The 116,999-nt window shown below is 43.2% G+C and overlaps 2 protein-coding genes across 2 annotated transcripts in view; both read left to right on the top strand.

Moving 5' to 3' along the window:
* SARAF (store-operated calcium entry associated regulatory factor) overlaps positions 1 to 22,116 on the top strand; it is a 44,869-nt gene extending 22,753 nt beyond the window's left edge. Inside the window, exons 4-6 of the mRNA XM_073597641.1 lie at positions 2,769 to 2,898; positions 7,904 to 8,016; positions 18,557 to 22,116. Of these exons, the coding sequence (XP_073453742.1) occupies positions 2,769 to 2,898; positions 7,904 to 8,016; positions 18,557 to 18,582 (269 nt within the window). The 3' untranslated portion in view covers positions 18,583 to 22,116. The remainder of the gene's footprint in view (positions 1 to 2,768; positions 2,899 to 7,903; positions 8,017 to 18,556) is intronic.
* Positions 22,117 to 31,109: 8,993 nt separating this feature from the next.
* On the top strand, positions 31,110 to 81,181 carry GSR (glutathione-disulfide reductase). Its single transcript, XM_073597657.1, has 13 exons — positions 31,110 to 31,527; positions 40,146 to 40,172; positions 44,637 to 44,725; positions 48,167 to 48,236; positions 49,211 to 49,358; positions 58,021 to 58,075; positions 61,097 to 61,196; positions 62,138 to 62,224; positions 65,964 to 66,122; positions 68,341 to 68,452; positions 70,703 to 70,834; positions 73,540 to 73,673; positions 80,718 to 81,181. The coding sequence occupies exons 1-13, from the start codon at positions 31,138 to 31,140 to the stop codon at positions 80,865 to 80,867; spliced, it is 1,653 nt and encodes a 550-aa protein (XP_073453758.1). The 5' UTR covers positions 31,110 to 31,137; the 3' UTR covers positions 80,868 to 81,181.
* Positions 81,182 to 116,999: the final 35,818 nt, after the last annotated feature.

Genomic DNA, 116,999 nt, shown 5'->3' on the forward strand with positions numbered 1-116,999 from the left:
CTTCAATGACGGGCACTGTTACGGCGGCACTGATGAGGTGGCACTGATGATGGGCACTGATAGGCGGCACTGATAGGTGGCACTGGTATGCAGCACTGATGGGCACTCATAGGCGACACTTATGGGCACTCGTAGGTGGCATTGATGGGCACTCGTAGGTGGCATTGATTGGTCAATATGGGTGGCACTGATGGGTACTTATGGGTGGCACTGATGGGCACTGATAGATGGGCACTGACAGGTGGCACCGATGACACTGGTGGCATTGCTGGGCATAACTGAAACATAATAGTGCCAATCAGTGCCCATTTGTGGGCACTGATTGGCACAGATTGGGCACATGTGGATGGCCATGGGGTACATACCTGGCCATCCACATGTTACCCCTTCCCTGGTGGTCCTAGTGGCGATCCCTGGTGGTCCAGTGTGGTGATCTGAGGGGGGGCTGCGCTGATAAACAATCAGCACAGACCCCCCCCCCTGTCAGGAGAGCCGCCGATCGGCTCTCCTCTACTCGCGTCTGTCAGACGCGAGTGAGGAGAAGCCGATCAACGGCTCTTCCTATTGACATTGTGATCAGCCGTGATTGGACACGGCTGATCACGTGGTAAAGAGCCTCCGCCTCCTTGGCTCTTTACCAAGATCGGTGGAATGGTGTGTCAGGCTGACACACCGCTCCACCGATCGCCGCGAAGCGCGCCCACGTGGGCGCGCGGCGGCATGTTATCCTGCTGGACGTCATATGACGCCCAGTCAGGATAACGCAACCACTTACCGGAAGTCAATCCGCTATAGGCCGGGCGGGAAGTGGTTAAGAGGCTCCTCTGTCCTCCACTCATTACCTGTATTAATGGCACCTGTTTGAACTTGTTATCAGTATAAAAGACACCTGTCCACAACCTCAAACAGTCACACTCCAAACTCCACTATGGTGAAGACCAAAGAGCTGTCGAAGGACACCAGAAACAAAATTGTAGACCTGCACCAGGCTGGGAAGACTGAATCTGCAATAGGCAAGCAGCTTGGTGTGAAGAAAGTAACTGTGGGAGCAATAATTAGAAAATGCAAGACATACAAGACCACTGATAATCTCCCTCGATCTGGGGCTCCACACCAGATCTCACCCCGTTGGGTCAAAATGATCACGGGAATGGTGAGCAAAAATCCCAGAACCACATGGGGGACCTAGTGAATGACCTGCAGAGAGCTGGGACCAACGTAACAAAGGCTACCATCTGTACACACTACGCCGCCAGGAACTCAGATCCTGCAGTGCCAGACGTGTCCCCCTGCTTAAGCCAGTACATGTCCGGGCCCATCTGAGGTTTGCTAGAGAGCATTTGGATGATCCAGAAGAGGATTGGGAGAATGTCATATGGTCAGATGAAACCAAAGTAGAACTGTTTGGTAGAAACACAACTCGTTGTGTTTGGAGGAGAGAGAATGCTGAGTTGCAACCAAAGAACACCATACCTACTGTGAAGCAAACCTCCTCCCATCAGCAAGGGCATTGAATATGAAACGTGGCTGGGTCTTTCAGCATGACAATGATCCCAAACACACCGCCCGGGCAACGAAGGAGTGGCTTCGTAAGAAGCATTTCAAGGTCCTGGAGTGGCCTAGCCAGTCTCCAGATCTCAACTCCATAGAAAACCTTTGGAGGGAGTTGAAAGTCCATGTTGCCCAGCGACAGCCCCAAAACATCACTGCTCTAGAGGAGATCTGCATTGAGGAATGGGCCAACATACCAGCAACAGTGTGGGAGAACCTTGTGAAGACTTACAGAAAACGTTTGACCTCTGTCATTGCCAACAAAGGATATATAACAAAGTATTGAGATGAACTTTTGATATTGACAAAATACTTATTTTCCACCATAATTTGCAAATAAATTCTTTCCAAATCAGACAATGTGATTGTCTGGATTTGTTTCCACATTTTCCACATTTTGTCTCTCATAGTTGAGGTATACCTATGATGCCAATTACAGGCCTCTCTCATCTTTTTAAGTGGGAGAACTTGCACAATTGGTGGCTGACTAAATACTATTTTGCCCCACAGTGTGTGTATATGTATGTGTGTATATGTATATGTGTGTGTGTGTGTGTGTGTGTGTGTGTGTGTGTGTGTGTGTGTATATATATATATATATATATATATATATATATATATATATATATATATATATATATATATATATATATATATATATATATATATATATATATAAAATTATGCTTGCCTGCCCTTGTGTAAAGGTTTTGCACAGAGCAGTCCTCCTGATTCTCCTCTTCTGGGGTCCCCCACCAACGCTTCTGGCTCCTCCTGCCTTCGAAGTGAGTGCCCCTATAACAAGGTAAAAAAACTTCTTCTGTCTTTTTAGAACCACTCACTTCTTGACAAGGACTACATGTCCCATGAGGAATTGCTCCTCACACATTCACAAGTTCTCAGGCACTGACATGAATGGACGATGTACTGAGCTGTACGTGTGCTGCACTGTATTTCCTGATATGTAAACATCGATTATGAAAATAAACAACTATTTTCATAATCGATTTTAGTTTTTTCGGCTCTATTTAGATTATTCTAATTGTCCATTAGTGACTAGTGCTCTTTAAAAGCAAGGAATTTGATGGTTTGCCACAATAACTGTACTGTAATGTAATGTCATTTTTTTTTTTTTTCCCAAGAAATAAACAAAAGTATTGTTTTGAGAATATTTATGAAGTGGAATGAAATTTCTATTATCTTTTATCTCTTCCCAGGAGGGAGTACTTCAGGATTTGGTAATTTCGGTAATACGGCGTCCTATGGACACCATGCAAATCAAAGACCTGGTTTTTGGACTGGTTTGGGAACTGGTGGCGTACTTGGATACCTGTTTGGCAGTCGGACGTAAGTGGCTTATTAGACGATAGTTGCATATACAGAGAAGTCATTATCAACCAGAGTTCCTGAGAGGTTGCTGGGGCTGTGACTGATTGACCTCCTATCTGATGGTGCCTGTTAATTCAAGGGCCAATACCACTAGGCAAAGCCAGCAGCATGACACCATGTAAGTGTGTCTGTAAGAATGCCATTTTGACCTCCACTGTACAGGTTGCATGCTTCTCACTGACCTAATGTAGGGGGAATTCTTCCTGTTGTCCCAGTTAATTGGTTTTAGTAAGGATTTCCGAGACCTAAAAACTATTTAGGGGATCCCTTGGGGGGGGGGGGTTGAGTGAGGCTGAACTACAATGGCATCTAAATTATACACTTGGTAATAGTGACCCTAGAACGGTGGTTGTCAAATTATGAGCTAAGGGGGGGCCTCAAACGCAGCCCCCAATGTCGCCAAAGAGCCGCATGTAATGTGCAGTATATTCTATTCACAGTGCTGTCCTAGAGTTCTATCAGTTTTTCTATTTCTACACCTCCTCCCTTGGTCACTTAACCACTTAAAGCGTTTGTAAAGGTGTTTTTTTTTTTTTTTTAAAATAACAAACATGTTATACTTACCTTCACTGTGCAGCTCGTTCTGCACAGAGTGGCCCCGAACCTGGTCTTCTGGGGTCCCTCGGCGGCTGTTTCAGCTCCTCCCCGCAAGCATTCACCACCTTAATGCGAGCTCCCTCGCACGGTGGTGAGTGCTTGCGGGCGCGCTCCCGTGATACAGCCGGCGGCTATAGCCGCTCGCTGTATCACTCGGCCCCGCCCCCCGGCGCGCCGCGTCATCGGATGTGATTGACAGCAGCGCGAGCCAATGGCTGCGCTGCTTTCAATCCATCCACTGCAGCCAATCAGCGGCCAGGGTGAGCGGAGGAACAGATGTCGGGAACGCGAAGCTGACTTTCGAGGCGTCAGGTAAGTAAAACGGGGGGGCTGGGGGCGGCGGTTCTGTCAGAAGTTTTTTCACCTTAATGCATAGAATGCATTAAGGTGAAAAAATTTTTACCTTTACAACCCCTTTAAGGACCAGCCTCGTTTTGGATTTTAGGTGTTTACATGTTTAAAACAGGTTTTTCTGCTAGAAAATTACTTAGAACCCCCAAACATTATATATGGTTTTTCTTCTAACACCCTAGAGAATACAATGGCGGTCATTGCAATACTTTTTTTTGTACTGTATTTGCGCAGCGGTCTTATAAGCGCACTTTTTTTGGAAAAAATTCACTTTTTTGAATAAAAAAATAAAAGAACAGTAAAGTTATCCCAATTTTTTTTAATATTGTGAAATATAATGTTACGCCAAGTAAATTGATACCCAACATGTCATGCTTAAAAATTGCGCCCGCTCGTGGAATGGCGTCAAACTTTTACCCTCAAAAATCTCCATAGGCGACGTTTAAAAAAATTCTACAGGTTGCATATTTTGCGCTACAGAGGAGGTCTAGGGCTAGAATTATTGCTCTCGCTCTACCGGTCGCTGTGATGCCTCACATGTGTGGTTTGACCACCGTTTTCATATGCGGGCGCTACTCGCGTATGCGTTCGCTTCTGCGCGCGAGCTCGTCGGGACAGGGGGGTTTTAAAAATTTTTTTTTATTATTATTTATTTTAAAATATTTTATTTTTACACTGTTTAAAAAAAAAAAAAAAATTGTGTCACTTTTATTCCTATTACAAGGAATGTAAACATCCCTTGTAATAGAAAAAAGCGTGACAGGTCCTCTTAAATATGAGATCTGGGGTCAAAGACCTCAGATCTCATATTTACACTAAAATGCAATAAAAAAAAAAAAAAAAAAAAAAAAAGTCATTTAGAAAAATGACATTTGAAAAAATATGCCTTTAAGAGGCGTGGACGGAAGTGACGTTTTGACGTCGCTTCCGCCCAGCAGTATCTTGGAGACGAGTGAGCGCCATCTTGGCCTCACTCATCTCCTGACACACAACGGCAGAGGACGCGATCGCCTCCGCCGCTACCGACGGCTCCGGTAAGCGGCGGAGGGCACCGGATCGCGGCGGGAGGGGGGGGGCCCTCTCCCGCCACCGATAAAAGTGATCTCGCGGCGAATCCGCCGCAGGGACCACTTTTATCTGAAAGCCGGCCGCCGCACGAAAACGGGGATACCGGGGTTATGGCAGCTAGCTGCTGCCATAACAACGATATCCCCGTTCAAACTTAGGACGTATATAGTCGTGCGGCGGTCGGGAAGTGGTTAATAACTGCCCACGGCTTCCAATACCACTTATACGCTGATGACACCCAAATCTATCTGTCTACTCCTCACCTCACTCCTTCAGTCTCATCTCACATTACTAACTTACTAACTGACATATCTGCATGGATGCCGCACCACTTCCTTAAACTAAATCTCTCTAAAACTGAGTTATTAATATTCCCCCCCGCCCATGCCCCCCTCCATGACTTTTCCATCAAAATCAACAATGCAACCATCAGTCTCTCCCCTCACGCCAGGGTACTAGGTGTAATCCTAGATTCTGACTTGTCATTTCAGCCTCAAATCCAATTGTTGTCAAAAGTTTGTAGAATTCACCTCCGTAACATCTCTAAAATTCGCCCCTTTTTAACAAATGAAACCACCAAGCTCCTCATTCACTCCCTTGTTATCTCTCGCCTTGACTATTGCAACTCCCTTCTCATTGGCTTACCTCTCCATAGGCTATCCCCTCTTCAGTCTATCATGAATGCTGCTGTCAGACTTATCCACCTTACCAACCGCTCAGTGTCTGCCAACCCTCTACTCCAATCCCTACACTGGCTCCCAATCACCCAGCGAATTAAATTCAAAATACTAACCACAACATACAAAGCCATTCACAACTCTGCCCCGAGCTACATCACTAATCTTGTCTCCAAATATCACCCAAATTGTCCTCTCCGCTCTTCTCAAGACTTCCTGCTTTCAAGCTCTCTCATCTCCTCCTCCCATACTCGTCTCCAGGATTTCTCCAGAGCCTCTCCCATCCTCTGGAACTCGCTACCTCCATCTATCTGGCTATCCCCTACTCTTGCTACCTTCAGGCGATCCCTGAAAACTCATATCTTCAGGAAAGCCTATCACGTCTCCAACTAATCTCCTACCACTTCCACCAGCTCATTCCCCACAGTTATAACCTTTTGTACCACCTGCCTCAACCTATTAGATTGTAAGCTCTTCTGAGCAGGGCCCTCTTAATCCTCTTGTATTTTATTGTATTATAACTGTATTGTCTCCCTTTTATATTGTAAAGCGCTGCTCAAACTGTTGGCGCTATATAAATCCTGAATAATAATAATAATAATAATAATTTCAACAAAAAATTAAATATACTCATTCAAAAAAAATATAAAGTTGCAATAGATACTGTGTGCCATCAAACAATACTGCTAGTCCAAATAATAAATGTCCATATGTGAAGTTACCTTAATGCATCAAAAAATATACATTAAACAATATATATTAACCACTTCCCTACCCGCCTATAGTCAAATGACGTCCACAGATGGGATCTCCCATCCTGGGTGGAGTCATAGACGGTCTCGGGTTCCCGGCCGCCTAGGGGGCGCGCGCGCCCGCCGCGTTGCTCGGGACCCAGTGCGTGTGCCCAGCGGCTGCGATGTCCGCCGGGCACCCGCGATTGCCCGTTATCCGGGCCGGACCGTGGATCTGTGTGTGTTAACACACAGATCCACGTCCTGTCAGCTCAGAGGAGAGCGATCTGTGTTCCCAGAACGGAGGAACACTGATCGGTCTCCTCCCCTTGTACGTCCCCGCCCCCTACAGTTAGAAGCATTCCCTAGGAAACACATTTAACCCCTCCCCGCCCCCTAGTGGTTAACCCCTTCACTGCCTGTCACATTTACACAGTAATCCATGCAATTTTATAGCATTGATCGCTGTATAAATGTGAATGGTCCCAAAAATGTGTCAAAAGTGTCCGATGTGTCCTCCATAATGTCGCAGTCACGAAAAAAAATCGCGATCGCCGCTATTATTAGTAAAAAAAATAAATACATTTTTTTTAAAAAATGCCATAAATCTATCCCGTATTTTATAGACGCTATAACTTTTGCGCAAACCAATCAATATACGCTTATTGCGATATATATATATATATATATATAAATTGGGATATTTATTATAGCAAAAATTATAGCAGTGCGACAGCGCTGAAAACTAAAAATTGGTCTGGGAAGGAAGGGGGTGAAAAGACCCGGTATTGAACCGGTTAAAGTGCTTCAAAAAATCATATTGTGCTCCTTATGCAAAAGTGCTTCAGTGTAATTCCTGTGCGGAATCACCAGGAAACACCGCCGTCATTACATCATATCTGGCCAGTGGAACGCACGCTGTGGCGGTGTTTCCTGGTGTCATAGTAATTTTAAAACCTTGCACAAGTGAGTGCAAACCTGCTTCTTCTCTTTTTTTTTTTTAATAAACTATATTACACTATGTGGGCTCCCCTTCTGTTCCCTTGTATGAGAATTGAGGAGGGAATACACAGTGGTGCAAGGAGTGAGCTGGAGGAGTGGAGGAGCTGCCTGATTCCTGCAGAGACCCAGGAGGGTAATATCCACAAGCCTATGGAGACTTTGTAACTGAAAAGTACAAAGTCAAAAAGATCTTGTGAGTGTTATAACACAGAGTGGTGGAGAAATCCGGAAAGTTTACAAGCTGCACAGAGGCAATTTTGTATATACACATAGGAATTACACTGAAGCACTTTTGCATAAGGAGCATAATAAGAAGAATTTTTGAAGCACTTGAATATATATTGTTTGTATATTTTTTGATGCATGACATTTGTAGACAACAGAGGTATGATATATGCTGGGACTGATCATTCCATTCAGTTCTAGTGAAAAAGAAAGTTGGCGTTCAGCTTTAAATCAATTGGGGTACATGGTGATATCAAATCAGGTATTTTCTTTGGCATGATGGCAATTTTTAATCGTGTTTCTTTTTTTCAGGTCACAGCCTCACTATACAGCTCATTCACCTTATCACAACACATGGAGTACACCCTCTTTCTCTGGATCCTCGTACAGCCCTTCACACAGCTCTGGTGCGAGAACAGCATCAGGTAGGATTTATTTTCAAATCTGTAAACGTATGCCGCATACATTTATAAGCCACTTTAAAGCGACCTTCCGGTTTTAACATATCTAACTGAAAAATCAAAAAAATGTCATCTTTTGCAGCTTACCGGTCCTTAGATCTGGTGGCAGAATTTTTCTGTTTTATTTTCACCTTGGTGAGCCCGTACTAGGTTGACACCGCTCACAGTCCTGTATCTATGGAGGAGCAAAGTTGTCACTCTAGGACAGGAAGTGTGTCATGACTACAAAACACCTTTTCCTCTCCTTTCCATTACATAAAGGCTAGGTGCTCTGTAGTTCAGAGGTAACCTGTACAGGTTTGATCATTCTGTTTGGGAGGATACAGAAGACACGGGACAGCAATGGATTTCTGAAAGGAGCAACAGGTACTTTCTTTTTACACTTCTCAAACCGATTTATAACAAAACTCTTTCAGTGGTGAATTTGAAAGACCAAAAGGGAGCGAATGATGGAATTTCATTGTTGGGATTTCTATACACATTAACTTAAAGTATTCATTAATCTGCACAGAAAAAATGTAAAGGTGAACTAACACCATACACACCCTCCCTTTCCCCCCCAATCATCAGCTTTTGAGGTACGTACAGCTGGGATATGGGGGGGGGGGGGATGTGTCTGGTGTTCACTTTTTACCTGTGAATAACACTTTACATTGTAGCAAAGTAGTGAGTGTACAGCTTGTATAACAGTGTCCATTTGCTGTCCCATCAAAATAACTCAATAAACAGCTATTAATGTCTAAACCACTGGCAACAAAAGTGAGTACACCCCTAAGTAAAAAATGTACAAATTGGGTGTGCAGGGGTGTTACATTTGGTGTTCTCACTCTCTCATAACTGGTCACTGGAAGTTCAACATGGCACCTCCTGGCAAAAAACTCTGAGGATCTGAAAAAAGAATGGTTGCTCTACATAAAGATGGCCTAGGCTATAAGAATATTGCCAAGACCCTGAAACTGAGCTGCAGCACAGTGGCCAAGACCATACAGCGGTTTAACTGGACAGGTTCCACTCAGAACAGGCCTCACCATGGTCGACCAAAGAAGTTGAGTGCACATGCTCAGCATCATATCCAGAGGTTATCTTTGGGAAATAGAGGTATGAGTGCTGCCAGCATTGCTGCAGAGGTTGAAGGGGAGGGGGGGGGGGGGTCAGTCTGTCAGTGTCAGTGCTCAGATCATATGCCGCACACTGCATCAAATTGGTCTGCATGGCTGTCATCCTAGAAGGAAGCCTCTTCTAAAGATGATGCACAAGAAAGCCCGCAAACAGTTTGCTCAAGACAAGCAGACTAAGGACATGGATTACTGGAACCTTGTCCTGTGGTCTAATGAGACCAAGATAAACTTATTTGGTTCAGATGGTGTCAAGTGTGTGTGTGTGTGGTGGCGGCAACCAGGTGAGGAGTACAAAGACAAGTGTGTCTTGCCTACAGTCAAGCATGGTGGTGGGAGTGCCATGGTCTGGGGCTGCATGAGTGCTTCTGGCACTGGGCAGCTACAGTTCATTGAGGGAACCATGAATGCCAATGAATGTAATGTGACATACTGAAGCAGAGCATGATCCCCTCCCTTCGGAGACTAGGCTGCAGGGCAGTATTCCAACCTAACAACCCCAAACACACCTCCAAGATGACCACTGCCTTGCAAAAGAAGCTGAGGTTAAAGGTGATGGACTGGCCAAGCATGTCTCCAGACCTAAACCCTATTGAACACCTGTGGAGCATCTTCAAACAGAAGGTGGAGGAGCGCAAGGTCTCTAAAATCCATAAGCTCCATGATGTCGTCATGCAGGAGTGGAAGAGGACTCCAGTGACAACCTGTGAAGCTCTGGTGAACTCCATGCCCAAGAGGGTTATGGCAGTGCTGGAAAATAATGGTAGCCACACAAAATATTGACACTTTGGGCCCAATTTGGACATTTTCACTTAGGGGTGTACTCACTTTTGTTGCCAGTGGTTTAGACATTAATGGCTGTGTGTTGAGTTATTTTGAGGGGACAGCAAATTTACACTGTTATACAAGCTGTACACTCACTACTTTACATTGTAGAAAAGTGTCATTTCTTCAGTGTTGTCACATGAAATGTTATAAATTATAAATAAATAAAATAATATATATTCTTTAGTTCATTACTAGGTGTCCATCGTGGACAAGCAGTTGTTCCTCAACATGTTTCACGGAAATAACCTTCTTCAGGAGTTGAGGGGAACTAAAAGCATAAAACAAACATCAAAATACAGAGAACAATACAGAAAAATACATTTATTGTACTTGTGTGTACACAGTTCAACATAAGACTCTCCAAGTCAAAGTAGTCCAACACCAACCAAAGGCATAAATGCATTAGGCCTCTTGCATACTGCAGCTTGAAAAAGCTCAGTACAGTGTGTTTGTGTGTTGTGTGTGTTTTTTTTTTTTTTTTTTTTTTTTTTTTTCTCTGAGCTCAAATGCAGCCCATTAATTGTAATGTGCCTATGCACACAGGCGTGTAAACAAGAGCCATGCATTCTTCAGTAAAAAATAAAAATCAGCATTTTTGGTCAGTAATTTACGCCTCATGCGTGCAAATACGCGCGATTGCGCAGAAATGTGTAAATGTCCATTTACATATTTTGCAGAACAAAACCGCAAGAATGTTTCTACGTGTGCGCACAAAAAAAAAAGTCTGAAAAAGTAGATGCTCAAACAGGCATATCGTGTGCAAGAGGCCTTAATGTTGACTTAACGGTGATTTAATTGACTTCTGCATTTTCAGTAATAAATCTCCTGCATATACTGGGGTTGATTTACTGAAGGCAAATATACTGTACACTGCAAGTTTAGTTGCTCGTAAATGAGATAAAGCTTCACTTTACAAAGAATACTCAATCACATGCAAGGGAAATAAAAAAAACAAATTTTTTGCTTGTAAATGATTGGATAATAGAAATCAGCAGAGCTTCCCCTTCATATCAGAGTTTCCCCTCTGATCTGGAGCAACTGCACTTGCAGTGCACAGTATATTTACCTTTTTAGTAGGTAAAAAAGGTTTTCAGTGTGTTTCTGTGTACAGTACCTATATTAGATCAGTTATCCAGAATGTGTACCTGTCAGTACTCTAAGGCCCCTTTCACACGATCGGACCGTTCAGGTCCGCCTGTCAGTTTTGACGGCGGACCTGAACGGGCGCTCCATGTTAGCCTATGGAGCGAAGGATGTCAGTGGAGACATGTCCGATCCGCAAAAAGCAGACGGATAGCCCTACGTCCAGATCCGTCGCTATCGGATCGGGTGAGATCTGATGAAAACGGACATGATGTCCGTTTTCATCCGATCCCTCCATAGGGAGCGGCGGCGCCTGACAAGCCCCTCCCCACTCAGTGAGCAGAGAGGGACATGTCATCCGCCGGCTCAGCGGAGATCAACGGACTGATCTCCCGCTGAGCCGGCGGACCGAGTCCGCCTCGTGTGAATGAGGCCTAAGGGCCATTCACACCACATGCAGTCCTTCCCCCTTTTTTTTTCTTTCTGCATCGAAAAAGCATGGAAAGTAGGTTATATGGGTTCCAATGGCAAATCACAGGCTGCTATAATAATCAATGCTTGACACTTCCAAGTAGTGTCAATCTCCTGCCCCACCCCTTTTCTAAGTGATGCATGATTCCAATGACTAGTAGGTCTGCCTGTCATATTAGCTCTGTAGAAACTGTAAGGGTTTGGGCCAGTTGTAAATTGCAGACCATAGCAAGCCAGGATTTGGAAGCAAGAAAAGCCAAGCAAAGCCAAGAAAAGCCATGTAGAGGAACTGACTGATATCTGCATTGCAGTGCTGGAGCTTTTTCAGAACCCTTCAGATACTGACAGGATACAAAACCTGTAGCGGCTGACTTTTAAAAATCAGATACTTACTGATCCAGTGCTGTCTTCCTGCAACCGGTGGTTCTTTCTGCTGAGGGTCCTTGGCACCACCATCTTTGGATATGAGAGCCAAATATGGCTTTCTGAGGAACTACAGCTGGCTTCCCTCTCTACATGCACGGCACACTGTGAATGGTCCTGCAGACTTCAGGGACATGTGAGGAGACAGGGCTGGGCAAGGGATGTTATCCTTGCCTAGGTGAGGATTACAGTGGGAGTGGTTACTGATAAAAATTGGTGATTGCTCCCTGCAAACAAACCTGAAACTTAGTTCTGAGGGATGGGGGAGGGAGTGAATCAATGGGACTTACTTTTTGAGTGGAATATGAACAAAGCATATACCTCTATAATGTATACTTGTCTCAGGAGCACGGTTATCAGCATGAATCACGTCTGAGAAGAAATTTGCACTGTCTATGGCCTGCCTAACTCTGGTCATATAAATCCACTATGCTATAACAACGGTCCAGTAAAATATATAGAGGATAGTATGATTGCTTATTAAAAAAAAAAAAAAAAAAAACCCTATACTGAGAGTACACGTAGGCTGGTAGTCATGCTGATCCAGTGGCTTCAATACTTTCTGGCCTAGAGCAAAAATACAGATCAGATTTCTGACTTTTTACTCCAGAATTCTAATTTACATACTTCTTCAGGTCAGTGACAGAGGAAAGCATTGAAGTTAGTTTTTCAGTCTGCGAGTATTTATTATTTTTTTTTTATATAGAGCAGTGACCGTTTACATATTTCTTTTAGTACAAAGGTTTCCTTTTAAACCTTTTCCAAAAAAGACCTTATCAAAGTTCACAACCGATGCTGTTATACATCACACCACTTTATTTGTTTAATCTGGTGTGATGCCTTATTCAGAACAGCCTGAATATTAATGTCATTGATTCAGCAAGGTGCTAGAAATTTTCCCTAAAGTGGTTGTAAACACATGAAATCTGAACAACGCATATCTCTCTATACTGTGTACTTGTCTCAATCCAGACCACTAAGTGTCATTTCTGTCTGCTGCTTCGTTCCTCTGCTATCAGGCTGAATCGCTTCTGACAAGTTTTTCTGGCGCCAAGAGACAAATGGTGACAGGGATGGGAGCTCCAGCTGACTGACAGCCTCTGCTCTGTTTCTTTGTGCTGGGGGGGGGGGGTTCCCTCCAATCAGCTCTCAGAGCTCTCCTTACTCACTGTTTACTGCAGTGTATAATTTCAGCTGTCCGCCCCCTTTTTTCTGACAGCTCAGACAAGCTTGATAAAGTCTGCACTTTGAATGGATCTAGAGAAGAGAGGACTGCAGATAAACGGGTACAACATTTATAGGAGGATTTGTTTAATTTGTGTATGGCCTGAGGCCAGTCACTTCACTGGGTATATGTGAAGGTTTAAAACCACTTTAAGTAGGAGCATTCTAATGGTGCAATCAGTTGGGGAGCATAAAATATAAAAAACAAAAATTAGGGGGGAAATAGTTACTGGTATTGGCAGGATTTCCCTGCTGGTTCCCGAGCTCCGGTATACAGTGCCTAGCAAAAGTATTCACCCCCTTGGCTTTTTACCTATTTTGTTACATTACAGCCTTTAGTTCAATGTTTTTTTAATCTGAATTATATGTGATGGATCAGAACACAATAGTCTAAGTTGGTGAAGTCAAATTTAGAAAAATATATACATAAAACTATTTTTCAGAAATAAAAAACGGATACTTGCCATGTTCGTATGTATTCACCCCCCTTTGTTATGAAGCCCATAAAAAGCTCTGGTGCAACCAATTACCTTCAGAAGTCACATAATTAGTGAAATGATGTCCACCTGTGTGCAATCTAAGTGTCACATGATCTGTCATTACATATACACACCTTTTTGAAAGGCCCCAGAGACACTGCGTTGCTTTAACTGACAATTGCGCGGTCGTGTGACGTGGCTCCCAAACCTGACATCCCTTTTTTTTTTCCACAAATAGAGCTTTCTTTTGGTGGCATTTGATCACCTCTGCAGTTTTTATTTTTTGCGCTATAAACAAAAAAAGCGTGACAATTTTGAAAAAAAACGCAATATTTTTTACTTTTTGCTATAATAAATATCCCCCAAAAATATATAAAAAAACATTTTTTTTTTCCTCAGTTTAGGCCGATATGTATTCTTCTACATATTTTTGGTAAAAAAATCGCAATAAGCATATATTGATTGGTTTGCGCAAAAGTTATTGCGTCTACAAAATAAGGGATCGTTTTTTATGGCATTTTTATTAATAATTTGTGACTGCGACATTATGGTGAACATGTCGGACAATTTTGATACATTTTTGGGACCACTGGCATTAATACAGCGATCAGTGCAATTAAAAATGCATTGATTACTGTAAAAATGTCACTGGCAGTGAAGGGGTTAACACTAGGGGGCAGTGAAGGGGTTAATGTGTGTCCTAGTTTGTGTTCTAACTGAAGGGGGATGTGGACTGTGCAGGGAAGCTAACAGATCGCTGTTCATACTCTGTATGAACAGAGGATCTGTCAGTTCTCCCCTCAAAGAACTGGAAACTTTGTGTTTACATACACAGTTCCGGGTTCTATGTTTGCCCCGAGCGATCACGGGAGCCCAGTGGTGATTGAGACTGCCGGGCACTCGCATGGGCTTGGGGAGCGAGAGGGCAGCGCGCACTCTCCTCCTAGTGGCCACAGGGCGAAGCGACAATGCATAACGCCGTTTCGCCCAGCCGTGCCATTCTGCCTCAGTACAACTGCGGCGGCTGGTCGGCATGTGGTAAATGATGCAAATCCCCAAACAATCCATGTTAATTCCAGGTTGTGAGGCAACAAAACACAAAAATTGCCAAGGGGGTGAATATTTTGCAAGGCACTGTAGGCTTAATTGCAGCTCTTACCCAATGCATTTTTAACATTATTTGAGTGTTGAATGCTGTCTTCTACAAACTACTTTGTGTTGTGTGTATGTGGTGTTTTGTTTTGTTTTGTTTTTTTTGTTTTTAAATCATTTCTAATTATACTAAGTTGTTTATCACACAGCTATTTGTAAAATAACTGCTTCCTGCCCATATTGGTTTGGATGACATTTTTGGGGTGGCTAAAACAAGTTCTTCAAGCAATCCTAAAGGTAAAGGAAGGTAGTAAGGGCATGCCTCTGATGCAATGGCTGTACCACCAGGGAGTACATTCTGGACATTAGGGAATTCTTTATACCTGTCCATTAGTCTCAAACTCATTCCATGGTAAGTGTTTTTTTTTTTTTTTTTTTTTTTTCCAGCCTATGGATTGGTTTGCAATCAGCTTCTGTATTCTTGTGTTTTGAGTAGAGGTTTTGTGTACATTCTATAGTGGTTTCCACAGTGATGCTTCTCTAAAGTGAAGATAATGGTCAGTGAGTGTTTCAGCTGCATGAGCATTTCCAGAGAAGCTGCTACACATTGTATGTCATTACAGGTCACTGCACCTTTCACCAACCACAACCCACAACTGGCTTTGCTGTTTTAACAGCCAATGTGCTTGGAAAACAACGTTTCATTTACAGATCCATGCAGTGCAGAAGCACTTAGTGGGGGAGGCATTCTTGTGTGTCAAATTGCTGCTGTGATGCTCCTGTTAAATATCGCCCCTTTTAAAAACTGGACAGAGCCAACATTCAAGCATTAACATGTTTATGAAGACCAAAGAGGCACGAGATCCCTGTAAATAAGCCTAGTGCTGTTTAAAGGGCAACTACAAAACGTACAATTTAAACACACGATTAGTGGCTCTTTTATCTGTTTATTAGGGGTTGATATGCCAGTTTATGTATGCTAATTAAAGGAGCTCTTCTCTTAAAGCTCTTCTGGCTGTACCTCTGTGGATTGTTCTGCACTCCTGTGACCCGTTTTCAGCAGACAGCAGGCTGACATCAGAGCCGGTCTAGGCTCAGGCAAGATCATGACCATATGGTCGGGATCTGCCCACATGCCTGAACCGGCTAGTGGCTCAGACTGCCAGCGAGTCGCTGAGAGCCTGAGCCAGCAGCCCCCGCCCCCTCCACAGCCTAGTGCTCCAGTGAGCCCGGGGGGCAGAGCAAAGAGATGATGACTGACTGACAATCACCAGCTCTCTGCTCAGGCAGCTCTGAGAACTGAGCGATCGGCAGTGTTTGATCGCTCAGTTCTCAACCTCTGGAGCCAGCAAGGGACAGATGTAGCATTGTACCGATGCTGCATCCACCTAGGTAAGTATGATTTAAAAAAAAAAAATAAAAAATCCCATACTTCTTTTAACTTGGTATTCTGTGCTTTCGTAAACCAAGTTACTACGCATCTAAAGGGTGAACCTGAAAAAAGAATTACCCGCTCTATACTTGCCTTTCTGGGGGTCCCTGTGTTGAAGTGCCACGCAGTGCTGCTCCTCGTTTGCTGGAAGTATTCAACTTTTTGGGTGGGTAAATACCTGCTCCCCCTGCCACACACTGTGGTTCTTCCCTCCAGCTCATACATCTTGTAGCAATGTGCTAGGCAGTGAGAGGTACCACAGCTTGTAGCAGGGGAGTAGGTATTCTACACACTCAGAAGTATAAAATAACTGAAAGAAGCGCTTCAGCTGCATTTTAACAGTATGTGGTGTGTTGTTGTGTGTTTTGTTTTGTTTTTTTTTTTTCTTTTTACAGGCACTTCCTTGTTTACATTTTTATTTATTTATTTTTTTGTAAGCAAAGGAATAAATATAAAGCTGAACTCCGGCATGAATAAATATACACATTCGTCATCTGTATTCTTGAATCTTGGTGTGCTTTGTGTATTTCTTCCAGATCTGTGCAGTAATTCAGTGTGAAACTTTGCCTCTGTGCAGGAGCTCCCTGTAATAAAGACCAGTCTCTCTTTGTGCAGGGTGACTGGTCTTGTATCCTCCGCTTCCTGTAGTTTTGTCTAGGCAGCCTGTAGAGGGTGGAGTCTGGAGGGGCTCTGCTCTCTGCCCAGGTTATGTACAGCAAGTGACAATGTCACTACTATTTTTACAAGGTTAATATCGGAGTTTGCAAAGGAATTTTGTGCCCAAAATGTAGATATGTGTATGTATGGCTAGTGATATTAAAGGCATTTTGCTGTTTTTAAATAACAAACTTACCTGCTCTGTGCAGTGGTTTTGCATAGAACAGCTTTGACCCTCCTCTACTCGGGGGCCCCACTGATGCTTTTGGCCCCTCTCCTGCCGAGTTCCCCTGGAGCAAGCAGCTTGCAATGGGGGCACCCTTGCAGGCTCTCTCCCAAGCTGCTGCTCTGCATGTCTATTCACACACAGAGCCGTGTCTTGGCCCACCCCCTCTCTTCATTGGCTCACTGGCTGTGACTGACAGCCAATGGCTCCCGCTGCTGTCTCAGCCAATGAGAAGGGAGGGTCCCCAGAGAGCTGAGCTCTTGTGCACATCACTGGATGGAGATGGGGCTCGGGTAAGTATTTGGGGGGCTGCTGCACACAGAAGGGTTTTTTACCTTCACGCATAAAACCTTTACAAACATTTTTAAATTTAGTTTTGTGCTTGGCGTTCAGCCTTAAGGAGACACTTCTGCTTTACTTATCCAGAGTAAGTGTCAGTGCCTCCTGATTGTCCACCCCCAGTAAGATATATTCACCAATTCACTGCGGTTCTTCACCACCTACTTGCTCTGCTGGGAGCTATTGCTGTGCTGCACTAACTAAGTTGGTCTTCCAAGTATGGGAGCGCATACCTGTGACCACTCTAGAACATTGATGGCGAACCTTGGCACCCCAGATGTTTTGGAACTACATTTCCCATGATGCTCATGGACTCTGCAGTGTCGTTGAGCATCATGGGAAATGTAGTTCCAAAACATCTGGGGTGCCAAGGTTCACCATCACTGCTCTAGTAGAAGCAGCCAATCGTCAGGCCCAGACAGTGACATCACACACTTGGGTGGGATACGGCACCAAAGCTCACCAATGGAGGACTTTAGCTGTGGGATGGTGCCTGAAGGAGCATGGATCTGTGAGTATACTGTGCTCAGGAGGATGAGCTTAAGTTGCTTTGCACTGAATGGGCAGAGTGACATTTTCAGCTTGTTAATATTATAGAACCTGGTTTGCAACTCTTTTAAAAAATATAGTTGGTATAATTTTCTGTTTCAGGAAACCTTTAACTAAGGTGGCTAGGAGGGGGGGGGTTGTATGTGTGTGTGTGTGTGTGTGTGTGTATGTGTGTATATATATATATATATATATATATATATATATATATATATATATATATATATATATATATATATATATATATATAAATATAAAATTTTTTTTTTTTTTTTTTTTTTGAAATATGCAGATATTTAAACTAGATGTTATCTGGTGAGATGTATGGATAAGGGAAATGTATTAGTTGTTATGGCAGAATTAATGCATTTTTTGAATATTATACATTGTATTGTCGTCTTATTTGAATACGCAATAAACTATTATTAAGTCCCCTGCTGCTTGGGACCAAAAAACTAAAGTATACATTGTTTGTTTAAAAAATATATTATTTTTAGTTCTGACAAAAATACATGCAAGGCTACTATAAATTCCCTTCCCTGAATTGTTCTGTTCTAATTTTTTTTTATTTTCTCCTTTTTTTCAGGCTTCGGGGGAACAAAAAGAAGATAAGAGATGCTATGTATGAAAAACATCAGTGGAAGGAAACTCTATGGTCCACCCCCTAATGGAGATTAGAAATATATAAAACAAATGTGTGTACATAGAATGGGTCATGTATAGGTCTGGTTGGATGGTTTTGGTTTTTCGTTTCTACTTTAACTTCTCTAAATGTGATTCTGTACTGTGAAATCCTTCTATATGCAGAAACTAATAGTCATAGCTATAGGGTACTGAATTTTTTTAATTAACTGGCAAAAACCTGTTGCATAATGTGTGTGTGTGTGTGTGTGTGTGTGTGTGTGTGTGTGTGTGTGTTTGTTTTTTTTTTTTTTTTTTTTTTTTTTTTTTTTTTTTTTTAATATATCACTGGCTGTGTGCGGTCAGGGAGATTTCCCTACATTTCCTGTCTTGGGCTTTCCATGGGAAGATTTCTCCTCACTTCCTATTAATGTAGCAACTCAGAAATTTCGGATTTTCTTTACATTCTGTAACAATGGTCTACCAGTTTACAAATGTAATATAAACTTTCAATTGAGGTTTAAAGTCTGAATTTTCACTACACATTTTGATGCTGACTGTATGAAAGTAAAAGAAAAGTTGTATATATTTCTTAAAACAGTGATTTCCTATGATAGTTTGCGCCATCTAGTGGCCATAAAGCAACATTTTTGTTGAAATATCTCATTTAGAAAGAATACTGCATTATTGCCACTAGATGGAGTTTGAGGATTGCCGCATTAAGGAAACTACAGTCGGAATTTGTCAAGGATGGACGGATGCTTGTCATATTTGTCCAACAGATTTTTGATAAATAGACTTGATGTCTTGAGTGGAGCTTTTAAATTGCAGTAGCTCAAAAAGATAAAAGAATAACTGCGTGTAGTTCAATGGATATAGTTTATCATTTAGTTGTCATTGTGACCATTTGATATAATATTTTGGTAATGATAGGAAACTGAGGCAGAAATGTAATACACAAATCTCTCCAATCTCTTTTGGAGAGACTCAGATCGCAATAGCAGTATGTTATCTCATACACAGACATGTTCTTTTTGGATGATGAAGTTAATTTAATTTAAAGTAGCATTCCAGTCAAATACTAACTATACCTAAACCAGCTCCCACCCCCATTCTAACTCTTTGTAAACGAAAGATATCTATACTTGCCTATTTGAAATTGCTCTGGGCCAATCTGATGATGAGGTTCCAGCGCCGGCTTTAGTGTAGAGGAGGGACAGCCGACAATGGCTGCCCCATAGTAAGCCTATGGGTGACGTCACCGCCCAAGCTCTGCAGCCGTTGTCACTTCCTCTCCTCTACACAGGAGTGATCATTTGACCAGACCAAAACGCCCTCAGACTAGGCAATTGTAGATCTCTTTCCTTTACAGAGTAGTTAGTATAGGGCTTATAATGGGGTTTGGGAGCAGGTTGAAGTATAGTTAGGATTTGACAATTTTCTACTTTTAGGTTGTGTTTAATAATTTTTGTGCATAAATATTCTATTTTTGTTTCATGTTATGTTGGTTGTGTTTTTTTTTTTTATTTCATTATAGTTGTTCGCACTTTATTGTACATGAAGTAGTTTTATTTTTTTAATTTTTTTTGGATGTGATTAAGAAAAAAAAAAAAAAAAAAGATGAAAATATTCATGGCAGCTTCTGGGTTCTTCTCATTGCCAGAGCTCTTGAAAGAAACTGTTTTTTTTTTTATTCCTACAGCTGTTCCTGGCTCATCTGTGTCCTGCTTTAGGCTGAGGGTACAATCTCCTTTAGGTCTACCAACAGCTATGTAGCACCATGGCCTGCCCAATTGGATTGATTGAAATTGTTGGAACAGTTTAAGAATGCCCTTATTTTACAGGTAACTTAAAGTGAACGTTCAGCCAAAACCTGATCTAAAAATCTAATGCTAAACCTACTCTCAGGCACATTCTAAACCTAATCTATCCAACCCTGTAAAGAAAAAAAAATTGCTATACTTGCCTTTTTCTGAAGCCGATCCAGATCCAGTCCGGTCTCTAGAAGCAACTGCTGTGTAGAAAGAGACAGCCGGCAACAGCTGGGAAGTGATGTCACCCATAGACTTACTATGGAGCTTTGTTGTTGGCTGCCTCTCCTGCACACGCCTACATACTGAAGCTGCTACTGACCACCACTCAGCATGGGACCGGAGCGGATGCAGAAAAGGTAAGTCTAGCTTTTTTTTTTTTTTATTCCAGGGCTAGAAAGATTAGGTTTTAAATTTTGGCTTAGAGTAGGTTTAGAGTTTAGGTTTTGGCTGAACTTCCACTTAAAAGATGATAATAGTACATAGATTGTATGGTCAGCTGTTAACCCTAAGCTAGCCATACACTTTAAGATTTCTTACGCTCAACCCCATAGGCTGAACAAGAGATATCCAGAGATTTGACCAGCATTAGAGGTAGCTGGCTAAGCTAGCCTTGACTGATACAGAAATGAATAGCAGTAGCGAGGAGGAGGCCATGCTAATGTACTGGTCAGTTATAGGATGCTTGTGTGCATCAAGTCACTAGTGACTATCCAGACCTAAAATATTGTTTTGGGGTTTATTTAAAACCACTGGAAGGTAGAAAACCTTTAAAACAGTTGGCCATTTATGTCACTCTTCTGCAGCTTTAAAGCCCAGCCAAAATGTTTACAGTCATTTTGAAGAAGGGGATATGTTAAATCCTTAGGTATGTGGTGTTTTTTTTTTTTTTTTTTCTCCTTTTTATTATATGGATTCCCACATGAGAAATTTTCCTTTCATGTTCTGGTAACTAGGTTTCAGTAGGACAGAGAGTGATGTAAAGTTGTTTTTCTTGGTGATAGAGACTGCAAGAAAAACATTTAGTTTTTTATAGAGTTTGGAAGGGTTGGAAATGTTGGATGTTTAATTGCCATCTGTACATTCCTGTGGCATTTGCCCTTATTTCTTTTCCTGCTGCCCTAGGGGCACAAAGTGAGGCTAAATAACCCTAGTGGGCTCACAGACTGCTACTGAAATCTGACAAAATGCTAATCCTTCCAATCCAATGTTAATAAAATAAATAAAGTTTGCTGGAGTTGGACTTTAAAAGCTTTTATTCCACTAGCTTTTGTAACATTGCAGGAATAGTGAAGTTTGTAAGCAGTTAGGAACAGTTTCCTTTTGTTATTCTAGAAGAAAAAATTAAAATAGTCTTTGGCATTTCTACTATTTGTTCTATGTTGTAAGACACAAAGAAAATTTAGGCTAGGGCTACATGGCAATTTTTGAACTCTGAGACTGAAAAAAAAAATCACATGGAATAAAGCAGAACTGAATAGTCCCCCTGAGGAAGATGCATCACATTCCTGGTATTGACACGCGTTGGGGAGGGGACAGGACGGAGCAGGAGACAACAAAGTGTTCTCAGAGCGGAAAGGACACATCAGCTCAGCGACCACAACGGTTTTCGTTATCTGTATAGAGTGGTGCACTGCAGCACCCACTAAATGTGAGTACCTTTATCAAAGGGGCTAGTGTTGTATTTCAATAAACAAATAATATTTAAACAATATCACACTATCGAGTTTCCTCTGTTATACTTATATGTGCAAAACGTACCGGCAATCCGCTCAGGATCCCAGCACAGACACTGAACCCAAAGGAGGTTCATATGCGTGTTTTGACCAAGCTTAACTGCAAGATCACATGCTTTAAGGTGAGTGCATACACTGAAGGGGGGAGCACCTGAGTGGACACAAGAACACGTTTGGTCATTACCAATATAGTCTGTGGATCTGATTAAATTGGAATGAACTTTATATTTATATCAATGCATGTTATCGCATGAAGAATTTTGCACATAGCACTTTAGTGCACTAAAACACTTTGCTTTATAATGGAGCACCTTACAAGGATTTTGTTAATAAGATACAAGGATTTTGTTAATAAGATAATATAAGTTTATGCACTGTATTATATTGTTGCACACAAACACTGCCCCTAGGACACTTTAACCATTGGATAAGATTCTAATATTCTTAATTGTATGATTTATAGTGATTGGTGTAAGTACACATGCAAGTAGAACATCTATTGTGGTTATCACACGTTTAGATCAAGATAGCGCAGCTCTCTCTCCTCCTGTATTTTAAGGGCTGGTTCAAACTAGATGCAGCACGATTTCACAGCAAATCCGCACCGTATCTAAATCGCAAACCTGTTCATGCGAACTGATTGCGGAGTGTATGTTAAGTTAACGACACCCCGCAATCGGTTTGCAAAATCGGATCGCATGGGTGTGAACACCCATGTGATCCGATCCTGGTGAGGACACAAAAAGGTCCTGCACGAATTTGGTCTGAATGTGATGCAAATTCAGCCATGCAGTCTGTATGGCTGAATTTGCATCACACAGACATCACATGTGATCTGCACAGCAATGCGGTGCGATTTCCATGCAAGGTTTGGCATCGCACCAGTGTGAACTGGCCCTAAAGGTGAGACCAGCAATTCCAATTAAAAAATCGAAAGACCATTGGTTGGAGATCACATGAAATTAATTGCACGGCACATTCTTTTTCTGGAACTGTTTAACTGCTTACCAGTATGCGCAACACAATGGAATTGTAGCATTGCGTGAGCATCTGCCATACAAATACGGAACTGTTGCTCACTTGAGTATTTACAGTGACTCTGCCAATCGATCGTAGAAAATTTTAGGCAATTATGTGACTGTAAAAATCGCCTGTGTATCTCTAGCCTTAGTGAACATTGCTTCTTCCATTATTGCACCATCACAAAAAAAAATATGGCATTAAAGAAATAAAGGTTACTGATGATCAAAGATTTGCCTCTAGTCTGTGTGATTTTCTGTAGTGTTATGCTGACTAGACAAATACATGCACCTAAAAATAAATATAAATAAAGAACTGCGCTACGTGCATAAATATGAAAACCTAAAAATGAGTGAAATGTGAATGACCAAGTTTGAAAAGTTGAAAAAAATATCAAAATCCTGCTGCTAAACACTAAACCCTCGACATAAGGCAAAAACCAAGTACATACTAATGAGTGTAGCGCTGGACATATAGAGCTAAATAGTTAATGTGACTGGTGACTACAAAGATATTGTGCACAATCTCTAATGTGGCTAAATATCAGTTAAACAGGGTAACCTCAGTGAGAAAGTAAAAAGTAAAAGGTGCAGCATTAAATTAATAATACAATACCAAACAAATTTGCATAAATTAATCATCTAAAATTTAAATCTGAATAAAGTTCAAATAAGTGGTAAAAGAAAAGTTCAAAAAAGTGTCCCAAATAACACTGTGTTGATTCCAAAAAAAAATCCAGAAGAGATGTTTTTGCAGGGTTCGGGAATATTTGATCCACCTTTCGTGCGGCCCACCACCAAATGGAAAAAATGAAGGCTTACCGACAAGCCTGCGACCGCCCTTATTCAGGGGGGTCAAAACAGGCTTAGTAGTGGAAATCTCCAAGGATGATGGACCCTCCGAACTCCCTCTCTCCTCGTCAAACCGGCAGCCCACCGCAACGGGGACAATAATATGGAAGTATGTTCACAGGGAATCCTTTACTGTTCCTTCTCAGAAAGGCTCAGGCACAGGTAAGCCACAGCTCCCAGGGGAAAAGAATAGAACAAGGACTCCAATAGTGTAGATTGTAAAAAATTGGGGGCAATTTATTAAAAACTAGGATGCATTAAAGCATAAAACAGCAAAATGACAGTAGAAAGAAAGGAAAAAAGGTCCTTAGCGGCTTTTCTTTTACCACTTATTTGAACTTTATTCAGATTTAAATTTTAGATGATTAATTTATGCAAATTTGTTTGGTATTGTATTATTAATTTAATGCTGCACCTTTTACTTTTTACTTTCTCACTGAGGTTACCCTGTTTAACTGATATTTAGCCACATTAGAGATTGTGCACAATATCTTTGTAGTCACCAGTCACATTAACTATTTAGCTCTATATGTCCAGCGCTACACTCATTAGTAAATACATGCACCTGCCACAAAGCATTTTCCGATCATTGGGCCTAATTTCACAAAGCTGTTTCTGTATCAGCCATTGAGAGATACAGGAACAGTATATTGTCATGGGTTATGTAGCGCCACCTTTGGGCAGAATGAACATTAGGCCAGATAACAACTGTAGGCAAGCCCCTATGGCTAATGTCACATGTATGCGTTTTCCCTGCAGTCACATTTTGCACGGGTACAGCAGCCTACTCATTTGAATGGGCAGGTGGGAAGCGAAGGGAAATGGTCCCTGAGCCTTTTCTAAAACTTCAACCGCTCAAAAACTGCATGCTGCTGTCCACATACAAGTAACAGCACAGCAGTTTCCCAAGCATGGGTGCTATCGAGAATTAATGACTTCCCGATGCCTCTGCAGTGTGTTTTTGCCGCAGGTGCAGCAACGTTGTGCAATTTTTACACACAGTCCCATACACAGATGTGAACCTGGTCTAAGGCAGCCTTTACAACCTTTTTATATTGGAGGAAACTTTGAAAACATTTTAAGATATTGGGGAACCCTTTAAATTTTATCATCTACAGCTCATTGTAGATTAGTGTGAAATGTGGTTTGTAGATATCGCAATAAATACTGTATGTGGATATAACAAGACAAGTGCTAATAAAACATAAAGGAGAATTGCACGCTGTCTGAATCGCAGATTATTATTTTTTTGTGTGTGTTCTGTGGAGACACTAACTTTTCATTGGTGCTTTTTTTTTTTTTTTTTTTTTTAAACTTTATTAAATTGACGCAAAGTGACCTTTCATTCTGTTCTATTCACTGCAGCCTCATTGTGATGCAATGTACTGTGTCACAATCCACCATGGTGAAAAAAGTCCTGAATGCTGTATGTACTTGGTTGCTATAGAATATGGAAACCAGAAGCAGTTGGTGTTTTAGGCCCCTTTTTCACACTACTGCAACTTCAAAGTCATGCGATTTTGCTGCCGCGATTGGCGCGATTTTAGGGAATTCCTGCGTAAACTTGAGGTACAGTATCTCACAAAAGTGAGTACACCCCTCACATTTTTGTAAATATTTTATTATATCTTCTCATGTGACAACACTGAAGAAATGACACTTTGCTACAATTTAAAGTAGTGAGTGTACAGCTTGTATAACAGTGTAAATTTGCTGTCACCTCAAAATAACTCAACACTCAGCCATTAATGTCTAAACTACTGGCAACAAAAGTGAGTACACCCCTAAGTGAAAATGTCCAAATTGGGCCCAAGTAGCCATTTTTCCTCCCCGGTGTCATGTGACTTGTTAGTGTTACAAGGTCTCAGGTGTGAATGGGGAGCAGGTGTGTTAAATTTGGTGTTATCGCTCTCACTCTCTCATACTGGTCACTGGAAGTTCAACACAGCACCACATGGCAAAAAAATCTGAGGATCTGAAAAAAAAAGAATTGTTGCTCGACATAAAGATGGCCTAGGCTATAAGAATTGTGCCAAGACCCTAAAACTGAGCTGCAGCATGGTGACCAAGACCATACAGCGGTTTAACAGGACAGGTTCCATTCAGAACAGGCCTCGCCATGGTCGACCAAAGAAGTTGAGTGCACGTGCTCAGCGTCATATCCAGAGGTTGTCTTTGAGAAATAGACGTATAAGTGCTGCCAGCATTGCTGCAGAGGTTGAAAGGGCGAGAGGGTCAGCCTGTCAGTGCTCAAACCATACAGACTGCATCAAATTGGTCTGCATGGCTGTCATCCCAGAAGGAAGCCTCTTCTAAAGATGATGCACAAGAAAGCCCACAAACAGTTTGCTGAAGACAAGCAGACTAAGGACATGGATTACTGGAACCGTGTCCTGTGGGCTAATGATACCAAGATAAACTTACTTGGTTCAGATGGTGTCAAGCACGTGTGGTGGCAACCAGGTGAGGAGTACAAAGACAAGTGTGTCTTGCCTACAGTCAAGCATGATGGGGGGAGTGTCATGGTCTGGGGCTGCAAGAGTGCTGCCGGTGTCTTGCCGAGAAAGTTCCCTCGGCGGATAAGTTCCCCCCCTGTACTGCGCAATCAGCTGTACACGGCGCCTGCGCCCTGGGTCCAGATTCCTTCCTCACCATCCAAGTGGGCCTAGAGGGGGAATCTAAAAGAGCCTAGCGAAGCGAGGCCGTGCCCGAAGCGTGGCGAGCGGCCCTCTTACAGGCGCCGTGTACAGCTGATTTTCCCCTATTTATCTTCGGCTATTTCCGCCGGATCCTACTGCGCAGGTGCATCGCCTGCGCAGTAGAGGGAGTCCTTATCCGCCGAGCGGAACTTTCTCGGCAGAACACCGGCACTGCGGAGCTACAGTTTATTGAGGGAACCATGAATGCCAACATGTACTGTGACATACTGAAGCAGAGCATGATCCCCTCCCCTCAGAGACTGTGCCACAGAACAGTATTCCAACATGATAACGACCCCAAACACACCTCTTAGACAACCACTGCCATGCTAAAGAAGCTGAGGGTAAAGTTGATGGACTGGCCAAGCATGTCTCCAGACCTAAACCCTACTGAGCATCTGTGGGGCATCCTCAAATGGAAGGTGGAGGAGCGCAAGGTCTCTAACATCCACCAGCTCCGTGATGTTGTCATGGAGGAGTGGAAGAGGACTCCAGTGGCAACCTGTGAAGCTCTGGTGAACTCTATCCCCAAGAAGGTTAAGGCAGTGCTGGAAAATAATGGTGGCCACACAAAATATTGACACTTTGGGCCCAATTTGGACATTTTCACTTAGGGGTGTACTCACTTTTGTGTTGCCAGTGGTTTAGACATTAATGGCTGTGTGTTGAGTTATTTTGAGTGGACAGCAAATTTACACTGTTATATAAGCTGTACACTCACTACTTTACATTGTAGCAAAGTGTCATTTCTTTAGTGTTGTCACATGAAAAAAATATAATAAAATATTTACAAAAATGTGAGGGGTGTACTCACTTTTGTGAGATACTGTAGATTGTGGACCACATATTGCTGTGCACACTGGAGTGAGAGAAATAATTCTAGGTCCTTCATTCATATTGAGAACAGGCACAAGAATTTCTTGCAGGAGGCATCTGGCAATGATGCTCAGTATTACTAACAGTGGGGGTGGGCAGAGCCTGATGGGGAACTCTGAGACATTAGTACCTCATCAGGTCTGCTTCCCTTGTGCTGGGGGGTTGTTAACCACTTACAGACCAGAAGATTTGGCTGCTTAATGCCCAGGCCATTTTTTTTGCGATATGGCACTGCATTGCTTTAACTGACAATTGCGCGGTCGTGTGACGTTGTACCCAAACAAAATTGATGTCCTTTTTTTTCTGCACAAATAGAGCTTTCTTTTGGTGTTTTTTTGATCTGCGGTTTTTATTTTTTGTGCTATAAACAAAGAGCGACAATTTTGAAAAAAAAACAATATTTTTTACTTTTTGCTATAATAAATATCTCCAAAATGTTTTTAAAAACAAATTTCTTCCTCGGTTTAGGCCAATATATATTCTTCTACATATTTTTGGTACGAAAAATTGCAATAAGCGTATATTGATTGGTTTGCGCAAAAGTTATAGCGTCTACAAACTGGAAAAGATTAATGGAATTTTTATTATAATTTATTTATTTATTTTTTCTAGTAATGGAGATGATCTGCGATTTTTAGTGGTATTGCCGTGGACAGATCGGACACTTTTGACACATTTTTGGGACCATTGACATTTATACAGCGATCAGTGCTATAAAAATGCACTGATTACTGTGTACATGTCACTGGCAGGGAAGGGGTTAACACTAGGGGACGATCAAGGGGTTAAATGTGTGTTCCCTAGGTGTTCTAACTGTGAGGGGATAGGACTGACTGGGGGAGGAGACATATCGTTGTTCCTACTTAGGGGAGAGGAGACATATCGTTGTTCCTACTTAGGGGAGAGGAGACATATCGTTGTTCCTACTGACAGAATAGGGATTTTCCCACACAAATCCTTGATCCTGCTCTCATGCACGCAATCGCGCCTGACGCCCACGTGCATCGGGTTCCATGCTGTGCAACGGGCGCGCGCCTGCTATCGCCCTTAAAGGTACAGATGTACCCATGCGGCGATTTGCGAGAACGACCAACTTTGCCGCTGTATATCGGTGTGAGCCGGTCGGCAAGTGGTTAATGTGTAAACTGGTACCAATGCTGTGGTTATTTTTACATAGGTTCAAGAAAGGAAGGGTAACCCCTAGAAGTCGCACATCTATGGTGTTCTACTGCAATGAATTGAGTGGCAACCTCCGCCTAGACTCCAACCATTATTTTTACATAAATAGGCATCAATGCTAGGGGTTATTATTGTGTAAACTGACACTAATGCTGAGTTGTTTTAGTCACTGGCACCAATGTTGGGTGTTTTTTTTGCTGGAACTGTCATGAAAGCTGGAGGGCGCAGTTTGCCATTTGTACCCTGGGCATCAGATGACCTTGTCCTGGTTCCAGGCCAGGATCATCTGCTACCAGGGTGAAGATGCCTAACTGCCCTTCCCCCAATTCTCTTCTACAGCTGGGATCTATGATACTTTGATATTAGCACTACAGTACTGCTTTTGCCAACACAGCTCCCTAAGTATACCACAACGGACTTTGTGTCTGGAGACATCACTGTTCCTCTTGTCTGGTGCGGCAGGCAGCAGGGCAGCTCAGTAAGGCTCTATTCGCTCTTGTATGACTCCAAAGTCGGGCGACTTTGGATGGGAATTGTTGTCTTTCTGCAAAGTCAGACCCACTGTCACATGTAAAACATTCAAATATGACTTTCTGGAACTTTTGAGGGTTAACATAGAAGTCTATGGTCTTCAAGTTGCATGATAGTTTGACCAATGTCGTACATCAACTACTTTGAAGTCGCTGCAGTTGTAAATCACACATATATGAATGGTTATCATTGGAAAACATGGAACACAACTTGTAATGCTGACTTTATTGTCCAAAGTCGCACAAGTGTGCATGGGGTGAGGGTATGTTCACAGCTTGGTTAAGTTTACTCTAAACACACTTCATACAGGGCACCTGCCCTCCTACCATTAATAGCCCTGCTTTGGGGTAATACAGTGTCTTGAAAAAATATTTATACCCCTTGAAATTTTCCACATTTTGTCATGTTACAACCAAAAATGTAATTGTATTTTATGTCATAGACCAACACAAAGTGGCACATAATTGTGAAGTGGAAGGAAAATGATAAATTATTTTCGTTTTTTTGGGGTTTTTTTACAAATAAATATCTTAAAAGTGTGGCGTGCATTTGTATTCACCCCCCTTCACTCTGATACCCCTAACTAAAATCTAGTGAAACCAATTGCCTTCAGAAGTCACCTAATTAGTAAATAGAGTCCACCTGTGTGTAATCTCAGTATAAATACAGCTGTTCTGTGAAGCCCTCAGAGGTTTGTTTGAGAACCTTAGTGAACAAACAGCATCATGAAGTCCAAGGAACATACCAGACAGATCAGGGATAAAGTTGTGAAGAAGTTTAAAGCAGGGTTAGGTTATAAACAAAATATTCCAAGCTTTGAACATCTCACAGAGTACAATTCAATCCATCATCCTAAAATGGAAAGAGTATGGTACAACTGTAAATCTACCAAGACATGGCCGTCTACCTAAACTGACAGGCCAGGCAAGGAGAGCATTAATTCTGAGAAGCAGCCAAGAGGCCCATGGTAACTCTGGAGGAGCTGCAGAGATCCACAGCTCAGGTGGGAGAATCTGTCCACAGAACAACTATTAGTCGTGCACTCCACAAATCTGGTCTTTATGGAAGAGTGGCAAGAAGAAAGCCATTGTTGAAAGAAAGCCATAAGAAGTCCTGTTTGCAGTTTGTGAGAAGCCATGTGGAGAACACAGCAAACATGTGGAAGAAGGTGCTCTGGTCAGATGAGACCAACATTTTACTTTTTGGCTTAAAAGCAAAACCCTATGTGTGGTGGAAAACTAACACTGCACATCACCCTGAACATACCATCCCCACTGTGAAACATGGTGGTGGCAGCATCATGTTGTGGGGATGCTTTTCTTCAGAAGGGACAGGGAAGCTGGTCAGAGATGATGGGAAGATGGATGGAGCCAAATACAGGACAATGTTAGGAGAAAATACTTGAGACTGAGGCAGAGATTCACCTTCCAGCAGGACAGTGACCCTAAACATACAGCCAGAGCTACAATGGAATGGTTTAGATCAAAGTATATTCATGTGTTAGAATGGCCCAGTCAAAGTCCAGACCTAAATCCAAGTGAGATTCTGTGACAAGACTTGAAAATTGCTGTTCACATAAAATCCCAATAAAATACATTTATGTTTTTGGTTGTAACAAAATTTCAAGGGGTATGACTAGTTTGTCAAGGCACTGTATGAAAGTTTTAGTATGTGGAGTTATATCCACAAAAGAAGATAAGGTAAGAGGGGTGAAGTGGTTAATGCAGATGATGGAGTATCAGCATGACTCGGAGGTTCTCCCAGGTCAGTGAGGTCCTGTCTCCAGCTCCTACTCAGTGTGACTAAGCAGAGTCTCCCTCCTCCCATCACTGACACCCAGTATATGTTGGACTTCCGCGTTATGGCATTGAATATCCCGAGCCGAGGCCTCCGTACAGCAGCACTTCTACTACACGTCCCGTCCCCGGGGAGCAGGCACCTTATCCGGTCACTGTACACCGCTACATCGTCACCCCCATTCTTCACTACACTCCGCACCGATCACTACCCGGGGGCCTGTCACCCATCACACCTCCGTAGGACCATCACCATGTCCGCTACTGCCCAGGACACCGGGCTGGTGTCCGGGAGTCACCCGAAGAGGCGGCCGCACTGCTCCTATGATTATGTGGTGATCGGGGGAGGCTCCGGAGGACTGGCCAGTGCCCGGAGGGCGGCTGAGCTGGGGGCCAGGGTGGTCGTGGTGGAGAGCAGCAAGCTGGGGGGCACCTGTGTGAGTATGAGGGCTGCTGGGGGGCACCTGTGTGAGTATGAGGGCTGCTGGGGGGCACCTGTGTGAGTATGAGGGCTGCTGGGGGGCACCTGTGTGAGTATGAGGGCTGCTGGAGGGGGGGGCACCTGTGTGAGTATGAGGGCTGCTGGGGGGCACCTGTGTGAGTATGAGGGCTGCTGGAGGGGGGGGCACCTGTGTGAGTATGAGGGCTGCTGGGGGGCACCTGTGTGAGTATGAGCTCTGCTGGAGGGGGGCACCTGTGTGAGTATTAGATCTGCTGGAGGGGGGGGGGGCACCTGTGTGAGTATGAGGGCTGCTGGGGGGGGGGCACCTGTGTGAGTATGAGGGCTGCTGGGGGGGGGGGGGGCACCTGTGTGAGTATGAGGGCTGCTGGGGGGGGGGCACCTGTGTGAGTATGAGGGCTGCTGGGGGGGGGGCACCTGTGTGAGTATGAGGGCTGCTGGGGGGGGGGGCACCTGTGTGAGTATGAGGGCTGCTGGGGGGGGGGCACCTGTGTGAGTATGAGGGCTGCTGGGGGGGGGGCACCTGTGTGAGTATGAGGGCTGCTGGGGGGGGGGGGCACCTGTGTGAGTATGAGGGCTGCTGGGGGGGGGGCACCTGTGTGAGTATGAGGGCTGCTGGGGGGGGGCACCTGTGTGAGTATGAGGGCTGCTGGGGGGGGGGCACCTGTGTGAGTATGAGGGCTGCTGGGGGGGGGGCACCTGTGTGAGTATGAGGGCTGCTGGGGGGGGGGCACCTGTGTGAGTATGAGGGCTGCTGGGGGGGGGGCACCTGTGTGAGTATGAGGGCTGCTGGGGGGGGGGCACCTGTGTGAGTATGAGGGCTGCTGGGGGGGGGGCACCTGTGTGAGTATGAGGGCTGCTGGGGGGGGGGGCACCTGTGTGAGTATGAGGGCTGCTGGGGGGGGGCACCTGTGTGAGTATGAGGGCTGCTGGGGGGGGGCACCTGTGTGAGTATGAGGGCTGCTGGGGGGGGGGCACCTGTGTGAGTATGAGGGCTGCTGGGGGGGGGGGCACCTGTGTGAGTATGAGGGCTGCTGGGGGGGGGGCACCTGTGTGAGTATGAGGGCTGCTGGGGGGGGGGCACCTGTGTGAGTATGAGGGCTGCTGGGGGGGGGGCACCTGTGTGAGTATGAGGGCTGCTGGAGGGGGGGCACCTGTGTGAGTATGAGGGCTGCTGGAGGGGGGGCACCTGTGTGAGTATGAGGGCTGCTGGAGGGGGGGCACCTGTGTGAGTATGAGGGCTGCTGGAGGGGGGGCACCTGTGTGAGTATGAGGGCTGCTGGAGGGGGGGCACCTGTGTGAGTATGAGGGCTGCTGGAGGGGGGGCACCTGTGTGAGTATGAGGGCTGCTGGAGGGGGGGCACCTGTGTGAGTATGAGGGCTGCTGGAGGGGGGGCACCTGTGTGAGTATGAGCGCTGCTGGAGGGGGGGGCACCTGTGTGAGTATGAGCGCTGCTGGAGGGGGGGGCACCTGTGTGAGTATGAGGGCTGCTGGGGGGGGGCACCTGTGTGAGTATGAGGGCTGCTGGAGGGGGGGCACCTGTGTGAGTATGAGGGCTGCTGGAGGGGGGGCACCTGTGTGAGTATGAGGGCTGCTGGAGGGGGGGCACCTGTGTGAGTATGAGGGCTGCTGGAGGGGGGGCACCTGTGTGAGTATGAGGGCTGCTGGAGGGGGGGCACCTGTGTGAGTATGAGGGCTGCTGGAGGGGGGGCACCTGTGTGAGTATGAGGGCTGCTGGAGGGGGGGCACCTGTGTGAGTATGAGGGCTGCTGGAGGGGGGGCACCTGTGTGAGTATGAGGGCTGCTGGAGGGGGGGCACCTGTGTGAGTATGAGGGCTGCTGGAGGGGGGGCACCTGTGTGAGTATGAGGGCTGCTGGAGGGGGGGCACCTGTGTGAGTATGAGCTCTGCTGGGGGGGGGGGGCACCTGTGTGAGTATGAGCTCTGCTGGGGGGGGGGGGCACCTGTGTGAGTATGAGGGCTGCTGGGGGGGGGGCACCTGTGTGAGTATGAGGGCTGCTGGGGGGCACCTGTGTGAGTATGAGCTCTGCTGGAGGGGGGGGGCACCTGTGTGAGTATGAGGGCTGCTGGGGGGGGGGCACCTGTGTGAGTATGAGGGCTGCTGGGGGGGGGGCACCTGTGTGAGTATGAGGGCTGCTGGGGGGGGGCACCTGTGTGAGTATGAGGGCTGCTGGGGGGGGGGGGGGGCACCTGTGTGAATATGAGGGCTGCTGGGGGGCACCTGTGTGAGTATGAGCTCTGGTGGAGGGGGGGGGGCACCTGTGTGAGTATGGGGGCTGCTGGGGGGGGGGGCACCTGTGTGAGTATGGGGGCTGCTGGGGGGGGCACCTGTGTGAGTATGGGGGCTGCTGGGGGGGGGCACCTGTGTGAGTATGGGGGCTGCTGGGGGGGGGCACCTGTGTGAGTATGGGGGCTGCTGGGGGGGGGCACCTGTGTGAGTATGGGGGCTGCTGGGGGGGGGCACCTGTGTGAGTATGGGGGCTGCTGGGGGGGGCACCTGTGTGAGTATGGGGGCTGCTGGGGGGGGGCACCTGTGTGAGTATGGGGGCTGCTGGGGGGGGGCACCTGTGTGAGTATGGGGGCTGCTGGGGGGCACCTGTGTGAGTATGGGGGCTGCTGGGGGGCACCTGTGTGAGTATGGGGGCTGCTGGGGGGGGGGGGCACCTGTGTGAGTATGGGGGCTGCTGGGGGGGGGCACCTGTGTGAGTATGAGGGCTGGGGGGGGGGGGGCACCTGTGTGAGTATGAGGGCTGCTGGAGGGGGGGCACCTGTGTGAGTATGAGGGCTGCTGGAGGGGGGGCACCTGTGTGAGTATGAGGGCTGCTGGAGGGGGGGCACCTGTGTGAGTATGAGGGCTGCTGGAGGGGGGGCACCTGTGTGAGTATGAGGGCTGCTGGAGGGGGGGCACCTGTGTGAGTATGAGGGCTGCTGGAGGGGGGGCACCTGTGTGAGTATGAGGGCTGCTGGAGGGGGGGCACCTGTGTGAGTATGAGGGCTGCTGGAGGGGGGGCACCTGTGTGAGTATGAGGGCTGCTGGAGGGGGGGGGCACCTGTGTGAGTATGAGGGCTGCTGGAGGGGGGGGGCACCTGTGTGAGTATGAGGGCTGCTGGGGGGGGGGCACCTGTGTGAGTATGGGGGCTGCTGGGGGGGGGGCACCTGTGTGAGTATGGGGGCTGCTGGGGGGCACCTGTGTGAGTATGAGGGCTGCTGGAGGGGGGGGCACCTGTGTGAGTATGGGGGCTGCTGGGGGGCACCTGTGTGAGTATGGGGGCTGCTGGGGGGGCACCTGTGTGAGTATTAGCTCTACTGGAGGGGGGGGGCACCTGTGTGAGTATGAGGGCTGCTGGGGGGCACCTGTGTGAGTATGAGGGTTGCTGGGGGGCACCTGTGTGAGTATGGGGGCTGCTGGGGGGCACCTGTGTGAGTATGGGGGCTGCTGGGGGGCACCTGTGTGAGTATGGGGGCTGCTGGGGGGCACCTGTGTGAGTATGGGGGTTGCTGGGGGGGCACCTGTGTGAGCCTGAGCTCTGCGGGGGGGCACCTGTGTGAGTATTAGCTCTGCTGGGGCGGGGGGGCGGGCACCTGTGTAAGCCTGACTTCTGCGGGGGGGCACCTGTGTGAGTATTAGCTCTGCTGGGGCGGGGGGGGGGCACCTGTGTGAGTCTGAGCTCTGCTGGGGGGCAATTGATGTAAGGGAGCACTCTGATGGGATGGTTGATGTAGGGGAGCACTCTGATTGAAATATATGATGTAGGGGGGCACTCTGATAACAGTTGATGTAAGGGGGTACTCTCATGGCAACAGTTGATGTAAGGGGGTACTCTGATGTCGATAATTGATGTAAGGGGGTACTCTGATGTCGATAATTGATGTAAGGGGGTACTCTGATGTCGATAATTGATGTAAGGCGGTACTCTGATGGCGATAATTGATGTAAGGCGGTACTCTGATGGTGACTATTGATGTAAGGCGGTACTCTGATGGTGACTATTGATGTAAGGCGGTACTCTGATGGTGACTATTGATGTAAGGCGGTACTCTGATGGTGACAATTGATGTAAGGCGGTACTCTGATGGTGACAATTGATGTAAGGCGGTACTCTGATGTCGATAATTGATGTAAGGCGGTACTCTGATGTCGATAATTGATGTAAGGCGGTACTCTGATGGCGACAATTGATGTAAGGCGGTACTCTGATGGTGACAATTGATGTAAGGCGGTACTCTGATGGTGACAATTGATGTAAGGCGGTACTCTGATGGTGACAATTGATGTAAGGCGGTACTCTGATGGTGACAATTGATGTAAGGCGGTACTCTGATGGTGACAATTGATGTAAGGCGGTACTCTGGTGGTGACAATTGATGTAAGGCGGTACTCTGGTGGTGACAATTGATGTAAGGCGGTACTCTGATGGTGACAATTGATGTAAGGCGGTACTCTGGTGGTGACAATTGATGTAAGGCGGTACTCTGGTGGTGACAATTGATGTAAGGCGGTACTCTGATGGTGACAATTGATGTAAGGCGGTACTCTGGTGGTGACAATTGATGTAAGGCGGTACTCTGATGGTGACAATTGATGTAAGGCGGTACTCTGGTGGTGACAATTGATGTAAGGCGGTACTCTGATGGTGACAATTGATGTAAGGCGGTACTCTGGTGGTGACAATTGATGTAAGGCGGTACTCTGGTGGTGACAATTGATGTAAGGCGGTACTCTGGTGGTGACAATTGATGTAAGGGGTTACTCTGGTGGTGACAATTGATGTAAGGCGGTACTCTGATGGTGACAATTGATGTAAGGGGTTACTCTGGTGGTGACAATTGATGTGAGGGGGGGCACAGATTCTTATATACCTAATAACCAGCCTCATACCTACTGGTGTTCCCTGTTCATTCCTGCACCCCCTCTGCACTACCAGACATTACTTCCAGGTCATGAATTGTGGTACAGAAGTATGTGAAGTGAACGGGGAATACTAGCTCCCTGCATCTCTATCATACTGTGACAGACTGTCAGTGACACACACAGTGTTGGCATTATGGCCAATTCCTTTTTTCCTGCACCCCCAGATCAGATAGCCCAGAATCGTCCCCGTCCTGGAGGACATTACAAGTAAGGAAAAGTTTAGGCGTGTCTGGATACCAATCTACACTTGTATACACACAGCCGCGTGCCAGGAAATGCCTCAACCGTTTGTTTGGCACAGTGACAGCTTCCTGGCAGGATAACTTAGCCGGGTTCAGACTAGTACCGAAACACACCTGAGGTTATCTCTGGTTACATAGAGGTAGACATAGTAAGAAATGATCGAATGAAACACAGATTGCAGGGCCATTCAGTAGTAAATTATTTTTGGAGGATAAGGATAGTGTTTAGTGTCACTTTAAAGTCTGATTTTTTTTTTTTTTTTTCATAGAACAGATAATATAACTTACATGCGTTTGCTGTTCTTTCTAAAAAAAAATTCCTCATTTAAAATACCATACTCACGGGCTGTCTGTGGACTGGTACCTCAGTGCTCATTTCTGGGTTTAGGGCGTGCGCATGTGCGCCCCTCCCCCTGCCAACACCCGCCGTGATTGTACACAGTGGGAGTCTGTCATCAGATCCTGGCCAATGATTCACGGGCCGGGACCTGGTGATTGGCTGTGTCCAATATCAGCCCAGAGCCCTGTATTGACAATCAACACAGGGCTCTGTACAGAGGGAATGATCCCTCTTTTTCTTATCCCTGCAAAGCAGAGATAAGAAATAAAGAGATCTTTAGTAAAAATCAAAACACATTACACATTGTTAGGCATACATTTTAACCCCTTGATCACCCTAGATGTTAACCCCTTCCAAGCCTGTGTCATTAGTACAGTGACAGTGTATAGTATTATCACTGATCACTGTAATAACGTCATAATGTCTGGTGATGTCGGTGGCAGTTTGTGTCAGATTTCCCACCACACATCACCATCCCATTATAAGTCGCTGATCACCACCATTAGTAGTATAATAAAATAAATAAATAAAAAATCCAATATATTTACTATAATTTGTAGACACTAACCAATCGATATACACTTATTGGGAATTTTTTTTTGCCGAAGACATGTAGCAGAATATATTTTTGCCAACATTTATGAATAAAATAGATTTTTTAGTGGATATGTTTTATAGCAGAAAGTAAAAATATTTGTTTTTTTTTTCTTAAATGTTTGTTCTTTTTTGTTTATATAAGAGCCCTTGCACACTGGGGCGGGGGGCGGCGTCGGCGGTAAAACGCCGCTATTATTAGCGGCGTTTTACCGGCGGTATGTGGCCGCTAGCGGGGCGGTTTTACCCCCCGCTAGCGGCCGAGAAAGGGTTAAATACCACCGCAAAGCGCCTCTGCAGAGGCGCTTTGCCGGCGGTATAGCCGCGCCGTCTCATTGATTTCAATGGGCAGGAGCGGCAAAGGAGCGGTATAGCGCAATAGCGCCTGCAAACCGCCCCAGTGTGCAAGGGCTCTAAGAAAAAACCCAGTGGTGATCAAATCTCACCAAGAGAAAGCTCTATTTGTGTGAGAAAAAAAAAAAGATATACATTTTGTTTGGGTACAGCATTGCATTACCGCACAATTACCAGTTAAAGTGCTAAATAGCAAAAAAATGGCCTCGTCATGAAGGGGGTAAAACCTTCCGGAGCTGAAGTGGATAAACACATGTACGCATACTGGTGCACACCTGTACACATTTTTACACAAATTTACGATGTACAAATATATGCATGAACCCTTAGGCCTCATGCACGCTGGACGTTCTAAAAATGCCAGTAGCTTTGTGGTGAGTTTCTGAGCATTTTTGCAATAGCGTTTTTTAGACAGAAACCAACTCTGCTATTAGTAAGGGATAAAAACGTTAAAAAATGCCGGTGATCCGCGTTTTTGAGCGTTTATCAGCGTTTTTGTACAGTAGAAAAAATCCTCTCAGAACCCACTAGTTTTGGGGTTTTTTTTACAGCGAAAAGACGCCCCTACCAAAAACAGTTGATCACAGCTGATGTGTGCGTGGATTGTATGCATAGGATAACATGCTGGAGAGTTTATTGACTGTAGAAAAAAACTTCTAAAGTCAAAAACAGCTGCTGTAAAAACCTCCAAAAACATCCAGTATACATAAGGTCCTAAAGTAATTAAGTCTCGTTTTAAAAAATAAAATAAATAACAAAAATGTTATATTTATCTGGCTCGGGTTCCCCCATAGCAAGCTGATTGCTGTGGGGGCACTAGACAGAATGGAGGAGCCAGGAGCAGCAAAGAGGCACCCGAGAAAAGGAGGATCCATGCTGCTCTGTGCAAAACCACTGTACTGGGCAGCCTGGATCCTCCTCTTCTCGGGTGCCTCTTTGTTGCTCTGGGCCCCTCCCTTCTGTTTAATGCCCCCACAGCAAGCAGCTTGCTATGGGGGCACCTGAGCCAAGCTGCAGCTCCGTGAGTTAATTCAGACACAGAGCTACCATTTGGCCCCACCCCCTCTCTCTGCTGGTTGGCTAATTGACTTTGACAGCCGCAGGAGCTAATGGCATCCCTGCTGTATCACAGCCAATCAGGAGGGAGAGTCCCGGACAGCTGAGGGACTCGTGGACAGGTAAGTATTAGGGAGTGCTGGGGAGGCTGCTGCACACATCTTAATGCATTAAGATAAAAAACCTTCTGCCTTTACAACTCCTTTAATCGCTTGCTGACTGCCAGCCGTCGAATGACGGCGGCAGAATGGCACTCCTGCGCAAATCGCCGTAGCTGTACGGCGGGCGCTATAAGAAGTACAGGGGGCATGCGCGCCCTGTCGCGTCCCTAAGGAGCCGATGCACGTGCCCGGCGGCCACGATGTCTGCGTTTTGGAACCAATAGAATGAATATAAATATCATGGCTGAGAAAGTTGAAATTATACAGCAGTTAAAAAAAAAAATTGCTCCAACTTCTCAAGCACTGCTATTAAAGTGGTTCTAAAGGCACAATGATTTTTTTTTTTTTTTTTTTTTTTTTTTTTACCTTTAATGCATTTTCTGCTTTAAGCTGAAAAAAAAAAAAACTTTCAATAGAAGCTCCCCTCAGCCTCCTCTAAACTCCTGAACCCAATCTCAATCCAACACTGTGCCCGTCTGCTGCATCTCTTCTCTCCTCTTCCTGGTCTCACAGGCTTTGCTGATAGCAGTGGGAGCCATTGGCTCCTGCTGCTGTCAGTCAAAACCAGGGAGGAGATGGGGGGACACACTGTGTGTGTGTGTGTCAATGTGCACACACATTCCAGCTCGGGGGCGTTCCCATGTGAGTGCCCCAATAGTGAGCAGCTTGCTATTAGGGTGCTCACAGAAGAGGAGGAGCAGACAGCGCGGAGAGGGGACCCCAGAAGAGGAATTTAAGGGCGGCTCTGTGCAAAACGTAGCAGGTAAGTATAAACCTGTGTTTTATTGTAGGAAAAAAAGTGGGTTTACAACCTCTTTATGTTATAGCAAAGTGAAGAGTTTATTCAACTGGTTGGTATCATGGTCTTGTTCTAAACATGGCTAACTTTCATTTTTTTTTTTTTTTTTTTTTAGGTCAATGTTGGCTGTGTTCCAAAAAAGGTAAACCTATATATTTTCACATATTTGTATGTATTCCTGCACACATTGGGCTATTGCTGTTCTATGCAAGTTCAGATTAGCAAGATAGACAGGTGCTTTTGTAATTTCAGACCAGCAAGATAGCGAGGTCCCTTATGAATTCAGACCAGCAAGATAACTAGACCTTGCCTACTGAAAGTTTTAAGTCGGCAAGATAGCTAGGCCCTTTATAAATTTAGGGCAACAAGATAACCATGTCCCTTATAAGTTCAGGCTAGCTTTATAACTAGGCCCATTATTAAGTTCAAGCCAGATTCATAGCTAGGCCTATTATTCAGGCCAGCAAGATAGCCGGGCCCCTTCTTAATTCAGGCCAGCAAGATAGCCGGGCCCCTTCTTAATTCAGGCCAGCAAGATAGCTGGGCCCCTTCTATATAGTAGGTTGAGGTCAGCAAGATAGCTAGGCCTCATATAAATTCAGGACAGCAAGATAGCCAAGCTCCTAATAAGTTCAGACCAGCAAGATAGCTATGCCCCTTATAAGCTAAGGCCAGCAAGATAGCTAGGCCTCTTATAAGTCCAAGGAAACAAGATAGCCAGGCCCCTTTTTAAGCTCAGACCAGCAAGGTAGCTAGGCCTCCTCTATAACTATAATCTGAGAAGGTGCGTTTTGCTGGCCTTACAATTTGCTATTGCTGGGTGATATTAGAAATTACAGTATAAAAAATGACAAATGGGAAAAGTCACTAACTGCTTGTGTAAATAGGTTTTTGTTTGCAGCAGAACTGCTTTTATTTATTTATTTATTTCAGGTACTTATATAGCGCCATCAATTTACGCAGCGCTTTACATATACATTGTACATTCACATCAGTCCCTACCCTCAAGGAGCTTACAATCTAAGGTCCCTAACTCGCATTCATACATATTAGGGACAATTTAGACATGATCTAATTAACCTACCAGCATGTCTTTGAAGTGTGGGAGGAAACCGGAGTACCTGGAGGAAACCCACGCAGACACAGGGAGAACATGCAAACTCCAGGCAGGTAGTGTTGTGGTTGGGATTCAAACCAGTGACCCTTCTTACTGCTTAGGCAAAAGTGCTATCCACTACACCACTGTGCCGTCCATGCTTTTCTACTCGTACGAGTCAATGTAAAAAACACCTTTAGGTAGATTAAACACAAATGTGAAGGAACTCTGAAACATCTCAAACACAAGATGCATTTGTCATCTATACAAGTCCGCAATACTCTTTCTGAAGTTAATATAAACATATATGCATAAGCATTCTGGGATCAATCTGAGCTGGAGCAAGTTAACCTAAAGTATATTTCTAAACATTAAAGCTGCATTCACACCTGAGTGTTTTCAGCTCATAAAACGCCTGAAAAATGCCCAAAAAGCAAAATGCCATTCATTTCAATGGCACCTGTTCACATCTGAGCGTTTTGTCACCTGAAGCAAAACTCCTGAAAAACATCTTAAGCTCAAAAAACAACATGAGCTTCTTTGGGGCAGATTAGACATTTTTCTGCCTTTTATTGGTGACCTGAACAAAAACGCGGCAAAAAACGCTGTAAAACTGTGCGACTTTGAAACGCTCAGGTGTGAATGCAACCTAAGGGAAACCAGAAGAGAACACATAAAGACTCCAAGCAGATTGTGTTTGGTGGCAGTTGGTCCCGCCTAGGATACTGCAGGACCACAATGTAAACTAAGCTGAAATTCTTCCCTATTATCTCCATTTCCTATTTCACAACTAATGCTAATGAAAGTTGTTGAAATAATCTTGTGGTCTTTATCTATCTAGTGTGTGTATGTACTGTATGTGTTTTTTTTCGAACCATGTATGGGCAGGCTGAATGTACCAAGTTGATTGATCGATCAACTTGGGTGCAACCAGCCTGCCAGATTTTACTTTCGCTTATCACTAGCGGCTGCTATAGCTGCTAGCATTAATCATTGTATGTCTTGGCAGGAGAAATTCCCCTGTAAGCACTGTCTGTGTTGATGGGGGAATGATGCTAATTTCTTTCCTGCAACCCGTGGTTGTAGGAAATAAATGTGCACTGTCTATGGCCTGCCTCACTCTGGTCATATAAAACCACTATGTCATAACAATGATCCAGTAAAATATATAGAGGATAGTATGACTGCTTAAAGGGACACTAAAGGTTCGTGTTTTTTCACCTTCATACATCCTATGCATGAAAGTGAAAAAACACCTGTCCATGACCGGCCCCCCCCCCCCCCCCCCCCCCCCCGTTTTACTTACCTGAACCCCCGAACTTGTCCCACGGGGATGCGCTTGCTCTCTGCAGGGGGTTCTCGGTTTTTGATTGGATAGATTGATAGCAGTGCAGCCATTGGCTCCCACTGCTGTCAATCAAATCCAATGACGTGGCAGCCAGGGGGCGGGCTGAGCCCTGCATTTGACGTCTATGGACGCGGAATGCTGGACTTGGAAGCTCGCCCGCATGGTAACACCCCCAGGAGAGCGCTTCTCCTAGGGGGTTATGTGATGTGGGGAGGAGCCGAGAGAGCCGCCCAGGGACCCCAGAAGATGGTGTTTGAAGCCACTCTGTGCAAAACGAGCTGTACAGTGGAGGTAAGTATGATATGTTTGTTATTTAAAAAAAAAAAAAAACCGAACCTTTAGTGTCCCTTTAAAGAAAACCTATACTGAGAGTACACGTAGGCTGGTAGTCATGCTGATCCAGTGGCTTCAATACTTTCTGGCCTAGAGCAAAAATACAGATCAGATTGCTGACTTTACTCCAGAATTCTAATTTACATACTTATTCAGGTCAGTGACAGAGGAAAGCACTGAAGTTGGTTTTTCAATCTGCAAGTATTTCTTTATATAGAGCAGTGACAGTTTACATATTTCTCTTAGCCCCGGTTCACACAGGGGCTGCACACGACTGCCACGGCGACTTGCAAAACGACTTCTGTACAGAAGTCAATGCAAGTCGCCCCCAAAGTATTACAGGAACCTTTTTCTAAGTCGGAGCGACTTGCGTCGCTCCTGTTAGAACGGTTCCATTGTACAGAACGGGAGGCGACTTGTCAGGCGGCTAGGTCGCCTGACAAGTCGCCCCTGTGTGAACTGGCACTTAATACAAAGGTATCCTTTAAACCTTTTCCAAAGTCGCTCTGTGCTGAGTCACATTCATGTGAATGGGCGCCACTGAAAACAATTCAATTTCCATTGTCATGTAATTCTGTGCAACTCAAATCGCACCTGGAATTGAACTAGTGTGAACAGAGCCTTAGAGACGTAGCATTGGTTGTGTACTTTGATGTTATACATCACACCACTGTATTTGCTTGATCTGGTGTGATGCCTTATTCAGAACAACCTGAATTTTCATGGCATTGATTCAGCAGTTTGCTAGAAATGTTCCTTAAAGTGGTTGTAAACCTCAGACATGAAATATGAATAAAGCATATCTCTCTCTATACTGTGTACTTGTCTCAGTCCAGAGCACTGTTGTTTTTGTCTGCTGCTTTGTTCTTTTGCTATCAGCATGAATCACTTTGCTTTTCCTAACACTAATGCCCCGTACACACGGTCGGATTTTCCGGCGGAAAATGTGTGATAGGACCTTGTTGTCGGAAATTCCGACCGTGTGTACACAAATCCGACACACAAAGTGCCACGCATGCTCAGAATGAATAAAGAGATGAAAGCTATTGGCCACTGCCCCGTTTATAGTCCCGACGTACGTGTTTTACGTCACCGCGTTCAGAATGATCGGATTTTCCGACAACTTTGTGTGACCGTGTGTATGCAAGACAAGTTTGAGCCAACATCCGTCGGAAAAAAATCCTAGGATTTTGTTGTCGGAATGTCCGAACAAAGTCCGACCGTGTGTACAGGGCATTAGAGAAAAGTGGTGACAAGGGAGGGAGCTCCAGCAGACTGACAGCCTCAGCTCTGTTCCTGTGTGCTGTGTGGAGGGATGGGGTATCTCTTCCCTCCAATCAGCTCTCAGAGCTCTTCTCCCAGTGTATCATTTCAGCTGTCTGCCCCCCCCCCCCCCTTATGATAGCTCAGACAAGCTTGATAAATTCTTTACTTTGAATGGATGAAGAGAGGACTGCAGATAAACAGGTACAACTTATGTAGAGAAATTTGTTTAATCTCTGTTTATCACCTAAGGCCAGTCACTTCAATGGGTATATGTGAGGATCTACAACCATTTTAAGGATTTTGATCCATGCTGACTTGATGGCGTCATGTAGATCCTGCTGGTTTACCTATTTATAATAACAAGCCATTGTTCCTAATATAGCAGTCCCTAAGTATACTTTTGCATTAAACCTTTTGAACATTAGCAAAAAATTTCAAATTTTTGTTTCTGTTTATGTGTGCCCCATAGATCATGAATTTTATTATTATTATTAGTTTATAATTAACAAATTACCCAGCCAATAATAATAAGTCCTACTAAGAATATTATGCCTAACCAACAGATAATGTGGAATGCTGCCATTCACTCAGAGTACATACATGATCATGAAGACTATGGATTTCAGGTTTCCAATGCAAAATTTACCTGGAAGTAAGTATGTGATATTGGCAATATGCATAGAATGATGAATAAAAGTGCTTCTAATCTGCTTTGAGTGTTAAAATAGTGATGTCTACCTGCTAATAATTCTTCTACTATTGATATTATAAATAGCATGTTTGTTCTGCTTACATATTTAACTGAAATGTATCGCCAATGTTTGACATGAACAGTGTTGTGTAACCTCTGTTTTCTTCCCTTTTGTATTTTTTATGTATTGTCTGGCATAAATAAAAAAAAAATTATTATCTTCAAGCTACAAACTGACCCTCCTTATTTTTAAAATGTGATTTAGGAATGAATGGACTTTACTGAACAGAAAACATATACCAGTGAAATGTATTCGTTCAAGGAAACTTTTTCAAATTGTCTGGTCATTGCAGTTGAAAACCAATGTAGATTTGACCCATTCATGATTAGAAAAATGAACAAACTTTCTAACATTCTTTTCCTAAGAATTTTTCTTTGGTGTTCTACCTGTCTATGGTGACCTTGACAATTTCCCACAAGGAGCAGGTGTAAAGGCCAATGGGTGTACAGATGTAGTAGATCAGTTAAAGTGGTTGTAAACCCTCACATATACCCAGTGAAGTGAACAGCCTCAGATGATACACAGAGATAAAACAAATCCCCCTACCTAAGTTTTTTACATGTATATCTGCTGTCTTCCCCTTTCTACACTCTTTGGAAAGTGCAGATCGTGTTAAAAATCTTTCTTCCTCTTTCAGCAGGGGTGGGTGGGGATACTGGACTTACACTATGTGAGAGTTGATTGGAGGAAAGACAGATATAGGCAGAGGAATGAAGGAACTGTATTCTGAATAGACAAGCTCCCTGTTTATCTCCCTCTAAGCTCCCTCCCCAACACGAATTTACAGCTTATGTTATCTCATGTGTCGGAGAACTTGTCAAAAGTGACTCTGCTGATAACAGAGGAACAAAGCACCAGAGAGAAAAGACACTTAGAGCTTTGAAGAGAGACAAGTAAACACAACATATATATGTGCTTGGTTCAACTTTCATGAATGGCGTTTACATCCACTTTAACTGCTCCGCACTGATCTCTTCTGCACAGAGAATGCAGAACACTGGAGAAGAGCTAGTGGCGGGTACTTGGGATTAGAATAGGAACAAATGGTAGAATGGACAAAGAGGGACAGATGGTAGTTATTAAAACTTCAGGGGGAGTGAAAGGAAGAGATAAACATGAGATTGGGCTTTTGATAGTAGGTAGGCGAGAAAAAACAGATAGTAGGCTTGTGAAAGGAGTCTGAGTCGGGACAGAGCATTGTGATTTGCTATCTGCCATGAGGTGACCAGAGCAGCTTGTGGAAAGAAGTGTGAGTGGTAACTTTAGTTCTGGCAAGTTGTAAAGCATCCCCCTTCGGCCACCTCATCTCTTAGTCACAGCACAACCTTCTCACCCACTTCCCAAATAATAAAGTGCCCCAGACACGTGACCCGTTCTCATAGTGTATCATCTGGTCACCAGAGTCCATGCCCACGGTGCAATCTTCTGAGCAGCCACTCCCCCCCCCACTAATCGTGCATTCTACTAACCTAGTTAATCCCCCCCCCCCCCCCCCAGTCGCAGTGCATCCCACTTTCCGACCACCCAACTCACCCTCCAGTCGCAGATTTTTTTTTTTTCCTTCATCACTTCACCTCTTGCTCACAGCACATCACTCCCCTACCCCCCAACCTTCGATCAGTGTATAACTCTTTGGCCAACCCCCCCATCCCTTCCATTTACAAAGTTCCCCCTCCCTAGCAATTTAATCCCCTGTTCACAATGCATCTCTTCTTCACAACTAATCTCCCTTGCTCATAGCACGTCCCTCATCTCCCACTCACAGTATTTTCCTCCCCAGCCCCCTCACCTTCCCCTAAAGCAGAACTTCACCCATAGCAACTTGATACAAAAATGTTCTTTAGCAAGGACAATACATTCCACATTAATAATTACGCTACCAAAATTTGTGTGTGCTCTAAATTGCCTCCAGCATTGCTCCTATTTCTTTCCATTTTGCTGAAGCTCAGAGACTCTGAGCAACAGTAAATCTTAAGGCTGCCAGCAGATCGGTCTCTAATGGCTCTGATTTTTGGAACATAGCTATGTCTGCGAAAGGGGCCAGCATGAAGCAGGACTTAAAGCGGAGTTCCAGTCATATTTTTGTTTATTAAAAATGACAGCAGCTTTAAAAAGTGTAGCTGCTGACTTTTAACAGACACTGGCCTGTCCCACGATCCACCAGTGAACTCACTCACTCTGTGTTCTCCCCATGTCCTCCCCTGGTGGCCCTGGCATCTCTACTATGGGCACCTGGCTCTGACAGCTTGTGGCCTCACAGCTGGGTGCCCACTGCACTGTGACTGGTCCCGAAGTCTCCTATGACCTGTCGTGTCCCAGAAGACTTCCGGAGGGAGAGCTTCCGCTTCCGATCGCCTAGGCGTCCGGAACGGAAGTGGGAGCAGGTACCTGTCAAAATCGGGTACCTGCCCCCCTCCTCCCCAAAAGCTCAATTTCACAAACAGGAGTTGGGAGGAGGCCTTAAAGTGGAAGTTCCACTTTTGGGTGGAACTCCGTTTTAATTTTCTGACTAAAGTTCCAAGTGCATAAGATGGAAACTATCCTGAAATACAGGTAACTCCTGGCCAAATGACTTTGTGATGTCAACTACCAGAACCTCGTTGACACTCAAGACTTTGACATTGGAAAGTTTAATAACAGGTGATGGGCCTTTTGTGCTGGCTCCTAATCTACATGCAGGGCACTGGACGCATGGATTCGAAGCACATGATTAGAGCCTGAGGTGGGCGATCGATGTGGCGATCGAGCTACGGGGGGGGGGGGGTGCTGGGGGTGGCCGTTGGTTAGTTGGCTGGCCGGCTGCCCCAACCCCCCCCTCCCAAGAAAATTGAGCACCAGCCGCCACTGTTGCCCAGCTTTAGAAAGTTTAGGTAAGCTTAAAGTCATATTTGAATTATTGGTGGACTAAGCCATACAGTGGCTTCTTATTTACTTTGTGAGATCTCTGGGTCATAGTTCCCAACTGTTTTTTGTGCAGCTTGAGACCTCTCTCCTGCTACAGAATGAATGTTCCCATGCCTCCAGCTGTGCTCCATATGATAAGAATTGATTAGAAAACCAACAAGGACAGTATGACTACTTCAAATGTGCAAGTCTCTGTTCAAGAAAAATATAATAAACCATTCGTTGGTTCAACTATAGCCTCTGCCCGTAACTGATATTTAATACTAAATATGTAGTCAGTAAATTGATTGATTTTTTTATGCAAGAAATTAATAGAAATGGAAGTAAAAATAGACACTGTGCTTTTTTAATTTAGTTTTTTTTTTATTATATCTGGGTTTACTTGTGTTAGATAGTGATGTTAATAGTCATGTTACATACTTTTTTTTTTTTCTTAGGGTTATTAAAGACAAACGAGATGCCTACGTAAGCCGCCTCAATGACATCTACCAAAATAATCTTAACAAGGTATGTTTCCTTCAGACACTTAGCTGGTCAAGTACTGGTAGTAATATTTTCTTCTGAACTGTAGTACTTTTAGACTATAAATTTCAACTCCAGATTTTAAATCAAAAATTCCAATTCTAAACTGCAATGCCCTGTCACATGGACATGCCAAATTAAACACCTTCGTGAAGGGCCATCCTCACTCATGTGGGATGCACAGGTATTCCGTGCAAACCAGTGTAGGCAACCTGTTCAAAGTAATGACAGACAGACAGCTGCATGGGCCTGCACATATCTCCAAGCATGTTCATGCAGGTCTGATGCATGAATCAGGATGCATACAGGCTGCATACCAATTCATGCATCGGTCCAGCATCTAGACTCCAGGATGCTCTTAGAGATACATGCAGCCAGCTGCTAAACATTGATTTGAATGGGCTGCTCCTGTGGGTCTGTACAGAACACCCATGAATCTTGCAGGGGTGAACACGAGCCTTCATCACGGGTGTACGGATCGGTATGGCCGTGTGAATGAGGCCCAAGGGTAAATGCTCCAGGGAAAATTTTAAGTTTAGTTTTGGGTCCAGTGGAAAAGGGTCTGTGTCCCTGTTGTTGTAAATGCCCTGTCAAAAAAAAAGTATTGGTAGAATTTATTGTAAACAGAACTATTGCAAAAATGGACTTCATAGCTGCTGTGAAGAAGCTGTGATTGAGGAGAGCTGGTGTGGGACCCTCCTGGACACTCCCTCCCGAAGTTCCTGTGTGGTGCGAAACAGGCTGTTCCTGAAAAAATCTTCTTGCTGTTGATCTGTTATATAACACTGTATGCAGTTACAATATATTGATCTTTGCCAGGCAGAACATGAAGTACATACATTTACCTATTCCTCTTGTGGATTGTCTATAATGTTATGTCTCTGGTGTATAGTCCTTGAGGTGATCATGCATAAGGACTTGGCTAAAAGTTAACCCAGTGTTTTCTGTCTGTGGCACAGGCTCAAATAGAGATAATTCGAGGTTATGCAACATTTACATCTGACCCAGAGCCAACACTAGAAGTAAATGGCCTGAAGTACACAGCCCCTCACATTCTCGTTGCCACAGGAGGCAAACCTTCGATGCCAACAGATGAAGAAGTACCAGGTATGTACACCATATTCAGTGATCAAGATAGCCAGTCAAAATATAGTCCTGATTGTGATCACACTTTATTTAGCATTCCTATGAAAGTTTGCCCAGTTATTGGAGATGTTTTAGAAGTCCTTTTTTTAATAGAGCAATCTTGCCTCTAATGTTGAAAATACACAAAATTCACAAACACTTTGCCTATCCCTTTTGTTTATTCCAGTATGCTAAATACTTGATAATATCTGCTCTGTACCTAATATTGCTGTGCCTCCTTTGAAGATTTCCCCTCACTTCCTGCCCCAGTGTTTGTTATTGATTATGTCAACCGTTCAGGAAGTAAAAGGGAAACAAAAAAGGAAAAATACTTTCCTCTTCGTTCATCGAGGGACACAGAAAGTCTAATATAAGGATTATACTTTCACCTACAGGAGGTTTGGACTCAAACAAAAAAGTGTAGGCCAGCCCAAGGATAACCCCTCCTCTGTCCAGCATGTCTCTATTTTTGCTAGTGTTCAGGGGGGTGGACATTTTGAACTTTATTGATACAGTGTGGGCCATCTTGCATTTGGAAGATCAGCCTGCTGTCTCCATTATACCCTCTTTTCAATTGAGGGTGTGGAACAGATGTCCGGAGCCTTATGCATCTAAACTTGTGTCCCGCATGTGTTTGGTGCCAGTACAGGTGCTTAGAGCACTCTGGTTAAGGTGCTGGGATGCTGATGCCATTTTCAAAAAGAGAATCCACCTCGGGATGTTGTCTATTTGTTCCTACGCTTGTTACTGTGATCAGGAGTGCCATAGGCCAGAGTGTACTCCTTCCTTGACATAGGAGGTCTAGGGAGAGGTTGGCTGAGTTTCATCCTTCTCCTGCATCTAATTCTGCAGTAGGTGCCTTCTGGCCCTCATAGCCTGATTCTCAGACAGCCCATAGGTCATAAAGTCAGAGAGCAGCCAAGAGTTCTAATAGTACTGCATAAAGGTGTGCCCCCACTTTGACAAATGAGGAGCTGGAACCCTGGGGAATTTTGTGGGTAGTTTGCATCTCTTGCTTTCCCGATTTTAGAGGATATCCCTTTAGGCTCACAGGATAATCCCAAGCTTCTAATGCTCCAGCTGCTCGTTTTTTATTTTCCCTGTACCACTGCACAGATTAATTCTCCTTCCCCAGTCCCCCTGGGTTCCTTCCACCCCTGGAGTTCCCGTCCATTTTGGTTCTAGAGTATCAGGGGGTGCAAAGGTCCTGGGCCTTTTCTTGTAGACCAGCTAGTCATTATCAGAGTATGGTGGGTGCAGGGCCGGGATAGAGTGCTGGTGGGTACTGAAAGTTGGCTTACCTCTTATATAGGTGAGCTTATTTATTCTCAGCTGGACTCTGGTCAGAGCAATCTGTGGGGGGTGATCCACTGCATCGTTTCCAGAGGGATTTCCACATGTGTTTTAAGGCATCTATGCTGCTGTAACAGCAACCATTATTTCTGGTGAGTTCGCAATTCACTTGACGGTGGCGGTTTATTCGTTTGGATACCACTGCTGTACACTTTTTCACTGGACTGGTGGCATTATAATTTTTTATTTGTTCATCCATTTGGACTATTTTTGGTGCTACATGTACTAGAACTGCACGATTAATCATTAAAATATTGTGGGCTTGATTTAACCCCCCTCCCGATCTCTATTCAGAATTTACATGATTCATTCATGTAAGTGCAGAACAATTCTCTACTCACTCAGAGCTCTGAAAAAAAAAAGCCGGCGTATGTTTATCAACATTTTCAGCGCTGGGAGATAAGTATAAACAAAGTATCCTTTAGGCCCCTTTCACACTTGTGCGACTTTGGACGTCAAAGTCGCATGACAAGTCGTACCCCATGATTTTCAATAGTACCATTCATATCTGTGGGACTTCAAAGTAGTCCCTGCACTACTTTGTTCTGACTTTGATGCGACTTGAGGTCCATAGACCTCAACATTACACAGGCATTGCATCAAGTCACGGCAAAATCGCGCGACTTTCAGGTGGCACAAATGTGAAAGGGGCTTTAGTTCTTTTAGATCAAAGGAATGGGCTCAGTTCACTTAGGTGCGATGTAGGAATGCTGCAAATCCACTGTGGGTTCCCGCATCGCACCTGGCTCGCAAGGCAGTTCACACTGCCTTATGCGAACTGCTGCGTGTGACAATCTGTATGGCTGAATTCACATCGCACAGACATCAAATGTGATCTGCACAGCAGTGTGGTGAGAATCACATGCGAGGTTGCACAGCGCACTGGTGTGAACCAAGCCTTAATGAGGTCAGTTTAACCACTTAGACTAAACCTTTTTTTGATACTTGTTCCTTTCAACTTAAAATCAGTATTTTCTGCTGCTAGAAAATTTAGTTAGAACCTCCAAACATTAGATATGTTTCCCTAAACGTCTTTCAGGAAACACTAACTCCACCGAATTTTAAAAGGAAGCTTCTCCCCACAGCTCATCAGTTTTTGTGTTTCCTCAGGTAAGGTAACACCTAGTGGGAGTCGGGGTCTCTTAGGTGCTGTCCTGAGAGGCCAGACTGCCTACCCCACCATACCTTTTTTGCCTCCGGAGAGTCCGCCCCTCCCACGCCGCACCAAGGGTAGCTGGTAAGTGGGCTCCTTCTTCCTCTTCAGCTCAGAGAGAGCTCGACTGTTTCTGGGGCTGCCCCTAGGCGGCGGCATCCGTTCGCGGGGTTCCGCAGCATGTCTGGCGCTACAGGCCGCCGCCATTTCTTTGGTGGCAGAGTAGAGACTCAGCCGGCTGGAAATGACGTATCCAGCAAGGGGAGGCACCGGGGAACAGGCGCAGTGTCATTTCCTCCTGAAATTGCGCAGGGGGAGAGGGAAGGGAGCGGTCCTGGTGCCTATGCTCCGGTCCAGCGCAGCGGCAATGATGGACTCCGGAACTGGCATGCTAAGCCACAAACAACGCAGCACCATGATGGACTCTGTGGCAGCGGCTAGTGGGACAGGCACCAGCAAGGCCCAGGTAAAGGGGTATGGGGGGGTCTACCCTGTATACCCTGTATTCTGTGGTGTCCCTCTCTCCCTTTCCATTTTTTTTTTTTTTCCCCTGGTGGCCGGGGCCTGTCTGGGCACAGGGAGTTGGCTGTTGTACTACCTGTGCACCTGTGGTGAGCCTGTTAGGAGGCAGGTTTGACTCACTGGGATGCTCTGGTGTTCTTATTTGTTGTTTTTTTTGTCAGGCTAAGAGCTCTGATCCAACGATCAAAAAGAGATGTCCCATGTAAAACGAAGTTACCTGAGGGTTGGAAGAAGACTTTGTGTCAAATTTGCATTGACTCTTTAGTTAAGGAAGAAGCTTCTTCTGCATGCAGCGATTTAATAGCCACAGTTAAGAAAGAGCTAGATGCTACTATCCAATATTTTCGCTCTTCTCTTACAACACCATCACTGAGTCCGCCAACTACCTCAGGATCCTCTCAGGGCTCACAATTAATCCCAGCTGTGGAGGCTGAAGCTGGTCCTCCTACCCAAGGGGAGAATTCCCCCTCACTCCAGGGAAGAGGAGGAGGAAGGGGCAGAAGATGCACCTTCAAGATACAAACTGACCTTAGAACAAGTAGGCAGTCTGTTGAAAGCAGTCTATGCAACATTGGGTTTAGGTGAACAAAAGAGAGAATTATCGCTGCATGACCGAATGCACGCAGGGCTTAGTGAAACAAAAAGTCGCACTTTCCCTGTGCATTCAGTAATCTCTGAAGCCATCAAAAAGGAATGGGCGGATCCATAGAAAAAACATTTTTTCCCAAGAGCGCATAAAAGACGCTTCCAGTTCAAGACCCAGAGGTGCTTTGGAACAAAGTTCCTAAATTGGACATGGTATTTTCCCAAGTTTCCCGACTGACCGACTTGGCATTTGAAGATATGGGACTATTAAAAGATCCCATGGACAAAAGGATGGATCAACAGCTTAAAAGGCTTGGCAATCCATCATGGGCAACCTCAAACTGGCTATGGCTGCTACCTGCGTTTCTAGAAACATGGAGTTCTGGCTAAATCAGCAAAAGCCCACATTATAGCAGATTCATCCAAGCAGGAGATACTTGATTCTTTTTCAACCCTAGCAGCAGCTGTGGCTTACATTTCTGATGCATCTGCAGAATCAATAAGGATGTCAGCAAGATCCGCGGCCTTTACTAATTCAGCCAGGAGAGCCCTATGGCTGAAGACCTGGCCAGCAGACGCAGCATCTCTTATTCGGTCCTGATCTAGATTTAGTTCTAGATAGGACAGCTGATTAAAAAGAAATTCCTTCCTCACTGGTCAAGCATGACAAAACCCATTTATTCTAGACATGCTGGCCCAGGGATACAAAATAGAGCTTTCGGATCTTCCTCCTGAAAGATAATTTGTAAGAAACCTGCCAAGGGACACAACAAAGACCCTAGCCATGAAGAACCTGTTGGGGGGGATCTGATGCAACAGGGAGTTGTGATTCAGGTATCTCCAGAGGAACATTATCGGAGTTTTTATTCCCATATTTTCCTGATAAAGAAACCGTTGGGAAGCTTTCGTCTCATTCTCAACTTAAAACTTTTAAACAGGTCAGTCCGATACAGGAGATTCCGCATGGACTCAATTTTTTCGGTCAGAAATCTCTTAAACAAGGGATGCTTCATGGCATCAATCGACCGAAGAGATGCGTACCTGCATGTGCCTATAGCCTCTCAGTCTCAAAAGTACCTCAGGGTGCATCTATATTTCAAGGCCCTCCCTTTTGGTCTTTCATCCGCCCCACAAATTTTTACAAAAATAATGGAGGAAGCTCTTGCTCCTATCCATCTGCAAGGAATTGCAGTTATCCCTTATCTGGACGACCACCTCTTCTTTGCCCCTTCCAGAGAAAAATTGCAGGTAGACCTGGCCAAGGCCCGTAGTCATTTGGAAGCCTTGGGCTAGATTGAGAACCTTCAAAAATCTAATTTCAATCCAGCTCAGTAAGTTCAGTTTCTAGGTTATCAAATAGATTCTGTAGAACAAAGGTTTTTTTCTTCCAGAAGAAAAGAAAAACAAAGTCATCAGTGTAGTAGCCAGGCTACAAACAAACCAGGAGATATCAATCAGAAAGGTTATGTCAGCCCTGGGAACCTTAACTTCGACAATGCTGAGCATTCAATGGGCGAGGCTCCATTTCAGGCCCCTCCAGAGTTTTCTCTTAAAGGTTTGGGATCACAGCCCAGAAACCTTAGACGCAAAAGCAAAGCTCCTTACCAGGGTCAAGAGGACCCTTTGGTGGTGAAGTCAGTCAGTTTTGTCAAAGGGCTTACTATGGTCTCCCGACAGAAAAAAGAGTCACGACAGACACCAGCAGTTGGGGATGGGGGGCCCACTGGGATCAAAGTATAGCACAGGGAATTTGGTCCCGATCCGAAGCAGGAAGGTCCTCAAGCTGGAGGGAGTTAAAAGCAGTTGTCCTAGCATTGGCTGCCTTCTCTCCAAACCTCCAGGGGTCCCATGTGCAGATTCTATAAGACAATGCCACTACCCTGGCATACCTGAACAAACAGGGGGGCACAAGGAGCAAGGCTCTTCTATTGCTGTCAATGGAAATCCTGGAGTGGGCAGAGAATCATTTACTCTCCCTGTCAGCAGTGCATCTCAAAGGCACGCTAAACGAAGTAGCAGACTTTTTGAGCAGACGAAAAATTCAGGAAGCAGAATGGAGCTTGAATCCAGAAATATTTTCATTGATCACCAGGATGTGGGAGCGTCCACAAGTGGACTTGTTTGCGTCAAAAAACACTCCGCTCCCTCATTTCTTTTCTCTGCACAGAGACAGCGGCTCACTAGTGATAGATGCCTTAGCACATCCCTGGAACTTTTATCTGGGCTATGCCTTCCCCCCCTTTTCAGCTAATTCCACTGGTATTAAGGAAAATACAAAAGGAAAAAGTGTCAGTAATTCTGATCACTCCGTTCTGGCCGAAAATAGCCTGGTTTTCCTTCTTTCTACAAATGACAGTCAAACCATTCTGGCAGCTTCCGCTCAGACAGGACTTACTACTTAAAGGCCCAGTATACCACCCAGATATAGCCAGATTAAGCCTCACCGCCTGGTATCTGAGGAGCAGCTGTTAGGGAACAAAGGATTGTCAGAGCCTCTAGTATCCACTTTACTCGCTGGTAAAAAAAAAAAGTAACTAGAGATATTTACGCTAAAGTTTGGAGAGTCTACAACTTTTTGTGTCATTCATCAAACCGAACCATAGAGGACATTGTGTCAGTTTTGGAATTTTTACAAAATGGCACAGACACTTACAGTCCAAGTGGCTGCCCTGGGAGTATAGCTAGAGAGGCCAATTTCTTTAATTCCTTTGGTTACAAGATTCTTTAAGGCACTTACTAGGTCCAGACCAGCTCCTACTAAACATTTTCCTAAATGGGACCTGTCAGTAGTTTTGCAAGCTTTCACAAAAGATCCTTTTGAACCATTAAGACAATCTCGTTAAGGAATTTAACTTTTAAAACAGTATTCTTAGTTGCAGTTACGTCCGCAAGAAGAATCAGTGAACTACACGCTCTATCAGTAAAGGAACCTTTTTGTTAATTTACCCAGACGGGATTGTACTTAAAACAGATCTGGGGTTTTTGCCAAAAGTAGCATCAGTTCATAACAGGTCGATTCAAATCATCCTGCTAACTTTTTGTTCAAATCCTTCTGGAAAAAAGGAGAATTTTTCCATAACTTAGATGTAAGAAGGATTTTATTACATTGCTTGGAAGTAATGAGGGACTTTTGGTCTTCGGACTATTTTTTTTTCTTCTTTCTGGCAACAGAAAGGGCCGCCAAGCATCAAAGGGGTCAATTGCTAGATGGCTAAAATCAGCTATTTCAGAAGCTTATTCCCAGATGGGTTTGTCTCCCTCGCCAGGAATACAAGCACTCTACTAGAGCTCTGGCCACTACATGGGCAGAAAAAGCTGGTGCCACCCCAGATCAAATTTGTAAGGCGGCTACATAGTCAAGTTATCTAACGTTTGTCCGTCAATACAGATGGGATCTTCTGTCAGCCAGTGATCAGGCATTTGGCAGAAAGGTCCTGCAGGCTGTTGTCCCTCCCTAGTTGGTAAGTCTCGATTATCCTCTCAGGTGCTGTCCTGAAAGAAGTTTAGGGAAAATTCAAGTTAGACTTACCGGTAACTTGTTTTCCAGGAGTCTTTCAGGACAGCAATGACCTGCCCTTTTCTTGTTTATATATACTTTGACTAACCATATTCTGATTATGTGTTCCAGCTTGGGCCAGAGGTACTCTGCTACAACTGACGAGCTGTGGGGAGAAGCCTCCTTTTTAAATTTGGTGGAGTTGGTGTCTCCTGTTTCGTAGTGGGTGGAGCCACTCTCTCAGGTGATGTCCCAAAAGACTCCTGGAAAACAAGTTACCAGTAAGTCCAACTTAAATTTTTTATTTTTTTTTATTTTTTTTTTTAGCAGAGACCCTAAAAAAAAAAATGGCGGTCGTTGCAAAATTTTATGTTACACTGTATTTGCACAGCGGTCTTTCAAACGCAATCTTTTGGGAAAAATACACTTCAATGAATTAAAAAGAAAACTAAACAGTAAAGTTAGCCCAATTTTTTTGTATAATGTGAACGATGATGTTACACCGCGAGAATAGTGATCTTTATTCTTCTCATTTTAGCCATAATCGTGCAGCGCTAACATGTACGCGTTTTGAACTATTTATATTTATGATTGTCACTGTAATTAGACTCTACATTTATGACTTTTGTAGCTCTGTGATTTAACTTGTTTTCTAATTATCATTGAGATTTATTGGCTTGAGTGCTACAATCTTTATATATTTATAAATTAATCCTCTGCCCTTACGCAAGATAACGGCCAGAAATACTAGGGGGGTGTTTTTCAAAGTGATTTTTCAGCAAAGTAAACATGGAGACATGGATGGATGGGAGAGTTTGCTTTGAATATTAAAAATGAATTAAATGGTGTTTTTGGTTTGTGGTGCTCAGATGCGGTGTAGTTCGGCTTTATGGTGCTTTCTGCTCTGCAGGCAGTTCTCGATTCTCTCCTTGGGCTTGTTAGCTATTTTTGCTGTGTTGCCTAGCCATCGGTTGGATTTTGGGCATCTCAGCAGTATCTGGTTTCCTGTGTTCTTTAATGGACAAGAAAATAATATGATCTTTATAATCACCGTAAATCTATTTCTTGAAGTTCATTGAGGGACACCAGTCCTACCCCTCAGTGTTTGTTCACACTCATGGTACTGCTTGCTACAAACCGAAGCATCCTGGGTAGAGGAGGAGTTTTCCTGAAGCTGGCCTACATTTGTTTGCCAATCTCCCCATAGGCGGCAGTATATCCCAACAGTATCTGAATTCCTAGGTCCCTCAATAGACTTCAAGAAAAGGATTTCACAGTGAGAACAAAAATTCCTCCGTCTGCGTTTTATTGTCTGTGCACCCATTAGACTTTTTGGGCATAAAGTGAGGTAAAATCTCCCTAGTGGGTACACAAACAATACTAGAACGTCAACAGGATTTCTAACCCTTCCCTGTTATATCCTTTACTAAAAAAAATGTTGGGTTTAGTTAGAAATGAAAGCATATATTTATTATAGTTGCAGCATTTTGATTACATTATTGAACTGATTTGTGACATTTTATTTTATTTTGAAGGAGCAAGTTTAGGTATCACGAGTGATGGCTTTTTTGAACTTGAAGATTTGCCTAAGTAAGTAATTTTATTTATAATTTAGAAAAATATATATCTATATTATGATATTAATCAAAGATAGAGTTTCGGTTTTTAGGCGCCTTTCACACGGACGGCTATTCTGCCGCAGTTAAAAGCATGTTTTTTTTTTCTTTGAAATTCAAGACACCAGGCACTGCGATCAGCTGCATTTGTACAGTGCGATTAGCTGCGGTTGCGTTTTAACTGCGGCTTGCCATTTCCATAGCAACCCGACAGGGTACCGACTCATATTGAACGGGGATCCGACTTGGATCCCCGCAAATACCGGGCACTGTGTTTGGTATGAATCTTGAGGAGGAACTCCAATTTTAAATAAAAAACCGACATGGGTTCCCCTCCAAGAGCATACCAGGCCCTTCGGTCTGGTATGGATTCCAAGGGGCACCCCCTACGCCCCCCTCCTGAACCGTACAGGCCGCATGCCCTCAACATGGGGGGGTTGGTGCTTTGGGGCAAGGGGGGGCGCCCTGCGGGGCCCCCCCACCCCAAAGCACCTTGTCCCCATGTTGATGGGGACAAGGGCCTCTTCCCGACAACCCTGGCCGTTTGTTGTCGGGGGCTGCGGGCAGGGGGCTTATCGGAATCCGGGAGCCCCCTTTAACAAGGTGGCCCCTAGATCCCGGTCCCCCACCCTATGTAAATGAGTATGGGGTACATGGTACCCCTACCCATTCACTTGGGGGAAAAAAGTGTCAATAAAAAAAACACACTACACAGGTTTTAAAAGTAATTTATTAGGCAGCTCTGGGGGTCTTCTTCCGACTTGGGGGGGTCTCTCAGGCCTCTTCTCCCTCTCTCCGGTGTCGTCTCCGCGCTCTCTGGTTCTTCTCTGGTGCCTTCTTCCTTCTGCCGGTCTTCTTCCTGGTGTCACCGGTGACCCCTTATGTCACAGTCCCATCATGCCCTGGGACTGTGACATCATAAGGGGGCGAGGTCACCGGCTGACATCACCCTTTGGCCACGCCCCATGCCTATATAATTGGTTGCGGACCTGGCTCACGGCATTACAGCGAGAGGGAGCGTCGTGTCAACATCTCTGGAAGAGAAGAGGGAAGAAGACATCTCAAAAGACTGGGCTCCTCCGCTAGCAAAAGAGCGACAAAAGAGCAGAAGATAGCGGAGGAGCCCGGCAGAAGAAAGAAGGCACCGGAGAAGAACCAGAGAGCGCGGAGACGACACCGGAGAGAGGGAGAAGAAGCCTGATAGACCCCCGAAGTCGGAAGAAGACCCCCGGAGCTGCCTAATAAATTACTTTTAAAACCTGTGTAGTGTGTTTTTTTTTATTGACACTTTTTTTCCCCAGGTGAATGGGTAGGGGTACCATGTACCCCATACTCATTCACATAGGGTGGGGGGCCGGGATCTGGGGGCCCCCTTGTTAAAGGGGGCTCCTGGATTCCGATAAGCCCCCCACCCGCAGACCCCAACAACCAACGGCCAGGGTTGTCGGGAAGAGGCCCTTGTCCTCATCAACATGGGGACAAGGTGCTTCGGGGTTGGGGGGGCCTGCAGGGCGCCCCCCTTGCCCCAAAGCACCAACCCCCCCCATGTTGAGGGCATGCGGCATTCGTTCGTCCCCACCCCCTTTCCTAACTGACCGGGCTGCATGCTCGTATAAGGGTCTGGTATGGATTTGGGGGGGACCCCCATGCCGTTTTTTCGGCGTAGGGGGTGCCCCTTGGAATCCATACCAGACCGAAGGGCCTGGTATGCTCTTGGAGGGGAACCCATGCCGGTCTTTTATTTAAAATTTTGGCGTGGAGTTCCCCCTCAAGATCCATACCAAACACAGTGCCTGGTATTGGCGGGGATCCAAGTTGGAAAAAAACTGTTTTCCTTTCCCGATGAGCGAGCCAGCTCGGCGCTGCTATCCGCAGCTGACACAGTGCACTGCAATTCCCTGCGGTTATGTGCGGATAGCTGCGCTAAATCGCTCCTGGACGCAGTCAATTCTATTTTTTCTATCTGCACAAAACTGCAGGTAATCAAAACGCAGCTAAACGCAGTGTGTGAATGGGGCCATAGAAAAGCATTGTGTGCGTTTAGCTGCGGAAAAAACGCAGCTAAAAGCACAATTCTATCCGTCCGTGTGAAAGGGGCCTTAGGAGTAATGTAGCCATAAACTGCCCGCTTTTCCTAGCACACCCTACACTTTTAAAACAGTAGTCTGAAAGACCTCCACATCTGTGTATTAAAATGCAATTTTCATCTGCATGATCTGGACATTTGGCATGGGTATTTAATGTTTGGTAGCTATTCTGTGTCTGTGAAGTCATTTGTATGTAAATATAAATCTATATGATGTATATGTATTATTCTGAGGTCAGGTTTGAGTCTATAACTTTATCCTAGGTCTCTAATTAGAGGTCAGAGTAGGAGCATCTGACCATAGCACCTAAAAAAAAATTCTGCAAGTTGCTTATGATAGACTAGACTGCAGGGGTCTCAAACTTTTTTATACATTATACAAAAATAGGAAAAATGTAAAGTGACGTGCCACAGTGCTGCTAAAAAAAAAACAGATATGACTTTATTCCTACGCATCAGAGGGACAATCCAAAAAAAAGGTTCTTTGTGTCTTCCTTAGTTTGTGGTTAAAAGATACTGGCTATAAATTAAAATTCTGTTTGTTTGTTTTTTTTTAAAAAAGCTCACATTTTATTGAGACTAAAGAGCTGACTTTTTGGTGGTGGTGGGGGAAGGTTGTGGGTTGAGACAAAACAGGGAGGCATGATCTAAATGATAGAAACTTAAAAAAGGTTCATTTGTTTCCCAGAGCAACCAATTTCCGATTTCATTCTCCCACTGCCAATGAAATCAAATATATTTTTTGTGTATCAGTTAAAGCAAATGCAGACACAATCCTCCCAACAATGGGCATTTTGCCACTGTTGCTTCAATCATTTGTGAATATTTGCATTTATTCTACTGTAACGAAAATAAAATGGCATATACAGGTGCCAGTTTTACTCAGCATCTTCTTTGTTTCTGTTCTAGGCGGAGTGTTATTGTGGGTGCTGGTTACATTGCTGTTGAGATAGCTGGCATTCTTTCAGCTTTAGGATCTAGAGCTGCTCTGCTGATTCGCCAGGACAAGGTAGAAATGTTTAGTCCTCTCTTATTGATCTGATGAATTATTTAGAATGTGTTTGGTGTTCTCTGCAATACAGTATGTCATAAGGCCATGTCAAAGCATAAAATGAAAGGGAATGATACTTTTAACTGCACCACTGCAAATAAAGCTTCAGATATAAGTATTTACTTGCCTGTTTATAAGACAACTTTACTTATTACATTTCCCAGCTCTTTACATATGAATTTTACATGTAAAACATTGCAGTATTACAGCTATATCATCACCAAGAATAACCTTACGTATAATTAGTATTGGTTGAATACATTGATGTTAAGTTTACTGGCAGTTGGAAGTCAATAGTGATGAAAGTCAGGTGGGCATTACACGTTGCACTCCCACTAAGGCCTCATGCACACTGGATGTTTTTACAGCTGCTGTTTTTGGCTTCAGGCGTTTTTTTTTGCAGCCAGTAACCTCTCTAGCATGATATCCTATGTGTCCACGCTGTAAAAACGCTCTAACGCTGATAAAAGCTTAAAAACTTGGCCATTCGGTGTTTATCAGCGTTTTTGAGCCATAAGCTTATGTAGGAATATAGTTTTGCTAAAAAAAAAAAAACTCATTCTACAGCTAATACTACTGCCATTTTTTATAACGTCCAGTGTGCATGAGGCCTTAAAGACAGATTCCTGGCTGGTAATACCACCAGTAATCCAAGGTGACAACATTGACTAAATTTGGTCACTGACCTCACCTGGGATTCCCCCAGGAGATTAGGGGCCGGCACATAGAGATTAGGGGGGTGGCGCCCCTTATGGACTGGCCGCTGCTTCATGTACTATCGTAAAGGCTTTAGAAGGAACATCATAGTTTTATAAGTGCTTACATACAGCACCCTTTGATTTAACTATTGATAATAATTACCAAGCGATCAAATTGATGTCATTTTCATGTTATTACAGGTGCTGAGGACATTTGATTCCATGATTAGCACAAACTGCACAGAAGAGCTTGAAAATGCAGGTGTTGATGTTTGGAAATATGCAGAGGTAATTTAAGACCTAGTGTGTTTCTATAACTTTCCACTGTGATGCAATTGTTAAATGGCTTTACTAACAGAAATCAGAAAACGTGATATCGCATTTTTTTTTTCCTGCAATTTTGTGCAATTTTAGTCTTCTTTCTGAGGTTGTCCATTTAAAGAGACTAGGGCCGAAAAACAATTGATTGATCGACAACTAATCGATTATGAAAATAGTTACTGTATTTATTGGCGTATAACACTCACTTTTTCACCATGAAAATCGGGTGCAAATAGTGTGTGCGTGTTATACGCCAATACTTCAATTTTAGCTGCCTTGTAGGGGACAGAGGGGGGGGCGGGACGAGCGCCATCAGATTATATACAGTGAGAATCTCCTGTTTACTTGGCGGCCTCTGTAATGGGAAGTCCCATCTCCTGGGCCGCCATTGGACCACTGTTCTGTCTATCATAGGAGATTCTCACTGTATGTAATCTGTTGGGGCTTCTCCCGCCCCCCTCCCTGTCCCCTCTAGGCTGCAGATGGGCATCGATCAGACTGCACTGATGGCAATGGTGAGGCTGCTGCATAGATGGCAATGGTGAGGCTGCTGCATAGATGGCAATGGTGAGGCTGCTGCATAGATGGCAATGGTGAGGCTGCTGCATAGATGGCAATGGTGAGGCTGCTGCATAGATGGCAATGGTGAGGCTGCTGCATAGATGGCAATGGTGAGGCTGCTGCATAGATGGCAATGGTGAGGCTGCTGCATAGATGGCAATGGTGAGGCTGCTGCATAGATGGCAATGGTGAGGCTGCTGCATAGATGGCAATGGTGAGGCTGCTGCATAGATGGCAATGGTGAGGCTGCTGCATAGATGGCAATGGTGAGGCTGCTGCATAGATGGCAATGGTGAGGCTGCTGCATAGATGGCAATGGTGAGGCTGCTGCATTGATGGCAATGGTGAGGCTGCTGCATTGATGGCAATGGTGAGGCTGCTGCATTGATGGCAATGGTGAGGCTGCTGCATTGATGGCAATGGTGAGGCTGCTGCATTGATGGCAATGGTGAGGCTGCTGCATTGATGGCAATGGTGAGGCTGCTGCATTGATGGCAATGGTGAGGCTGCTGCATTGATGGCAATGGTGAGGCTGCTGCATTGATGGCAATGGTGAGGCTGCTGCATTGATGGCAATGGTGAGGCTGATGCATTGATGGCAATGTTGAGGCTGATGCATTGATGTGGACTGATGAGGCTGCATTGATGGCACTTGTGAGGCTGCAGATGGGCATTGATCAGGCTGCATTGATGGGCACTGACCCTTATTTTGCTTCAAAGTTCCTTATTTAAAATTTTTTTTTTTTCCCTGAAACTTCCCTCTTAAAATGAATGTGCGTGTTATACGCCGATAAATACGGGTAACTATTTTCATAATTGATCGGCCAGCTGATTAGTTGGCCTGCACACGGAATGCATTATTTGTTTACATATCAGGAAATACAGTGCAGCACACATACAGCTTGGTACACCATCCATACATTCAGTAAGTTCCTGAGAACTTGTGAATGTGTGAGGAGCAATTCCTCATGGGACATGTAGTCCTGGGCAGGAAGTGAGTGGTTCTGAAGGCAGAAGATTTTTAACCTTGCTATAGGGGCACTGTATACAATACTTTGCAGCTTGTTATAAGGGCACCCTGAAGGCAGGAGGAGCCAGAAGCGTCGGTGGGGGGGCCTCAGAAGTGGAGAATCAGGGCTGCTCTGTGCAAAACTATTACACAGAGCAGGTAAGTATAACATGTTTGTTGTTTTAAAAAAAAATCACTTTAAAGACTCTGTGCAGGGAAGATCAGCATCTGAACCCAGAGAAGGTGGAGACTGATAGACTTGAGGTAATATAAGGCTTTACAATTACATTTAAAGTAAACTTTTACCAGTATTGTGCAATTATATTTAAAATGATCATATCCATTAAAAAAAAGTCTCAGCTTTTAGTAATACTTTTAATATAAAAGATTTATATCTCCCTTACCCCCTTCATATAGCTTCATGTCTAACTCCTAGTAAAATGCCCATATATCCTACTTCTGCTCTTTTTGTACTATAAAGGGTTAATTTTAGTTTTCTTAACCCCATTATGACAGGTGATGCAAAAAAAAGCATGCCGCTATTACTAAACGTCTTAGACCTGGTTCCTACCTATACGTTTTTTGGTGCTTTGTGCAGAAACGCACTACAGTTCATCCAACATGGTTTCCTATGCAACACGTTCACATGTTGCTTCTTTCAGCCGTTGCGTATTTGGAAAGGGTCAAGGACAAAACAGTGCTTTTTTTACTTGTTTGGTTCAATAAACTTCAATGGAAATGCATTTTTGCTGCAATTTGCGTTTTTTAATCTGCCCAACAACAATTTGACCAAAAAAAAGCTTAAAAAATGCAAAAACACACAACAAATAACACTGCAGAAATGGATCAAAAGCAAACTGCATAGGTGTGAACCGAGCCTTATGCTGGCCATACACGTATCGATTTTCAGATGAGAATATTCATAGGAAATATCTTTGTACATTGACTGAATGAAAGAATGTTTTTTAAAAATTTCACTTGCTTTTAACATTTAGTTTTAAAATGAATGTCATTTCTGAACGAAAACCACATGCGCTGTATGAAAATTCTTTTGACCAAGAAGTTTTCTATTCTGCTCCTTCGAATTTTCCCGTCACTGTGGTCGATAAGGAACGTCGATTTGACCCCCACCCTTTTGCTCTACAACCATATAGTTGGTTATTTAGATTTAGTACTGTACAGAGATATTTAAGAATAAATTGGCTTTTTTTTTTCTTTAAACTTTACATATTAACTAAATTACACATCACATTTTTTTTAAGAGAAATTAATCGAAACAATAATCAGCCAACTAATTGATCAATCAATAATCGTTAGTTGCAGCCCTAAAAGAGACCCTATCAACTTGCCAATGCAAGGCAACGTGACAGTGTCTCTGCAAAGAGTATACCCTGATCCTCTTATAAAAAACCTTGCCCATGCTCTCTTGCTTCCCCTTCTTCTCCTGCAGCTGAATTACTAAGGCTGCCTTTTATGCTGGTAAAAGGGTAGCAGGAGTCAGATTGGTGGATTTTACACCTAAGACCTTGTACTCTGTTTGGAAACTACCAACTTGATGCTTCAGAAACAATACTATTAGAAGATATATAATTGGTTTGAATTATGTCTGTGCTATATTAACAGTTTAGCCAGTCTTTCTCAACCATTTTATCCAAACAAACCCTTGAAAAAATTATAGGTGTTTGGGAACCCCTACTGACATGAAATCGCGCAATAGTGGGGAAGAATGCCCTCCGTACAGCGGTGGTTGGAATGCCACCCTTTGGTAGCTCTGCCAAGTGGTGTTCTTGGCCACCCAGGCTGCATGCTTGGATTAGGTTCTGGTTGCACCAGGCTGCATGCCAGGACTATGTAGGCACCATTAAATGGGAGGCCAACAAGCCACAGATCAAGACAACCCTACCAGCATCTGGAGGAACCCTGGTTGAGGTTGGTGGCTTTGTCAAATAGTTGGGGGTGGGGATTTAGATGGTTGTGGTTGAGGTGTTGCCGTACAAGGTTCTAGAAGACTGTTCATTGTTTCTTTTGCTACGTACTTATTTGGAAACATGCAACTGTTAACAAAACAGAGCTTTATAGCCCTCTACTTTTTTTATTTTTTTTAAAAAACATTTGGGGCTTTGTTGTTTTCTGTAGGTAAAATCTGTTAAAAAGACTGATAAAGGTCTAGAGATCAGTGTACAGTGCTCTGTGCCAGGACGTAAGCCAACAGTGAGAACAATCCAAGATGTTGACTGCCTACTGTGGGCTATTGGAAGAGATCCAAACACTGAGGGTTTGAACCTGGACTACCTGGTAAGAATCTACTTATGAAAATAAAAGCCTAAAACACAAACAAACACAACAAAATATTTTGGCATTTCATAGATCTTTTTCTGGCAGATAATTTTTATAAGTCAGGATGATAAAACACTGCCATCCCCTCTGTTTTATCAAGAACTATAGCACTAGTTTTAAATTAAATTTAAATTCTAATTGTAAGTACCTCATCTCACAGCAATAACTTGTTGTCAGTGTCTTTCCTATGCTCGGAAGAAGAATGCAAAGGGAGGGGCTGAGATAACCCTCTGACATTAGCCGGCCAGCAGAGGAATGCCATGTGACCGTTGTGAGATAAGGAATTTACGATTTTTTAGTTTTAAAAGAATGGACACCTAGTAGTAAAGATCTCGATAAAACAGAGGGGATGCAAGTTATTTTTCAAAGGTATTTCAAGTGACAGGGTCAAGAGCAGTAGGGGGGGGGGGGGGGGGGGCTGGAGGAGATCACTCTCACACACAGGCATTAGAATTGACAGGCAGGAAGGGAGCGGGAGAGGCCGAGAGGAGAGAGCAGACAGTGTGATGACAGAGGCACATAATCTGGCCATGGTATCATGGGTCAGGAGCCCTGATTATCGTGGTCAGCAGAGATGGGGACACAGGAACCGGCAGGATCAGCCAGGTATTTCACATCATACAAAGGGACAAATTACATGGCACAAGCACTGTGCTATTTAACATGCTTTAAAGCAGGGATCCTCAAACTACGGCCCTCCAGCTGTTGCAGAACTACACATCCCATGAGGCATTGTAAAATTCTGACATTCACAGACATGACTAGGCATGATGGGAATTGTAGTTCCTGAACACCTGGAGGGCCGCAGTTTGAAGACCCCTGCTTTAAAGGAACAGGATAGATAGATAGAGATATATAAATTTTTTTTGTTGTTTACAATCACTTTAACAAAAAATACAATTTTTTCGAGGGCCTGTTCACACCAGAATGTGGTGCCGAAAATCCGTGTTTCCTGCACCGCGTTCAAAACGCACTGGGTATGCTATCTGCTGTGGGTGTCAATGTATTTCTAACAACACCCCAAACGCAGATTGCCAATGCAGTGTGCTTGCCTGCACTGGATCTGCTGTACCATTTGATCCGGTTGCAGTGTGTTTTTAAAAGTAGCGCATGAATGGGCTGAAAATCACCCCACACTGAATCGCACAGGAACACAGACCGTGTTCAGCACTGGCCCTGAATGTATTAGTTCCAATGAAAGATATTACCTTTTATGTTTATTCTAATAAATAAATGAAGGCCTGTTTCCTACATGCTTTAGCTTGTACAAGAGCAGTGTGAACCGCAAGCTTTGACAAAGCATTTGCAAAGCTTTTAGCAAGCTTTGTTGAAGCTTTTAAAGTACCATTCGGCTCCAGTTTGTAAATATGGATTACAGATCCTAATGGGCGTGTTGATTGCCACTTTAAGCAAGCTGATAACAGACTTCAACGGACTTTCAACAAGCTTTAAGAAGTGTTGAAGCCTGGTAGCAGCTTGTTTAAAGTGGCAATCAACACTCCCATTAGGATCTGTGTTCAACATTTACAAATTGGAGCTGAATGGTACATTAAAGGCTTCAACAAAACTTGCTGAAAGCTCTGCAAATGCTTTGCCAGAGCTTGCTGTTCACACTGTTCTTGTATAAGCTGAAGCCTGTGTAAAACATGCCTTATTTTAAAGGGGTTGCTTTTTCACCTTAATGCATTCAATACCAGCCCCCCGTTTTACTTACCTGACCCCCTCAAAAGTCCCACGCTCGCCCCCGACATCCTCTTCGCCGCTCAGCCTGGCCATTGATTGGTTACAGTGGATGGATTGAAAGCAGCGCAGCCATTGGCTCGCGCTGCTGTCAATCACATCCAATGATGCGGCGCACCGGGGGGCGGGCCCGAGTGATACAGTGAGCTGCTATGGCCGCTGGCTGTATCATGGGAGCTCGCCTGCAAGCACTCAACACCATGCGAGGGAGCTTGCATGAAAGTGTTGTCCTTGCGGGGGGAGCCGAGACAGCCGCCGAGGGACCCCAGAAGACCAGGTTCAGGGCCACTCTGTGCAAAATGAGCTGCACAGTGGAGGTAAGTATAACATGTTTTTTATTTAAAAAAAAAATTATGTTTCGTGATCCTTTAAGATATGTTTTTCATAATTATAGATTCTGAATTTTGGTTCAGTGTGTAATTGTCTTATCCTACAGGGTCTTCAGTTAGATGAAAAAGGTCACATTGTAGTGGATGAGTTCCAGAACACCAGTCGAAAGGGAATTTATGCTGTAGGGGATGTATGTGGAAGAGCACTATTGACCCCTGGTAATAATTCTCTTTTATTTATGCACCACAATCCTTTTATCAAAGAAGTATATACAGTACTCTATGTATTTTGGCAAGTTTAAGTGCTAATAAGGAAATGATTTAATCAAATACTGCCTATAGAAGGTACAAGAAATGTCTGAGACCACAGATAAAGATATGTGGCGCTGCATTACATCTCTGATTTTTTTATTTTTTTTTTCTTACCATATTCTTTGCTATTTTTTACCGACTGTGCACAGCTACAAGATCACTTTGCCCTTTCTTCTGGAACTACAAAGCAGATTTTTTACTTTATCTGTGTATTTATTTAAAACAATCTAAACCTCTAAAAAATAAAGGGGCCACTTTGTAAAGGACACAGCTTTTTCATGCTAGCACACTCTCTGTAACACTCCACCCCAGTGTATATGACTGTCCTGCATGTTGGTTGGCAGGCAACTTAAGCAGAGTGACATATATTCTCCCCACTCTCAAGCAGAAAGATTAGAAAGCCATGTTATATCTTATATTTTGTGACCTTATAGACCGGAGACACAGGATTGGAAACACTGTGCAAGGTTCCACTTTACTAAATTAGGGGGAGTAGAATTTTTTGAAAAGGTAACTCTAAATCCCAGAAAGGACTACAAGAGGACACTTTGGATCAAATCCATAGAGAAAAAGAATGGTGAGCTTCATTGTTTGAGTCTAAAAACAGAGTAATAGGATTTTTGTACTCTCTGTTGCCCATCGCAACTCCAGTTAACTGTATGAAAAACTGATCTTTAAACATGAAATAATTGTTATGCAGTACAACATCAAATAATTTCTCAAAAAGTAGAATCTGTGCCTCAGAGTACTCCTGACAGTTTCTGTTTAGACTAATTGCAGCCTCAATGCCTGCTCTGTGTGGGATGGATGTATACAGACTTGTAACATCCCAAGTCACAAGAATCCAATCTTCATGGCAATGGGGTAGTTCTCTGATTTTCAATAAAAATTAATTGGTGTCCCTAATATATGATCTGGTCTTTTTCACAAGGGGTGACAACACTTTATCCAGGAATTGTGCTATAGGAACAAAAATAGAATCCCTCCCTGAAACAATGGGGCATCCTGGTGGCAACCGACTGTCCTTATGAAACTTAGGTAATATGTACAGGACAGGGATGCGTGTGTAAGATGGTATCAAACAATCAAATAAGTCCTGGGAAATTAGAGTTGCGCTTCATGGTATTGGAGGAGGTTTTCCGTGATAAGAGAGGGGGTGACAGAATTTTGAAACTTTAAAAGCGGGAGGTATGGTGGATCAATAGATTACAGTCTCTGCACCCCAAGGGGATGAACAGAGACTATGATCTATATTGCTATAGGTATGCAGGGACAGGAAGGTTTTATAATATATACACATGCATATTAACAATGTATAGGTGTGTGTTATTTTTGTCTCCTTAGATCCACTTGATCATTTTCCCTACTTTGAAAGTTTACAATTGGTTATACACTTTGGATGAATATTGAAACAAATGTCAGATTGAAATTAGGGAAACTGCATACATGAATTATTTTTTGACAATATTTTATGCCGCTAATATAATATCCTGATGGTACATGAGCTTTGGATACGGAATATCTATTGTATATATGTAGTATTTTGTATATATGCTATTTCACTGATTCACAGCATACACTGGTTTTCTTTATTATCAGTAATTGGATGGGGTTAATCTTATCATCATTGATTGCAGCCAATTGTGATCATGAGTTTATACACCTGTGTGTCACTTGTTGGGTTGTACATAAATGAAAGAACTCCTATCAGTGTCTTCACACACAGCCAGAGAAGCCTGATGAAGAGCAGTTCATGCTCGATACTGTACAGTGGCTTGCACGCCTGCACTTTCTGTATTTTGGAAAACTTTAAGTAGAAGAATTGCATCGAAGCATTGGTCCCGTCTTTTTTTTCTAATCATTTTTTGGTGGAGGATTGGGAGTCCACCTTGACTTGCTTTGACATTACAGAGCACTAAGAAAATATGATAACCCACCTATTGACATATATATATAATATTATAGTTTTTTTTTTTTTTGTTTTGTTTTTTTACTTCGGTTGGCTTTTGAGCATAGTGCCTCACATTTACAAAAAAGTCTTGTCATAGTCCTAAAACACTTTTTTTATGTAACATCACCCTATTCAGTAATACTGGTTGGTAATTATTATGATTTCAGCATAAATATCAATATTTTATTCATGTATTCCACTTTTAGTTGCCATTGCAGCTGGAAGAAGATTGGCTCACAGATTATTTGAAGGGCAAGAGGATTCCAAGCTTGACTATAACAATATCCCAACAGTGGTCTTTAGCCACCCTCCAATTGGAACTGTTGGCCTTACAGAAGGTAAGAAGTACTGTATATATACAATAAGCAGATCTTGTTTAGAAAAGTACTGTACAGGGTCTTGCTGTAGATTATATAGAAGATGGTCTGTAAAATGTAGAAGATAAAACAAAGCACGCAAAAAGAATTAATGTCACTGTTGACTTCTACTTCTGAAAGTTCTACTTGCCTGGTTGCTCCATTGATTCAGTGTTTGACTACTTGCTGATTTCACTGGCTATGTACATTGTCCAGGTCATTGACTCAAAGTATTTAAAGTCATTCACAGCCAGGCAATCGGCATGTTCAGAATGAGGTCAGCAACGGCAGCCTACATATTTCCTCAGTACCTGATTCCTGTAAAGATTTTTGTATTGAATGTTTAAAATAAAATATAAGGTACATATTTATGTAATTTTCATGGATTGCTGTCTATGTAGGGGTAATGCAGGAATGGAGCATCTGTCCAGTGAAAAAAAAAACAGCCATCAATCCAGGGAGAGGGAAGTGGGATGTTTCTGTTGCTTGCTGGTGTTCTCTATCAGTCTTTGGGGATTGTGGCTGGTCATTTGTGCTGGCCATCTTTCAGCATTAGTGTCGGTGTCTGTTTTTACAGGGGGTCGCTGGAAGTGTCTCTTAGTCTAGGGCAGGGGTCTACAGACTTTTGAACCCAAGTGCCATATTACTATCTTTCAGATTTTAGGGGAGCTTGACAGTGGCCAATGGGAGTAAAAAATGCCCCAGTGTCAATGGGAGGCTTGGTGGGAGTAAAAAAATGTACATGGCATCTGTGCTCAGTAGAAAGAGTAATAGTGCCTATTAGGGGTGCACCGAATAGGTTTTTTGGTGCCGATACCGAAAATGAAAAATACACTAGGCCTAAAATGACCGATGCCGAAAATGACTGTTTTTAAAAAATATTTTTATACAGGAGATGAGCAGAGACTGGGGACATGGTATAGGAGGTGGTCAGAGACTGGGGACATACAAAAGGAAATGGTCAGAGACTGCAGACCTAGTACAGGAGATGGTCAAAGACTGCAGACCTAGTACAGGAGATGGTCAGAGACTGCAGACCTGGTACAGGAGATGGTCAGAGACTGCAGACCTGGTACAGGAGATGGTCAGAGACTGCAGACCTGGTACAGGAGATGGTCAGAGACTGCAGACCTGGTACAGGAGATGGTCAGAGACTGCAGACCTGGTACAGGAGATGGTCAGAGACTGCAGACCTGGTACAGGAGATGGTCAGAGACTGCAGACCTGGTACAGGAGATGGTCAGAGACTGCAGACCTGGTACAGGAGATGGTCAGAGACTGCAGACCTGGTACAGGAGATGGTCAGAGACTGCAGACCTGGTACAGGAGATGGTCAGAGACTGCAGACCTGGTACAGGAGATGGTCAGAGACTGCAGACCTGGTACAGGAGATGGTCAGAGACTGCAGACCTGGTACAGGAGATGGTCAGAGACTGCAGACCTGGTACAGGAGATGGTCAGAGACTGCAGACCTGGTACAGGAGATGGTCAGAGACTGCAGACCTGGTACAGGAGATGGTCAGAGACTGCAGACCTGGTACAGGAGATGGTCAGAGACTGCAGACCTGGTACAGGAGATGGTCAGAGACTGCAGACCTGGTACAGGAGATGGTCAGAGACTGCAGACCTGGTACAGGAGATGGTCAGAGACTGCAGACCTGGTACAGGAGATGGTCAGAGACTGCAGACCTGGTACAGGAGATGGTCAGAGACTGCAGACCTGGTACAGGAGATGGTCAGAGACTGCAGACCTGGTACAGGAGATGGTCAGAGACTGCAGACCTGGTACAGGAGATGGTCAGAGACTGCAGACCTGGTACAGGAGATGGTCAGAGACTGCAGACCTGGTACAGGAGATGGTCAGAGACTGCAGACCTGGTACAGGAGATGGTCAGAGACTGCAGACCTGGTACAGGAGATGGTCAGAGACTGCAGACCTGGTACAGGAGATGGTCAGAGACTGCAGACCTGGTACAGGAGATGGTCAGAGACCGCAGACGTGGTACAGGAGATCAATGCAGCCTCACCAGGTTCCTTTAAATGGAGCCTGCCAGTGCCCAGCAGCCTACCAGTGCCCATCATTTGCAGCCTGCCTGTCCCTCACCAGTGCCCAGCAGCCTACCAGTGCCCATCATGCAGCCTGCCTTAGTATGTCAGACAGGATCAGGACAGGGCAGTGTTAGCAAGGCAAAGCCAAGAACAGTGCTCTGTCTATGGAGGAAAGCTGTCAGCATACCGCATTAAGGAGCAGATTGTCGGTATGATCAGCAGGAGGAGCATTATCAGTGTGCAGCACTGTGGGGGTTAAGAGTGCAGGACTTGTTGTTTGACATGCTGTTAGAAACAGTGAGCCCGCCCGCTTGGAGTTTTTTTTTTTCGTGGGTTTACAACCACTTTAAGTAGGAACATAGGCAAGGAATAAGAAGCTGAATACTCAGTAAGTGATTAAGTGATCACCTCCACTGCTGAAAGTGCTTAAAAATTAAGAATTTACTTTTTTCTTTGACCATAGAGAATTTACTATCACATTCGTTACATAAAAAGTTACTGTTCAGTAATTCTTTAAATTTGTCCTGAATTTTGCATTACCACAGACATTTTATACAATATCTGCTTGGTGGGGAATGGAATCTCCAAAATGTTAACCATAATCATCTAACTTTTTCCTGATTATATTTCCATTGTAGAGGAAGCAGTACAGGCCAAGGGCAGAGATAATGTCAAGATTTACACTACCTCTTTTTCACCAATGTACCATGCTGTTACCAAGAGGAAAACAAAATGCATCATGAAGTTGGTCTGCATTGACAAAGAAGAAAAGGTGAGATAATGGAGGCTTCCTTGGTTTGTCACATTTAAAGTGTTTGTAAAGGATTAGTTTATTTTTTGTTTTGTTTTAGTTTTTTTTAAATCACAAACAGATTTGTATTTACCTTCAGCCCCAAACCTCCTCTTCTTGGATCCCCTGGTCCTGGCGCCATACACCCCCCTCCCTCCCCCGCGCGCCGAGTGCCCTCCATAGAAAGACGTTTTCTTTTGGGGACTCCTCCAGAGTCTCACTGTCTGTGTCTATTGACACAGACAACGGGACTCTACCCCACTCTCCGCTCCCCCGTCACTGACTTTGATTGACAGCAGGGGGAGTCATTTGCTCAGTGAGACCAGGAAGTGAGAAGAGCTGCAGACGTTCGCTGCAATGGATCGAATGTGGGCTCAGGTAAGTAAAAGGGAGGTGAGTGGGAATACTGATGCCTAAACATTTTTTACCTTAATGCAAGGAATGCATTAAGATATAAAACGGTTACACTTTAGAACAACTTTAAAGATGTATATGTGGCAAAGTGACAACTTATCTTAAAAAAGAAACAGCATCTGCTTATGTTCCTCCTTTGCTTGAGCCTGGGTGGTTAGTTGTATGGCCCAGACACTGTTGTATTGGGGAAAGAGGTGGAATAACGTAATCCTGTGTAAGTTCCACACCATTCCACATAGAGCTTTGGACTCCAGTGGAGAAATGGCTCTAGAGACAGGGGTGTGTGAGAAAGGGAAGTATCATGGGAGGTTTTTCTTTCCTCCTCAGTTTGTCCTGAATTGGTGAAGTGACTCTATAAGGGAAAATATTCTGTATAAGCAAAATAGCACAATTACATCTGTATTCTACAACACTTTCACAGATTTCACATAGATTGGACTTGTGTCTTTTTTTCAACCTCGCCTACTATGTAACTATGTATAACCACAAGAATATAATGAGATTTCAGTCATAAACAGAAACCCAAGACAGGCCAGAGTATGCAAATTTTCTTTCCTTCCACCACGAGTAGAATCCCTCCTGCAGCGCTATTGTTTTCTGTAGCGGGTAAAATAAGTATTGAACATGTCACCATTTTTCTAGGTAAATATATTTCTAAAGGTGCTGTTGACATGAAATTTTCAGCACATTTCGGTAACAACCCGTGCAATCCATACATGCAAAGAAGCCAAAACAAATACGTTCAGTAATTAAGTTATGTGTAATAAAATGGAATGACACAGGGAAAAAGTATTAAACACGCTAACTGAAATTTACAAAATCCTTTGTTGGTAATGACAGCTTCAAGATGCCTCCTGTATGAAGAAACTAGTCATGTGCATTGCTCAGATGTGATTTTGGCCCATTCTTCCACACAAACAGTCTTCAAATCTTGAAGGTTCCGTGGGCCTCTTCTATGAACTCTGATCTTTTAGTTCTTTCCATAGATTTTCTATTGGATTCAAGTCAGGTGATTGGCTGGGTCATGCTAGTAGCTTTATTTTCTTTCTTTGAAACCAATTGAGATTTGGCTTTGTGTTTGGGATCATTGTCTTGTTCGATCTGTTGGAAATAGTATTCACCAATAAATCTTTTCTTTCTTCATTTTATTATTGAGTGTGTTGCACTTCATCTAATTTCCCATGGGCAATTCATGTTTCTTTGCATATTGTTTTGCTGAAATGTCCATCCTCGTTTCATCTTCATCATCCTGGTAGATCGCAGCAGATGTTTATCAAGAATGTCTTGGTACATTTTTCCATCCATCTTTCTTTCAATGACATGAAGTTTGCCAGTACCATATGCTGAAAAACAGCCCCACACCATGATGTTCCCACCTCCAAACTTCACTATTGGTATGGTGTTTTTGGGGTGTGCAGTGCCATTTGACCTCCAAACATGGTGTGTATTATGGCAACCAAAGAGTTCAATTTTGGTCTCATCTGACAGACTTTATTCTCCCAGTATTTCACAGACTTGTCTAAATGTTGTGCACCAAACTTTAAACAGAATTTAACATGCTTTTTCTTCAGTAATATGGTGTCTTGCGTGGTGATCATGCATACAGGCCATAGCGGCTGAGTGCCTTTTTTATTGTTTTCTTTGAGACAATTGTACCTGCTAATTCAGGTCTTTCTGAAGCTCTCCACAAGTGGCCCTTGGCTCTTTGGACAACTCTTCTGATAATTATTTTCACTCCTCTGTCAGAAATCTTGCACTTGTGCCCCATCATATGCAGTTACTTGTGCCCCCACCCGCTCGCTGACTGCCCGGCACTTACCCCATCTTGGTGGAGGATCAGGCAGCGGGTGACGGCGGCGAGCTGTGATATGGTGGGATGAGCAGTGGGTCAAGTGGCGGCTCCTGTGTCCTCCATTTGTCTCTTCTTCCTTGTAGGCGTCCAATCGGAGTGCCTGTGCCTTCAGCCAATCAGGTGACGGATATTAGACCCGCGCCTCCTGATTGGCTGAGAGGCGGTTCAGTGTTAGGCGAATATTCGCTTTTCTAACACACCTGGGTGGACTGCGAGCGCAATGCTTTGCGCTCCGAGTCCACCTTTTTTGAAGCCTATTAGAGCCTATGGCTCTAATCAGGTGCTTCAAAAAAACACCCCCGCCGCTGTAATTCAGGCGCCTGAATAGGGGGTGGCTACAGTGGCCATGGATAGATTCATGCTATGCATGAATCTATCCATTCTACACAGAGGGGGCGACACCCCTAATGGACGCACCGCCACTGATGATTGGTAAGCTGCAATATTTGACTCATTTAAAAAGAAACTATAATTGTTTTGTAAGTTTACTAATGTATAAACAAATCTTTTGTACTATTTTTCATGACACCTTTCTAAGCTTTATTTTAAACATAAACATTAGATATAGAGTGATGATTCACTCACTGATCTATGATTCAGTGCTTTCTAATCAGACAGCCCAGCAGTGGCTGCTTATTTTTGACTGCTAACAAACTGAAGCTGTGAGGGCCATAAGAATTGGAGAGCGAGAGGGGCGTGTATCCTTTTTCCAACTTTATTCAGCTAGTTGCAAAGTAGTGCAATGAGTGTGCAAATGCGTATCAAGAAATAACTTGATGACACCACCTGTTGGCTGCAAATAGTAAATATGAACTATTCATGTTTAATATCTAGTTTACTAAAAATAAATACAAAATATTTGTGCATTGAAATAGCAGAGCAGGCAGGGCTAACTTGTATTGCTCAGCTGCAGTCCACCCAACAGGGATAAGAAAGGCAGTTTTTGTAGACTGTTCAATTTTTAGACATCTACACAAATCCCCTACTGGAAAGTGTTGAATTAGGTCATATTTATATTTGCCCTTGTTTTAATTAGATTAGCACAGATCAATTTTCCAAGATCATATTATGTAAATTAGCCTAATGAATGTATCCTGCAAATGAAAAGGACTAAAATAGCAGCATCTTTCAGTGCTCTGTTCCTCTGGGGGAAACCTTTCTATTTGCTAAAATTCCATGGTGTTTAATAACCCTTCCTCCCATCATTTACTAATAGATGCCACAATACTGTTTCAGGTCTATAACCCAAAATTATATTATTGTTTATTCAGTTAACTGATAAACTGTTCTTACCTTATAATACACCTCATCTATAAACTGTCAGTAGCATTTATAAACACATATATGTTGTGACAGTGCGAGGCCCTGCCACTGTGAAAATGGAAGTACATATGACACAGGGTTTGCACATATGCAGAGTGCCAAATCCGGACTATTGATTCTGAACAGAGAAACTTGGTTTTTCAACTCTCTTTAGGTTTTGGTATTCCCAGAGTCGATTCTGGAGTTTGGGGAATTCAAAGAGTTTTGGGAGGGAAGAATTATGTAAGTGTTCAGGTCCTGTAGAAGGCCAGCAGGCTGAGTATGCAGGTGTGTACATCCATTATAATAACAGGCTTGGGCATAGCTCAGGGCTCCTGTTAGGGGACATGTGTGCTCCATGCAAGAGACAGTATTCCATAATGGGGAGGAGAGATTCCATGTCCATAGGGCTCAGACGGTCGAGACAGCTAGGGCTTCATGTACACCTAGCCTACTTTGACTGCTGACCACCAGAAAACACAATACACATCAAAATTTTGCTGGGATTTTGCTGCGTTTTCCGACTAGTGGTCAAAACGTTCCTTTCCTGAACACGATTCTTCTGCGTTCAGGAGAGTGTGGTTGAGGGAGGTTAAAGCTCCCCTAACTGCACAAGCTGCTAAATTTTGCTAAAAGCCTATGTGTACATGGAGTTTTATGGAGTTTAGTTTAGGAGCTTTGGCAAAAAAATAGGAGCTGTAATGTTCATGAAGCCTAAGAGAGTAGAGGACTGGGAGAGCCAAGACGACTAGTCAAGTTCAGGGGGACTGATGGAATCTGGAGGTCTCAGAGGAGTGCGAGAACCTGGGTTGTAAAGAGATCACCTATCTAGAGGCTAGGGAGTAAGCCCATGCAGCAGGGTGCTGCAACTGAAATGGGTGAAAGAGCCAGGAGAGCTGGGAAAGCCAAACAAACACGTGTAAGATGGTCTGAAGGACCAGTCAAAAACCAAGGTTAAGGCCTAAGCAGCGGCGCTGCTGAAGGGAGAGTCAGATGGTTCTGCATTTTTTGTTACCTGTTTTGACTGGAAACCCCTTGGGCAACTGTTTTTCCTGTTGAACTTTGAGTTTGTTTAATTAAAATCCACCAATATCACACTATACAAACAGTCTAGATCTCTGATGCTTAACCTGCTTTCCCATAGTACTCTTTGTAGCTCCCAAACCCCAGCAACCAATTGTTAGTACTTTCTTTGCCTAGGTACTTACTCAGATCAGCATGTGATCCAGGTCAGTATGAGGGGATACAGTTGTGCTCATAAGTTTACATACCCTGGCAGAATTTATGATTTCTTGGCTATTTTTCAGAGAATATGAATGATAACACACAAACTTTTCTTTCATTTATGGTTAGTTTTTGGCTGAAGCCATTTATTATCAGTCAACTGTGTTTACTCTTTTTAAATCATAATGGCAACAGAAACTACCCAAATGACCCTGATCAAAAGTTTACATACCCCAGTTTTAATACCGTGTATTGCCCCCTTTAACATCAATGACAGCTTGAAGTCTTTTGTGGTATTTGTGAATGAGGCTCTTTATCTTCTTAGATGGTAAAGCTGCCCATTCCTCTTGGCAAAAAAGCCTCCACTGTCTTAAATGAACTGCACGTTTTGAGATCTTCCCAGAGTGGCTCAATGGTATTGAGGTCAGGAGACTGAGATGGCCACTCCAAAACCTTCACTTTTTATTCTGCTGTACCCAATGACAGGTCGACTTGGCCTTGTGTTTTGGATCATTGTCATGTTGGAATGTCCAAGTACGTCCCATGCGCAGCTTCCTGGCCGATGAATGCAAATGTTCCTCCAGTTTTTTTTTTTATAACATACTTGCCATCAATTTTGACTAAATTTGCTGTGCCTTTGTAGCTCACACATCCCCAAAACTGTGGGAATGGTGTACCTTTCATCATAGGCCTTGTTGACTCCTCTCCAAATGTAGCGTTTATGGTTGTGGCCAAAAAGCTAAATTTTGGTCTCATCACTCCAAATGACTTTGTGCCAGAAGGTTTGAGGCTTGTCTCTGTGCTGTTTGGCGTAATTATAAGTGGGATACTTTGTGGCATTTGCGTAGTAATGGCTTTCTTCTGGCGACTCGACCATGCAACCTATCTTTCTTCAAGTGCCTCCTTATTGTGCATCTTAAAACAGCCACACCACGTGTTTTCAGAGAGTCCTGTATTTCACCTGAATTTATTTGTGGGTTTTTCTTTGTTTTTCCCGAACAATTTTCCTGGCAGTTGTGGCTGAAATTTTAGTTGTTCTACCTGACCGTTATTTGGTTTCAACAGAAGTCCTCATTTTCCACTTCTTGATTAGAGTTTGAACACTGCTGATTGGCATTCTCAATTCCTTGGATATCTTTTTATATCCCTTTCCTGTTTTATACACTTCAACTACCTTTTCCCACAGATCCTTTGACATATCTTTTGCTTTCCCCATGACTCAGAATTCAGAAACATCAGTGCAGCACTGGATGAAAGATGCAAGGGTCTGTCATAAGTCCAGAAACTCATCAACCTTATATATATATACACACACACACACACACACACACACACACACACACACACACACACACACACACACACACACACACTATTTACAAGCAAACAGATCACAGGTGAGGATGGTTACCTTTTAATAACCATTCAAACCCCTTTGTGTCAACTTGTGTGAATGTTATCAGGCCAAAATCACCAGGGTATGTAAACTTTTGATCAGGGTCATTTGTGTGGTTTCTGTTGCTATTATTTTTTAAAAAGAGTAAACACAGTTGATTGATAATAAATGGCTTCAGCCAAACACTAACCATGAGTGAAAAAAGTTTTTGTGTTATCGTTCATATTCTCTTAAAAATGGCCAAGAAATCATAAGTTCTGCCAGGGTATGTAAACTTATGAGCACAACTGTATATTCCTAGGCTTCCCCTGTGACTCTGCGTCATTTGCAATGTGATGCAGAGGAAAGTTACAGCCTGTTGAGGTCACTGGCTAATCTGAAGTCCATAGAAAGGGTAAGGATGGGCTGTGGGAGGAAGATGGGCAACAAATTATGTAAACGTATTGGCCCTTAAGCTTGTAGTCTTTCAGTCCCCCCAAAACCATATTCTTCTATGTATCTGATGCTCAGTTGTGTTGCTTGGGAATTTTGAGTTTTGAAGGTGCCAGTGCTGTAAGTAAGGGGCTTTGAATAAGATGCAACCTAAATCCTGCTTGTGTCAATGGTTTGTTGTGCTGTATGTATGTATAATGTAAGTGTATAAATGTGTGTGTGTGTATATGTATGTATGTGTGTGTATGTGTGTATGTATATATATATATATATATATATATATATATATATATATATATATAATGCGTGTATCGCATATATATGTGTGTGTGTATTGAAATATTTACTACAAATTTGTAATAGTAATGATTTACATTGGTTAAAAGTGTGACATTTTATTTTTCAGGTGGTTGGTTTACACATGCAAGGACTCGGGTGTGATGAGATGTTGCAAGGATTTGCTGTGGCCATTAAAATGGGAGCTATTAAAAAAGACTTTGATAATACTGTTGCCATTCACCCCACCTCTTCAGAGGAGTTGGTTACTCTACGCTGAAGTTGTTGCTTTGTACCTTGATTAGATACCATTTTGCCACCACTAGCACTTCTGTGTCCTCTTGGAGCCCCCTCCCACAGATTACTCCATCCTTATTTATGAACTAGTTTCTTGCTTTTTTGTTAGTCTTTTGCAACTCGGCAAAAGAATATTCCAAAATATTTTTGACAAAGTATATTTGATTATGCTTTTTAATGCTTTCTTACCAAAAATTAAACAGAATACGAAATCGGTTGTATTTACTTAAGAGGAACTGCAGTCTGCTCACATAATTTGTAATAAAATATCTTTGCCGTTCTGAAGCTTCCCTCCAACCACTTTGCATATTATTTTATATATACTGTGATTCTGTACTTGCCAAATATGCTGCAGAAATCTCTCTCCACGGAGTCTGGCTGCAACCATTTTAAATGTGGGCAGCTGAAGTTGCTGCCTGTTCACTTCCTGGATTTACACAGACACACAGAGGCACACCTCCAGCTCTGCAGCCCTGCAGCTGTGATTGGCACTCCTATGACTCATCCCCCCTCCCTTCCTGGCAAACTCTCAGGAGAGGGAGCGTGACAGCTGTGCATGATGTCATAAGCCTAGGCTTTTTTACCAGACAAACAGGAAGTGGGCAGTATAAGGTATTTACTGGCAGAAAAAAAAGGTTTTACTGTCCAAAGTTATAACAACAAGGGCAGAAGATTTAATCGATGGAAAGTTGAAAAAATGACAGGTGGTCTGCTTTAATGTACAAAATTAAATAATTCCGCTTGTCAGGTAGAATCATTCTTTTCCAGTTGTTTATTACATGGTAATAGAATGCAACTGGATTTACTTTCATCTGTATCACTCATTCTCAGTGTGTTTGTTTGCATTATAATGAAATGGTGGTTAGCGCTGCTGCCTTGCTCTGCTTGGCCTGTATCTGTATAACCTTCACATATAAAAATGCTTGATTTTATTTGCAGTTGTTTCTTTCCTACAAAAAGCTACACTTCTCTTTAGGCATGAAAAATGTATTGGGTCTGTTGACTGTTGATGTGCCATGAAAAGGCTTATTTCTATATGTTGCACTGTGTTAAGGAGAGTATCACAATATATTATACATGAGAGAAAATAGGAACAACTAACATTTGAACAAAATGCTTGACAAAACAAGTGCCAAGTCTAGTTTTGTTTTCCTTGAGAGATTGTATTCTTTCCATGTAGGTTGGGTAATATAGTAACAAGTACCTAGAATTCTGAGATGGACAGAGAATTGCTACACTGTCCACCTCTTGATCTGCTCACCGTTTGATAAAACATTGCTGCTAAGAGGCTTTTAAAGCAATGAGTCAATTGCTACATTGGCCATTGGGCTTCCAAGACTCGTGTAAGAAGTGACATTAACAGTCATTAACAGCCATACTTCAATAGTGTCAAAGTGCAGTTGTGCAGCAGCTAAAGCAAGAAATCATCCTTTTTGTGTATAGGTAGAGCGTGATTTTCTTTCAAGTGAGCATATGATTATTCTACTAGCCTATACTAGTGCTCCGCATATTTATATACTATTGTAACAGGCAGTAAAACATGCATTTTATCATAATGTACCTTGGTGCAGTGTGTTTCCATTCATACAGTAGCGGGCAACACACCCGCACAACAGCGTACCACAACACGCATGACATTTGTTGCAGTGCATTGCGTTAAAAAAAACCTCAGGTACAGTTTCTGCTGCACTGCAGCGCAGTTTCAGGGTCTTGGCAATCTTCTTATAGCCTAGACCATCTTTATGTAGAGCAACAATTCTTTTTTTTTTTTTCAGATCCTCAAGAGAGTTCTTTGCTATGAGTAGCCATGTGGAACTTCCAGTGACCAGTATGAGAGAGTGAGAGCGATAACACCAAATTTAACACCCCTGCTCCCCATTCACACCTGAGACCTTGTAACACTAAGGAGTCACATGACACTGGGGAGGGAAAATGGCTAATTGGGCCAAATTTTTTGGGCAGAGTGATCCTTCAAACAGACCCAGCGTTCCTACCCAAGGTTTCTTCGACCTTTCACCGCTCACAGGCAATAGTCCTGCCCACTTTCTCTTCAGCTCCTGCCAATCCAGGAGAAGAAGCTTTTCACACACTGGATGTGAGGAGATATTTCTTACACTTTCTAATGCCGTGTACACCATCCGTCGGACAATTCGACCGTGTGTGGGCTTCATCGGACCTGCAGCAGACCTTTTCTGTCGAAAATGTGACGGACTTTAGATTTAGAACATGTTTCAAATCTTTCCGACGGACTCGAGTCTGGTAGAAAAATCTGTTCGTCTGTATGCTAGTCCGACGGACGAAAACCGACGCTAGGGCAACTATTGGCTACTGGCTTCCTTACTTCCTTATTCTAGTCCGGTTGTACGTCATCGCGGTCGAATCCGTCGGACTTTGGTGTGATTGTGTGTAGACATGTCCGATTCGACGGAAGTCTGTCAAAGTCCGTCAAAGTTTGACGTGATTCAGTCTGTTGAAAGTCCGGTCGTGTGTACACAGCATAACAGTCACTAAACAATTCAGAAGGTCAAATACTCTCTTTGTGATATTCTCAGGCTCACGTAAAAGGGAGAAAGCTTACAAAAGCATGCTGGGCAGATGGCTTAGATTGGCAATCACGGAGGCCTACAAGGCCAAGGGAGAAATACCCCCCTCAGGCATTGCTGCTCATTCTACGAGTTTAATGGCAGTTTCCTGGGAGACAGCTACAACCCTCCTTACAACACAAGGCAGCATTCTGCTGGAAGGATCTTAGAACACTCAGAAAAGATTGCTTCCAGCTTCCAACTGATGTGTGTGGGCTGCAGCTTCTCTACAAGCTCCAATACAGGTACAAATGACAGACATATATGGAACAACAACAAAAAACACACAAATCATTTCTCTACGTTATGTAGAGTGCTGTGATGTGGACAGATCTAGAGTAAAGGAGAATCCATCACTCACTATGTGATACACCTCCCAATCAGCCACTCCTCTGTATGTTGGTCTACCACATTGTACAGACTTTCTTTTGTTTTCCATGGCTCTGATGAATAGGGAACCCCTTGAAACACGTCAGCCTACTTTTGAGCACTTGCCCTTGTATGGGCATGTCTAACTTTTAATGTATTCTTTGTAACCTAGTTTTTATGAATACGTAGTAACTTTTTTTGTATTTATCCACTTTGTATAAGAATAAATTGTATCATCTTGATTCAATCGTTAGATCATGCGCCTTCCACTCCTTTCTTTCACTCGGCGGGACAGACATGATCATCCTCTACTTCCCACCATTTGAAAGTACTACCATTCCATACTAATACCGCTTTCACGAGCGCAGGAGAAATACTTTCTCTGTTTAAATCTATACTATTACGCAGGGCCTGGGATGCAAATGCAGCAGCCATGGCCCCAGCGCTGGCATCCGCCTGCATTGCAAGAAATATAAATGCTTGGGTGAGTAGGTTAATGAATCATGTGTCAAGACCAAGCAGGTGTTGGAGTCCCTAGAAATGATTGGCAAGGCAGTGGCATATCTAGCGGACACTGCAGTGGCATATCTAGCGGACACTGCAGTGGAGACAGTCAGGACAACCGCTAAGTCAGCAGCCCTCCTTAACTTAGGGAGGTCTATCTTAGTCCAGAAATTGGAGGAGGACCACACATCTAGATCTAGTCTCTGTGGCCTACCCTTTGAGGGCTCCTTACTCTTTGGTCCAGGGTTGGATCAGGTGTTATCACGGTCTGCGGAAAAGGGGAAGAAATTCCCAGTTAAGGCTAAGGAAGAAAGGAGGAAAAAGTTTTTTCCATGTCTCATTTACTCAAAGCCTATTCAAAGCTAGGAAAGACTAGGGCAAAAGGTGGGGGAAAAGTAAGGGCAAACAAAAAGGTGGCCTCCTTTTTTCTGGCCCGGGACCCTCCAACAAAGAGTCCAAATGATGCCAGCTTCAAGGTAGGAGGGAGACTCTCTCAATTTCCTCCACAGTGGGAAGAAATCACAGGGAGTCTATACATTCTACATCTGTTAAGAGTGGGTTATCGCTTAGAATTCCTCTCTATCCCTTCGCAGAATTTTATTTTGACTCACCTGCCCAGATAGCAGCAGAGGGCCGGGGTTTTTTTTTCCATGTGTTTGTGGTCCAGAAACCCTCGGGCAAATTTTGCCTGATCATAAATCTCCTAAAGTTTAAACAAATTTCTGCAGTACAAAAAATTCTGCATGAAGAGTATTTACAGTGTCCAAAAACTCCTCTTGAAGGAGTCTTTATAGTGATGTTGGATCTAAAAGACGCCTACCTCCATGTCCCCATTGCCCCAGAACATCAGTCCTTTTTATGGTTTGCGATGTTCACAAAACAGGATTCCAACACTGGCAGTTCTGGGCCCTCCCCTTTTGGCTTAGCGGCCAGTCCAAGAGTGTTTACCAAAGTACTGGCAGAGGTAGATGCCCATCTTCACCTTCAGAGGATTTCCCTGATCCTGTACTTGGACGACCTCCTGGTCTATGGCCAGTCGTGGCAACAATTATTGGCGGACATGGAGAGGGTGATTCTCATTCTCGAGTCCTTGGGGTGGATCGGCAACCGGGAAGAGGTCCTCCCTGGAACCATCCCAAACGAAGGTGTTTCTGGGATACCTCGTGTATTCCAGGGTCCAGATGCTCCTTCTGCCTCAAGAAAAGATTGGAAAGGTGGCAGGGGTGGTGTCCGCACTGCTTGAGCTCAGGGAAAGTTCCCAGAGGTACATCATGAAAGTGCTTGGTTTGATGACAACTTGCATTCCGGCTGTACCTTGGGCACAGCTTCACTCTGGAGAGCTTCAGTCCTTCCTGCTCTCCTCATGGGACAGGAGGAAGGAGTACCTGGATGAAAAAGTGTCCCTCCCAGGGGAGGTACGGGCTTTGTTAAAGTGGTGGCTCTATTCGGACAGGTTGACATTAGGTCAGCCCTGGGCACAGTGGAACCCAGTCAGGGTGACCACTGACACAATTTCCTGGAGATGGGGGGCCCATTTGAAAGACCTGCAAGCCAAGGGGTCCTGGGATCCAGGTCAAGTGAAAAGCTCCTGCAATCACAGGTGGCCTGGCGGTCAGACAGGCCCTAAAGGCGTTCAAGGGCAGGATCCGGGGAAAGGAAGTTCAGATCTTTTAAAACGTGGCAATGTTATCATACATAAGTTGTCAGTAAAGCACCAGGTCCTGGAACCTACTGGGCTTGACCCAGTAGGTCCTGGAGTGGGCGGAAAAGACGCTGCTCTCTATCTCTGCGGTCCACATAAATGGAACCACCAACATAGAGGCAGATTTTGTCAGCCCATCCGTTAGGGGGGTGTGAACTAAACAGCAAAGTGTTTTCACAGCTAAGTCGGGTCTTTGGTATGCCAGAAATATACCTATTTGCCTGTAGGAAAAACAGAAAGGTGGGACAAGGTGAGCTAAGGGTTGGACCCACTAGCCCAGAACTGGGACTTCAGCCTGGCATATGCGTTTCCCCCCTAGCACTTAGCCCGTGAGTACTACAGAAACTGGGTTGCTCAGAGTACAACATGATCTTAGTGGCTCAATGGTGGCCAAGAAGAGCCCTACCCTGAAGAGGTACAGGGGCTGGTCTGTCACCCCGACCCAGGGTTCTAATATCTGAGAGCCTGGCTCTTGAGAGGTTGATCCTCAGAAAAGGAGGTGTTCTAAGAAAGTGAGCGAGATTCTCCTTCTGAGCAGAAAGCCAGCCACCAGGAAAATATATGCAAAGGTCTGGAGAGTTTTCTCTCACTGGTTTCTGGAGAGAGAAGTCTCCCCGCAGACTGTGCTGGTAGTTTTGAACTTCTTACAGGCAGGGGTAGACTGGGGTGTGGCTTTGAACACCGTCAAGGTTCAGGTAGCGACCCCATCCGAGTTTCTTGACCATAGGCTCGCTATGGATCCTCTTGTCAAAAGATTTTTGTTGGCAAGGGAAAGGGTGACCCCAGTGAGGTAGAATAGTTTCCCACCTTGGGATTTAACCCTGGTGTTGGAGGCATAAACGAAGGCCCAGATGGCCCAGTGGCACAGATCTCAGTTAGATTTTTGTCCTTTAAGTTAGCCTTCCTACTGTCCAATACTACAGCCAGAAGGATAGGCGATTTACAGGCCCTGTCTCTTACCCTTCCTAGCGGTATTCCCGAGTGTGGCTTGGGGTGAATTTTCACTACCAAAAGCGGTAACCCTGAGCTACACTTGGGATTGCATCGCAGGATCCAGGCAAAGTTACTTACCTTGTCCCCAGGATCCTGTGATGTCCTCCCGCTGTGTCCGTGGGCTGTGTCCTCTGCCCAATAAACTGTGTGCCGAAATCCGTTCCCTTGCGAGCATCGCGACACATCGGGGTGGAGCCAGGTGGCAAATTCAAAAAGTTCAAAAAACATAACGCATAAAGTACACTGTAATCTGTAAGATTACATTACTGTATCCAATCATTTCACATCCCTTTTGACCAGTGCCCTGCATGCACTTTTATATTATATATGCCATTCTTTCTGCCTGGAAACTTGAGAATGTCCATGGCATCCAAAAAATGTCCCTTTACGTCAAAAGCGTTTTTTGAACAGCTAGAAAACAGCAATAGTAAATAAGAATCACTTGCAGAATTGACCGATAGTGATTCATGGGGAAATTTGTCGTCAGACATTGAAAGTGACGACAGCGACAATTCTGCAACTGAGCAAATTTCAGTGTTTTTTGATTTGATTACATTATTGAATAGATTTTATTATTATTATTATTATTATTATATTATTTTTGATAATTACAGTTGTGTGAAAAAGTATTTGCCCCCTTTCTGATTTTTTTTTTTTTTTGCATATTTGTCACACTTAAATGACTCAGATCATCAAACAAATTGTATTATTACACAAAGATGACCCAAGTAAATACAAAATGCAGTTTTTAAATGATGGTTTAATTTATTACGGCAAAAAAGCTGTCCAAACCTGCCTGGCTTTATGTGAAAAAGTAAATGCCCCCTAAACCTAATAACCGGTTGTGCTACCCTTGGCGGCAACAACTGCAATCAAGCGTTTGCGATAACTGCCAATGATGAGTCTTTCACATTGCTATGGAGCAATTTTGGCCCACTCTTCTTTGCAGAATTGTTTTAATTCAGCCACATTGGAGGGTTTTCCAGCATTAACAGCCTGTGTAAGGTCATGATACAGCATCTCAATTGGATTTAAGCCCAGGCTTTGACTAGGCCACTCCAAAACCAAAATTTTGCTTTGTTTGAACCATTTGGAGGTGGACTTGCTGTTGTGTTTCAGATCATTGTCCTGCTGCATAACCCAAGTGCACTTGAGCTTGAGGTCACAAACTGATGGCTGGACATTCTCCTTTAGGATTTTCTGACAGAGCTTAGAATTCATGGTTCCATCAACTATGGTAAGTTGTCCAAGTCCTGACGCTGCAAAGCAGCCCCAGACCATCAAGCTACCACCACCATGTCTGACTGTTGGCATGATGTTCTTCTTATGAAATGCTGTATTAGTTTTATGCCAGATGTAACGGGACGCACACCTTCCAAAAAGTAAAATTTTTGTCTCATCAGTCCACAGAATATTTGCCTAAAAGTCTTGGGGATAATCAAGATGTTTTTTGGTAAATGTGAGATGAGCCTTTGTGTTCTTTTTGGTTAGCAGTGGCTTTGGCTATGGAACTCTCCCATGGATGCCATTTTTGCCCAGTCTATTTCTTATTGTTGAATCATGAACACTGATCTTACCTGAGGCAAGTGAGGCCTGCAGTTCTTTAGATGTTGTTCTGGGTTCTTGTATGACCTCCTGAATGAGTCGTCGCCATGCTCCGGGAGTGATTTTTGTAGGCCGGCCACTCCTGAGAAGGTTCACTACTGTTCCAAGTTATCTTTATTTGTGGATAATGGCTCTCCCTGTGGTTCACTGGAGTTCCAAAGCCTTAGAAATGGCTTTGAAACTCTTCCTAGACCGATACATGTACATTACTTTGTTTCTAATCTGTTCTTGAATTTTTAAAAATTGTGGCAAAATGTGTGGCTTTTTGTGATCTGTTAGCATTTTTCTTGTCAGACAGCTTCTATTTATGTGATTTCTTGATTTAACAGGTCTGGCAGTAATCAGACCTGGGTGTGGCAAGTGAAATTTTTCAAATAATTGTGGTTAATCACAGTTCATTCATGATTCAGCATGGGAGGGGGCAATTACTTTTTCACATAGGGCCAGGCAGGTTTGAGCAGCTTTTTTCCCTTAATAAATTAAATAAAAATTAAAAAACTGCATCTTGGATTTACTCAGGTTATCGTTGTGTAATAATAAATGATTCCAATCAAACAAATTTTAAGTGTGAGAAATATGTAAACAAATTAAAAAATCAGGAAGGGGCAAATACTTTAATTTATGATTTCGTGTTTCAAACTTTATTATACCCGGGATGTATACTAGACTCTTGTTTGGATAGATTTAAGTGAGTTATTCCTAAGAATTACAGGCCTACAATATAAAACGCCAAGTTTCTATGCAAAACAATGTACCACTTTGAGGCACAAAAATCTGACATAATCATACCGCTAGGGAGGATAAGTAACCTTTTTTTCCTAATTTTGGAGAACAGGGTTATCCTAAGGTTCCATAGGTCACAAGAAATTGTTCTACCCTCATTCTGCGAGAATCCTAAGAATTATTAAGAGGAAAGTTTTCATTTGTTAGATGTCAGACGGTGTCTGCTGACTGATTTAGTAAGAGAATTAAGGAAATTGAACCATCTTTTAATTTTAGTCAGTGGTCTGAGAAAAGGATGGCAAATTCAAAGACAGATGGCTAGATGGATCAGGCAGGCCATCTCTTTAGCATATGAGCAGTCAGGTACCCCAGCCCCTGCTCATCTAAAAGCTCACTCCACGAGATCGCTGGTGGCCTCTTGGAAGGAGAAGGCCGGAGCCTCAATAGATCAGCTCTGGCGAGCAACCACGTGGGCAAGCTTAGAGCATCTTCCTAAGACAATACAGAGTGGAGCTGTTGTCGCCTCAGGACATGGCGTATGGCAGAAAAGTTTTACAGGCAGCAGTCCCGCCCTAAGGTAGGCCTGAGCTTCTTGCTCTTCGTCTCAGGTGTGCCGTTCTGGAAGATGACTGGAGAAAATACCAGTTATACTTACCGGTAATGGTGTTTCTAGGAAATCTTCCAGAACGGCAGGCTTACTTCCCACCCATTTGGTGTTGGTTAATTCTTGAAGAATTTCCCCTCGTGCACTGGTGTAGGTTAATAATTTTTCACAACTGAGAAGCAGGGAGAAGGATGGGAGTTTTTAACCTTTTAACCTCTGTTGATTGTGTTTCCTGTCAGGTGGGACCAGTCATCTCTCAGGTGTGCTGTCCTGGAAGTTTTCCTAAAAACACTGTTACCGCTGAATGTAACTGGTATTTTTTTTTCCCACTTCCTGGCAGTTTGTAGCTTACCTTTTTTTTTTTATCATTTCAGGTTATTCACTGGATTTGAACTGTTTAATTTCAATAAAAACGGGAAAAATGGGGGTGTTCTAAAACTTTTGACCAGTAGTGTAAATGTGGGAGTTACCATATATGTTGACCCATGCTGGACATGTGGTGTTCATATGTTTTGGGGGTGTTCCCATTAATGCCTAATGGGCCTCCAATACACATACATGCAGTAAATAATACCACGCACTGTCTTGGTAAAATTAAGTCAGAAATGTTATTTGGTGCATAAATGCTTATTGAGGACCCATAAGAAATTAAGCTGCAAAAGGTGAAAACGTGGTCTAAAAATAGCGCAAGATAAACTTATTTCATCAGTATCTAAGATAGGCAATGGTGTATACATTTTTTCTCAATTCCAGGGTTTGGGTTCAGTCAAAATAAAAGACTTACAGTTATAGTATATGACATCACTAGAATACTGCAATAAAACCGATTATACAACTTAAAGTCTGGATAGATAAGATCTTGTGAGAGATCTGCATACAGAAGTTTACTTCAAAGTGCCAGTGACAATGGAAATACTTACATATGTAAGAATCTGAACATATATTTAGCTGCACGATTTACATTTTACTTTGTGGAACAAGTAGCAAAGGTTTAAAACACAGACAAAGCCAACTGCTTATCTTTTGTCTTACTAATCCATAACAATTTTACTTTGAGTCTTAAAAGTAAGGTTCTTACTTAATGGAGTATAAATGTGGAAAACATAAATTTAATGCACGAATAGCAAGCAATTAGCTTAGTTAAGCTTCAGGAAGACAGGTGAACTAGCTAGGTTTTGTATAGATATAGAGTTAACATTACAAAAAAGTATTTTTGACTTGCTAAAAGAATTTGTTGAAAGATTTAAATGATCTATCTAGCATAAAAAAATTAAATAAAGTATAAGATGCAAGCTACAAAATAGTGTTCTATATTGATACATGAAAAAGTAGAGGAAGAGTATGACGCTGATGAGTTCTATAAATCTAAAAACTTATACATGATTAGATACCCAACTCTATGTAGCAATTAAGGTCAATACACATGTCATTGTAAGTCCATGTAGAAGAGTGTACACAATCCATGTTATACGGAAACAGTAATGGAAATTAAGTAGCCAAAGTTCCTGAAAGGAAAAAAGAAAAAAAAAAAATCTGTCATTTGCCACAGACATATAACAGCTATATACAAAATACTATTTTATACTAATTTTGTGATTACATGACCAAAAACTATGCTTTGGTTTTATTACAGCATGACTGCTAGGGTGCACACAACTAAAATGGTGGCAATTTGCAGTGTTACATGCATATCACCCTCCCCAACATAGTTTATAGAAATGTTTGATTAGTTTGGTATAGGTAATAAATACATTATTTAAGCATAGCATAAAAATGAAATTATTGTAAATTTAATGTTAAAATATATTTTTTAATTAAACCTGTAGTTACAGCTGTTGTAGTCTAGTAGGATAGGGATCAGCCCAAAGTTCGACTCGAACATCGGGTGTTTGCCTGATTGCCCAACAGCGAACAATATGCGGTGTTCGCAGCAAATTCGAAAGCCACCGGAACACCGTTAGAGTCTATGGGACACTAACATGAAAAATCAAAAGTGCTCATTTTAAATAGTTATTTTCATAAAAAGTGTTTGGGGACCTGGGTCCTGCCCCAAGGGACATGTATCAATGCAAAACATTTTTTTTAAAATGGCCTTTTTTTCGGGAGCAGTGATTTTTTTTAATGCTTAAAGTGAAACAATAAAAAAGAAATATTCGGGGGTGTCTATAGTATGCCTGTAAAGTGGCACATTTTTCCTGTGTTTAGAACAGTACCACAGCAAAATTACATTTCTAAAGGCAAAATTGTCATTTAAACTGATCGCGGCTGTAATGAATTGTCGGGTCTCGGCAATATAGATAAAACTCATTGAAAAAAGAGCATGGGTTCCCCCCCAGTCCATTACCAGGCCCTTTGGGTCTGGTATGAATATTAAGGGTAGCTCCGAACCAAAATAAAAAAAAAATTGCGTGGAGGTCCCCCTAAAATGCATACCAGGTCCTTCAGGTCTGATATGGAAACTACGGGGAATCCTGTGCCAAATAAAAAAAAAAAAAAATTGATTTGGGGTCCCCCCAAAATCCATACCAGACCCTTATCCAAGCACTAACCTGGCAGGCCGCAGGAAAAGAGGGGGGACGAGAGCGCCCCCCCCTCTCCTGAACCGTACCAGGCCACATGCCCTCAACATGGGGAGGGTGCTTTGGGGTCTGACCCCAAAGCACCTTGTCCCCATGTTGATGGGGACAAGGGCCTCATCCCCACAACCCTTCCCCAGTGGTTGTGGGGGGCTTATCTGAATCTGGAAGCCCCCTTTAACAAGGGGACCCCCAGATCCCGACCTTCCCACTATGTGAAATGGTAATGGGGTACATTGTACCCCTACCATTTTACAAAAAAAGTGTCAATAATGGTAAAAGACACAGCTTGGGACAAGTCCTTTAAAAAATAAAAAAATAAAAATGTCCCGCAATGTAAATTCACACCGCCCGACGGACCAAAAAAGAAAAAACAAAAAAAGCCATAACCGTTTTGCTTCCATGGGAGGCTCCCGCCGACTGAAGCTTCTTCTTTGTGACAGTTCTTATATAGCTGAGGGCGGGGCCACCCGGAGACGTAAATGGGTGACCCCGCCCCCCTCTGATGCCACGAGGGTGGCCCTGTCCTCAGCTATATAAGAACTGTCACAGAGAAGAAGCGTCAGTCGGCAGGAGCCTCCCATGGAGGCGGAACAGTCACGGCTTTTTTTTTTCGGTCCATCAGGCGCCGTGAATTTACATCGCGGGACTTTTTTTTTTTTTAATAAAGGACTTGTCCCAAGCTGTCTCTTGTCTTTTTTACTATTTTTGACACTTTTTGTGCTAGGTTGCGTGCTCGGATAAGGGTCTGGTATGGATGTTGGGGGGACCCCTACGCCATTTAAAAAAAAAATTTGGAGCAGGGTTCCCCTTAATTTCCATATCAGATCTGAAGGGCCTGGTATGGATTTTAGGGGGACCCCCATGCAAATTTTTTTTTTTTAATTTTGGTTCTGGGTTCCCCTTAATATTCATACCAGACCCAAAGGGCCTGGTAATGGACTGGGGGGGAACACATGCTCTTTTTTTCAATGAGTTTTATCTATATGGCCGAGACCCGACAATTCATTACAGCCGCGATCAGTTTCAAATGACAATTTTACCTTTAGAAATGTCATTTTGCTGTGGTACTGTTCTAAACACAGGTAAAATGCCCCACTTTACAGGCATACTATAGACACCCCCCAGGCACGATATTTCTAAGGAATATTTCACTTTTATTGTTTCACTTTAAGCATTAAAAAAAATCACTGCTCCTAAAAAAAGTCAGTTTTTAAGAAAAAATTTGCATTGATACATGTCCCCTGGGGCAGGACCCAGATCCCCAAACACTTTTTATGACAATAACTTGCATAGAAGCTTTTAAAATGAGCACTTTTGATTTTTCATGTTCGCGTCCTTTAGACTTCAATGGTGTTCATGTGTTCTGCTGAATTTTTTACCTGTTTGCAAGTTCTGGTGCGAACCGAACCAGGGGAGGGGGGGGTTGGCTCATCCCTATAGAAGGAATTCTGTAGTATTTATTTTTAAAGACTGACATCAGCCAACTTCTGAAGTTTCCACTTTTGGTAGATGCTGGAGTTAAATGAACTGTTCCCCATTCCTCTATGGGACTTCGATAGGCATGCACTTAAACCAAACTGCACTTTGCCTATTCAGTTGAAGGCAACAGGTTTGATATAATGCCCCTTTCACAAAGGCCAAATGATAAAAGTACCACCAAAATTACAGGACAAAGCCTCCTTGACCATCTAAAAGAACCCACAGAATCCAGGCCCAAGTTAGGTCAAGAGCATTGCTGCTCTCTGACACTCAGGCCACATGCCACTGCTTCATTTTGCAGTACTTCCATGATTCCAAATATGACAAACATAATTAAAATCTTTGCTTTATTTTTAGATGTATTAGATGAATACCCATTGATGAACAATGAGAAGTTTTCTGTTCCTAATACACTTTTGGAACTTGCTGACCACTGGCAGAAAAGGACCAGTATGTTACTGACCAAGTGCAAAGAGAATAGAAAGATGACATGGGATACAAGAAAGTGCATTACCCAATTTTTTATGTTATAAGGCCTCATGAAATTGTAATCTTGGTGCTTGGTGGTGCAGCAGGTCTTAAAGACCCTAGAAACGCCCCTTTGTGAGGTTTCTGTCATTTAATTTTTTTTAACAGGTGTATACAAGCAAGCGCCGAATCACTATAGGCCTCTGTGTTTATAAAAGAAGTACTTTGATAGGTATGCCTAGAAATGATACACAAGCACAAACCTTTAAATACATTCTACTGCAGCTGTAAAGCCTTAAATCCCAAGATTATTTTACAGGGAAGTTTGAAAACACCACTGTAGTGTTGAATATTATCTGCAACCCCATCTCATACATGTTCTTAATTACTTATCACTGTGATGGGTAGCCTTACTGACTTTTACAGGAAGAGGGAGGGAGTGAAGCCAGCGCCCAGCACTACTAGAAGGTGTTGAAGCTTGCTGGTCAGAACGATCAAAGATTCAGAGCTTCGTGGCAAGTGGTTAAAACTGGTTGGTATGTACAGGTGCATCTCATAAAATTAGAATATCATCAAAAAAGTTCATTATGGAAATAAATTAAATTCAAAAAGTGAAACTCGTATATTTTATATAGACACAGTCTATAGAGAGTGATATATTTCAAGCATTTCTTTCCTTTAACTTTGATGATTATGGCTTACAGCTAGCGAAAACCCAAAATTCAGTATCTCAGAAAATTAGAATATTACATAAGACCAATAAAAAAAAGTTTTTTTTAATGCAGAAATGTTGGCTTACTGAAAAGTATTTCCATGTACAGTATAGTATGCACTCAATACTTGGTTGGGCTCCTTTTGCATGAATTACTGCATCAATGCGGCGTGGCATGGAGGCGATCAGCCTGTGTGTCAGAAACCATGAATCAGACCGAGACAAAAGTGCAGTTAAAATCACACTTGTTTAATAATAATAATAATAGTAAAAGGTAAACAGCAACGTATTAAAATCATAGCCAGAGTTCGGTAACTGGAATGGATAGTCAGACAAGCCAGGACGTCAGGGAGCCAGAGATCGGCGTACTTCAGGACAGGCCAAGAAATCAGGAAACCGGAGAATCAGCGTAGTGGAACAGCAAGCAGGATCAGGAACCAGAAGGGACGTCAGCCAAGCAAGTCTTCAACAGGTACACAGGAGAGAGTCTATGGATGTGTTGACCAAGGCAAAGGCAGAGAGGAACTTATCTGAACAGCTTAAGTAACCAGCAGGACTGACGAACAGGATATCGTCATCAGGTGAGTCACTGTGGAAAAGATTGACGCTGGCAATTAACCAACAGCTGAGCGGCCTGCTCTGAGAAGGAAGGGCTGAGCCCAGCCCTGACAGTACCCCCTCCTCAACGACCCCTTCCCCTCAGAGGACCACCAGGTTTGAGGGGAAAACATTTATGGAAAGCACGGAGGAGGACAGGGGCATGTATGTCCAAGGATGAGACCCAAGAACGTTCCTCCAGGCCATACCCTTTCCAATGCACCAGGTACTGTATGCACCCACGGAACCTACAGGAGTCAACAATGGACTGTACTTCATACTCCTCATGGTTCTCAATCTGTACTGGGTTAGGACATGCCACCAAGGTGGTAAAGCGGTTGTAGACCAAAGGTTTTAATAAGGAGACATGGAATACATTTGAGATACGCATATTAGAAGGTAGGTCTAAAGCGTAAGCCACTGGGTTAATCCTACGAAGAATACGGAAAGGCCCAATAAACTGAGGTGCCAACTTCAGTGAGAGAACACGGAGTCGGAGGTTGCGAAACCCTGTCCCCAACCAGGTAGGAAGGTGTAGGCAGGCATCTGCGGTCAGCATGGAGTCTGTACCTATTATTGGCATGTCGCAAAGCCTCCTGGACTTGTGCCCAAGTGGAACGAAGACCACGAAGATGCTCTTCTAATGGAGGGATGCTCTGCGGAACAAATGAGTCAGGCAACATGGAAGGTTGGAAACCATAGTTTGCCATAAACGGGGACAATCGGGAAGCAGAATTCAAGGCACTATTGTGAGCAAACTCCTCCCAAGGTAAGAGGTCTGACCAGTTGTATGATGGTCAGAAATATAGCAACGTAGAAACTGCTCCAAGGACTGGTTGGCTCGTTCTATGACCCCATTAGACTGCGGGTGATGCACAGAAGGAGGAGAAAGAAATCTGAATTCCCAACTGTGCACAAAAGGCTTGCCAGAACCGGAACACAAACTGACTACCCCTGTCCGAGACGACCACCTTGGGTAGCCCATGTAAGCGAAAGATCTCCTGAGCAAAAATGGAAGCCAGTTCCTTAGATGTGGGAAACTTCTTAAGTGGAATACCAAATGAGACATCTTTGAGAACCAATCAACCACCAAAAGGATAACTGTGTTGCCCTGAGAGTTGGCTAACTCCACAGTGAAATCCATGGACAGGTGAGTCCAAGACATCTCTCCTTTGGGTATGGGTTGTAGGAGGCCCACTGGAAGGTGTCGTGGTGTCTTACTCTGAGCACACACAGAACAAGCAGCTACGAAGGCGGCTACATCAGCACGTAGACTAGGCCACCATAATTGTTGGAAAATGGCCCAAAAAAGAGTTGATTCTTCCCAGGGTGGCCAGCAGCCTTGGGAGAATGGTAAGTCTGGAGCACGGCAGTACAGAGACTCTCAGGGACAAAGCAGCGGTCCCATGGTTTCTCAGGAGGAGCATGGACCTGAGCGGCAAGAATTTTGTCACCCAAAGGAGAAGTGAGACTGGTGTGAACCGTAGCCAGAATATGATCAGGGGAAATCACAGAAACAGGAACCGATTCCATCTTGGAAGTGGAGGAAAATTGTTGCAACAAAGCATCAGCCCTTACATTCTTAGTGCCCGGTAAGAATGTGACAATGTAATTGAAACTTGACAAGAAAAGAGCCCATTGCGCCCCTCTGGGAGAGAGGCATTTAGCCTCAGACAAGAATGTGAAATTCTTATGGTCAGTAAGAATGAGAACAGGCACAGTGGTACCTTCAAGGAGATGCCTCCATTCTTTAAGGGCTAAAATGATCGCTAACAACTCTCTGTCCCCAATCTCGTAATTACATTCCGCAGGTGACAATTTCTTGGAAAAGTAGCCACAAGGATGCAGAGCGCTCCCAGAGGTAGGACGTTGAGACAGAAGGGCGCCAACTCCAGTCTCAGAAGCATCAACCTCAAGAATAAAGGGTAATGTAGGATCAAGATGTGCCAACACAGGAGCAGAAACAAAGGAAGCCTTGAGACTCTCAAAGGCCTTAATGGACTCTGGAGACCAACTCTGGGTTACCGTCCTTTCTGGTGATATCAGTCAGGGGCTTGACCAGAGACGAGAAGTTACGAATAAACTTTCGATAATAATTGGCAAAGCCAAGAAAACATTGCAGAGGACGTATACCCACAGGTCGGGGCCACTATAGGACTGCTGAAAGTTTCTCTAGGTCCATCGAAAAACCAGCAGTGGAAATGACATAACCCTGGAATATAACCAGTTCACGATGGAACTCACACTTCTCCAATTTACAATAGAAATTGTTCTCTCTCAGCTTCTGAAGCACATGACAGACATCTGTGTGGTAGCTCCCTAGGGACTTGGAAAAAATGAGGATATCGTCGAGATAAACCATCATACATAGTGGCAACAAATCTCGGAGGACATTGTGGATAAATTCCTGGAAAACTGCCGAAGCGTTGCAAACGCCAAATGGCATTAAGAGGCAATCATAATGTCCTGTTCTGGTATTAAATGCAGTTTTCCATTCGTCACCCTCCTTGATCCCCACAAGATTGTATGCTCCTCTAAAATCCAGCTTCGTGAAAACCGTTGGTCCCTGAAGGCGGTCAGATAACTCCATAATCAATGGAATTGGATAAGCATTTTTAATCGTGAGATGATTGGGACCCCTATAATCAATACAAGGTCTCAGTTCACCACTCTTCTTCTTCACAAAGAAGAAACCAGCACCAGCAGGAGACGAGGACTTGTGGATGAATCCTTGAGAAAGTGCGTCTGCAACATACTCTTCCATGGCCTTATCCTCCGAGACCGACAAAGGATAAACCCGGCCACGAGGGAGTATGGCACCAGGTTGAAGGTCAATTGCGCAATCATATGACAACTACAGGCTTGAACTTTGTCAAAGACATCGCTTAAATTGTGGTACTCCTCCGGCAAGGTGGAGAGTGAAGAGGTGCATATGACCTTAGCCACATTCTGTAAACATGTCTTGCTGCATTGTGACGACCAGGAGAGAACCTCATCACGAAGCCAATCAAAAGAGGGGTTGTGCCTCTGTAACCAAGGATAACCAATAACCAGCGGAAACTTAGATGAGGAAATAACTTGGAATTGGATTATCTCATGGTGAAGAGCCCCTACGGCCATGGACAACAGAACAGTCTCATGAGTCACATGGGCAGGCTGTAAAGGTCTCTCGTCAAGAGCCTCAATGGCAAGTGGAGTGGCACAAAGCTTCAGCGGAATCGAGAGCTTAGATACAAAGGCAGCATTAATGAACAGGCCAGCAGCCCCAGAGTCGATTAGAGCCTGTATCTCGACAGATCACTCAGACCAAGAAAGCATAACCGGACCAGAGGCTTATCCTTCTGGATAACTGGGGATGAAACAACGCCACCTAAGGTCTGTCCCCTACATGACCTCAAGGTTCAGGGATTCCCTGGACGGGTAGGACAAGACTTCAAAAAGTGACCTGCCTGGCCACAATTAAGGCACAATCTATCCCTCCCCCTATAGGTTCTCTCATCCGCAGAGAGATGTGTGAAGCCCAAGTGCATGGGTTCATCTTCACTGACCGACTCGGTACCAGGAGGAATGGGAGGTGAGGGAGGCAAGGGTGGGACTGCAAAGCTTGGAGACAAATGTACAGGAGGCTTCCGCAAGCGCTCCTTAAAAGAGAGCCTTTCTCTGAGTCTGGAGTCAATGAGGATGGCAAACGTGATCAACTTCTCCAGCTCAGTGGGTATTTCTCGGGCTGCTATCTCATCTTTGATAGTATCCGAGAGGCCATGAGAAAAAGCAGCTATGAGGGCCTCATTGTTCCACGCAACCTCTGCTGCCAGAGTACGGAATTCAATGGCCTAATCGGCAACAGTTCTCTTACTCTGTTTGATGGACATGAGGAACTTGGCAGCAGAAGCGGAGCGTGCGGGAACGTCAAATACCCTTTTAAAGGAAGTCACAAACTCTGGGTAACTCAGGACAATGGGTTTTTGCATTTCCCGTAGAGGGTTTGCCCAGGCCAAGCCTCTCTCAGAAAGCAAAAATATCACGAAACCCACTTTGCTTCTGTCCGTGGGAAACGCATGGGGCAGCATCTCGAAGTATATCTCAACTTGATTGAGAAACCCTCTGCATTGAACTGGATCGCCCCCAAATCACTGGAGAAGTGGAGCGGAACCAGACATACCTCTAATAGAGGTAATACTCGAGGTGGATGCCTGCACAGAGACTGGAGCAACAGCAGGGACGGCCTGCAACACAGGTTGTACTGGAGCAGCCACAGTGGGAGATTCCAGGTGAGCCGGGCGATTCAGGAGCGTCTGTAACGCTAAGGCAAACGGATCCATATGGTGATCCTGCTCATCCAACCTGGAAAAAATATTGCCAACAAGTGGATTGACTGCATCTTCTGAATTCATGACCTTCTCCTACTGTCAGAAGCCATGAATCAGACAGAGACAGAAGTGCAGTTAAAATCACACTTGTTTAATAATAATAGTAAAAGGTAAACAGAGCAACATAGTCAAATCATAGCCAGAGTTTGGTAACCTGAATGGATAGTCAGACAAGCCAGGACATCAGGGAGCCAGAGATCGGTGTACTTCAGGACAGGCCAAGAAATCAGGAAACTGGAGAATCAGCATAGTGGAACAGCAAGCAGGATCAGGAACCAGAAGGGACATCAGCCAAGCAAGTCTTCAACAGGTACACAGGAGAGATTCTCTGGATGTGTTGACCAAGGCAAAGGCAGAGAGGAACTGAACTGAACAGCTTAAGTAACCAGCAGGACTGACAAACAGGATATCATCAGGTGAGTCACTGTGGAAAAGATTGGAGCTGGCAATTAACCAACAGCTGAGAGGCCTGCTCTGAGAAGGAAGGGCTGAGCCCAGCCCTGACAGTGTGGCACTGCTGAGGTGTTATGGAAGCCCAGGTTTCTTTGATGGTGGCTTTCAGCTCATCTTCCTCTTGACAAAACTCCACAGATTCTCTATGGGGTTTAGGTCAGGCGAGTTTGCTGGCCAATCAAGCACAGTGATATCATGATCATTAAACCAGGTAATTGGTAATTTTGGCAGTGTGGGCAGGTGCCAAGTCCTGCTGGAAATTGAAATCAGCAACTCCAAAAAGCTGGTCAGCAGAGGGAAGCATGAAGTGCTCTAGAATTTCCTGGTAGAGGGCTGCACTGACTTTGGACTTTATAAAACACAGTGGACCAACACCAGCAGATGACATAGCTCCCCAAATCATCACGGGCTATGAAAATATATGAGTTTCACTTTTTGAATTGAATTACTGAAATAAATTTACTTTTTGATGATATTCTAATTTTATGAGATGCACCTGTACAAAAAAATATTTTCAATTATGAATTTGAAACTTTGTGAAATTAATGAAAGTTCACATAACCAAATTTAAGAGGTAACTCCACTTTCATGTGGAAGTGGATGAAGTGATCTGGATGGCTGCACACCGGACAGATAACAAGTGCCTTTATTAATAAATCTGGATCATGGAATACACAAGACGCTATGACAGAAACGTACGGGAATCAGCTGACGTGTTTCACACTTATGACAACTCATACTCTTGTCACTTTCATGGGGGAAAAAAATAGCAAATAAAGAAAAATAATATAGCGTGTACAATTGCGATACAAGTCATATTGTAATTGAATGTTATTAAAAATTACCTTTTCTTTTCAATCTGCAGCCACTGTAATTTTCTACAAATGCAAAGCAATATGGCTACATGGAGTTGTTCTGCACACAGACTGTGTACTGACCACTCCCCAGAAACATAATTTCCTGCTTGTGTAATTGGCTCACCAATTTTCCCAGAAGTCTGCCTAAGATACAAGTCAGATTTCAGGTATCCCCTGCAACCAAATTGTCATTTTTGGTGAGATATTTCCAATAGGAACACGTCTAAAGGGAAGCAGGCCCAGCAGCTTTCCTCATTAGTGCCCTGCTGCTGCCACAGCTGACTGATAATCATGAAAACACTCCCATTAGACCCACTCAGCCCAGAGGCACAGACAAACACACATGAATTTCTTCAGAAATAACAAAAGGTAGGAATCTGCAACAAATTTTGTTATAATCCTTGCAATGTACATAGATCACCCAGGGGGAATATATTTTTTCTAAACATGAGTGGAGTTACGCTTTAAAGAAGAAAGCTTTCAGCATGAGGTTGACCATCCTTAAAGTGTATGTATGGCCAAAATGTATTTCCGTCAGTGTTTCTACTGGGTTGATTCAACCTCTCTATCTGCCCTGGTGGCCATATTCAACAGGATAGGAAGTCATGGGAAACCAAACAATTGTAACCAGATGAGGAGGTGAAAGGAAATTTTCAAATGAGAACACCCGTTTTGTTAAAAACTAGTGGGGGAATAACCCACACTTTGTAAAGATGTGAAATGACGTCCTACTGTTTCTATAGGGCAGGAAGTGAAGGAAAATCTCACCAATGGAGCCCTGACAGAGCTTTAACCCTTCCTTCAGGCATGGGATAGTATAATCAGTCAGTGGCTGATTCAGTCTATAAGGCCCACCCAAAATTGCAAAATCAAATGGACTGAGTGTTAAAGAAAAATAGGCAATTAAAATGTTTCTTACATGTGAAATACTGGTTAATCACTTTGATCCGGGCCCGTTTTCCTGCTTCAGTGTTCTCCTCTCGTGAAACAGGTGGCACTGGTGGTGGTGATTCTAGATCATCAAGGATGTCAACATGCTGATTTCGACTGACAGCTAAATTGTGTAAAATGCAGCATGCCAGTATAATCTGTGCTCCCTTTTCTGGAGAATACTGTAGTACACCCCCTGACCGATCAAGACACCGGAATCGACTTTTTAGAGATCCAAAGGTGCGCTCAATAACTGAATGGGCAGTCTTGTGTGCTGCATTATAACTTTTTTCTGCTTTCGTTTTGGGATATTTTATAGGTGTGAGAAGCCACTCTGTCACTGGATATGCATCATCACCTGCAAAGAAAACCAAAATTTTGTTTTTACTGGCTTGAAAAAATAATACAAATAATTGCATGTATACCCAGTCTTCCATGATAGATGCAATACAATATAGAAATATGGTTAGAACTGCCAAAACCGATGATTTACAAAGCATTTGTAATCATACTGAGCCAAAGACATTATTAAGCAGCTATTAACTAGTATACATCTGTATAGCCAACTTGTGCTTAAAGCTGAACTTCAGGCAAGTAGCTAAATATACAGGTAAAATACTTATGTGAAAGTTGTTTCACCTTCCAAAAGGTATGTCATTTTGTTTAACTGGTCTTGAGGTTAGCACAGCCCTGGCGGCCACTTTTCTCATCTGCATTTAAGTAATACATCCCGGTCACCTCCCAGCTAGAGTTTGGACATCAAAGAAGATGCAGCAGACAGAGGAGGTCATTCTTTTAATCTTTCCTACTTTTTATCAAAAGCACATGTGAATGGAACAGTCTGAATGACCCCGAGAACTGACCCTCTTCTATGCCCTACTGCTGCTGTACAGTATTCCAAAAGGCTGGTAACAAGATGGACTCAGGTACCTACATAAGTTGAAATGAAAACTACAATTAATGATGTCCCATGAAAACCTCAACATCCAAACACCAATCCTACTCTTCAAATCCTTCCTTTCACAAATCAATCCTTGTTGATGCGTTTCACCCTTACAGGCTTAACTCCACCACTAGGCTTGTAAGGGAGAAACACATCATAGATGGGTGGTTTTCAGGCAAGGCTATGCAGCATCTGTGTTCAGATAAACAAAGCTTTGTGAAAGGAAGCGCTGTCATTGGTGTGCAGACCATTGTTTAATAAACACATACATTTATATTTAATCAACCAATAACTGTATAAATAATGTCTTTAATATTTGAATGGGATATTGGCCAGAAAGAGGATTAACACACACTTTCTCTGAATTCTTTAGCTCTGTTTTCTTTTTCCTTAAAAATAAAAAAAAAAATACAGGGTAGACACTTTTTGTAATTAAATTAACACATTTTTTTTAAAGCGGAGTTCCGCCTGGGAAAAAAAATTAAGTCAGCAGCTACAAATACTGTAGCTGCTGACTTTTAACCACTTACCCACTGGGCACCTAAACCCCCTTCCTAACCAGACCAATTTTCAGCTTTCGGTACTCTCACATTACTCAGTCATGCAACACTGTACTCATATGAAATTTTTGTCCTTTTTTTCATACAAATAGAGCTTTCTTTTGGTGGTAGTCACTGCTGGGTTTTTAATTTTTTGCGCTATAAATGAAAAATCTGAAAATTCTGTAAAAAAAAATGTGTTTTTCTTTGTTTCTGTTATAAAATTTAGCAAATTAGTAATTTTTCTTCATAAATCTTTGCCAAAATGTATACTGCTACATATCTTTGGTAAAAAATAACCCAAATTGGTGTATATTATTTGGTCTGCGTGAAAGTTAGAGTCCACAAACTATGGTGCCAATCATTGAAAATTGATCACACCTGATGTACTGATGGCCTATCTCATTTCTTGAAAACAACAAGCCAGGAAAGTATAAATACCCCCCAAATCACCCCTTTTTGGAAAGTAGACATTCCAAGGTATTTAGTAAGAGACATGGGGGGTTATTTACTAAAGGCAAATCCACTTTGCACTGCAAGTGCACTTGGAAGTAAAGTCACTTTAGAGCTGAGGGGGATATGCAAGGAAAATAAAAAACAGCATTTTAGCTTGCACATGAATGGATGATAAAATCAGCAGAGCTTCCCCTCATTTCAGATCTACCACTTAGATTTAGAGCTACTGCACTTCCAAGTGCACTTGCAGTGCAAAGTGAATTTACCTTTCGTAAATAACCCCCATGGTGAGTTTTTTGAAGTTGTAATTTTTTCCCACAATTCTTTGAAAAAATCAAGATTTTTCATTTTAGCAGGTTATTTCTCACACACAGCATATGCATACCACAAATATACCCCAAAACACATTCTACTACTCCTCCTGAGTATGGCGATACCACATGTGTGAGACTTTTACACAGCGTGGCCAAATAAAGAGGCCCAACATGCAGGGAGCACATCAGGCGTTCTAGGAGCATAAAATTACACATATAATTTCTTGACTACCTCTTGCACTTTTGATGTCCCTGGAGCACTAGGACAATGGAAAAAATGACCCAATTTTGGAAAGGGAACACCCCAACGTATAATCTATGAGGCATGATGAGTCTTTTGAGCATGTCATTTTTTCTACAAGTTTTTGGAAAATGTGGAAAGAAAATGAAAACGCATTTTTGTTTACACAAAGTTGTCCATTTATACAGTATTTCTAACACACAGCATGTACATAGCAAAAAATACACCCCAAAATAGACTTTTCCACAGCCTGGCCATATACAGAGGCCCAACATGCAGGGAGCACCATCAGGTGTTCTAGGGGCATAAATTTAAAATTGAATTTGACTACCTATTACACTTTTGTGAGGCACTGTAGTGGCATGGATGAGGAATGATGTGGCATGGATGAGTATGAATGGGTATGGATGAGCCGTGGATGGGGGTGACTGAGTATGACTGAGTATGGATGGGATGACTGAGTATGAATGAGTATGGCTTTGTATGGCTTAGTATGGATGAGATGACTGAGCATGAATGTGTATGGCTGAGCATGGATGGCATGCATGGGATGGCTGAGCATGGATGGCATGCATGGAATGGCTGAGCATGGATGGCATTCATGGGATGGCTGGGCATGGATGGCATGCATGGAATGGATGAGTATTAGTTGCATGCATGGGATGGCTATGCATGGGATGGCTGAGCATGGATGGCATGCATGGGATGGCTGAGTATGGATGGCTGAGCATGGATGGCATGCATGGGATGGCCGAGTATGGATGGCTGAGCATGGATGGATGGATAGAGTCCCTGAATTGTCACAGAGCAGTGCTGTGGGCACTACAGATCCAGCCCACAGCACTGCTGCGCCCAATCTCTCCCCTCGCACTGTACCGATCGGTACAGAGAGGGGAGAGAGGAACCGGACATGACGCCGGTTTGTTTACAAGCGATTGCTCCGTCATTTGACGGATCGATCACATGGTAAACGGCCGCTGTCAGTGGCTATTTACCATGATCTGTGATGCACAGATGTTCCCGGGTGCGCACCCCAGGGGGCGCACGGGAGCGCGATTCTGGGAGGACGTCAATGTACACCCTCCCAGAGTTATCGAGCCGCGCTGTAGCTGTCATTCGGCTATGGCGTGGTTGTTAAGTAGTTAAAGAGGGTGTGAACCCAAAGTAAAAAAAAAAAAAACCCTGTAGACAAAGGCATAATGAGCTAGAATGCATCGCATACTAGCTCATTATGAAATACTTACCTTAGAACGAAGCCCTGCAGAGGCACCCTCACACCACTGACATCTTTCCCTGTGTGTCTTCTGGGTTCGCGGGCTCCAGCGCTGTGATTCACCGGAGCCACAATGACGTGCGGGAGCCGCCAGTTACGACAAGGGCCCTGAAGAAGCATCACGGGTGGCCGTTTCTTCAGAGCGCATGCGCCGGTGACGTAATAGCTGGTGTATACAGTAAATATCTCCTAAACGGTGCATGTTTAGGAGATATTTACAGTACCTATAGGTAAAAACAAAATAGGGGAGTTTACTTCCTCTTTAATATATGGACACTGTCCAGGGAGCCCACGATGTCGGCACCCAAGTCGATTTTCGGATCGGCTGACGGTGCTGCCACTGCCATTTGTCCTAAGAGAAACCGTCAGGGAAGCCTTTTGGCTTCACAGCCAATTCCCTACTATGCATGTGCGAAGTGCGCTGCGCGGATTGGCCCGGTGGCGGAGGAAGGAGGAGGGGGGAAAAATGTCAGAGGGACGGCACCGCGGTGCTGTCTCCCAGAAGTTTGGAAGGGTACCTGTCAAAAACAGGTACCATTTCCCCCTCCCCCCTGAAAGGTGCCAAATGTGGCAATGGAGGGGGGGGGATGCAGATCAGCGGAAGTTAAAATTTTGGGTGAAACTCTGCTTTAAGTACAACTGCCCCTGACTGTTTTGTCTTAAAGCCTAATATAACTTTCAGCCTAACATATCTATTTCAACTGAGGCTGCACAAAAGCTATGATTTTTAAAGTATAACAAAAGGCAAAATATCTTTTATAGTTTTGGATAGAGTGTAGAAGGATTAGAACACCTGTCAGGTTTTATTGCTGTCTGTACCCCCATTAGGGAAATTCACAATTTGCCATGTTTACCATTATCATCAAACCTGAAAGTAAAAGTAAATCCCAACATTTTGGCTGTCCCCAGAACAGGAATAGAAGGGAAATGTTCTGGTGACCTTTGTGACAACCAGGAAGTAAAGAGAAATCTATTCAATGGGACACAGATGTTGGAAAAAAAACTGACAGGGTTTATAAGCCTCTCTTACTTTTTCCAAAATAAAAACAAAAGTTTTGCCTTTAGTTCTACTTTAAATATTGGTTACCTTTTTCATTACAGGGCCACAGCACCAGTTCACACTACTTTCCTACAGCCAGAAGACTTCAGCGAAGGATCACTGCTATCTGAGTAGCATCCAGTATATGATTTTTTTTGGGTCACGGTTAGAAGTTGCATGCAGGTGGTATTCTCATAACAGGCATCTATTAGATGCCACATAAAGGATTCTTGAGTCCCCGAGTGATGTACCAAATCACTTTCCTGGCATGCTCAAATATTCATGTCTGAATTCTGCTTCTAGAGCAGCACTTGTTATGGGCTCCTATGTACAGCATGTGTGGGATTATTTAACTTCATCTATTGGCAGCGTCATCTGTGGGCTGTATTCCCGGAGGGGAAAAAAGAAGCTGGCAAATTCAAGAATGGCATTTATGGAGGAGCAATAGGAAACAGCAGTGCATGGGGAAGATGGTGCCAACAGTGGCTGTTTTTTGGGGGGCTTGAATACTTTGAACTGTATTAATTTTGAGTTTTATTAGTTTGGTTATAGACACCAGATGTTAAACTTGTAATTAAAGAAATGATGAATGGGACATCCAATTACAAATAGAAAATAGTTTGCTAATAATTAAACTTTTAAATTAAAATATAAAGTAAATCCTAACATAACTGCAGACAACTAAGGATCTTAGATGATCTATCCGATACAACCATATCAAAAGTGGAATTCAAAGAGGAAAGAGTTTGGTAGCACAGACGGGTTACTTTCAGGAGAAATCTTGAAGTAAGAGTGCAACAAAAAATCAGTTCACCAGTAACTGCAAGTGAATGTTTTTTTTTTCTAAGAATATGGCCCGGTTCACACTGCGGCGACTTTGAAGCCGACATCCCACCAGCACGGAAGTCAATGCAAGTCGTGCTGAAGTCACACTGAAAGTAGTGCAGGAACCTTTTTCTCAAGTCGCTCCTATTACAACGGTTTTATTGCACTTAATGGGGCGCGAATTGTCATGCGACTTGTGCACTCAAAGTCCGATCACATGTCACACCAGTGTGAACCGGGCCTAAGGTCTCATGCACACAAGAGGTTTTTTTAACTCTCCTAGAAACCAGCAGCGTTTTTACAGAAAAAATGCCTGATGCTTGTAAAAGTGTCTAAAGCTTTTACAAGCTTTTACATGCATCAAGCTCTTGGGCGTTTATTCATTCTGACCAATGAAATGAAATGAATTATTTATTCTGGCCATTGAAATTAATTAATGTTCAAGCACTAGCTTTTAGGTGCCTTTAGCAACTTTTAGTAGCGTCAATTGTTTTTTTCTGCCCAAACTCTGCTGCTCCTGGACGCACTGACTGTGGGTGTTTTTTTTGTGCCTCTAAAAGCTCCTGACACTAAACGCTGCTAAAAGCCTGTGAATGCATGGAGGGATGTTTAGAGGCAGGAAAAAAAAAAAAGTCAGACAACCCTAGGAGCAGCTGTAAAAATGATCAGTGTGCATGAGGCAAAGGGCCACACATTCTAACTACAGATGCTTCGCAGTTTGTGTAAGAATTATGCTCTTGAAGGGATTGTTTTCTTTTGGCTACCGTTTCATACAATATCCTGCTTTATCAAGGCTAAATTCTAGGTTTAAAAAAAAGGCATGGTTTAAAAATAGGTAATGTTCATTTCAACATGCATTGGCCAACTTTGGAAAAAGACCTGCATTATTCACTTTCCTAGCATTTTGACTTCCCATTGAAGGTAACAACATTGTTGCACAGAGTGGCATGTTTCATACCTGACACATAACAGGAAAGAATAAAGTGGTGGACTATATGATTTACTGTCCCACAGCCATTTTGTGTGTGTCTATTATGTAAACAGTTTATAGACGGTCTCTGGGTGTTAGCATAGGTCCCTGACAAAGACTTCCATTACTTATTATACCACAAGGCTCAGATCACTAATACATAAACAATATGTTATACAAGAGACTCTAGTCAGTAATGCTGAGCCTGCACTTTTAACAGGCTTAACATCACTGTGCTGACTATCAGTGGGTGTGTGTGTAGCAAAGTGCTACTACCAGGTTGGTGGGGGGAGGCAGCAAAGATGGCCACCTCAGATGGCATCTGCCCCGGAACAGCCCTGGCAAATCTTATAGACTAGTTTATTATTCTGATCTGTTTCACTATGGAGCATTATAACAATGGACATAAATGAAATAAGAAAAAGAGAGCTAAGTTACATAAGTAACAAATTGGAAAAATAATGCATTGTGTGGAACTGTTCATGTTTAATGTAATGTTCTATAGTTGGACTTAGGGGATACAATAACGCCTGTCAATTGTGATAATTTAGACGAAACGATCCGGGTTGCTACTCCAGTCTCTTACTATAGTGCCTGTGCATGCTCCCTGGCCTGACAGTTGCTTTTACTTAACATATATGATATTTGTCTATTTATAAGTATCTTCCTATCCATTGGTGGGGCCTGCTTTTCTGTTAACAATATGTAACTAGTGCCTGGTTTTGTCAGGGGAAGTGTATTTTCAAAATATTTATCTAGTTGACCGTTTATCTATTGAGTTATCTGATTTAAACCAATTTTTTTGACCTTTTTTCTTCTGATCTATTGTATTTATATCTATTTGCATAATTAAGTTTACAATAAATAAGTTTTGATTAGATTTGCACATTACATCATTTTTTTTTTAGGTGTATATATCATTATGAGCAACATTCTAAGACCATGAGTTATGAAAAATGAATCTGGAAAAGTTAAATATACAGTATATATACATAAATATTTATTCCCTTTCCCATGGAATCATTCCTTTCCTTGACTGTCTTTATTGGTGGGAAAGCTGTGGGTCAAAGACTCCTGTAAAATGTCCAATCCACATAACGACCCTGGATTTACAACAACATGTTTGTTTCTGTCTTATTTTATCAAAAATTCATTCAGACTAAAAGGATGTTTATTCATCTTACCCGACCCTACAAAAATAATTAAAGATTTTTGCACAATACACAGGCATAACGTATCACATTTTCCTCTGGCCCTTGCTATGCTTCAAAGTAATTGAAAGCTTCTTATAAATGTATATGTTTAATATTCAATAGACAGAAGAGTCAATTCTTTTAACAAATATAATAAAATGAAATGAACAACAAAATAACTACAAACAGAACATTACATCCTGGATAAGTGTATTAAAAAATCCTCTTGGTCAAGTTCACCTTAGCATATGGCTTCTAGAAGTGCTTTCCTCTTCTAAATGTTACACTGGAGATGAATTTATAAAATAAAGAAGGGTCTCTCATGTCATGTCAGGTCATACCATATCCTCTGGCAGGTCAAGCTAGCTATTTCACCGTGGTTACAGATGTTGACATCACTGTGACCCCTATCACACCTACTGTGATAGGACTCAACATTTATAGAGGTAAAGCAATAATCAGATTTTTACATTTTTTCACATAGGAGAGGAATACATCTCAAAAAATAAATATCTGCCATGTAAAACCTTTAACCTATTAGATGTGTGATTGATGGCTGACAGGTAGTTGGGAGAGCTTCACAGTATCCAGAATAGCTTATCTCCTCCCATCTGGGACCTGGCATTACCATCCTGAACCGGTTCCTTTCAGTTGCATTGTGTTTAGATGTAGATGTTGCAGCATATCATTTAGAATTCAGAATGCATTGTTGCATACATAAAAATCAATCCCAGAGACCTGCAGGTAGAGAAGGGTTATATCAACATCTTTTTTTCCCCAGTTAAATACAGAAAAGTATCAAAGCACAACCAACAGAGTGCATTCCACTTTTAACTAGAACTTCTAGAAAACAAGAAAATGTTTGAATCTAAATTTTTTTAGAAGGTTGCTTTTAGGGTTGTAGTAGATATTTGTGCCAAAAAAAAATCAGTCCACCAGATAATTGCAAATCATGTGTTTTACTATGATTTTTAAGGCCACACATTCAAAATTACAAAAGGTTTCCCATCTTCTGTAAGAATTACATTCTACGTGATTCTAAGTGATTTTTTTTTTTTGTGTTGGCAACTTTTTCATGCATTTTGCTGCTTTGACTAGGCAAAATGCTAGGCTTCCACAGTATCTATAATAGTTTGAAATCTCTTCCCATCTTGGCAATCTAAGATCTGGCAATATCATCATGCACAGGTAAATTTAGTTTGTGTAGCATTTACATGTGTAATTACCCAACAAAATTAGTAGGTGGCCAAATGGCAGTTAACATTTGTTGGAGAGCAATCTAATTTTAAACTAGGCCCAAGACACCTAGAATACTAAAAGAAAATGCCCAAAGCACAGAATGTCAGTGTCCTCAAATCCTTACTCTATTACTCTGTGCTGTCTAATTTCTTGAAACATCTATGCACAATGTGTAGGCACTCCCACATACACTGCTCCATTACAATGGAATGGTGGGATCAGGATGTCAATTACAGCATAACTACTTCCCGATTCTAAGTAGGCTCATAAAGAGTGGTAAGAGTCCATACCAATCAGGGTGAGAAACTTCAAATACATGTCAGAGTGATTGAAATTGCTTTGGGTATACATCACGAGGCAAGGGTGGTGTTAGGTCCCAACTTTTACAGAAAACCATTTTGTATATTTGCTTGTTACGCCAATATCTTGAGCCGTAGATCAGGGATGTATTCAAGTCTATTACACTCTTATACGCTCTGAATGATACAATGGCTGCAGCACAGGTACAGAAAGAATGAAAATAAATTGCTTAGGATTTATGCATTTTGGTGCAACAATACAAGGAAGATATATTTCAATGGCAAGCTAAAAGAAATCCCTCTGTTTGACATTGATAATCAAAAACAGTCCTCTGATGTAACTTGGAGAATAGAAAAGATAGCTATCCTTGTGCATATGAGTTCTGTCAACTGAAGATTATACCATTTATAGACTAACAAGAGGGTGCACATAGATTCTTCGTTAGTCAGGTTAATTGAAGAGAGGAACACTTGGCACTTTCTGTGAATTAAAAATAAAAAGATTTAAAAAAAAAAAAAGGGAAGAAGAATAGAGGTAGGTCATACCATGAAGATAAACACGTACTGATGGCATTGCAGTGACATACTGTTTATGTTCAATAAATGCTATACATCTCACAGTTTCAGTAGTTGTCCTTTAGAGATGGTATTTCAATACAGAAATGAAGATACCTGGCTTTTGGAAAATGTCTTTATCTTTAGCAGTTGGTCAAAGCTCTTAAAAAAAAGAAAAGAATATTAACTATCCAATAACAATCCTCTGCTCTTAAAATTATGACAATCATTGTCCTGGAATCACCTAAAACTAGTGATCGTTAACCATTAAATTTGCAGATGCTAGTGAACTACAGTTTCTAACATGTCTTAGTGGCTCATTTACACTTTGTGTGCAAAAAGTTTGAATCCACCCTAAACATTTTCTTTTAAACAGGATACTCTATTTTTAGTTTAACAACTTCTAGTTATCAAATAAATAGATATACAGTTATTAAATAGTAAATTAAATAACCCATCCTATGTACAAAAAAAAATTCATATATATTTCATTACCTTTTTATGGCATCCATGTATAGTAGACAAATTCGCCTGGATACTGCCTCAGGTTACAGTACAGATTTAAATTGGTCCTCCGCCTTCCTCCTAGTTTGGAAGATGATGGACCCAATAGTGGCACCTCCGCCCACTCATTTGGGTTAACAGGAATATGACGAGCACAGTTTCAAAGCAGCAAATGCCGACATAATAGGAATCTCAAAAATAGCAGTAAATAAAACCGAAGGCACCACTAAAATTATAAATATATGATCCAGCAGTCTTGGTAGAAACTATGATCAAATTATAAGATGTCACAGTAAGTGGCACTGCACAAATGCACATAAAGGACCACTATAGAGGAATATATCATATTTTGGAAACTGTATCTGGGTAATGCCTATAAATGATGGTATTAAGAATATGGGTTCCCTTTCTATCGTTTCACATTTAGATTTACTCCACATTTGCATGCAGACCAAGCTGTCCAACAAAAGCGACAGGGGTGCTTGCAAGAATAAACATTTATTCATATAGGCGAAAATGTAAAGAATGCTATGGGGGTACCTCATCCTATGTAGAATACGTAAAACCAGACCAACAGAGCGGACTATCACGGTACCAAATGAGGAGTATATGCATAATAATTTTACAATAAATTTTATTTATACAAAATTAGATAGATAAAATATTTCCATAAAAACATATAGATGTTATCTTGCAGTTCATAAATACATATTACTCAAATTTCTGTCTGTAAAGATGGTTAATGCATTTCACATAGTCTCTTCCTCAGAACCATTTACCAACAGTTTGGTCTGGTGAGCGGTGTACTGTCTAGGAGTGAGGTGATGAATGGTAAGTCCTGTCTGAGCTACTTTTTATATAGGAGGATATTTGGACCCCTGTCCCTATTGGGATGGCATTATGTTTATTTCTTATTTTCACTATGATGGATTGGTTTCTTTTTCATCTTAGTGATGTTCCCTCCCTATGTAAGTTTGAATTTAATTTTAATAGATTGTCCCTTGATCATATAGGTATTGCCGTAGTAATACAAGGAAGGGACATCTCTCCTTCGAGGGGGAACTCCTAACTGGTCTTGGCCATGACTGTATGATATAGTTTCTAGTGAGTATATTATTATTATCATTAAGTAATTATTTTTTTCTAAAATATTGATACTTTAGAACTATATGTTGTGGGTTTATACCTACATTGGCATAAATACTTTATTAATCCTATAGAGGGACTATGCCGGTGAGATTCCTGTGTCTCCTTTGAGCCTACTCACTCCTCCCAATTTTGGGCACATCCTCCTCCATCCATAGTTTGAATCATTCTGGTTCTTAACACGTAAGTTATATGGTTACATGTCCATATATGGGCCATTATACGTATTAATACTAATATAAATCATAATGTATATATATTCTCCTGGGATATTCTAGTGCATGTTCCTGTCTTTAATATTTTTCTCCCATGTTTTCCTATGTACGGTTCACTGATCATACGTCATATGTAAATGGTTATGAGGACGACTGAGGACTGAGCGACTATGTGAAATGCATCAACCATCTTTACAGACAGAAATTTGAGTAATATGTGTTTATGAACCGCAAGAGAACATCTATATGTTTTTCTGGAAATATTTTATCTAATTTTGTATAAATAAAATTATTATGCATATACTCCTCATTTGGTACCGTGATAGTCTGCTCTGTTGGTCTGGTTTTACGTATTTATTCATATAGTTTAAACCTATTTTCCAAAAGTAATAAAAGGCTGTTGAACCTGTTAAAATGTTACCTGGAGATAAAATTTAATTTGTTTGTACCATACTTAAGAGTCTATCCAAAACGGAAATCCAGGTATGGGATTTTTTTTTGCATAGTTACTTAAGTAAATATAAATATATTCTATACCTGGCCGGTCTCCATGGAACCCAAGATCCTTTGCTGTCTTCTGGGTCCCATGCCTGCTGTATGTTAACCACAAGGGTCATCCACTGGGCACAGGTGCCATTCACAGAATCCCTTGTATTTTTCCTCAATGAATACAAGGTGTTCTCTTACTGGACAAGGTGAAGTTGGTGATGTCACTGCCCTGCCTCTTCAATACGTATACAACATACTTGCATTGGACCATTGTAACCATGCAAAAAAAAAAAAAAAAAAAATCAAAAAAACCTTTATAACAATTAATATGGAATAATTGGAATTCAGGGTGATAATGCTGCTGTGGAAAAATAACAGATCTATTCTCAGGATCAACATATATTACAACTATGTTATGAGGGGACTCCTGTAATGTTAGGTATAGACTACAGCAAAAAGTTATTATTTTGCCTATGGTTCCATTTTATGACAAATGTAAGTACATTTCCAGATAGAATGCAATCTTAAAATGCATAACAAAGCATGTTAATAAACATGTACTCCTGTATGTTATCATATGCATTTTCAGGAGTTGCTGGTGTGAACATAAGCTTAAGGCTGGCCATAGGAACCAGCCGAGAATTAAACCATATATAGGCAGGCTGAATGTACCAAGTTGAGCGATCGATCAACTTTGGTACAACCACCCTTCCCGGAATTAACATGCAATTATCGCCATTATCGCTAGCAATAATCACGGTCTTCTCCCAGCGGGGGTGGTTTCCCCTGCCTTCCCGCTGGGAGAATACAATGGCTCGGCGGTAGGGATCCCCCTGTCAACACTGTCTTTGTTTGCAGAAAAGAAATTTGCTCCGTGCACTGCTTGCATAACTTCTGTATGCAACCCGCTGTGTTTGCATATGTAGATAACAGAGCTTCTTCAGGACCACTTGAAACAAAATTAAAAGTATAACTGCAAAAGGGTAGCCAAAAACCATAAATGTGGGTTTGAGCTTGGACATGCACAGCCTAGGGAGCATCTGAATTAAACTTTCCATTTTTATTTGCTCAGCTAATAATCTGACACACAAAATACGAAGGAATGTTGCTTAGACGTGTTTTGCTTTAGCATTGGCAGTCAACTACCTGTATGTAGAAATTGGACATCCTCTTTCCTTAAAGCGGAGTTCCACCCAAAAGTGGAAACTCCGCTGATCTGCTTCCTCCCTCCTTCTGGTGCCACACAATTCATTGGAAGCCCTGATTAGCCAATGAAAGATTTGTCCAATCAGGTCACAGAACTCTGTCAGAGCCATGATTGGAGAAAGTAATGATGACTGTGCAGCAGTCAGACCCACTCCCCTCCTATAAAAGGATGCTTCCCAGAGCAGCAATTTGCAGTGTGATATTGGAATGGAGATAGATAGAACAGGGCTATGTTCATTACTACTAGCAAGTTAGTGTGCCATTTTGATTCTATTGTGAGTGTAGAGTGCAAATGTACTGTGAATACAGTGAAAGCGCGTGCGTAGTGCGAGCATCAATTTTTATTTTAGTATCAGTTTAGTGTGAATTTATTGATAGTGCAGTATGAGTGTAGGGCGACTATTCATTTTTACTTTAGTGTCAGTTTAGTGTTTCGGGGCAGGTTTACTGCAGTATATTGGGGTACTTAGTGCACTTTTACTGCAGTATATTGAATTGCGTCAGTGCAGTTTTACTGCAGTATATTGTAGCATGTTAGTGGAGTGTGTCTGTGTAGTGACTACTCGAGTTAAAATGCACCAAACACCACTTTTCATTGATTAAGTTGCATCCAAGCACACATTTCCCCATCTCTATTACATGTTGGTAATAAGCCCCCCCATCCTGTATGAGAGGCCAACAAGGAAAGGCAGATGATCTCAGGGGGCCAGCAGCATCTTTGTCCACAGGCAATGGTGGACATGATCGGTCCTCAGGCAAGGCACCATTTCCTCTGTTTAGTAATGATGCCTGTACTAGCCAACCACAGCATGCAGAGGAGGTGGTGGACTGGCTTACTAAACCGTCTTCATCATTCTATCACCCAAGCAGAGACTAGTGGGCAGTCCACTGCAGCTGCCAGAGCGGATTATTCTGCCTCCTTGTCCACAGCTACTCCTGCCATAGCCCCAGCATCATGCATGGAGGAGTCAGCTGAGTTATTTGAACAATGTCAGCCACTTGCTCCTTGAGGATGCACAGGCATTACTTGATTCTGATGCAGGTTCTATACATGGTACAGATGCGCCAATTTACAGGCATATTAATTTTTATATATACATTCATTTTTATTATTTCACTTTGAGCATCAGTAAATCACGGCT

This window comes from Aquarana catesbeiana, linkage group LG01, assembly GCF_042186555.1.
Source record: "Aquarana catesbeiana isolate 2022-GZ linkage group LG01, ASM4218655v1, whole genome shotgun sequence".
Taxonomy (NCBI): Eukaryota; Metazoa; Chordata; class Amphibia; order Anura; family Ranidae; genus Aquarana; species Aquarana catesbeiana.

Bases quoted from the DNA above. Each gene is read 5' to 3' on its own strand.
- GSR (XM_073597657.1), top strand. From the start codon at position 31,138: ATGTTGGACTTCCGCGTTATGGCATTGAATATCCCGAGCCGAGGCCTC. The intron at 31,528-40,145 runs GTGAGTATGAGG...TTTTTTTTTTAG, and splicing joins GCAAGCTGGGGGGCACCTGT to GTCAATGTTGGCTGTGTTCC. The intron at 40,173-44,636 runs GTAAACCTATAT...CCTAACCAACAG, and splicing joins TTGGCTGTGTTCCAAAAAAG to ATAATGTGGAATGCTGCCAT.